Below are 133361 nucleotides of genomic sequence, written 5' to 3'. Positions count from 1 at the left end.
ACACACACACACACACACACACACACACACACACACACACACACACACACACACATATACACATAACACCTAAGGAAAGAAGCCTAAGGAAGTTATTTGGTTTAACAAAGACATAACTATAAGGTAAAACAGTATTATAGGGAACAGTATTTCCAGAGAGATGATTTTATAAATGGGTGATCAGCTGAAGTGTTATAAAAAGGTTTTTAAATACTTCAAAAATCCTTATTTATAATGTATTAATAAATGACATAATTTTGGGCAATAATTTGCAGAGTGTGCCTGTATGTGTGTTTGTATGCTAGTTGTTACTATTTTCATCAAGTTTTTAGCCCCAGGAATATCTTTTTTGAAAAGCAGATATGAAAATGATATATATTGTTTATAATAATACCTTACTTTTATATAGTACTTTAAGGTATTCAATACATTTTCATGGGCATTATCATGTGGTTGACTTTTATTGAAAAGCCAATATATTTGTTAATGCTAATAACTTATTAATAATATTAATAATAATGTATTAATAACATTGATAATTTATTCATGGCTACTGAAAGTCATTTACTCCTGCTATTAATCTGTCATTAATCCAGAATCTTCCTATCAATTCCTATGAAGGGGTACCCATAATAATATAATACTAAGAAATCTTTACAAAATACAAGCATAGGCTTATGTTCCATTGCTTCCATTTTTTTTCCTTTTTTATAACACAGCTGTACCTATAGCATACCCCTCTCCATGTTAAACTCTTCCTTATAACTAAGAGAAACAGTTAGGCAAAACCAACAAAATGACTACATCTCATGGCATATACAGTATGCTGCTCCTTTAGTCCCCCATCTGTCTACCAAGATGAAGAAAATATGTTTTGTCATCTCCAAGATGACTGAGCTTCAGTTTTTAACATATTGCATGAGAACTGCATGATCATTTGACATTCTACTGCATTTTAGAATGCAGTCATTGATACACAATTTTAAATTGTGTTGATCACGGCTAGAATTGTGATGAAGCCAAAAAAACTCTCTGAGTGTGCTGAAGACAATTGAGCTTGGTGGAATCTTGTTTCTCTGTAGCTTTTTAAAATAACTGACCCACATTTCTCATTTTTGTAGTAAGGATGTCCTACAAGTGAGGATGAACTGTTCCAAGTATAAGTGGATCATTAATTTGGTTCATTAATTGTTATTTAGATTTCTGATATTCAAGTGGACTTATTCTTGACACCTAAAATCATTTATTAGGGACTTCAAAAAGATATATAATATATATGTATATATATATATGTCTAATTTTTTGTTAAATAGCTATTAATACTGCAAAGATTGGCCACGGTAGGATACATGTACTATTTATGTAGTATTAGGAACACTGTCCTTAAATTAAGAATTCTACACAAAAGCCTCTTGATGGAAAATGCTGTCCACATCCAAAGAAAGAACTATGGAATTTGAATGCAGATCAAAGCATACTATTTGCTATTTTTTTTCTTCTGTTGTGTTTTGTTTCCTCTTTCTGGTGGTTGCTCCTATTGGTTCTAATTCTTACTTACAACATCACTAATGTGAAAGCATGTTTAATAGGAATGTATATGTAGAGCCTCTACTGCACGCCATCTTGGGGAGGGAGGGAGGGAGGAAGGGGGAGAAAAATTTAAAACTCAAAAGTTTATGGAAGTGATTGTTGATAAATCAAAATAAATTAATTTAAAAAAGAATTCTGCAAAAAACAATTGATGATGATGATGATGACAATGATAGCTAACATATATACAGCACTTAATATGTGCCAGGCATTGTGCTAAGCACTTTGCAATGACTAATTCATCTGATCCTCACAACACCCCTGGGAGGTAGGGACTATTTGGAACTTGATGAAGCCGTTGGATACCTTCTCAGAATGTCTTTAAATGCATAAAACAAAACACATGGTTGCAAAGGAATAATAATAATAATAGCATTTCTAAAGTTTGCACAGTGCTTTATAAATATTATCTCATTTGAGCCTTACAATAATCCTGGGAGGGAGGTGCTATTATTATCTCCATATTATAAAGGAGGAGACAGAGGCAGAAAGAGATTAAGCTACTATGCCTTCTGACTGGCTATACCAATTATCTTGAAATACAGTTATCAAAATATGTTTTTGAAAAGAAGCTCATGAATCCCTGAAAAGCTCCTGATTTAGAGTTGGAAGCAACACAGGACATTCTGAAATGGATAAATGGATCCCTAAATATATAATCCATCAATTTAGAGCTTATAGAAAATAAAATTTCATAGTAGAAGTTGCACTTAGAATTAAAAGATGCTTTCACAACAACTGGCAGGAAAAATAAAATTGCTAATATTTTAAATAAAAAACAACCAATATGAAGAATATGGTAAAAACCTACTGAATCAGTAGCAAAAATGAACAATAGAATTCCTACAGAGGAAAAAATAATTTGAGATGACATAGATGAACTAGAAAAAGAAGCTTCAAAATCACAAATCTTTAGAACTGGAAAATTCTTTTAATTCAAGTTCCAGGTCTCTGGAGAACAGTTCAAGATACAGAAACTTCAAGATTACTTCATTCTCCGAAAATTTAGAAAAATGAATAAATCTAAACAATATATTCCAGAAAGTTGTTGATAAAAATTTCCAAGAATTTATCAAAATAAATAACAATATACACAGAAAGAAATGAGAAGAGTCCAACAAGGAAAAAGCCCAGATTCAATGTTAGATACATAGTAATTAAATTCCAACATGATTAATGAAGGAAAAACTACTCAAAGCTACAAGAAAAAAGACAGAAGTAATTGTGACACTTTAATCAGAATCACTGAGAACTTCTCACAGAAGACCAAGGATAATCAGAGATAATGGAATGCGACATTTACAAAATGAAGAAACATTGATCATGAACCTAGAGTTTTCTGCCCAGTAAAACTCAATCTGATGTATAAAAGCATGAGATGGATATCTGAGAAGCATTCAAATTTTGAAAAATCATTTGAAAATGTGTGTAGGGAGAAAGGGAAACCTGCCTACAAGAAGTATCACTTTTACAAAAGTTCAAGAAATTCTTCAAAGGGCGACCAAGCCCCAAGCCAAAACTATAGGTATTTAGAACAGTTTATATTTTTTAAATTAAGGGGAAAAAAAACAGTAGTTGAAATGTGAAAAATCTTCAGTGTGCTGTACTAGTTAAAGAATTAAGTGTTTCAGAAGCATTATTTCAAACAAAGAAAAAGAAGGTGGTAGGCACCAGTAGGGGAATGATAAGGAAACATTTATTCTTAAGAGATAATCCTGTCTTTGATAAAGGAGAAAGCCAAGTTAAAAAATCCTACATTGTTATTAATAGAAGACAAAAATATCATTTAGTATAATTTTTCTAAGATTGGAACTAAAATAAGTAATTAGAATAATAAAACATGTATGTATTCTATATATATATACTTATATTATTATTTTTATATCATATTATTATATTTCTATTATATGTTATGTGATCAAAAGCATATATTTATGTATATTAAGGCATGTAGGAATAAATAGAGGGGAAATGATATATGTAATCATTGTAAAGCTAAATAGAAATGAATTCAACTTTTTTTTAAAACAAGTGCAGTAGGGCAGTTAGGTGGCATAGTGGATAGAGCACTGGTCCTGGAGTTCAAATTCGGCCTCAGACAAAACACTTACTAGCTGTGTGAATTTGGGTCAGTCACTTAACCCCAACTACCTTGCAAAAATAAAAAAATAAAAAAAATTAAAAGTGCAGCTAAGTGGATAAAATGCCAGCCCTGAAGTCAGGAGGACCTGAGTTCAAATTCAGTCTCTGACACTTATTAGCTATGTCACCCTGGGCAAATCATGTAACGCTATTTGCCTCAGTTCCTCATCTCTAAAATGAGCTGGAGAAGGAAATGATAAACCACTCCAGTATCTTTGCCAAGAAAACCCCCAAAACAACAACTCTTTAAAAGGAGGTGCAAAATGAATTAGAAAGTAAAATCCAATAGTGCGTCATTTACAAATGAATTGTAGTGACTTTGATGGCTGTTATAATCGATATGTCTAGATAGCATATATAAGTCTCTATGGATCTTATTCTGATTCCCAGTCACACTGAATAACTGGGTCCCCCCAGAGGATTATCTAGCTACATCTTCCCCTCAGTATTCTAGAGGTAACCATGAGGAGCAGTGGGGTGATTTTTCTTCTAATGTTATCAGCTCCAGCCTCCACTCTGGTGTGTTCTCCTTAATATCAATTACCAGTTAATATTTCCTCACTGTCATTGATTAGTGCCCCACTATCGATGTAACCAATTTACAAATTAGCTTTTACAAAGGGCTATTTACTGAGAAGCAACAAAATGTAGAAGTTATGACCCATATCCCCCAACAACAAGAACACCCTTCCCGGTCCCTGGGGAAAATGGTTTAAGAGTGAAAGCAGTTGCTAAAAAGTATTCACCCCCTCAAATTCACTTCCTGTTGCAGCATAGCCACTCCCTTGTTGCTGGGTCTTCCTTGTTGCAGAATGCTAGGCTGAGTCAAACAGGTCACGCTTCAAAGTTGTGCTTGTGCCTCATCGGGTAGGTTGCCAGCAAACTTTGCTTTGAACTGATCTTAGACCTCTGGCAGTGTTCTTTTCTGGTCTTTGAAAGCTCACAAGGTCACAGCCCATATTCAATACTTCTTCATATAAAATCAGGAAAGAACAAATGGAAAGAAGCAATGAGCCCCTCTTTGTATGGGGAGATGGACAGCTGGTAGCAAGAGGCCACTGCCTCCATTGCTACTTTTTTCTCCTATTTTAGAGACTTACAGCAGTCTTTGCCTTGATCACTAACTGGAAAGATACTGATTTGTCCAATTAATGCCTTCTATGAACATTCATTTCTGCTCAACAACCAATCAAAATGCTTCTCTTGACTACAGTAAGTAGATAAGAAACAGTCATAGAATACCTTTGCATACTCCAAAGTCCATGTAGTCACTACATTGTAGTGGATAATGTTGGGCAGAAGAAGCTGTACATATTCATAAGAACTGATCCCTCAATGACCAGTCCCCTGAAAAAAATCGCATAATGCATATCACAAATTCAGTGTGATTTAATGTGAAAAATTATATTTCTTAGATTGAACAATGTTTATTTCCACACACCTTAAAAACTAAGACATTAGGATAACTAATGACTGAAGACACATATGCTGATCAAAAAAGCGATAGATGGACCTTATTGTTCAATAAGCCATTTCACTTAAGATCTTACTGAAGCAGCTAGCTCTGTGTATGTGTGTGTATGTGTGTGTGTGTATACACATGCCCTCTTCTCAATGAGTAATGGAAATGTGAGTTTTCCCACTTCATGCAACAGCAGGCCCCTTTCAGTATAAGAAATCACTATATATTATCAAATAAAATATAACTGATCTTTCCCTTGGCCATTTCCTATCTCCCTCACTCCTTTTCCCTTCTCTACCTTAGAGCATGTACAGATACATTGTTCTACTTTTATCTATGTATTATGATTCATTCTGTTTTGAATCTCTCCACTTGGTTGCTGAGCTTAAACTCTGTGGATATACAGAGGCAGATACTCAGCACTCCACTTCCTTCTGACTTCAGAGCAAAAGATTTTCTGAGCTCTCCAGAGGGTCAGGTAGACATGGCTTCAAACCATAAATACATGACTTGCCTAGGCGTGGAGCTGCCATCCTTTTGTGTCTTCTCTCCTTTTGAATGAGGCCCTGTGAGAACTAGAGAGACCTAGATTTCTAGGTCTAGAGAGCTAGAGAACAGATTTCTATATTTCTTTGTAATTTGTGGCCCATAGGGTCCCCTCTACAAAGGTAGGTGGGAAAAGGGAATGATCATTAAGATTGCACCTGCTATGTGCCAGGCATTGTGCTAAGTGCTTTACAAAAGAGGCTCTGGGATCATACAGAACAGATCTGGAGTCATCCTGGAGGGGTGTTGAAGCCAAAGAAGAGGATCTGGCTTTCTCTCACTCTCTGGCTAATTGCCCCCACCCTGGCACAAAACCCCAGGGAAATTATTAAAATAGAGCTTGGGTATGGCTCATGCCCCTCTACTTTGGGTAACAGGGTCTGTTCTAGAAAAAGTGCTTAATCTACAAAGTGGATATCAGGTTTAGGATAGTTACTTATTTCCTCCATCATAAAACCCTCACAAGACACAAAAGACCCATAAGTATCTACATACAGATACACAAAACATAAAAAACCTAAAATCACCATTACATTCATTAAACTTTTTTTTGAGATAGGCAATGTGACATAATGGGATAGAGATTTTAGAAAGAATTGCTTGGCTTGAGGGGTAGAGGGAATCCCTTGGCCTTTTCCTCCCTGCCCCCAATCTTGTCAGGAAGAGTACCTCATGGACTTTGGAGGTTCTAAAGATTTTAGATTTCATATATTCCCAACATTCTAGCATAATCCCTGAAACAGCTAAGAGCAGAGTCACATGAGGGAGATGAAAACAGATTGAATGGACAAAATGGAAAAAATAGATTCAATATCCTACAAAGGGACCATCAGAAAAACTACATCATATCAAAGGGTAGCATCTTGAGCACTCTAGAAAAAAAAAAGACTTCTAGGAACTATGAGTTATCTCACTTACTGATACGTAGTCTAAGCTTGAACCTACTTCCCCATGAACTATGTAGATACTGGTGAGAAAGTTATCACAGTCTTTTCTCTTTGTGTGTGTATGTGGGCGGGGGGGGGGGGAGTTGGAACAATATATTCTTCTATACCAACTTAGTAAATACCCTTTTTCTAAAAAACTAATTGAAGTAGGGCAGAGCTGACATGGCAGAGTGAGAGGAAGCATTTTTGCTTTAGCTCTCCAGTACACCTCTATAACAACCTAGAAAATGCATCAGACTGAATTTTGAATGGTAAAATCAAGAAAAAGTCACAGTGGGTCATTTTTCCAGCTCAGAGAGGCTTAGGAAAGACAAACAGTTCTGCCAACACTAAGGTGAGAGTTGGCAAGGAACACATGGTGATAGGAACAGAAGGGACCAGGAACACTCTAGCACCCAGGGATTGAAAGGGAAACAGAAAAATAGAGATAGAGTTAAAAAAAATTGCATTTTGCTAAAAGGTAACAGAGAAAATGAATTAATATCAGTACTGAACACCTATGCACCAAATAGCAGAGCATCTAAATTCATAATGAAAAAGTTAAATGAATTGTAGCAAGAAATAGATATTAAAATTATAAGAGTGGGGAACCTCAATTTACCCTTCTCAGATGTAGATGAATCTAACCATAAAATAAACAAAAAAAAGTTAAGGAATTGAACAGAATTTTTGAAAAGTTAGATATGATGGACCTTTAGAAAATATTGAAAGGGAATAGAAAGGAGTATAAGTATTTTTCAGTTGTGTGTGATCATGTATTACAGCATAAAAATCCTACAAACAATTGCAGAGAGCAGAAATAGTAGATGCATCTTTTCCTGACTATAATGGATAAAAATCACATTAAATAAAGGCTCTCTGAAGCATAGATTAAAAGTTAATTGGAAACTAAATAACATTCCTAAACAATGGGTGGGTAAAAGGACAAACTGCTGAAAAAACAATGATTTTACTAAAGACAATGAAAACAATGAAACAAAATACCAAAATCTGTGAGATGCAACCAAAACAGTACTTTGGGGAAATTTCATATCCCTAAATGGTTACATCAACAAAAGAAAAAAAGAACAGATCAAGAAATTGAGCATGCAACTAAAAACATAATTTAAAGTAACAAATTGAAAACACTGAAATAAACACCAAAATAGAAAACTTGAAAATCAAAAGAAAGATTAACAAATTTGAAAGTTCAAAAAACATAATTGAACTAATAAATACAATTAGAAGGTTTTTGGAGTGTGGAACAATAAAATAGGTAACCCATTGGCTAATTTGAAATTTTTAAAAAAGAAAACCAAATTCCTAGCATTTAGAAAAAACCATTAATTCTCAACTAATGAAGATGGAATAAAAGCAATTATTAGGTTTTTTCTAACTACATGCCAATAAAACATGCCAAAAAATAAAAATCTAAGTGAAATGGATGAATATTTACAAAAATATAAATTTCCTAGATTAACAGAGCAGAAAATAGAATATTCAAATAAGTTTATCTTAGAGAAGAAATTGAATAAGCCGTAAAGGAACTCCTTAGGAAATAAAATCCAAAATCAGAAGGATTGATAAGTGAATTATACCTCAAAAAAAGGAGGGACAATTAATTTGAATACTACATAAAATGTTTGAAGAAATAAGTAAAGAAGAGGTCCTATCAAATTCCTTCTATGACACAAATATGATCTTAATACCTAATCTAGTGTGAGTCAATACAGAGAACAAAAACTATAGAACTAATTAATCTTGATACAAAAAAAGTTAATTAAAATGTTATCAAGGAGACTATAAGAATATATCACAAAGATCAGATATTATGATCAGGATGGATTTACACTAGGAATGCAGAGCTGGTTCAATATATGGAAAGCTATAAACATAATTGATCATATTAATAACAAAAGCAATGAAAATAATGATCATTTCAATAGAGGCAGAAAAAGTTTTGACAAAATACAATACCTGTTCCTATTAAACATACCAGAAAACATAGGAATAAATAGAAGTTACTTTAAAATGAGTGAAAATCCAAAACCAAGAACCAGCATTATCTGTAATGGAGACAAGCTAAAAGCCTTCTCATTAACATCGAGATATAAAAGGGTGACCATCATTATCATTACTATTTAACATTACACTAGAAATACTAGCTATAGAAATATGAAAAGAAAAAGAAATGAAAGGATTAAGCATAGACAATGATAAAACAATACTATCACTTTTTGTAGATGATATAATATCTAGAAAACTTAGAGAGTCAACTAAAAAACTAATTAAAAAATAATTAACAGCTTAATCAAGGTTGTAGAATATAAAATCAACCCAAAAAAAAGCATTTCTATATATTATCAACAAAATCCAGAAGAAATAGATAGAAAGAAAAATTCCATTTAAATTAACTGGAAAACAATATAAAATACCTGGGAGTCTACCTGCCAAGATATATACACAAAGTATATGAATACAAGTACAAAACACTCTTCACGCAAATGAAAGCAGATGTACATATTTAGAGAAATATTTATTGATCATGGGTAGGCCTAGCCAATATAATAAAAAAGCATTACCTACATTAATTAATTTATTTAGTGCTATGCCAGTGAAATTACCAAAGAGTTATTTTTTAGAGCTAGAAAAAATAATAACAATTTATCTGAAGGAAGAAAAGGTTAAGAAGATCAAACAAATCAATTAAAAAAAGTGGGAAGGAAAGGAGACTAGCAGTACCAGATCTCAAATTATACAAACAAAGCTTTAATCATCAAAACAATGTGGTACTAGGTAAGAATTTAAAAGGTTGATGAGTGGAATAGATTAAGTATACAATACACATAAGCAAATGAGCACAATAACACAGTGTTTGATAAACCCCCAAATTCCAGCTATTTGGTCAAGAATTTACTATTTAACCAAAACTCCTGGGAAAATTGGAAAATGGTCAGGCAGAAACTGGATATAGACCAGTATCTCACACAATATACCAAACAAGCTAAAAATGGGTATTTGATTTAGATATAAAAGGTCAAACCATAAGCAAATTAATGAAGCAGAGAAGAAATTACCTCTCAGATTTATGGAGAGATGGATAGCTCATGTTAAAACAAGAAATAGAGAGTTTTCAGAAGTAAAATGGATAATTTTGATTACATGAAATTAAAAAGTCTTTTTCACAAACAAAACCAATGCAGCTAAAACTAAAAGAAAAGTAGAAAACTGGGAAATAATCTTTGCAGCAGGTTTTTCTGATAAAAGTCTTATATAGGCAAGTCACTTAACCCTAATTGACTAAAAAAAAAAAAGAATACTAAAAGTCTTATTTCAAAAATATAGAGGAAATTGAATTAAATTTACAAGAGCTATTCTCCAATTGATAAATGGTCAAAAGATATGAATGGGCAGTTTTCAGAGGAAAAATCCAAGATATCAATAGGCATATGAAAAAATGCTCTAAACAACTAATAATTAGAGAAATGCAAATTAAAATAACTCTGAGGTACTAACCAGCATGATCATAACCATGGCTAAGATGACCAAAAAATGAAAATTATCAATGTTGGAGATGTGGGAAAGCAGAAACATTCAGAAATTGTTGGTGGAGCTGCAAACTAGTCCAACCATTCTGGGAAGTAATTTGGAACTAGGACCAACAAGTTATTAAACTGTACATGCCATTTGATTCAGTGATACCACTACTATATTGATAGGATACTCCAAAGAGATCAAATAAAGAGGAAAAGGACCAATATATACAAAAATATTTAGAGCAGCTTTTTTTTTTTTTGTGGTGGCAAAAATTGGAAACCAAAATGATGCCCTTCAATTGGGGAAGGTTGAATAAGGTATGGTATATGAAAGTGATGGAATACTATTGTGTTGTAAGAAATAATAAAAAGAATGGTTTCAGAAAAACATGGGAAGATTTGTATGAACTGATGCAAAATGAAATGAGAAAGAAACAGAAAAACAATCTATATAGTCATAGAAATCTTGTAAAGAAGGTCAACTTTGAAAGACTTAGTAACTCTGGTTAACACAGTGACCAAACATAATTCCAAAAAACTCACAATGAATCAAACTATCCACCTCCAGTTAGAATGGAGAATGAAATACATTTTCTTTTATTTCTTTCTTTTTCTTTTCTTTTTTTTTTAACATGGCTGATGTGGAAATTTGTTTTGCATGACTACATATATTTATGATGAGTTTTATTTTTCTTGTCTTTTAATGAGTAAGGGGGAGGAAAAGGAGAGGGAGAAAATTTGGAATGGAAAATAAAAGAAAATTAACTAAAAGATAAAAAAGTTAATTAAGTCTGGCTAACTAACTGATATTGATTTTTATAGGGAAGCAAACCATTAGGGTTTCCTGAACTCTAATAATCCCCAACCCTTCGGGCCTAACTCTACACTTCATGGGGAGGAGTAGTTTTGCCCTGGACACTGAACTTGCCAATATAAATGACAAAGCCTAGGTGTGTTACCTAGAGAAAGCATGTTGGTATTGGAAGCCATAAACATGACTATCTTTAGTATATTCTTTAAATCCATCTTTATGATCATCTTGGAATTCTTCCACTCCAAAAATCAGTGCTGATATAGGAAATACCTCTTACTGAAGAGCTAGCAGCAGATTCTTAAAACACTGGAATTCTTGACCCACAAAGTTACCACCTAGGTTGGAAATGTCCAGAATTGATAGTCATTCACCAAAGCTTAGGGACCACCTAGGTGTGACCACTCTCCTGCCTAGGTGTAACCACCCTCCCACATGGGAGTAATTCCTTTATGACAAAGGTCCATGCCTTATAATTTCATCAAACAGATGAAAGTAAGTGATTTGAACAATCAACTGATAAATCAGTAAATCTGTATTAAGTGCCTACCAGATGCCATGCACTATGATTGGTTCTGAGGATACAGAAAAAAGTGAAACAGTCCTTGAGGAGACAAACTTTACATATATAATATATAGACGGTACATTCAAAGTAGATAAGGAAAGGTACTAGAACCTATGGGAGGCAAAAAAAAGGTCCCCTGGAGATAGAGGCACTTGAGCTGAGTCTTGAAAAAAAACCAGAGACTCTAAAGGCAAAGGTAAGGAAAGATGACATTCCAATGAGGGGCAGTCACTGGAAAAGCAAAAATTAGGATGGCTATGTGAGGAAAAAGCAAGTAAGCCAATGTAGCTATAATATAAAGTATGTAAAAAAGGAGTAATGTTTATAAAAAAGGCTCAAAGATAGGGTGAGATGGGGTTATGAAGATCTTTAAATACCAAAAAGAGTTTATACTTGATCTTAGAGGTGATAGGGAGCCACTGAAGTTTATTGGGGGAGGGAAAGGGAGAAGTGATTGATGTGGTCAGCCCTGCATTTTAAGAAAATCGCTTTTTCAAGACTATTTCAATAGTCTAAGTAAGAAGTGATAAGAGTGTGCACTAGGGTCAGAGGTATGTAAGTGGAGACAAAGGAACATCTCTAAGAGATGTTGTGGAGCTAGAAATGACAAGGTTAGACAACTGATTGAGTTTGTGGGAGTGGATTAGGATTTAGAATTAAGGATTACAGCACAATTGTTAACATGAATGACTTGATGGTGGCTTTGACAGAAATAGGGACTTTCAGAAAGAGGGGTGGGTTTGGGGGGAAAGAGGATTTCTTTTTTGAGGGTGTGTTGACTTTGAGATACATTTCTTGCTGTTTCCCCCATAGGAGGAAAACTCCTTGACGGCAAAGACTGTTTCATTTTTGTTTTCTTATTCTCAGCACCTAGTTCAGTTCCTGGTATACAATAAGTGCTTTATAAATGTTTGTTGAATACTTAATTTAAGTAGGGGTCTCTGTGGTAAGCCAATAGTCACATTAGAAAAATGAAAGAGAATGCACATGCAAAATTAAAAATCTGGGGCCAAATTTATTTAAGAATAGTGAAGTTACAGGTGATAAATGAATTCTCTCATTGATTTTCTCACTGTTTTCCAGAATGAGAAGTGCCTTATTTTAACTGTGGGACTCCCAAAATATATACAAGAAAGATATTTGTAGATGATTTGTAACTGCCCCTGTACAAAGAATTGTTTGACTGCCTTCAGGTTTGTTAGCAGGAGCTCACACTGGGTTCCCTGGTGTGGCTCATCTCCTGTTTCTGACAGTATTTCTTGCATAGTTCTGGGTTGGAAGGAATAGTTTATTTTCATTTCTTTTTAGCTTAAAAAAATTGGGGAAGGAAGGAGAGAGGGCCTCTTCAGATATTTTCTGGGATTTATGTGAGAGAGCTGAACTTCCGTACTACCTTTCATGTTGCCATCTTAACAAGAAGTCCAACCTGCTATTTCAGGCTTATTATACATTATTCTATTTCATACACTGTCCTGAGTCACCGAATTGCCTACTTGGTGTCCATCACATATGATATTTCACCTCACATTACTGTACCTCTGCATGGGCTATCCCTTTTGCCTGGAATATATACCTTCCTTAGCTCTCCTTCTTAGAACATGGAGCTTACTTGAAAGTTCATCACCAACTTTAGGCCTTTCCTGATCCTCCCTGATGCTAGTGTTCCATCCTTAAATTATAGGATATTTGCTTTGTATCTAGTCATACATATATTTGTTGTTTCTCCCCCAATATATTGTTAGTTCTTTTGTTCTTCTTTTTTTAATCCCCAACTACTTTTTATTGAACTTGCTGATATCAATAAAAGAAAAAAATAAAGACTATATCATTAATTAATCATTTGATAAAAAGAAAGCTTTTCATAAAATACAACATCCATTTATATTTTTCAATAGTGGGAGGAAAGGGAGATTGACATGGGTGAGGGGCAAGGCAAATCCTGCCACCACTGCTACCAAAGGCCATTTTTCACAGGCTGATGTTGCCACCAGCCATGCCCCAGCCCTCTACCGTAAATGAAGGTAGAGACAATAAGGAATCCCTGCTTCAGACATGAGAGTCAGCATTGGGATCTTGGCAACAGTCTTGAGATCAAAGGAGCAAGAGACAGAGACCAGCAATAACTGCGGTGAGCAGTTGCCACAAAATCAGGAGCTGATTTGCAGTGATGAGATCAGGATCAAATACCACAGCCAAGAGGAGTGCCTGGACAAATTCTGGTTTTGCAAGTTCATTTGCAAGACTGGGTGGGATTCCATTCCTTCTCTCCCCTTTCTCTCCTCAAAAGAGCTTGCTTTAGTGCCAAAACTCATCTCTGTTCATTCAAAGTTTATTTTACATTTCTATTCAGCTAGAGAATAAAGGGAGGACATGTACAATTAGATAGTGCCTACCAAGTGCCATGTGTGGTGTTAAACACTTTCTGTAAATAGTATTTCATTTGATCTTGGCTCTAAAAAGTCAGCATTAAAGTAAAACTATGATTAAACATTGCTTTACTGGTATGTATATTTTTCATTTGCTAAAAGGTAGCTAAAGGAAATAAGAACTCATTATTGTGGGGAGGAGGAAGAGGGAGGGCAAGTGAGGGAGACAGAGAGAAAAAGAGAAACAGAGAGGCAAAGACAGAGACAGAAAGAGAGAAAGATATTCTCTTTCAAACTGCTGAGGTTTCCCAAGCTGAGCTTTCAAGATAAACACGGGAATATATATAATTTATAACTTTCCAAACACAGAAAAGAAGATATGAATCTGGACCTTCTTGGACAAAGAATATAAGACCAGCAGCTTGTTAGAGGCTACCTTATGTCTGAGGTGATCCTCAGACAATTCGCCCAATTTCCACCACTTTCCTCAACCTTTTTCTCACTCTTCCAGGCAGTTTAATAGAAAGCCCATCCCTCTGAGGGTTAGGGTTAAAGGTGTGAACTTTAGAAAAAATCAGGCCTAGAGAAAGAAACTAGGAACAAAGGACCCACAAAAGAGTGAGAGTAAATCTTGAGAGAGTAACTATCTCTTCTCCACCAAACGTTTTCTACTACCAAACATTGCTAGAAAGCAGATTACCACCACTTTTAAGATTAAAGGTATGAATTTGGAACTTTGAGCTAATATTATATATAATAGAGAAACACTAGAAGCATTCTCACTGAAAACAGGTGTACAGTGGGAATATTTACTCTCACTATTACTACTTAAAGGAAATGAAAGGAATAAGCATTGGTAATACAGATATTAAAATATCTCTTTTCCTAGATAACATTATTCTCTATTTAGGAACTTATAGGAACCCTAACACAGTCAACAAAAAATATTGCTTGAGGTAATGACAATTTTGATAAAATAGTATAATGTTAGATAAACTCATGAAATGATAAGTATTGCTACAGCATGATCAAGAATCAAGTTTAAGTGATAGAAAAGGACATATATTTTTACAATAATGGTAAAATACTGCTGGACAACTAAGTGGAGCAATGGATAGAATGCCTGGACTGGAGTCAGGAAGACCAGAGTTCAAATCTGACCTCAGACACTTACTAACCTGGTAAGTCACTTACCATGTTTGCTTCAGTTTCCTCATCTGTAAAATGAGCTAGAAAAGGCAATGGCAAATCATTCTAGCATCTCTGCCAAAAAAAAAAAACAAACCTTAAAAGGGGTAACAAAGAGTTGAACTTGACTGAAAGTGACTTAGCAACAAACAAAAACCAACAAAATAGTGCTAATATTTAGTCATTAACTAATCAAGACATATAAGACATATAGAACAACTTCAAAATAATTTTGAAGAATAGTACAATAGGATGGATACCACTTATTACATGACTAATTCAAAGGAATCTAGTAAAAATATTAATATTTATCAAACAAATGTAGATTCAATGCAATTCTAATATGCTCTTTAATGGAATTTTTGGTATAAGATAATCATAAAATTCATATAGAAAATTTACATAGATTAAATATAAAAATATTTTAAAACTATGCATAATATATCAATTTTTTATTCCTAGAAACAGAAAAATAAGAAAATTGATTATCTGGAAAGAAAAGGGAATCCAGAAATGGAACCTAAAGTAATTAAGAAATTAGTATTTGATAAAGGCAAGCTTTAAAAACATTTAAAATCATCATTCAGTTTTTAAAAACTGCTGAGAAAATATGACAGCCAGATTCAATTATAGCTAAACAGATTATTATATATGAATGTGTTGTGAGACTGTCCCCCCCCCATGAGTGGTATGGGGGTGTCATGTGTGTGACTCAGAGAGAAAACAGAAGAGATACATCTCTAGACCCTTCTCTCTCTATCCTTCACTGAGGGATATTTTGGTTCCTGCCAGAAGGGGAAGCAAGAGGTTAGGGCTTAAGGCCACCACTCTGCTCTCCTCAAAGAGAGGGGTACTAGGCCAGAATTATATCTGTCTGCTCACTTATATTATGAGTCTACAGCTCAACACAAAGAAAGTCCCAAAGAGAAATTCCCCAAAGTCACTAGGGAAGCAAGATTAGAATAATGACATGATTACATTTCTACCTGTTGGCTTCTCAGAATCATTTTTTTTTTCTTTTCAGCAACCTAAAGTGGCATCATCTATACTTTTTCTTGAAGTTAGAAGCCAGAAACATTCAGAGCCTCATGAGTCCAAAGAGATCAAAGAATCTGAAGAGACTGGAGAACCCCTAAAGATTGAAGAAACTGGATTTCTTTTCCATCTTGCTCTTATCAACTCCTCCCCACTTCACACAGGCTAGGGTATTGATCTTAACCAGTGAGGAGAAAGTACCATGCCAGTGGGCTTTGGGACTTGAGTTACAAAAGTAATGAATTATTATTACATCATAAGAAACAACAAATATGAATTTCAAGGAACTTAGGAAGAAGTACAAACTACTTATCTAAATGATCAAAGGATATTAACAGGCAGTTTTCAGATGAAGAAATCAAAGCTATCTTTGGGCATATGAAGAAGTGCTCTAAATCACTTATGATTAGAGAAATACAAATTAAAACAACTCTGAGATCTCACCTATTAGATTGGTTAATATGACAAAAAAAGGGAAATGATAAATACTGGAGAGGATGTGGGAAAATTGGGACACTAATGCACTGTTGGTGGAATTGTGAACTGATCCAACCATTCTGGAAAGCAATTTGTAATTACGCCCAAGTTGCTGTAATACTGTGCACACCCTTTGATCCAGCAATACCACTTCTAGGTCTGTATCCCAAAGAGATCATAAAAAAGGGGGAAGTACCTACATGTGCGAAAATATTTATAGCAGCCCTTTACATGGTGTCAAGACATTGAAAATTGGGGGGGGGGGTGCCCATCAATTGGGGAAGGACTGAACAAGCCATGGTATATGAATGTAATGGAATATCATTTTATAATAAGAAATGATGAACAGACAGATTTCAGAAAAACCTGGAAAGACTCGTACAAACTGATGCAAAGTGATGAGCAGACTCAGGAAAACATTGTACATAGTATCAGCAGCATTGTGTAAAGATCACTATGAATGACTCAGCTCTTCTCAGCAACACAACAATCTAAGCACAAAGGACTCACTGAAGGAAAATGCTATCCATATCTGGATAAAGACTCTGAATGCGGGTCAAAGCATACTTTTTCATTTACTTTATTCTTTTTGTGTTTTTTCTTTCTTTTGACCTGTTTCTTCTTTAACAATTGTAATTAATATGGAAATATGTTTTATATGATAGCAAATGTATAACCTATACTAAATTGCCCACTGTTTTAGGAAGAGGGGAGGGGAGGAAGGAAGGAAGGGAGAAAAATCCAGAACTCAAAATCTTGTAAAAATGAATGCTAAAAATTGTCTTGACATATAATTGGGGGAAAAAATGAAATACTATTTTCAAAAAAGGAAAATGAAAAAAAAAACTACTTATCTAACCATAACCAGACCTCCAGTCTGGCATTCTCAGCCACCTTTGGACATTTCAAACCTCATGTTCACTAGACATCTTAAATTCAATATATCCAAAACTGAACTCATTATCTTTCCCCCTGAACTTCACTATTATAGATGAGGGCGTCACCATCTTTCAAACAACCCAGGTTCACTACCTAGGTGTAATTGTCAGCTCCTCAGTATTTCTCACCCTTTATATACAATCGGTTGCTAAAACCCTTTGATTTAGCCTTTGCATCATCTCTGGAACATATCTCCTTGTTTCCTCTGATACTGCCACCACTCTAACATTGGCCTTCATCAATCTGTACTTTACCCATTACAATAGGCTGCTGGTGGGTGGGTCTGCTTGCTTCAAGTCTCTCCACACACCAACCCATTCTCTATTCATCTGCTAGTTGATTTTTCTAAAGCTCTGGTTAGACCATGTCACCCTTAAATTCAATAAACTACAGTGGCTCCCCATATCCTCTGGGATCAAATACAAAATATTCTGTTTGGCATTCAAAGTCCTTCATACTCCTTCATCCCCTTGCTAATCTTCTTATACCTTACATCATTCCACATACCCACGTACTCTCCCAGCACAGTGCTTGGTCTATGGTAGGTGCTTAATAAATGCTTGATGAATAACTGAACTCTATTAATAAAGCAAAGAAAACAAAGTCAAGAGAATGATATATACAATGACCAAAATAATGTAAAGCCATCAGAATTCAGAGTAATATAATGATCAGTCTTACTTTCAGGTTACCCGTGATAAAACATTTTCTCTTGGTAGTAGAAAGGGGGTGTTCTATTGACTTAGTCATATATGGTTAATGTGCTAAGTTTGTTGTACAAAACTTTTTGTTGCAAGGGAAGGTTCTATGGAAGTTGATGGTATAGGGAAATGGCAACTATTTTACAAAAGCATTAATAATATATTAAAATTAAAAATTAAATGTATACACTGTGCAAAAAGGATCTAGAACTGTAATTCTTACCATAACTAGATTCATAATCCAAATACTAAAATGGGGGGGGAGAAAAAGGAATGTCTCAGCAAAAGAGTAGAAAGACATTTTTATCAAACAAAAAAAGAAAAAATTGTTGGTAATAAATGGTATAGTAAACAGGGTATTGGATTTGGAGGCAAGTAGACATAGGTTCAAATCCTACCTCAGATACTTATTAGCCATGTGACCTTAGGCTAGTCACTTAATCATTATGTGTCTCAGTTTTCTCATCTGTAAATTAAGGGAGTTAGACTAGATCTCTGAGATTCCTTCCAGTTCTAAATCAGTGATTCTATGATATTGCAAGTAAGTCAAAAATAAAAGGAATGTCCCTGAAATGAAAACAAAAAGATTAGAGAAAAAAATTGCTCTCTATATAAAAGGATGATATTCAGAAAATATTAAGAACTGATAAATATCTATGAGAAGTTATGTATCAAGAAGTGATATATAGCATAACCTCCCATAGAGCAAAAGACTTGAACAGACAGTCTTTGGAAACAAACTATTATATTTACATAGAGATATCCAAATTCTCTAATAATCATCAAAATAGATATCAAGAGAGCCTTAAAATACAGCCTTATATAATCCACAATGACAAAAGTAGCAAAAGATAGTAAAAAAAAATCAATGTTGAGGGCATTATGGGGAAATAGATATTCTAATATATCATTCATAAGAATATAGAAATGATAACTTTTTGGAGAATGATGACATGACAGAGTAAGTGTTACAGTGCTAATCACTATCTTTGACTCAGCAATTACATTACTGGGACTTTATTATAAAATTATTTTCAAAGAGAAAATGGCCTATTTATGCAAAAATATTAACAGTATGTTTATTCATTGTGGCATAACTCTAGGACAAACTATATGTTTCATGACTGCAATACGGATGATCAAATTGTGGCATATTGGAACAATGCAATTGTGGCATCAATAAAATAACACAATAAATATAAAGAATGTAAGAAAATATGGGAGTCCTTCTGAAAGCCTTCAAGTATGAATAGACATTTCCCATCACAGAGGGAGATTGAAGCTTGAGTAACTCAACTGTGTAGGAAAAGGACAGTGAGACAATGAATTTGCCTTTGGGCAAATCTGAATTTTTACTTTTGCACCTAGCTACTCATCTACAGAAGAGGCCCAAAGGAACCTGGGAAGTGAAACTGATTGAATTGGGATTGATTATCCTAATGGGAGATAGAGTGCCTTATTTAGGAAAGAGACATCTGAACCAGTAAAAATTGTCAGAAGAGGAGAGCTAGGCCTCTTTCATCTCTTTCCTGGAAGTGACGCACATCAGAGCCTGATTCTGAGGTAGTCAAAGGGAAGAGAATTCTGCCATTGCTGAATTAAGAGTAGTTGCTATAGCTGAATGATCATTGCAGCACTCCAGATGAAAAAAGAATCACAACACTTCAACTGAAGAAAATGCAGTACTACCCAGCCAAGCTAGTGGATGAAGGTAGGGAAAAAACACAGTCCCTAATAAGAGAGTTGTTAATTCATGGACTCTAGAGGATTGACCCATCCAGCAGGAATACCACAACCTGAGAAGAGTTCAAGGCCAAGAAATATGCACAGCCCAACTAAGCAGCTGTAATCCACCTGCAGAACAGCCTACCCATCTCAGTCTAGCAACTATTGAGCCTGGAGGAGCAGCAACCAAGCAAGTGATTGCTTGACCTAACCCGGCAGTGAATTGATCAATCCCACTGAGGTATTATACCCTACTTAGAGCAAGCACAGCTGAACAGCTGAACAAAAGAGTGATAGATCCATCATTATATGTGTATATAATATACATATGTACATGTACATATATACATGCCCTCCTATACCCTGAGACACAACAATATTGAAATTAGGCCCAATAATAACCCTACAATGGCCTGTAAGTGTTCAAATGAAAGGAAAAGTCAATCGATGCAGCAAACTTCATTCTCATCCTATTTTAAAAAATTGCCACAGCCACCCATTATGAGGAAATTATTTCTTGCTGTTGTGAGTTGCCTTGAACATAATATATTTCTGACATGTATGCCTCACTGCCATTGAATTTTAAATTCATGCTAACTCTCCCTGCCCCCCTCAACTTTGTGTATATTTATGGGAGAGAGTTTCTCTGGTGGTGGGAGAAATATTTCATAATTACAAATTTTACTGTCATTTGATTAACGTCTTTTCTAAAGAACTGAATCTATTGTCCGATCATTAAAGGAAAGCACACTGATGGGGGCTCTTGAGCCAATAATAGAAGGATAGCCACACACAGAGTTATATTTAGAACTCTAAAATAAATAGCAGTCACCTCTCTGGAGACTCCACCTGACAGTGTCAAGGAGTGGGATGAGCAAATAAGCCTGGAGTGGGGGGGTGTCTGGGAGAAGTATCTCTTTTTTGAGTTCATGTGCTGGGTAAATGCTGTCAAATACATATTCACTGCAATGCAGAAATTATGGAGGTAAAAATCTAGGTTTTATTTATTATGCTCAAGCACAGGTTCAGGCCTCAGAGAAAAACTGAACAATTATGAAGATTCTAACAAGGGTTCTTATAAGAAAAATTATGTCAGAGTGACAAAGAAATAGTTCATTTGTATATTGCAATCTTGTATATTCCCCTTAGGCCACAAAATTTAAAGAAAAGATAGATTCATAGTCCCACACTTCCTTCAATGTCATAAAAGTTGAACAAACTTAATTAAACAGTCGTAATCTCAAACCTCCCCTAAGGAAACAAACCTCATCAAATGAACTCTACAGGAAACTAAGTCAGGTTACAAATTAAACTACATTTACTTTGGGCTATTTGAGGAGGAGGATTTACAAGTAGCCAAGGAGTCAGGGACAGTTGATATTCTTCCTCTGGCTTCTTAATTAAGACAGGAGGAAGAAAAGGAGGAGGGAGAGGACAAGAAGGAGAACAGATAGCAGAACTGACCAACTTGAATTAGCAGTCTGGGTCCTACTACTAGTCATAGATTCTTATTTGTCCTTTGTTCTCAAAAAGGACCAATGACTTGCCAGTGAATTGGATTTAAGTGAGGCAGAGTTGTACAGTCATCAGTCTCACTGTCTTTTCCAGAATCAGCAGAGTCCAGTGGCAAGACAAAAAGTCCATATAAAAGTTATGATTACACTATAGTGTAGTGTAGTTCATCGAGTGTGTAATAGTAGTATGTCTAAAAAAAATCTACTTACCTTAATTTTAAAATACTTCATTGCTTAAAAAAATGCTAACCATCATCTGAGCCTTCAGGGAGCCATAATCTTTTTGGTGGTGGAGGGTCTTGTCTTGATGTTGATGGCTGCTGAAGAGTCAAGGTGGTGGTTGCTAAAGGTTGGGGAGGGTGGTTGTACTAACTTCTTAAAATAGGATGAGAATGAAGTTTGCTGCATCCATTGACTTTTCCTTTCACTTGAACACTTAGAGGCTATTGTAGGGTCATTATTGGGCCTAATTTTAACATTGTTGTGTCTCAGGGAATAGGAAGGCCTAGTAAATACAGCAATCAGAACACACACAACATTTATTGATTAAGTTTGTCTTCTTATATGGGTGATGTTTGTTGCACTCTGAAACAATTACAATAGTAAGGTCAAAGATCACTGATCACAGAGCATCATAACAGATGTAATAATAATAAAAAAGTTTGAAATATTGTGAGAATTACCAAAATGTGATACAGAGACATAATGAGAGCACATGCCTTTGGAAAAATTGGAATTGATAGATTTACTTGATGCAGGGTTGCTACAAACCTTCAATTTGTAAAACAAACAAACAAAAAACTCCAATATCTGTGAAGCTCAATAAAGCAAGGGCAATAAAATAAGACATGCCTGTACATGGAATAATTGAAAATATTTGATAGCCTCCTAATGGAAGGAAGGATTCATGGGGCCAAAGACAAAAAAAAAAAAATAGAAGGCCCAAGGCAGGGGCCATGGGGTCCACAAGAATAGAATTGGCAAGGAAAGGAAAAATAGTCAATGGTACTTCATTTATAGGGGCAAAAAAGGTCCTAGTGTAGTTTAATTACAAACTTTAGTTCAACAGTAAAACTGAGACAAATAATCTAAAATTGATTTATAATGCACTTAATTTAAATGATAAGAAAATAATTAAACTTACACTCACAACTAATTGGACTTCTAACAAGTATTTAACACTGATATCTAGAACATTTTATCTCCCTTGCTAGGTGGAACCCCCCTTCCCCCCCGATGTTCCCTTCTATTTTCTTTTTCCTGGGCCCTCTTCTCATTCATCTCTATACTATTTCCCTTGGTAATTTCATTAGGTCCCATAAACTCAATTATTATTTCTATGCGGATGATTCTCAGATCAATTTATCCAACCCCAACCTCTTTCTTGACCTTTAGTCTTCAATCTCCAACTGCCTTATGGACGTCTTGAATTGGATAACCCATGGATGTCCGAAATTCATTATGTCTCAAACTGAACTCGTTGCTTTTTTACTTAAATAATCCATCCTTCCAAATTTACCTATTATCGTCAAGAAGACAGTCACCCAGGGTGTTATCCTCATTCTATTTCACTTCTTCTATCCAATCAATTGTCAAGGCCTGCCAATTTTAGTTTTGTTGCATCTCTCAAACACATACCCTTCTCTCCTCTGACACTCCCACAACTACCACCACCATCACCCTGGCTCAGGCCCTCATTAACCTCATGGCTCCAGTACTGAAATAGCTCTTTTGTTGGTCTCCCAGCCTTGAGAATCTCCTCATTTCAGTTCAACCTCCACAGAGCTGTCTAAATGAACTTTCTAAAGTTAAGATCTGAGTATGTTACTTCCCTGCCTCCTGCCAGCACTGGAAAACAAAACAAAACAAAACAAAACAAAACAACAGCAACAAAAAACTCTTCAGTGTCTCGGTATCATCTCCAGGATCAAATACAAACTACCCTGTTCATCATTCAAAGTCCTTCACAGTGAATACTCCCACCCCTTTCCAAACTTTTTTATTCCCCCCCTTTATAGTCTCTGTGATGGACACTGGCTTTGTTGCTGTTTCTTAAACAAGTTACTGTATTTCCTGACTGGACACATTCACTGGCTTTCTCCCATGTCTAAAATATTCTCTTTCCTTATCTCTGCCTCTTGGCTTCCCGGCTTCCTTCAAGTCCCTGCTAAGATCTACCTTCTCTGAAAGGTTCCCTGTTCCCTCCCCCCTACACCTTTTTAGTCATTTTTTCAGTTGTATTCAACTCTTCATGACCCCATTGGGAGTTGTGGTGATTAAAATAATTCTGAGAAACATAGTTTCTGGGTAATTTAATTATTTTATTAATAAGGCCAGCAAGTTATTAATAAAAGGATGCTCATTTGGCCATCTCTCTTAGACCAAAAACAATCATGGTGGCAGGCACACAGTTCACATACCCTTCAAAAAGTAGGTGTTCTTGAGGGATGACGATCAACTCTGATTGGATAACACAATGGTAGGTGACTATATTAAAATGAAGGGCTATGAATGACATTGTATCACCCTTAGACCTGAGAAACTATCTCTATACCAGCCCACCCACAGCTTTGGGCTACCACCCAAGTCCAGTTAAGCAGAACACAATAGCTTCCATCAGGGTGAGATCTTGAACAAGAAAGTTAGTCCAATCTCATTACCAGCAAGTTAGCTTTGAGTTCAAGAGATTAAACTTTTAAAATCAGGACTTTGGGAGAAGGGGAGAGGTTCTGAATCATTTCTCTCAGGTTTTCTTGGCAAGATATTAGAGGGGTTTGCCATTTCCTTTTTCAGCTCATTTTACGGATGAGGAAACTGAGGCAGAGGTTAAATGACTTGTCCAGGGTTATACAGCTAGTAAGTCTCTGAGACTGTATTTGAACTCTGGTCTTCCTGACTCCAGGCCTAGTACTTTATCTACTGTACCATATAGTTGCCCCTTAATTCAAGTACCTTCTCTCTGTTAATTATCTCCAATTTATCCTGTGTATAGCTTATTTTCGCTTGTTTGTTTACTTGTCAACTCTCCCATTAGATTGTGAGGTCCTTGAAAGCAGGGACTGTCTATTTCCTTTCTTTGGATCGCTAGCACTTAGCACAATGCCTGGCACTTAGTAGGCATTTAATAAATGTTTATTGACTGATTGATTGACTGATTGAGTTGCCTATGCCCATGTTACTGGATATATTTTCCTATTAAATAGTCATAGTCAATGTGTATACTGATTTCTTGTTTCTATTTTCTTCACCATTAATTTAAAGGATCATAAATTTAGAGTTAAGGACTTTGAAGATCATCTAGGCTAACCTCTTAATTTCACAAATAAGAAAACTGAGGCCTAGAGAGGTTAATGACTTGTCTAAAATAACATAAATATTAGGAAACATCTGAGATTCAAACCCAGGTCCATTGACTCTAAATCCAGTGAGTTCCAATGTAATTAATTATTCTATCACTGCCTGGCTAGTCATTTCCCCAAATTATTGGAGATATTACTTCCAGTTTTCAAAATTACAAATAAATTTCCCATAAATATCTTTAAACAGATAAATATTTTTCATTTTGATAACATTCTTAGAGTACATTCCCAATAATGAGATTACTAGGTCAAAGGATTGGCATATAGTAAACACAATTTTTTTAAAAAAAATGTCTAATTCTTTCAGTATAATTAACAGATTGTTCTGCAAAGACTCTACTAATTTTTAACTCAAAAGGCAATGTAAGCATGCTCCTGCTTCTTTACTATCCCAACAACATCTGTTTTGTCATTTTTCGTTTAATTTTACCAAATGAATTCTGTAACATTTTGAATAATTTACCTGTGTTTTATGATAGTGAAGTGAAGATAGTAAATGATTGTTAAGTGAAGTAACCTGGTGTAGTGGAAATAACAATGAACATGAAGTGAAAGGCATTGGTTTAAGTCCTTGCTGTCATTTACTAGCTGATCCTAAGTCTGTTACTCATTCTGTTTACTCAGTTTCTAAATCTGTAAAATGGAGAAACTGATGCCTGTAGTATCTACTTTGCAGAGTCATTAAGAGACTCAAATGAGAAAATGCATAATTGTAAGTGATGTATACTTTATTATTATTACTAATGCTTGCCCAAAGATGTGGATTTCTATCCACCATTCCAGAGTTATTCTGAAGATATCACAATAAGGGGGGGGGGGAAGCATCCTTTTTCTTTTGTTTCTTGCTTTATTTATGTAACCAAACTTCCAATTTTTGGTGGGATTGGAGTTTTAAGGCTGCAGATAGATATACTATATGCACACTGAAGAATTATTGAGCTGTTTTTGTCTTAAATCTACTTCCATAAAATTTCCCAGACATGGATCTGGAAAAGATGATGTATATTTAATAGATACACTTATTTACATGATTTGTAGTCTTTAAAATTAATTTTTTATCAATGATGATAATTTTCATATTTTGATTAATATGGAACATACTGATACTATGATGAGTTTATGAACCAAAGTCTGGCATTACCAAATACCATACTTATATTTGATTTGCAGCTAAAAGCTTTCATGTGTATTGTGTCCCCCATTATAACGTGAGCTTCTTGTGAGAGGGGACTTGACAGGAGGGTCTTGCCTTTTCATTTAGTACAGTGCTTTATGCATAGTAAGGGCTTGAAAAATGCTTCATTTATTCAAGTCACTCACTTTTTTTTGGGTCATGGGTTTCCTGATTATTAAAATAAAAGTGCCTGACTAGATCATCTCTAACTTCTCTTCTTGCTTTAAATACTAAATGGCAGTTCACAGATTGACTCTGTCTTTGATCAGATCAAAAGATTTTTGGGAATAGGGTCAGAATTTTTCTGATCTTTATTATGACAACCATAGATTGCTACAGTATTATAAACCCAGTGAATGCTCAATGTAATAATGTTTGCTGGTTGATTGACTGTCAACCAGCAAATATTTTTAAAAAGGTAAAACAAATCATGAAAACCATACTAGATAAGAGTTCAAAAGTGTAATATTTGCAGAATATCTTAGTTGAGAAACATTATTGCCTATGCCAGAGTCTGTCCATACTGTGATATTGGTGAGCTCCAAGTTCATGACATCAAGATCTGTCTAAAAGTTGCCTGTTGTTAAATCAATTTTGTATAGTGGATAGTGGAGACCTCTTGGTGCAGGCTCTACTTCTACCACACAGGTTGTGTAACCAATTTAGTAAAATAAGGACAATTCTTGGTAATGTGTCCCTCACAGGACTGTTTTAAGGCTCAACTGTGATTGTATGAGTAAAGTGTTTCAGAAACTTTAAAGTGCTATATAAATGTTAGCTATTATTGTGGTCCTATGAGTCACTGTACCCTTGAGAACAAAAATCCAACAGTGCATTTCCTTAATTCCTGCTTGTTTATAGTAACTATTGTACAAACTACATTATAACCTGACATTTAAACTATCTTCAAAGTTTGCAAAGCATTTTCCCAACTCCAAAACAATACTGAAGTACATATTGCAGATATCATTACATTCATTTTAGAGGTGAGGAAAATGATGCTTAAAAAGGCTGTGTGTGTTCTTTGGTCACCCAACTAATTTGTGTTAGATGTGTGGCTTGAACCTAGATATCCAAATGCAGCACTCTCTCCACTTAGTAACATTGACTCAACAGGCTGCTCTTAGAAGGAGCTTAGTGTCCTTGGAAGTGTCCTTGCAATGACTTTGGAAGGCTCACTTGAAACAAACATCCACAGACCCTGGAATAGACAACAATGTTGCTTGATCTAAGATACTCTACAGATACTGAACAGAGTGCTGTATATCGTTCTTGTGATTTGTTTTCTCTTTATAAGCAAGGAAGGGTTTAACTTGGAGTCCATCAACTTAATTTTTTTTTATAATGTATTTCAATAATTCCTTGGGTAATCTCATGCATTTTATTTTAAGTATTTAAAAACATTATTTTGAGAAGGGCTTGATAGGTTTCACCAGACTGCTTAAGAGGTTCATAGCTATAACCAAAAGTTAAGAACTGCTGCTTTCCAGAAACACTTGCTACTTGTCGATCAACCAGCAAATACTATAGCGTCCCACGAATCGTATTGCAGTTTTAAGCTACTAAAGCTTACCGGTTCGTTGATACCTGTATTTCAATGATTGGTTCCCTTTGAAATACTAAAGTTTAAAACTGTACTAAGACTTTTGGGGGCACCTTGTATTAAGCATTCCTTAAGTTTATTAGTCCAGGATTTTCATAGTAATGATCAGAAAGATTCTATCCCTATGCCCAGAAATCTTTCAATTGAATAAAAGATTTTGAATAAATATGTGAACTACTGTACATGGATTTTCAAACTCCAAATTTCTTATATAAAGTATGGACACAGTCATATTTTGGTCAAATTCCCATTCACTGTTATTTTTTGCCACTTTTCTGAGCAGATGGTATTTGTTAATCAGGAAAAGCTGCCTGGAGGAGGTTGGAAATAGAGATAATTTGCCTCTAAATTGCTTTCGGTGTTTGGGAGGTCTTGGTTCTGAGAATCAGAGAGTGGTTCTGCGTGTGCCTCTGCGTGTGTGTGTGTGTGTCTGTGTGTGTGTGTCTGTGTGTGTGCGCGCGCGTATTTTGGGAAGGTATACACACAGATACACACCGAGGGATGGCTGCAGGAGGAAGGGAAGGAATCCTGTTTGGATCCGGGCCTGTGGGGAGCACGTTCCCTCATCCTTCCTCCCAGCGCACTCCCTCAGCACAGCGCCATCCCTGTCGGCCCAGGAAACGCTGCCCGGGCGGGTGCTCGCCGCCCCCTCCTCTCTCCGAGGCTGCAGTCGGCCCAGGGGCCGCGGCTGCGGTATTTTGTCCCGTGCCGTGATCCCTCCTTCCCGGCGGGCGGCGGAGGCGCCGCGGCCTGGGCCCTGCGGGGCAGCTGGGAGGCAGCTGGAGGGGGCGGCCCGGGCCGCTGTGGCCTTGGGGCTGTAGGGGCGGGGGATTGGAGTAGCGGGGGAGGGCGCGAGCCCCCCCGGCGCCCCCTCCTCGTTCTCTGGCTGCTGGGAAGGGGGGCAGGCTCGGCGAGCCTCTCCCCTCCCCCGCCTTCCGGCCACCATCGGCACCGCCGCCGCCCCGCTGGCCCTCCAGCCGGCTCCCGCTCCGGCTCCCGCTCCTGCTCCCGCCCCGGGCTCGGCGGCCCTGGCTGGAGGAGGAGCCGGAGGAGGAGGAGGAGGAGTAGGAGGACGCCGCTCCCGGCCGGAGCCGCCGGAGATGGCCGGGGGAAACGGCGGCGGCTTCGCCTCGATGGCGGCGGCGGCCGGCAGCGGCGAGATCATCCAGCTCAACGTCGGGGGGACCAGGTGAGCCCCGGGGGGCGGGGGCGGAGGAGGTCGGGGTTCCCTGCCCACCCCCCACTGAGAGCGCTGTTCACAGGTGGGCGCTGGCTGGAGAAGGCGGCAGCTCGGCCAGGTGGATGATGGCTGTGCAGCCTGGCTCCCCAGCCTCCGAGGGCTTGCCCCCTAATTCCGGAGCGCTCCCTCCCTCTTGGGAGAAGAAGGGCGTTGTGAGTGTCGCTCTCCTCGGGAGCCAGACGTCTGTCCCCTTCTCAATCCTAGTGGGAAACAGGGAGCATCAAATTAGAGGGGACTTGCGGGAAGGGAGGGTGAGAAATATAGTTGAGTTGTGGGCATGGCTGTTGCAGCTGGAGGTCTCACAATCCCGTATTCCATTTGACTGTCTTCAACGACTACCCCACTTTACTTCTAAAACGAATACAGCCTCCCTCTCCTTTCCTTGAAAGCTTCTGTCTGCTATGCTGAATACTGTAATTGTAGTGCATTGTGTTACTTACAAAGTGTCTTAATTGCAACCATGCTATATTTATCGGTTTGAAGGAACTCTATGTAGATGTGCAAGAGGGCTAGATAATGCATTCTGAGTGGTTTGGTCGTAAGAATATTTCGATTGATTGTAAAGTGAAAAATGGGCATGATAAAAAGAGGTATGTGCCTTATCATACCGGCCCCCGTTCTAACCAGCACCCTAATCTCGCAACCGACCTCCTTTGCCACAGCCCCTTTTTCTAAGTTGTTGAGAGGCCAGGAGTGGGGCGAGAGGGGGAAGGGTGTGTGGAAACGACTTTAATTTTTGTGCAATGCTGTTTTATATTTTATGAGCCACTTTTCTCCGAGTTTGCCAAGTCTGTGTGAAGGAAGGGCATAATTAAGTTAATGAAGTATGGTAGTAGCCAAATAGCTAAGACTTCTAGGATAATGTACTTTATAATGCTCAATCCAAGATAAGTTTCAAGGCCTGAGAGATCTCTTTTGAATTATATTAGAACATGCTTTGAAAAACAATGACATTTTGGCCAGGGTAATTAAAAAAAACCTTAGTTTTATATCCCAAAATTTTTTCAAAGCTTTGCATTGTTAACAGATCAACCACAGATGCAGATATTATAATGGATGGAACACAGAGCTTTTACTCAAATACCTGGGTTCAGATCCATCCTAACATACTTTCAGCAGTGTGATCCTAGGCAAGTCACTTAACCACTCTGTGCATTGTTTTCCTTATCTGTAAATGAGAAGTTTGGATTCAGTGGTTCTTAAGTCCTTTCCAGCTCTAAATCTATGATCTTATATCCTATACTTATTCATAGGTAATTATCTTGCACCTTCAATCCATCATTTCTCCAGTATTCTTCCTCTTTCTAATTCCCATCTTAAGTTGCTATTGCTGGTGAACCATTGTGTCTGCCTGCATGATAAATGACCTTGGAATTGTTAACATATATTTTAATCAAGTGAGAACTGTGCAATATTCAAAACTTGTAGATGTAAATAATAAAAACAGTACCTAACAGTAGGCAATCAGTAAATATCTGCTGTGTCATAGAGCACTCTATTTGACCCTGGGGGAGCTACAAGCTTTAGATTAGAAAAAGTTCTTACCTTCATAAATCTTACAGTTTAGTAACAGGATATATTTATTGATGATGTTGGTTAACCATCAAATAGCACTGTACTTGTGACATTGCTCTTTTTTAAGATGCTTTTTTTATCTGAGTTATGAATACTATGTATTAATTTTTTTTTTAGAAAATTTCATATTCATTTTTATCTTAGCTTTTTTAGTTTATGGCCATTAGCAAATGTAAAATTCCACTTAAGTTATTAAATGGTTTGTGAAGGCAGCTTCAATAAAGATTAAAATTGTTATTTCTGTTTTGGGAGGGCATCAGTGCTTTGTCTTATGTCTCTACATACATAGTATAACAGAAATAAAAGTTATGGGATTACATGTATGAACAGCAGCATATGAAAAAGGTGAAGTTTTGTTTGAGTTGATGGAAAAGTAAATTAAATTTTTGTTCTGCCTTGTTAGTATTAAACTTATTTTAACTCATTGTACATAACTGTTCAGATGGAAACATTTAATAACGTAAACAGTAATGTTTACACAAAAAAAATATCCCATTGCAGTAATATGAATACATATTCTTTAACTATTGTCATATGTTAGAGCTAGGTAGGACATTTAAAAAACACGGACCTGCATAGTCACAGTGGACAGACCTGGATTCAAATGTGGTTTCTGACTCTTATCTATGTGAGATTGGGCAAGTTGCCTAACTTCCCTGGACCTTAGTTTCCTCTTCTGTAATAGGAGAGGGTTGGATTAAATGAGGCTCCTTCTAGTTATAGATATGTAATTCTTATTGTTTTGGCCAGTATAAGAAGAAAATAGTGCAAGATGTATAAAATTTATCAAAATTGCACAATGTTAGTATTGTTCTAAGATTGAAAAACTGTTACTTGAAAGAAGTGCCTATAGGATTGACTTTATACTAGCTTTTCTAAATACCATGGCCTATTTAGAGAAGAAAGAGATATATAGAAATGTGCATGTGATCAAATATATGAGGAAATTTGAAATGGTAGCCAAAGTAAGTAAAAGAGATTAAGAAAAAGACCCTATACAAAAGAGACAAACTCTTACAATGTAGCATAGCATATTGAGTAGATTACTGGACTTGGAATCAGTCATAAAAACCTGAGTGTAAATTTCATCTCAAACACTAATTGACTGATACACCTGAATAAGTTATGTAACCTTTATAAGCCTCAATTTCCTCATCTGTTTCCCTAGTCTTCAAAAAACCATCCCTTCAGCCACCCTTCCCAGCTAGTTATTGTCCTGTATCTCCCTTTCCTGGCTAAACTCCTTTGAGAAGGCTCTCTATAATACATGCCTACAAGTCTCCTCTCACTTTCTTAACTCTCTACAGCTTAGTTTCTGACTTTATCACTCAACTGAAACTACTCTCCAAAGTTACCGTTGATCTCCCAACCAAATATAATGGTCTTTTCTCAGTCCTCATTTTTCTTGCCTTTTCTATACCTTTTGGCTCTGTTAATCACCCTCTTTTAAACACTGTTCTCAATTTCATGATGCTGCTCTGTCCTTGTTCTCCTACCTGTCTTATTTCACCTTTTGAGTCTCTTTTGCTGGATAGATATTCAGCCTAGTTGTGCCACCTAACTGTAGGCATCCCCCAAGGGACTCTCTTCAGTTCTCCCTCTACTGTTTTACTTGGTGATCTCCTGAAGGCCCATGAATTCAATAATCTCTATGCTTCTGATTCTCAAACCTACTTATCCAGTCTTAGCCTCTTGTCTCAAATCTACAGTTGCCCAATGGACATCTTGAACTGGATGTCCTATGGATATCTGAAACTCACCATATCCAGAAGAACTCATTATATTTCTCTTCATGCTCCCCCTGCTTCCAAACTTCCCCATTATTGTCAAGATCACCATCCTTTAATCACCCAAGGTGTCATTCACACTCTCTCTCACTTTCTCTATCTGATCAGTTGCCAAGGCCCGTTATTTCTACCTTTGTTTTTTTTTGTTTTTTTTTTTTTTGGTTGGGCTATGGGGGTTAAGTGACTTGCCCAGGGTCACACAGCTAGTAAGTGTTATGTGTCTGAGGCCAAATTTGAACTCAGGTCCTCCTGAATCCAGGGCTAGTGCTCTATCCACTGCGCCATCTAGCTGCCCCCTATTTCTACCTTTATAACATCTCTTTCAAACATCCCTTTCTCTCCTTTTGGTGTAGGCCCTCATCACCTTCTGCCTCAACCACTGAAATAACCTTCCTCTTCTCCCTTTCTCAAGATTCTTCCCACTCTCTTCCATCCTCCATTCAGCTGAGTGTTATTTCTAAAGTTCGGTCTGACCATGTCACCCCTCCCCCCCAATCAGTAAACTCCAGTGGCTCCCTATCACCTCCAGAATCAGATATAAAACCCTTTTTTCCCCCAAAGTCTTTCATAACCTGCTCCTCCCCCATCTTCTCAGTCTTTTTTCTAGAATGAAACATTCTACACTCCCCACCCCACCCCATAGACATACTTTGTGAAGCTTTAACAAGATTATAACTCTGGATTCTAGGCATTTTCTTTAATTTTATTTTATTGAAAAATATTTTGTTTTAATTATCCTCCTCACCTTTCCATCCCCCCAATTGAGAACACAGGAACCTCAAAACCCGTAGTCAAATCAAAACAAATTTTCTCATTGACCATGTCAAAAAAAATTCGTATTCTGTACTTTGACCCTTTCACTTCACTCGAGAGGGTAGATATGTTTCATCATTTTGAGAAAATTGATTTTATTTTTAAATGTTTTATTTACGCTAGGCATTTTCATTAACTCTTCCATGTATATGAAATGCTTTCCCTCCCTATCCTGGTCTCCTGGTTTCTCTGGTTTTCTTCAAGTACCAGTTAAAAATTCTACCTTCCACAGGAAGCCTTTTCTGATGCCCTTTAATTCTAGGGTCTTCCCTCTGAAGATTCTATCCATTTTGTTTTGTATGTAGCTTGTTGGCTCATAGTTGTTCACACATTATCTCATCCATTAGACTGAGTTCCTTTGTTTCCCCAGTGCCTACTTAGCCTGGCACATACTAGGTGCTCAATAAATGCTTCTTTACTTAACTGTAAAATGTGGATGATAAACTGTAGTGTACCTACTATGAAGGGTTGTTGAGGGGCCCAAATGAGATACTGTTTCATTATTAGGCAAAGCTTAGAACATTTTTTATACGTTTGTAGAGGTAGTAAAATTGTGTATAGTTATAAAATTGCAATATTCTGCACTGGTTTGACTAAAAACTGGGTAAGAATTGCTTCCCCTTCCCATCCTCATAGCACTATGAGTAATTTAAATTTTTAATGATATAAGGGTTGGTGTTCATGCTTTCACACAATTTGACACATCATCCAATTTGTATTCCAGTAACAAAATTTTGAACATTAGCAGTTAGATTTGTGGGGAGGCAGCTTATTATGTGCTTTAGTTAAGTATGGTAAAGTGAACCAAGTCAGGTGGCATTGTGGATGGAATCCTGGACTTCAGAATTGGAAAACTTGAATTGATTACTGCCTCAGATAACATACTAGCTATGTGACCCTGGGAAAGTCTCAATACCTCTGTACTCAGTAAAAGGAAGCTAATAATAACACTTACCTCATAGGGTTGTTGTGAGGGTCAAATGAGATAACATATAGAAAGACCTTTGTAAACTAAAGAGTAATATAAATGCTAGTTACTATTATTTTTATGTAATTCTTTATTACAATTTAAAATTAGAATTTTAATTTTGTCTGAAAATATTTTCTGAGAAGGTGTTTAGTAAATATTGAATTAATTAGCCAGGTTATCTGAATTTTGTTTGAGTGCTTCTTGTGATAGAACTTCTAAAGTGTCATAGAAAAAACATTGGATGATAGTGAGAAGACCTTGGTTCTAGTTTAAGCATTTCTAGTAATCAGCTGAGTGACCTTGTCTCTAGGCCTCATTTTCTGTAAAATGAAGGGGGTTGTGATAGATGATTTCCAAGGTCCCTTCTAGTTCTTTGATTCTGTGAGTACTTTTTCCAGTACTAAAATCAAATAAATCAACTTTGTTAAATAATAGAAAATATTCCTCAACACACTTAATAGAATGTCAGCCAGTTTAATTTAAATACTTATCTTTTAAAAGTGCTCTTTGTTGCTCTAACCAGTTCCTGGGGGGGGGGGTGTGAGGGATTTACAGGAGGTGGTGACTCATTTGTATTTATGAGAAGACACTGTCTTAATTTATTGCCATTATCCCTTCATACATTTCAGAGTGCTTTCATACTATTATCTCATTTTGTTCCGATACAAAATTCTGTGGTATAGGTAGAAGAGGTATTTTAATTCCCGTTAGATAAGGAAATTGGGACTCGGCGATTAACTTAAATTACATTTGTATACAAATTATGAGCCATGTAATTTGCTAGGTGATGGTGATAGACAAAAATGAATCACTCCCTGCCCTCAAATTGTTTACATTCTATTGGGTGGGTTGGGGGAACAATACAAAAATGCAAGGTAATTTTTGGGAGGAGGCACTAACATTTTGGAGTGGGGAGAGTCAGGAAAGGCCCTTATGTGTGGATGCCATAACTGAGCTGAGCTTTGAAGAAAACTTGGGATTCTGAAAGGCAGAGGTGAGGAGGAAGTGGATTTTAGGGATGGGGGACCACCTTTCCAAATGTACAAAGAGGAGAAACTGGCATGATGTATGTAAGGTATGGTAATAAAGACAGTTTGGCTAAATTTCAAAAAACCTGAAGGGGAGTAATGTATAAGCCTGGAAAGGTAGGTTGGAGTCAAGTTGTAAAAGGGTTTAAATACCAAATAGTTAATAGATCTCAAATTTATAAAATGGGGGTGGATAATACATACACTACCTATTTCACAGGGTTGTTGTGGGTTCGAGGTTTTGTAGACTCTAAAATGCTATATAATTATTACTATTAGATAAGTCAAAGAACCAAGATTAAAACCCATGTCTTCCACCTTCCTGTAGAAAATAGTTTCTGCTGATTTTTGTTCTTGCTTAGAAATTTACTACTGGTCTAAAGAGATTAAAAAAAAAAATCACACCCCCATTATTCAGTCCCAGATATTTAAGTGTTAAGCTAAAAAAAGTTAATTGTGCTAAATTACTTTAAAGATTGAGAGAAAATAAAACTAATGTTTTACATTGAGAACTCTTTTATCTTATATATCGATCATAATTTTTTTTAATACATAGCAACATTCATGATTTAAACATGTTTACTGAGTGTTTACATTGTGCTAGGGGCAATCAGAACTATAAAGAGAAATGAGGCAGAGACTTTTTCCGTGGAGCTTTTATCCTAGTAGAAAATGTATAATTTCTTTCCATGAAGCCTTTTCTGATTGTTTCCCACGCCACAAGATAAAATATCATAAGTAGATGTGAAATTACAGTAAGAGAAGTACAAAGTACAATAGTAATTCACAGAAAAAAAATTTCTTTTCACTGGAGTGATGAGGTAATATGACACATGGATTGGACTTTCAAGGATGAATAGGAATTCAACTTGCAGAGTTAGAAATAGGGAGAAGAGTATTCTAGACCGAGGGAATATCATGAACAAAAAAAGCTTTGGTTTGTGCTCTCAACAGTGTGGGTACTCCCACCACTTAATCAAATTTTAATGGCATCTTCATCACATGATTTCAAATTAATATTTCTACAAATCTTCTGTAGAGAATCCACCCAGTATGCTAGAGGTCTGCTTATATTTTAAAGCTTTCCATTTCTCATAGCTTGGAAATTGAGTATTTGGTATTGTTGCCTCTATTAAAAATGTTCTTACATTTTTATGGATCTTTGTTATGTCCAGGCAAGAGTGGGTTACAGTTTTGTCTGTGGTAATGCTCCAATTTCAGTACAGTTTTTGTTGAATTCTTGAGAATATTTGGGAGAGGGTCTGTATTTGCAATGAGAGAGTTTTCTTATTTGTAAAAGAAATGAAAGATACATTATAATATATAATTTTGGATACCAGATGTTGCTGGGCGTTTGGGAGGTACTAAATTTTCAGACCTGCAGGGATACGTGGCATAGTTTCTACCATTTTTCTTGGAATAATCTTCAGTAATGTGTTTAAGTCTGGGTTTCTTAAGGATAACCCTTCTGTAATTTCTGGTGGCAGTGACCAAATCCTGAATTACCATCATAAATCCCTCCATTTCTATAAACAAATCAGCTTGTCTCATTCAATTGTTTGACACTTTTTTGACATTTTTGGTTGAGTTCATGTGGATGTCACCATGGAGGGCTTTTTGGTTTCACTCTTGGATCTCTTTTTTTTTTTTTTTTTTTTTTGGTGAGGCAATTGGGGTTAAGTGACTTGCCCAGAGTCACACAGCTAGTGAGTGTTATGTGTCTGAGGCTGGATTTGAACTCAGGTCCTCCTGACTCCAGGGTTGGTCCTCTATCCACTGCACCACCTAGCTGCCCCTTCAATTGTTTTATAAGCTCCATACAATCCTGTGTACTTATTCTATGTTGATTGGGACCATTTCTGATGTTTATCCATTGCAAATAATGGTAGCTTTTGGTTTTAAGAATACACTTTCTATCACATTAAAAAGGATTTTTTTAATTATTTATATTAATGCTGATGATAGTTTCTCCAGACTATGCTATCCTGTCATTCTCAACTCATTTTGAGCTTATAGTCCTACTCCACTAAAACCCACAAGAATCTGTTTCACAAGAACAGTTTACTAATAATGCCTCCCTTACTTTGTATTTATGAAGTAGGTTTTTTTAAAGTATTATTTTATTATTTTCTTCAGTTATATGTCAAGAAAATTTTTGCATTCATTTTTACAAGGTTTTGAGTTCCAGTTTTTTCTCCCTCTCTTCCCTCCCTTCTTCTGAACATGGAAGACAGTTTGATATAATTTATACATATGCTGTCATGTAAAAATATTTCCATATTAGTCACAGTTGTGAAAAAAGAAACTGATCAAAAGAAAAAAACTATAAAAATAAAGTAAGTGAAAAGAAATGCTTCAACCTGCATTCACAGTTCTTTATCTGGATGTGGGTAGCATTTTCCTTCAGTGAGTCCTTTGTACTTGTCTTAGATCATTGTGTTGCTGAGAAGAGCTGAGTCATTCATAGTGTTGCTGATACTATGTACAATGTTTTCCTGGTTCAGCTCATTTCACTTTGCATCAGTTTGTACAGGTCTTTCCAGGTTTTTCTGAAATCTGCCTGTTTGTCATTTCTTTATTGTAACATAGTATTCCATTACATTCTTGTACCACAGCTTGTTTAGCCATTCCCCTGATGATGAGCATCTCCTCAAATTCCAATATTTTGCCACCATGGAAAAGGGCTGCTATAAATATTTTTGCACATGTAGATTCTTTCCGCTTTCTTATGATCTCTTTGGGATACAGATCTAGTAATGGGATTGCTGGATCAAAGGGTGTGCACAGTTTGCTTGCCCTTTCAGCACACATTGCTTTCCAGAATGGTTGGATCATTTCACAACTCCAGTAACAGTGCATTAGTTTTCCAGTTTTCCCCCATCTTCTCCGGCATTTACCATTTTCCTTTTCTGTCATGTTAGCCAGTCTGGTAGGTATGAGGTGGTATCTCTGAGTTATTTTAATTTGCATTTCTCTAATAAAAAGTTATTTAGAGCATGAAATATATTTTTTTGAAAGAAAATTTAAGCCTGTGTATTTTTCCAAAGTTAGGTGCCAATGGAAGTAGCTTCAGAGAAAGAATAGCAGCTGCTATTCCTCGAAATTCCCAAGAGACCAAAACTCAGGAAAGCAGCCAATAGTAAAGACCCTGGACTCATGTTTGTATTCACAAATGCAAAGTTTAGGCAACAAAAAAGATGAACTAGGGGTCCTAACAAAGGAGGGGACTTGATAGGATGAAGTGTATGCTTGAACATGGCTCTACCTTGTTCAAAAGAAACAAAATAGGGGTAGGGTGGCATTATATTTTAAGAAACATTGGGGAGGAGTTCAGATCCTGGCCTCATAAGTCACTTAACCCCAATTGCCAAGAAAAGATAAGAAAAACCATGGGGAGGAGGAGGGTGTGGTGGTGTACATCTGTAATCCCTGAGAGGACTTGAGGTTGTCAGACACCTTGCACGCTGGGGTACTGAGCTACTATGGGGATTAGTTGATTGAATGTCATTACTAAGTCCTGATAGAAGAATAGAAGTAATTTTTGTCATGGTAGTATAGTACAGAGCACTTAGAGAAGAAATAGATGAAGAGTTTGGGAAAATGGTCATAATCCTGGGTTATAATATAGTGGTATGATACAGTAGTGATGAGGGACTTTGATTATCGGGACAGATGTTATTTAGTCAGTCAATAAGCATATATTAAGTACCTACTATGTGCCAAGCACTGTGCTAAGCGACGGGTACACAAAAACAACAAAAAAGAACAGCTCCCCTTAAAAACATCATAGTTTAATGGGGGAGATAACATGTAAATACACTTGTAAAAAACAGCTATATTTGGGATAAATAGGAAATAATTAGCAAAGAGAAAGCACTAGAATTAAGAGCCAAAAGTAGAGCAGCTAAGTCCTTGACTTGCCTTACTGGTAATTTCATCCTTAAAAAGGCAAGATCACCAAGAAGGGAACATTTTAATTGTGCATCTGATTCTTACTATCAGATGAAAGAGTTGCTGGTGTAGAAATAATAGTAAACTTTTGTTGTTGTTTTCAACATTCATTTTTATGAGATTTGAGTTCCAAACTTTTCTCCCTCACCCCTCCCCAAGACAGCAAGCAATATGATACAAGTTATACATGTACAATCATGTTAAACATATTTCCACATTAATCATATTGTGAAAGAAGAATCAGAACCAAAGGTTAAAAAAAAAACAGAAATAAAGAAAAAAAAACAAAAAAAAATGTAAAATATTCTTCTTAGATCTGCATTCAGACTCCGTAGTTCTTTCTTTGGATATGGATAACATTTTCCATCATGAGTCTTTTGGAATTGTCTTTGATCATTGTGATCCTGAGAAGAGCTAAGTCTATTGTAGTTGATCATCACAGTGTTGCTGTTACTGTGTACAATGTTCTCCTGGTTCTGCTCACTTCACTCAGCATCAGTTCATGTAAGCCTTTCCAGGTTTTTTGAAATCTGCCTGTTTATCACTTCTTATTGCACAGTAGTATTCCATTACATTCATATACCACAGTTTCTTTAGCCATTCCCCAATTGATGGGCATTCCCTGATTCTAATTTAAAAAAAAATTAATTTATTTATTTTTAGTTTTCAACAATCACTTCCATAAGCTTTTGAGTTTTAAATTCACCCCCCTCCCCGCTTCCCTTTCCAAAATGGCATATAATCTGATATAGGTTCTACATACACATTCCTATTAAACATATTTTCACATTAGTCATCTTTTAAAGAAGAGTTAGAACCAATAGGAAGAACCACAAGAAAGAAGAAACAGAACAAAACAGAAGGAAAAAAAAAAGCAAATAGTATGCTTTGATCTGCATTCAAAACTCTGCAGTTCTTTCTCTGGAAGTGGATATCATTTTCCATTAGGAGACTTCTGGAGATGTCTTAGATCCTTGCATTGCTGAGAAGAGCTAAGTCTAGCAAAATTAGTCATTGTATAACCTTGCTGTTGCTGTTGCTGTATACAACATTCTCCTGGTTTTGCTCACTTCAGTCAGATTCAGTCCATGCAAGTCTTTCCAGGTTTTTCTGAAGTCCGCGTGCTCATCATTTCTTTATTGTAAATGGTATTCCATTACATTCACAAGCCACAACTTGTTCAGCTATTCCCCAATTTATGGGCATTTCCTCAATTTCCAATTCTTTGCCATCACAGAAAGAGTTGCTGTAAATATTTTTGTACTGTTTCCAATTTTTTGCTGCCACAGAAAGAGCTGCTATATTTTTGTACCTGTAGACCTTTTCCCTTTTTATGATCTCTTTAGGATAAAGACCTACTAGTGATATTGCTGGATCAGAGGGTTTGCACAGTTTTATAACCCTTTGAATGTAATTCCAGATTGCTGTCCGGAATGGTTGGATCAGTTCACAACTCCACTAACAATGCATTAGTGTCCCAATTTTCCCATATCCTCTCCAACATTTATTATTTTCCTTTTCTGTCATATTAGCCAATCTAGTAAGAGCGAGCTGGTACCTCAGAGTTGTTTTGATTTGCATTTCTTTAATCAATAGTGATTTAGAACCTTTTTTCATGTGACTATAGATAGCTTTAATTTCTTCATCTGAAAACTGCCTGTTCATATCCTTTGACAATTTGTCAGTTGTATTCTTATAAATTTGACTTGGTTCTCTACGTATTTGAGAAATGAGGCCTTTATCAAAAACATTAACTATAAAAATTGTTTCCCAGCTTTCTGCTTTCTCCTAATCTTGGTTGCATAGGTTTTATTTGTACAACAACTTTTTAATTTAATGTAATCAAAATTAACCTTTTGCATTTCATAATGTTCTCTATCTCCTTTTTGTTCATAAATTGATCCCTTTGCCATAGATCTGACAGGTAAACTATTCCTTCCTCTTAATTTGATTGTGGTATCACCCTTTGTCTAAATCATGTACCCATTTGACCTTAGCTTCATATGCTGTGTGAGATGTTGGTCTGTGCCTAGTTTCTGCCATACTATTTTCCAGTTTTCCCAGCAGTTTTTGTCAAGTGGTGAGCTCTTATCACAGAAGCTGAAGTCTTTGGCTTTATCAAAAAGTAGATTACTATAGTCATTTACTACTGTGTCTTATGTACCTAACCTATTCCATGGATCCACCACTCTATTTCTTAGCCAGTAACAAATAGTTTTGATGATTGCTGCTTTATAATATAATTTTAGATCTGTTATGGCTAGGCCACCCTCCATTGCATTTTTTTTTTATTTCCCTTGATATTCTTGAACTTTTGTTCTTCTAGATGAATTTTGTTATTTTTTTCTAGCTCTATAAAGTAATTTTTTGGTAGTTTGGTATGGTACTGAATAAGTAAACTAATTTAGGTAGAATTGTCATTTTTATCATATTAGCTCAGCTTACCCATGAACAATTGATATTTTCCCAGTTATTTAGATCTGGCTTTATTTGTGTGAAAAGTGCTTTGTAATTGTGGTTGTACAGTTCCTGGGTTTGTCTTAACAGGTAAACTCCCAAATATTTTATATTGTCTACAGTTATTTTAAATGGAATTTCTCTTTCTATTTCTTGCTGCTGGGCTTTGTTGGTAATATATAGAAATACTGATGATTTATGCAAGTTTTTTTTATATCCTTCAACTTTGCTAAAGTTAATTATTTCAAGTAGTTTTTTTTAATTGATTCTCTAGGATTCTCTAAGTATACTGTCATATCATCTGTAAAGAACGATAGTTTTGTTTCCTCATTGCCTATTCTAATTCCTTCAATTTCTTTTTGTTCTCATTGATAAAGCTAACATTTCTAGTACAATATTAAAAAATAGTGATGATAATAGGCATCCTTATCTTGCCCTTGATCTTATTGGGAAAGCTTCTGGCTTATCCCCATTAAATAGAATGCTTGCTGATGGTTTTACATAAATACTACTTATCATTTTAAGGAAAACTCCATTTATTCCTTTGCTATCTAGTGTTAATAGGAATGGGTACTGTATTTTGTCAAAAGCTTTTTCTCCATCTATTAAGATAATTGTATGATTTCTGTTAGTTTGTTATTGATATGGTCAATTGTGCTGACAGTTTTCCTAATATTGATCAGCCCTGCATTCCTGGCATAAATCTCACCCAGTTGTAGTATGTTATTCTGGTGATAAATTGCTGTAATCTTTGCTAATATTTTATTTATTTTTTTTTTGCAGCAATATTTATTAGGGAAATTGGTCTATAGTTTTCTTTCTCTGTTTTGGCTCTTCCTGGTTTAGGTATCAGCACCTTATTTGTGTCATAAAAGGAATTTATTAGGACTCCATCTTTGCCAATTTTTTCAATATAGTTTATATTTTGTTGGAATTAATTGTTCCTTAAATGTTTGGTTGAATTCACTTGTAAATCCATCTGACTTGGGAGATTTTTTTCTTAGTGGTACATGGCACCTACCAATGGATTGTTCAATTTCTTTTTCTAAAATGTGGTTATTTAAGTATTTTATTCTATTAATGTGAGCAATTTATATTTTTGGAAATGTTCATCCATTTCACTTAGATTGTCAGATTTATTGGTATACATTTGGGCAAAATAGCTCCTAATTATTGCTTTAATTTCCTCTTCATTGGTGATGAAGTCACCCTTTTCATTTTTGATGCTGGTAATTTGATTTTCTTCTTTTTTTTAAATCAAATTAGCCAGAGGTTTGTTTTATTTTATTTTTTTTTCATAAAACTAGCTCTTTGTTTTATTTATTAGTTAGTTTTCTTACTTTCAATTTTATTAATCTCTCCTTTGATTTTCAGAATTTCTGATTTGGTTTTTAATTGGGGATTTTTAATTTGTTCTTTCTCTAGCTTTTTTATTTGTATGCCCAGTTCATTGATCTGCTTTTTCTCTATGTTATTCATATAAGTATTTAGCAATATAAAATTTTCCCTAAGAACTGCTTTGGCTGCATCCCATAAATTTTGGTATCCTGTCTCATTATTATCATTCTCTGATGAAAATCTGTGGTTTGTTGTTCGACCCACTCATCTTTTAGGATTAGACTATTTAGTTTCCAATTAATTTTAAATTTATCTTTCCATGGCCCTTTATTACATGCAATTTTTATTGCATCATGATCTGAAAAGGATGCATTTAATATTTCTGCCTTTCTGTATTTAATTGTGAGGTTTTTATGCCCTAATATATGGTCAGTTTTTGCATGGGTGCCACTGAGAAAAAGGTATATTCCTTTCTATCCTCATTCAGTTTTCTCCAGAGGTCTATCATATCTAACTTTTCTAAAATTCTGTTCACCTCCTTAACTTCTTTCTTGTTTATTTTGTGGTTAGATTTATCTAGTTCTTTTTTTTTAGGCAATTGGAGTTAAGTGACTTGCCCAGGGTCACACAGCTAGTAAGCGTCTAGATTTATCTAGTTCTGAGAGATGGAGGTTGAGGTCCCCCACTAGTATAGTTTTGCTGTCTATTTCTTCCTGTAACTCCCTTAACGTCTCCTCTAAGACTTTGGATGCTGTATCACTTGGTGCATGTATGTTTCGAATTGATAGTACTTCATTATCTATGGCAGCTTTTAGCAAGATGTAATTTCCTTCCTTATCTCTTTTAATTAAATTTTTTTTTGCTTTTGTTTTGTCTGAGATCAGGATTGCTACTCTTGCTGTTTTTACATCAGCTGGCACTTAATACATTCTTCTCCAACCTTTTACCTTTACTCAGCATGTATCTCTCTGTTTCAAATGTGTTTCTTGTAGTATACTGGCTTTTAATCCACTTTGCCATCTGCTTCTGTTTTACTTGAGAGTTCATCCCATTCACATTCACCGTTAGGAATATTAACTATGTATTTTCTTTTGTCTTATTTTTTCCCCATTCATACTTTTCTTTCACCCTGTCCCTCTCACCAGTGTTTTGTTTCTGACTACTGTTTCCCTCAATCTGTCCTCCCTTCTGACAGCCTCCCCTTTTCTTTCCCTTTTCCTCTATTTCTTCCCTCCTTTCTGCCCTCCCTTCTGTAACCTCTCCCCTTTTCCCCTCCTACTTTCGTATAGGGTAAAGTGAACGTATATGTAATTCCCCCTTTGAGCCAAATTTGATTAGAGTAAGGTTCAAACAATGCTTACCCCCTTCCTTCTTTCCCTCTACTGTAATAGATCTTTTGTGCTTCTTCACGTGATGTAATTTACCCTATTCTGCCTCACTCTTTGCTCTTCTTCCAGTAATATCCTTTTTTTCACCCCTTCATTTTTTTTTGTACCATCATGTCAAAGTCAACTTATACTTACACCTATCTATGTATATACTCATTCGAACTGCCCTAATAGAGATTCAGTTCCTCAAGAGTTACAAGTATCATCTTCCCTTTTAAGTATGTAAACAGTTTAACCTTTTGAGTAACATGGTTTTTTTTTTCTATATAACTTTAATGCTTCTCTTGAGTATTGTATTTGAAGACTGAATTTTCTGCTCAGCTCTGGTCTTTTTATCAGGAAAGTTTGAAAGTCCCCTATTTCATTGAATATCCATCTTTTCCCCTGAAAAATTATGCTCAGTTTTGCTGGGTAGTTGATTGTTGGTTGTATTCCAAACTCCTTTGCCTTCCCGGAATAGCATATTCCAACCCCTCCAATCTTGTAATGTTGAAGCTGCTAAGACCTATGTAATCCTGACTGTGACTCCTTAATATTTGAATTGTTTCTTTCTGGCTGCTTGGAGTATTTTCTCCTTGACCTGATATGATAATTCTGGAATTTGGCTACAATATGCCTTGGAGTTTTCACATTGGTATCTCTCTCATCCTTTCAACAACTATTTTACCTATACAACTATATATCAGGGCAGTTTCTTGAAAGATCCTGTCTAGGCCTTTTTTTTTTAATGTCTTTCAGGTAGTCCAAGAATTCTTAAATTATCTCTCCTGGATCTATGTTCCAAGTCAGTTGTTTTTCCTATGAGGTGTTTTACGTTTTCTTCTATTTTTTCATTCTTTTGTTTTTGACAGATTTTTGATGTCTCCTAGAGTCATTAGCTTCCATGTGCCCTATTTCAGTTTTTAAGAAATTGTTTTCTTCTATTAGCTTTTGTACCCTCTTTTCCTTTTGTCCAATTGTATTTTTTAAGGAATTGTTTTCTTCAGTCAACTTTTGTCCTTCCTTTTCCAAGATGTTGACTCTTACATAACTCTCATTTCTTTTCCTAATCTTTCTTCTGCCTCTTTTATTTGATTTTCTAAATCCCTTTTGAGCTCTTCCAAGAAGGCATTTTGGTCTTGAGACCAATTCATCTTCTTTTTGAAGCTTTGCATGTAGGTATTTTGACATTGTTGTCCTCTTCTGAGTTTGCATTTTGATCTTCCCTGTCGCCATAGTAGCTTTCTATTGTCATTTTGCCTTTTGTTCTAGGACTGGAGGCCTCACAGGTGGCCTATTGGATCACTGGCCTGCTGAGCCAGGATTGAGGGGCCTCAGTTGCTGATCTGTGCTGTGACTAAGAGCCTCCCACTGGCTTGCCTGGACACTGCTCTGGGCCGTGCTTCCCTTTTACTCAAGTGAGACAGACCTTTCCTGAAGTCCTTCTAAGTTATCTTAAGCTGTAAAATTGTTTCACTCCATCTCTTTGTGAGTTCTGTCACTCCACAATACATTTAGAGGCTTGATTTAGCATTGTTTCTGAGGGAAACCGGGGAGAGCTCAGGCAACTTCATGACTTTTCTTTACCATCTCGGTTCCACCCCAGTCAGTAAAGATTTTCTAGGCATTTTCTATGTGCCAGGCACTGTGCTTAGCACTGGGGATACAAATTGTTGTTGTTCTTGTTTTGTCCTTAGTTCTTAAAGAAGATCAATGACATCAGGGAGGTGATGTCATGACTTGCAAGTGAATTGGATTTAAGTGAGGCAGTGCAGGACAAAGTTACCAGCCTCATTCTCTCTTCCGGAGCCGTTTGGGTCCAGTGGCAAAACAACTGTAGATGGCCCCAAATACAGTGGAAGACCTTGACTTTTTAAACTAAGGTCTTTCCTAGGTCTCAGTTTGTCTGAGGCAATGCCCATTCAGTGATTAAGGCTAGGATACAAAGAGAGTTAAAATACAACACTATCTGCCTGAAGGAGTTTACAGTCTTAATTGAAGAGACAACATGCAAAACCACTGTGTACAGAAACAAATTATATATGGGATAAATTTGAAATAAGTATGACCTTGGGCAAATAAAGCATATTTTTGTGGGGGAGAGTGGTCTCAGTTTAAGAGTATAGAGGAGATGACTTCTAAAGGCCTCCTATTAAACCTTTGATTTTATGACTCTATACTTGGTTCAGCTCAATACAGTAAGTATTTATCATATACCTATGTGCTAGGCAATGTGCCAGGCTTTGGGGTTGCAGAGACAAAAATGAAGGAATATCTGCCCTCGAGGAACCTATGTTACATGGATTATGAATTACTTGTCCTGAGTCTTATTTCCATGGTACAGTTTGATAAAGATAAATATTTTAGAGCTTTATAGAATGTTGGAGTTTTATGAAATGTTATTTGGTATTTATGAAATGTTATTTGGTATATTTTGTATTCTTGAATATAAGCGAAATTTTAAATCCCTTTTTTTTGTTTCTAATTAAGACTTAAATTTCAATTACAGATTCAGTACCTCAAGACAAACACTTATGTGGATTCCAGATTCATTTTTTTCCAGGTATTTCACATTTATATATCAGATATAATCATTTTTAGAATTTTGACGCTTTGCCAGAGTAATAAAAAGAAAACTTTGCTTGGTTAAGAAAAGTCTTTTTTTTCTCTTTTAGATTTAGAGAAAATGAATGTTAACTACTTTGAACATAGACTTTCCATATTCTGAATACAGGTTGTGGCTTATTTGTGGTTTTTTTTTTAAGAGTCTTACTTGTAAAATAGATGTCAATATTTTAGTAAATCACTAAGGCCCCCCCACCCTCAAATGCAGGTGAAGTATCTGAGTTGGGAGCAACCTTATATATCATCTAGATAAACTTACTTATTTTATAAATAAGGAAAGTAAAACTCAGAGACTTTTAAGTGACTTGTTCAAAATCATTTGTCACTTTTAGGTGACTTATAAGATCATCATCTCACTTTTTGAAGGACTTTTGTTTATAATAACTAAGAAATAATGTTTTTATTTTATTTTTTTTTAAGAAATGATTTTTTGAAGGTGGCAGTATATATCTTGTATAACTGTCGTGGTAGGAAAAGATTTGTTTAATGCATTGTTGCTAGAATGAATTAATTTTCCAGCTACTTATAATAACTTTATTGAACACTGGGTTATTTAGGTCCACTCCTTATTCTGGGCTGTATTCATAAAATGTTGTTTAAAAAAAAAACCTTCATTTCAAGGTGGAAAGTCAAATACATTCATAGTTAAAAGGCCATAGGTTTCATTCACAGAGTGAAATACACAGTTGAAATGCTTTTCAAAATCTGGAATTAATCATGACTTTGAATTTTTGATGAGAATGACCTTATTCAGATACTCAAACAGATAACAAACTAGCATATCCAGCATGTTCCAAAGATCTTTATTGCATTTTTAAGTTTTTCAAATTTTAATAGCTTAAAAATTTTTTTGGAACACTGTGTGCTTGTGTGTGCGTGAGTGTGTGTATACATACTTTAAAAAATTGAGACATTACTCATAGATATACATATAGTATATGTAACTATAGCCTAATGTATGTACCTTCCAGTTTGCTGAGTGGGAGAATTTCAACCCTTCGAGATGAAACTGGTGCTGTAAGTATAATACTTTCGATTAAGCATAATATGTTTCCAAAGCAAAACTTAGTTTTGTACATACCATTTATAGGTTCTTAAAATTAAAAAAAAGTTAATTAATAACCATAAGTGGAATGTAAATGCTTAATTTTTTCCACCAAGGTTTTGATATATTTTGAGGTTATTAATAAACTTTTGGCCTGGGAGAATTAAAATGTAGTTGTCAGAATCTAATTTGTGGTTGCAATTGTGCTATTTGTTATATTGAGTGTAATGAAATTGATGTGACTGTTCTAGGGTTTGCTCTATGATATTTGACTTGGTATGTTAATTTAATCAATGCCATTTTTAGAGTATAGTTAGCCTTTTAAAAGCATGTAATCCCCATACCAGTGAAATCACAGGCCAAACTCCAAATTGTTAGGCTAGTTTTTCTCTATTTTCCATTATTCCAGTGAATCTGTGATCTCATTTATCTGGTTTGCAAATTTTTGATGCTTTTGTTACTTTCATCTATCTTCAATAAATTATCTAATGTCCCTACCCAATGCCCTGGAGACTTCTTCTGGTTATCTTTACATTGTATAGTTAACAGAGGAGCACTTAAGGCTATCCTTCAATTATCCCTTGCTCTTTATATGTTACTGGCTTATTTTTTTCTCGTCAAATATTTCTTTGATGATATCCTTTACATTCCTTCCTCCCCATCCTCTTCATGGTGTAATTCCTTGTTTGTAATATTCTGCAGCCTGTTTATGATCTGACTTCTTATATTGAGCTGAAATCTACCTTCTGCAACTTCTCTTCATACTCCTCATTTTGTCCTCTGGAGCCAAGTCGAACAAGTTTCTTTTTCAGTGTGACAGGCCTTAGACAGTTTTTCTGTCCCCTCCAAATCTTTTTTCATTCCAGATTAAACTATCTTGCTTTGCTTTGGCCAATCTTCCTATGTCATGATCTTGAGGTCCATCACTATTTTGCTTACGCTTATGTAATATTTTCCAGATTATCAGTGTCTTTCCTAAAATATCTTTCCCAGAGCAGAATGCAGCACTTCAGATATAGTCTGACCAGGAAAGAATACAATGGGAGTATTACTTTTCTCCTGAAATTTTTACTGTTTGCTTTTTTGGCTGCTTTATTGCATTGTTGACTCATTGAGTTCACAATTTACTAAAAACTTTTAAAACTTTTTCAGGCACACTGTTCTCTAGCTGCATCTTTCCCATCTTATACTTGTGAAGTTGACTTTGTGAATCCAAGTATAAGGCTTTGCATTTATCCCCATTATTTTATCTTATTAGATTTGGCCAGTTATTCTATCCTTTCATGAGCCTTTTGGACCTTAAGTCTGTTGTTCACTGGATCAGTTATACTTCTGTCTTCTGCAAATTTGATAAATATATAGTCTATGTTTTCAAACATGTAAGTGATTAAAAAAATGTTATCTAGTAAAAGACAAAGTACGGATTCTTGAGACAGTCCACTAGATACTACATACTTCTAGATTGACACCAACCCTTAATGGTTTGACATTGACAACTCTGGATTCTGCCCTTTTGAAACCATTTAACTAGTATCACTTAGCCCAGGTTTCTTCATCTTTTCCACAATAATAGTAAGAAAGATTTTGACATATGTTTGTTAAAATTTAACATCTATATATCCACAGGATTCTCCAGATCTGCCAGTCTAGTAACCCTAGTAAATCAGTCAAAAAGTAAAATTAGGTTAGTCTGGCATGACCTGTCCTTGTGATCACTATTTCCTGGTCTTAATATTAAAAAATCAACCCTTAAATAATATAGGTCTTGTTTTGCAGTACATGTACTGAAATTGGAATGAATCAGAAATGGTAAATTTGATGAATTCAGAGAAACATGGAAAGATAGCAAAGCTGGGGGGAAAAACATACATAATGAGTATAATATTACAAAAGGAGAGAACAGTAAAATAAAACAGCGTTATAAAATTATAATGACCATGCTTGGTCCTGGAGAAGAATTGATAAAATATATTTCCTTTCATTGCACAGATGAAGAGATTATATGTGTGTGATATCACATATGCTGTGATATTGCATATCACATAAATATATCATATTTACTGAACCATTTTTTTCCCCTTCTCTGTTTTAATTTTTGATACAAGGAAAAGCTTGCTTGGTAAAGGGGAGGGAAATATCTGGAAATAAATGTGATAATAAAAATGAATTGGTTATTATTATGTGTCTGTTCTAGAAATTTTCCAAGAATTGAATTCATGTTCATTGAGCCTACAGTTTGCAAAGTCCACTCTTCCTTTTTTGGAATATCAAGATTTATGCCATTCTGTAGTTTTGTAGCATCTTTTCTATTCTTTGTGGTCTTCCACAATTCAAGAACAGTGGTTTAGAAATCATACTTGTCAGTTCATTTAATACCCTGGAATGTATGGCCTTAATATGACTTGAATTTATCAGGGTAATTAACTGTTCTCTTACTATCTTTAATTATATTCAGTTTCTACTCCCTATTCACCATTTTTTTTCTTCCAGTTCAAAGATCAAAAGAAGAGTTTGGATCTCTCTTCTTTCTGAAGTCCATCATCTCATCCAGTGGCCATGAAGGCTGCTGAAGCAGTTGCTATGGATTGCTTAAAGCAGGGGTGGGGAACCTGTGGCTTTCTAGGTCTTTGGATGCAGCCTTTTGACTGAGTCCAAGTTTTACAGAACAAATGCTTTTGTTAAGGGGATTCGTTTTGTGAAGTTTGGATTCAGTGAAAGGGCTACACTTGAGGACCTAGAGGGCCACATGTGGCCTCGAGGCCATAAGTTCACCACCCCTGGCATAGAGCTCGGTCAGACATTGAAAACTCCATTGAAGACTGCATCCCAGGTCATTGCCAGCCTTCTTGACTTTTGTCTTCCCATTAGACACTGATGACTCTTGATGATAGAATGAGGCTGGTGACTTTGTGCAACTATGCACAGTTGCATAGCCCTTTGGGCATAGTTCCAGATTGCTCTCTAGAGTGGTTGGATCAGTTCACAACTCCACCAACAGTGCATTACTATCCCAATATTCCCATATCCTCTCCAACATTTATCATTTTCTATCTATCAGTTTTCCGAGGCACTCTGCTTTTGTTGCCTCTGGACAGAGAATCTTGCAGGTTACATATTCTTCTTGCCATTCTTTCATTGAGTTAGGAGGGTGGGCCTATTACTCTTAGCAGATGCTGGCTTTGAGGCATGACCCCTTTTCTGTTGTCTTCAAATAGCTTCTGGCTCACTTTTTGTTTAGTTCTAGGGTGGTTAAAAGTCACTGTCATTACTTACTGGATTTTTTTGGTCATTATTTGGTTCAATTTGAACTTCAGGGTTTTGCCAGATCTGTGGGAGTTGGGTGGTTTATCTCCCATTCGGACAGCTATCTTAGCTTGAAGGATAGTATAACATTAGAAATCACTCCTAACCCCACCTCCCCTTCTTTGGGCTAACCCTAAATCCCTCTAGTAGCCAAGCTCTATTTAACTTACTTGTCAGTGAATGTGGAAGTTGGGATAGTCATCTAAGAGTGTGTGTATGTAAGGAAAAACTTTTTAACAATTAGATCCCCCGAAAGTGAAATAGCAGCCTTGGGAGTCTAGTGAGTTCTCCTTTAGTGGAGCTGGATGAACAACTTGTCAGATATTGTAGAGTAAATTTTGGCTCATGTTGGACTAGATAACCACATCTAAAATTTTGTGTTAATTTTTATATGATGTATGAATATTTAATAGGAATGAGCCAGAAATAATTTGTCATATATAATATTATTTAGGTTCATTTTTGAATGAGAAAGTATCTGTAGAGAATAATTATATCTGCTATATTCTTAATTTTCAAATGAAAAAGTTTTACATCAGTTTGATTACTTAGGATGTCTGTATATAGAAACATTTTTTTATGTATTTGACATAATAGAATTAGAAGACTAAATTGTATTAATGTTAATATAATATAGATGCCATATTAATAAAATAATGCACATAAATAAATAATAAAGTAAAGCTTTTTTTTTTTAAACAGATATTTATTGATAGAGATCCAGCAGCATTTGCACCCATTTTAAATTTTCTTCGAACTAAAGAGCTTGACTTACGGTAAGAAACACCTATGATTTTCGTTAAATTTCATTGTTTATGTGACTAAAAATTTTTTGGACCTATTTGATAAGAAAGTGGGGGAGGGCCTGGCTGAGTTACATGGTTTTGTGTTTTATCCATAGAATCCTACTGGGTGTTAACTATTTTGGCATGTTTAATTTTTTTTCCCTTCTACTTTATCTTAGTTATCCCGAAGGAATTATTTTGACCACCTTTACTGTTTTTGGTTTCTGTTTTATTTTAATTCCTCAAGATTAACACTCAGTTAAGGGATCTTTTAATCCTTTTTGATATGTAATTTTATACTATAAAACTAAAATGGAACTAAAATTCTATTTTGCTCAAAGATAATTTAGACTGTTTAGTGAGTAGTTTGTTCATTCATTTGTACTTGTACTATGTCCTTATGAATTCTGTCTTTGTATGTTTTCCATATTATCAGGGTAAAATAACACTAAGTTTACTTTGACTGTTCTTCAATTCACTTGTGAAACAGAGGCCTAATTAGTATATCTGTGTCTGCTTCCTGACTTTCTGAGACCTACTGTTGTATTTCATTTAGGTTATGGGCTCATGTAAATTTTCAGAATTCCTCATATTGAGTGAGGTTATAGTGCATTGCACATAGTAGGCACTTAATAAATATTTGCTTAATTACATAATATTGCAGACTTTTGAATACAGTTATTAAAAAATTAACCTTTTACTCCGTAATTCATCTTTCATGTCATCATTGGCCACGTCATTCCTTATCTAGACATCTTGTATCCAAAGATCTTGATCTTTGTCCTCAATTAAACACTTATCATATTTCTTTTAATACTGGTTTCAGAGAGTTCGAGGCCTATTAGAAAAGGCTGACTTTTGCCCTGCTAGTACTATATACACTCAGAAACTAATAAGCTTTGTGATTCTTCACCTTGGTCCCATGGAAGCTCTTGTACTTCTGATTTAATTATTCAGTTCATTTACATAGGTTAGACTTTTTAAGTGGTTCTTTTAAGAGTGGATCTTTACATATAGTTTTCCAAATTACAAAGGATGAAGATAAGCTTGAGAAATGATACCTCTTATGATATCTTTTGGATCTAGAACTCTTATTATAAAAATCATTTTCTTTTTTCTCTGAAGTGGAAAGCCAAGTATTGATAGTAAAGGGACTTTATTTTTATTATTTCTTTGTAGGGGAGTGAGTATTAATGTTCTCAGACATGAAGCTGAATTTTATGGAATTACTCCATTAGGTATGTTCCCCTATTAAATAAACTATGTGGTTGTAATTCGGTCCATGGTTTTTTGCTTTGTATTTCATGTTTGTATAAACCTTAAGTTTCACTGGAAAAGTTAATGCTTGTTTTTAAAAATTTCTCCAAAATAGTAAGAAAATTTTGGCACAGCTATATTCACTACACCCAGTGTTCTTCTCTTTTTTTCCTTATTCCTTTGCTGACTAGAAAATAAAAATGAAGTACTGTTTTTCTTTTTTGCTTTTACTTACACTTGACAGTTTGCTTATAATACTTCTAGTAAGAAGACTTCTCTTATGTGAAGAACTGGAGCGTTCGTCATGTGGCAGTGTCCTTTTTCATGGCTACTTGCCTCCACCAGGTATTCTTCCTTTAATTTTGACTTTGATTTGTCCATATTTTTGTCAGTAAACATAAGGTAACTAGTCTGAAATTCTCCTTTTGCGGAGAAAATGGCTTCAGAGAAGTGACTAGCTCAGGGTCACTCACATAATGGCAGAGCCAGGACTAGAACCCAAACCTGAAACTCTTAGGCCTCTTAGGAAATCTACACTCTACCTCCCACTTAGATCTTAGAATGGTAACATGGAGAATGATTAATTTTACACTTGAGCTAGCTTTGAACTTGCATTAACATTCCTGAGTTGATCATTTGAGCTAACATCATTTGTAACAATTTGAACAATGTTTAACTGGTTCCCTGGGATTTTTAACAATCTCTACTTCCATTTATTGTATTTTGATCACTAACTGCTTCGGTCATTTTCCTGTTTTCCTGTCCTTTGAGTTTGACAGTATTTTATCTTTAATTGCTTTCGATAGTAATGAAATTATTTGTGACTAACAAAGTTGATATTAAGATTTATGTTTCTTAGAGTAAAATTTGTATTTTATGAAATTAAGGATATTTTTCCTAATGTTATGAATCTTTTATTCTGAGTAACTTCACTCACTGAATAAAATTCACACCTACCCTCTTTCTTTTTCTTTTTTTTTAATAGGTATCCCTAGTCGCAAAATAAACAATACTCCTGGACCTTCTGCTGATTCTAGAATAGGACAGAATTCTTCAGAAGCTCAGTCAGCCCGTGGAAATGGTGCCCAGCCCATTCTCTCTAGAACTGGAGAAGAGGCAGTTAGACTGGGTGAGCAATAATTTCTAATGATGGGGAAATGGGTTGGGGATGCTTTCTTGAGCACAGCTACTGTTGCAGACAGTTTTAGAAATACTGGAATAGAGTTAAGACAAAATGCCTTTTTTAAATTGACTACTGACAAAGCACTTCATTCTTGTGTCTGCTTTTGGCTTTTGTTATTATATTTTACAACACCTTAAAAACTTTGTCCTCTATAATAGATACTTGATAGAATAAATCTTAGTGCATCTCATGTAAGTTGGAATCGCTTTTGTGTTCTTTCAAAATGGTATTTGTGATATTTTTATTTCTCTGGAATCTTTAGAATATAAAATATATTTTGATATGATTATCAAGAAAAATGGGTATTATTTGAATTTTTAAAATAGTTCTGATTCAGAAATTATTGTCAACTTGAAGGCAATATGTGATTCTATGTTTTCCTTTTTACCTTTTTTGTCAAGTATGTCCTTCTGAACTAAATTCTTTTGGTCTTTTTCTGTTTTTTTCTTCCGGTTTTTACTTTGTTTTTCCCTAGGCTTCCGCTCCCCACTTTTCTTCTTGTACTAGAATGCATACTAATTTTCTTTTAACATGGTTAACAGGATTTCCTGTGGATCCACGAAAGGTGCTGATAGTAGCTGGCCATCACAACTGGATTGTAGCTGCATATGCCCATTTTGCTGTTTGTTACAGGTATAATATAATTTACATTGACATTTGTTTGTTTGTATGTTTTTTTCCAGTAAAGGTGGTCTTTTATACTTTCAAGTGGAGGAGTAGATTCCTTTAGCCTGTGTTCATGTGTTCCCTGTTTATTTTTGTGTTTTCTGATAGGTGGAATATAAATTTTCTTTCTGTTTTCTGATTTAACATATTTGTTATCCTTCAGTTTTACAGTAGATACAGATGAACACCCATTTATGCCTTCCCATCCTATATAACTATTGTACATTCCTCCACTCCCCCACATCCTCTACTCAATTAATCACAAAGTCCATCCAACATGCTGGCAGTTGTTCATGAATTCTCTTGACATCATGAGGATGTGAATGGGAAATGAGGCTGTGATCCCCCTCATTCTTGCTATATAACTAATCCACCTTGTTTTTAGTCATATATTTCTTTGATAATATCTTTTACACAACCTCTGTGAAAATCTTTGTAATGTATTACATTTTGCTTGCTCCCGTCACATACCATTCCCATTTGGGTGATCCTCAACTTTAGTATTTCAGAGCTTGTAGTGTTCCCTGATTCAGACATGTAATTTCACCAAAAGAATAGTAGTATTAAAAAGGGTTTGCATATTAGGGAGAAGATTGGCGTTATGCAAAGAAATTGGCAGTTTCCAAGGATGATATATTCTTATTATTAGTCAGTTCTGGAATCTTACTGATGGAAGGTTCTATAGATTATAACCTATAGATACAGATGATAACTCATTTATGCCTTCCCATCCTATATAACTATTATACATCCCTCCACCCCCCACATCCTCCACTCAGTTAATCACAAAGTTCATCAAACATGTTGGCAGCTGTCCATGAATTCTCTTGACATCATGAGAATGTGAATGGGAAATGAGGCTATGATCCCCCTCATTCTTGCTATGTAACCAATATAGGAATTAATAGGAAAGTTAAAAAGAACAAAGATTCTCTTTGGATATGTTGAGTCTGAAATGCCTAAATAGAGGCATTCTAGTTATTCTATAGGTTGATTTCAGACTGGAGCTCAGGAGTGAAACAAAGGTTAGAGGATTTATAGATCTAGTAGACTTTTACATTGAAATGATGTTGAACCTGTGAGAGCCAATGAGATCACAGAGAAGGAGAATAGAGAGAGAACACACCTAAGAGCACTAGGGCAGCCTTACGCCACAATCAGCACAATGTCATTTGCAGACAGAACTTGACGTGGAAAGTAAGTACTTTTTCAGCTTGGTCTCTTTGGTGGATGTTTTCTCCATGAAGTGATAAACTTCTTTGGCAAGCTTGTCTCCCAGTTTTATGCCTCATTTGATTTTATTGTTCAGAGGGATTTTGAACAATCTTATATCTACTGTTTTATCTTTCAGGGAATCTGATATAATTTTGACTTGTGCATAGGAAATATGTGGAGGAGAGCGTTTAAGGGAATATTTTGCCCTATTTGATAAAATAACTTTTTTATAGTAAAAAAAATAAAATAAAAAGCAAGCTTAGTAGAATCTTGTATTTTTTAAAAAGAATTTTAGCCAGTTGTGGTAAAGATGTGGTCTTTTGTTCAATATCACTTGTTAAGGCCTGCTTGTTCCTTTCTGATGGCCTAAATGTGTGTAGCTTATTCTTTTTGGTGTGTGTGTGTGAGGCAGTTAGGGTTAAATGACTTGCCCAGAGTCACGCAGCTAGTAAGTGTAATGTGTCTGAGGCTGGATTTGAACTCAGATCCTCCTGACCCCAGGGCCAGTGCTCTATTCACTGTGCCACCTAGCTGCCTCTAGATTATTCTCATAAAATTTTTTATGAATGGTAAAGTAGGTATATAGGGTAGGAGTTTTTGATGTTTGATGTCCCCTTTTATGGAGGGGGGGTAATAATAGTTTGAGGTTTTTGTCATACTTTTGATATCTTTTGCTCCTTTAAATACGTTGAAAATTGATCCCTCAAACCCTTCATAATTGTTCTGCCTTCACTTTAAACTTACTTTATATATATATGCCTGGCTTAATCCAAATGTTTCCCCTATTTTTGTTCTGTTTTGTTGTCTTTTTTTTTTTCCTAGGCAGTGGGGTTAAGTGACTTGCCTAGGGTCACATAGCTAATAAGTGTTATGTGTGTGAGGTCACATTTGAACTCAGGTCCTCCTGAATCCAGGTCTGGTGCTCTATCCACTTGCCACCTAGCTGCCCCATTGTTTCATTTTCTTTCAATCCAGCTTTCCTTCCTCTCTAAGTTCTAGTTTTGTGATGTTAGAGTCAAAATATGGTGTGGATCCAGTGTCTGAGTGGTGAAAAGAGTTTATTTTAAAAAGATAGGCTGATCTTTTCAGTAATTTATAGTCTTCCATGTTTCATCCTTAAATGCCCTTGGGATGACTTTATGTAGTTAGGTCTATCACCAAGTTTTCTTGAAACCTGTTTTTCTTTTTATTGTTCCTTGCTATTTTATGAGGTGATCCTCTTAATAGTTTTCCACCATCTTATTTTTTTTTTAAGTAAGGTTTTTATAAATGAGTTTATATTCTACACTGAAATTACCCTGGGCAGCCATCTTTCTTTGTCTTGACAGACATTCAAATAGAATGATAGAGGTGGTATTTAGCTTTTCTTTCCCTTTGTTAATGACAATTTTTTTAAGCTTCTATATTAATATTATTATATAGGTCAGGCTAGAATTGTTTTATTTTGTACATTCCATCTTTTTCTCATTTTCATTCTAGTTTTGTATTAATTTTAATGTTTACTCTGACAAGGTGGGGGGTGATGACTCTCATAAGTAATGAATAATTCCTTGTTTGTTAAAATTGCATTGATTTCACATTCAAAAGCACTTTCTTACTCCTTTCTAAAAGAAAGTGGACATGATATTTATAGTACACAGTTGATTCAGGAATGACTCTCACATTAGTAACAAATTGCTTCTTGTCATTCTAGAATAATTTTCATTGTTATGATGCTTTTTGGTATTTATAATGTTTATCTTTTTCATTTCTTCAAGAAAATACTGAAGTGAGGCTTCTGGTTAGTGTAAAAGTCATTGACCTTTCTGATTCCTTACCTCAGGACCATATTTTCTAACATGTATTTTCTCTGTCCTTGTTCATGCCCACCTTTGCATTGAAGTCACCAGTTATCAATGGAAAATATTGTAAAGTTCTTGTAGCATTTTTCTCTCACTTTTAATCTGTAATGTATGGTGGTGCCTAAGCTGTAACTGTGTTCATTGTGACCTCTTTGGAAATACAGCTCATGAAAATGGCATTAGGAAGAGAGCAAATGTTTCATGAAATGCTTCTTATGCCTTTTGTATACACAATAAAACCATACTCACCAACTTCTTTATTTTTCTTTCCTAAAGAAAATTTGTGAGTCATCTGTTACCTTTAGCTATAACATCCACCAAAATCTTTACCTTTCCAAGGAAAATCATTCATCATTAATCACCATTATCTTGAGCTGTAACATAATTTTGTCTTTTAGTTTCATTTATAGCGATAATTTCAAGTTTGATATAATTCTTTTTTTTTTCCTGTAGTATTCCTGCTAGTTGGTCATAGGATAGAATTGTTACATTTATAGTACTAAAAGCTAACTTAAGTTTCTCTTATTAGTGTACATAATATGGCATGTAGATGCCAGATGTAAAATTTCTTGATAGTTCCCTTCAGTTCTGTTTAATCCATCTATAACTGTGCCATTGAAAATGAATGTATTGAACTATGGCAGCAAGAATTATTATTGTGTCCCCATGTTTTTTTTTGTCCAGAATGATTTAGGCCTGTTTATTTGACCTAGATTATATAATTTTGAATTTATTAGTTTTGACTGTCAAGATGTCAAATTAATTTTAAGGTTTAGGAGTGACTGGCACAAGACAAGAAAACAACTTGTGTAGCGGATTTTGAGTGTCATGTTAACAGTACATGTGTGATACGTGACATAAAGGGATTTTTCTTAATGGTCATCTAGTTTATATCATTTTTACCTTTCCTAGGAAGCATGTGCATAGAATTTATTGGGATTTAGTACATAGGAGTTGCTTATTAAATATTTAGTTGAGTTATTTGAATTTAAAAGAGGCATGAGCTATGTAGTTGGTTTATGTACATTGAAGATACTGTGATTGCTCTGAAATTGTCATTTAAATTATTATTAAAATGTTAACTTGGCAGTGCAGTGTCCTGTGTGTTAGAACTTTAAAGTTAAACAAAATCAATAGGTTAAATTGTAGCCCTTTTTTTTTCTTACTCGCCAGCAAAATGAAGACTATAACCATTTTCACCATAAAATTCAGTTAAATTTAACTTCACCATGGATTAATTTCACCACAGAATTAAGTTTTCAAAAATGAGAATTAAGACAAAAATGCTCCCTATATAAATTATATTTGAGGAAAACCTAGTTGTATTTTTTATTAAAAGGCTTCATTGTGATTGACAGTCATTTCATATTTGTTTAGAATCATTCATAAAACCATTTCTGGCCTTAATTTATATTTTAGTGATAATTAAATTCGAATTTTTCCTTTGGAGACACTTTTGTGGGTTGTGTTCTTTGTGGAGTGTTGAAAGTATGGAAAGGATACTTTGACTTATTTCACTATTTGAAGCAAAGCATTTTTGTAGAGTTATATTTTGGAAAATTTCTATTTAGAAGTTTCCATTTTGCAGATCTAAAGAGAAAGCTGTCTTAGGTTTTTGTGAGAAGTTCATCTTCCTTGCTTAGAAGGTTATTATAATACCTCTTTTAACACTCAGGCTAAAACAATCTTTATAAACGGAGGTTCTGATAATATAAGTGACACTGAATACTAAATAAAAAGGAATTAGGAAAAATCATCAATTACTAAATTGAAATTATGTAACACCAAATGAATATAAATTATTATTCTATAGGAAAAAAGAAATCAAGGGTGATAGATTGAGGTTATAAAACTAGTGAGGGAGAAGAAACAAAGATCTGTAAGGAATAAGTAGAGGAATATTTTGCATAGAGGCTTTTAAAAATTTTTGTATTTATTCATTTTGAACTTAAATACAAAATGACAAATAGAACATTTCCATGTACATGGTCCAACATGAAAAGAGTATTCAGTATAAACCATGAATTTCCATTTCACACTGTTCACTTTTTGAAAAACTATGCAATACATGCTAGACGTCATTTTCAATCTACACTGCTTTTCTGTGCTTTCTTCTAAATTTACTTTTGTTCTCTCCTGGGTACTTATTATTTTTTTCTCCTTCCTTGCCACCCCTCACTAGAGAAGGCTACCATTAGACACTAATATTTATTTTAGGTAAAACTATACTAAACATTTCTATTTATCACTTCTTTGTGTGGATGTGGATAGCATCTACCTTCATAGGTCATTTGTACTTGATTTGGGTATTTATCATGCTCAAAATGACTTAGTCTTTCGAATTGTTCTTAGAAGAATATAGCTGTTATTTTTTGTTATTTTATTATTATTTATGTAAGTAAAATAAATAAATTTATATAAATATATATTTGTTTATTTTTTATTATTTATGTTATTTTGTTATTTAATTGTTATTTTTTCCTTAAGTTTTTGGAATTCTTTTTCCAGTTAGTTGACTTTTAATAAGTTTCTTGATTTTCTTGGATCACTTTTATTTTTTTTTCTAATTTTTCGGCAAACTTTCTTATTTGGTCTTTGAAGTCCATTTTAAGTTCTTCCAAGAACTCTTTTTGGGTTTGTGACCATTTGACATTTTTCTTTGAGGTAAGAGTGACTTTTTAAACTTCACTGTCTTCTGTCATCTGTCACCCAGATCTTCTCTGTCTTCATAGTAGCTATCTATCGTCAGGTTCTTTCTTCTTTGCTTATTCATTATTATTTTTTTTTAGCAGCTTATTATTATAGTCAGCTTCTAGCCCTGAATTGTAGAGGATGCTGTCTCAGGCTTCAGATTTTTCTTACTGTTGTTTTCTGAGCTATGTCTAGGGGTCTGAGCTTGGGCACTTCTCTCTGCCCCTGAGCCACAGTGAGGACTCCCAGACAAGCTGCTCCCCAAATGGCTCTTGTTCTCTGTGGCTGCAAACTTCAATACTCCCCTCTACCGTGGAACCAAAACCAGGGACTCTGCTCTCTTGCAAGTGTCTAGGCAGTAAGGTCCCTGACCCTTTGCTACCACAGTGCTTGCTTCTCCTTGCCCACAGCTGCAGTCCAAAGCCCATCTGATCATCACAGCTGTGCCTGGTCCTTCAGCCTTCCTCTGCTCAGTTATCCAACCCTCATGCTGTCTGGTACGGTGAAAGTTCCGGAGACCCAGCTGCCCCCAGGGCTTGTTGTTTGTTGATTCAGTGGAGTCTGCCTAGAGGAGTTAGCATTTTAAAGGGCCCCTAAGGTCCAGTCTTTCCTGAGGTCCTCTCAAGTTGTCTTAGGAGGACAACTGCTTTACCCTGATTTTTATTTCTGCCTCTACATTCACTTCGAGGCAATATTTTGTCTTGTTTGTGGGAGTATTTCCCACATCATCTTCCCAGAATCCTCTCCTACATGGAAGTTTAAAGTTTGAGTAACAGTTTCCCTATATTATTTCATTTGAGACTCTCAGCCCTGTGAGGTAGAAACTATAATAATATTATTATCATCCTAATTTTACTGGTTAGAAACTAAGGTTCAAAGCATTTAAGTGATTTGCTGATGGTCACATTTTTAGATGCAAGATTGGAACCCATATCTTCAAGTTCACCATGTTGATAAGGGACCCTTGACCTCTAATAATTTCAGCCAGCTGAACTAGGGGAGCATTTTGATAATGATAAAATACATGTTCTGTTTTTGTTTGTTCACCTGCACTATCCCATTAGCCTTATTTCTACCCTACCTCCTGCATGAAGAAAGGAAAAGAGAGAGAGAGAGAGAGAGAGGGAGAGAAAAGAAAGAAAGAAAGAAAAACTAAATCAAGTTTACTGCCAAGGCTGGCAAATAGGCTTAATGTGTCTGGTGTGGTTCTTGGTTTGTCAATGCTCGACATTTCTTTTAGTAGATCAAAAAGCCTTTCCCTCATATAGCTGGAAATGAAGAACTGAAAAAACCTCCACAAATTCTTAATTGAAATAGATAAGTTTGAGTTCTCAGTCAACAAGTGTGAATGGCTGATTATCAGAGCCTTCTATTTTAGGTTGGAAGATGAGACCAGAAAAACACCATTGAAGGCTAACTTTGGGAGGGGAAGAGGGAGAGTTAGTTTAGGAGAAATATTTTTTTTGATTTTTGAATTTTATAAGCCTTAAATTTAAAAACAAATTATAAAATGTGCAACTATTTTTTTCATAAATTTCAGACTTCTTACAATAATATAACATGATCTTTTTTATTCCTTTCAGGTTTAAACAAACATATACCTTTAAAATTTGTATTCAGTTGAAATTTACCTAAATAAAATTCATGGGAATCATTGCAAGATAAAAGGGGTATGTCTTCTGATCAGCCTTATCACAAAGTCTGTAAAACCCTTTAGTTTCAATACAACCTTTTCTGTCCCTAGTGGATGAATAGTAAACATAGCTAGCTAGTGCTATCTTGAATCTCAGAATATTGTTGAATGTCATTGACTTCTTTTCTTGAGCAGTAACTTCACTGGAGTATGGAGAGACAGAACTCTGAATTGCATATCATTCTTTCTCTGTATAAATCATGTCTAAGAGAGATTTGATTATTTCTACTCATTATGGTTAGGGTAGAAATTGCTGAGAGGCGGTGTAGTGCATAACTTCCTAATAATTAGGTGACCTAAAGTAAGAAGACGAGGCTGCCTCAGAAATGTCATGTTCACCTTTCTCTGAAGGTCAAGTAGAACCTGGATGACTAGTTGTGGGTGCTATTCTAGAGGAAACTTCCAATTGGATGGATAGATAGAACCTCTAGCCCAGAGGTTCTGAGTGCTATAATGTAATAATACTCTACATAAATGGTAACTCTAGGTCATTGCATGATTTTTCTGTTAAAAACTAAACTAAAACTATATTACTAGATGACTTATTTGCTATGATATACAGTGTCATGTTCATATTGTCCACTATGTACTTTGACATTGTACACATACTCACACTTTTGTTTGTTTGGTTGCTTATGTTTAAATCCATTTCTCTGTTAACTTATTATAACAGAATTTATTTTTAAAAAATCCACTCTGTGTATCCTTCCAAACACAAGTATTTTTTCTTCATGTTTACATCTTCAAAATCATGGCAAATGATATGCTCACCTTATTATGCTTTAAAATAACTTCATTTTTATTTTTTCTGGCTTCATCTGTGAATTCCTTATTTCAGTCCCTAGTTGGGTACAGTAGAAACAGCACTCCCAGCTGTCTCTCTAACTCTTGATGTGTTTGGGGCAAATTGCTTGACTCCTTTGGGCTTCATTGTTGCCTTCTTCAAAGTTAGGGACTTGGGTTAGGTGACCTCTGAGGTCTCTTTCCCGTTTTAAACAAACACTTACCTATGAGTTGGTCAGCTTCTCCTTTACCAACACAGGGGAGCCATCTAGTGGAATAAGTTGGAAACTGTAGGCTTTGCAGTGCAAAGATATGTTTTCCAGGTTCTAGTACTGCCCATAGGGAAAAGTAAGGATTCTGGTAAAGTTAAGCTTCACTAATTTTGAGGAAACTAATTTTAAATGGCAATTTTATTGTTTTTGTGTATCTGTAACATTTTAAGATTAACAATGTTACTTACTAGATATTATTAGTCAGCCTGTTATAATGAATATAATTAGCAAATATGTGTGTATGCATATATTTGTAGAAGTCCTTAAAATGAATATTTCTTTGTAATTTTGCTTTCATCATTTGTTTTAGCAACCTTTTTTCCCTATAGATCTTGCAAAGATAAAGTTCAACCCAGCCCTCCTCTCAGTTGTTATAAATTAGTAGGGACCAAATATGTAAGTTTTTCTAAAAAATTAAGCAGAGTCCTTATCCTTTGGAAATTGATAAATTAAGATAGTAAAGAAAATCATTATAAAGAGGTTATAGTTATGTATTTTATGTGAATTAGATGTAGGTATTTACATCTTTAAGCATAAATTAGAACTGTGATAAAGCTTCTGGTATTACTGTGATTAACTCCATAAGGATTTGGTTTAAATATTCAGAAGCCAGGATTTTAAAACTGAAATGCCATCCTTTACTTTACTACTTTACTTAGATATTGTAACTTCTATGTTGTACCAGATCATTTCCTCTGAGGCCGATTAATAGAGGATCATAGTATCTGTGATACCAGGGCACAATAGGGTCAGTTGTAAGATTCATTTTTAATTCCCCAAATTCTGGTTTTTGTAGGTTTAGGCCTAACCATAGCACTATATTATCATTTTTATCTGAAGAGGCAGTGATCATAAATAGGATTTTTGTTTTTATTTTGTATTTAACATTTCAGATAATATGATTATGTTGAAGAAATAAGAGCTTTATCTTTTTAAAAAAAATTCAGAATACATGTAGAGCATTTTGAAACATAGGTCATAATCTAAATTTTGTTACATAATATTCATGCAATAAGTTCTAGTTGGAAAAAAGATAATTGGATGAGATTGTAAATTGGTAAAATTACAACAGTCTTGATTATAAAATTGAAACTAAGTCCAGTTTGTTTTGGTTCTTTTTTTTAACAGAATCAAAGAATCTTCTGGATGGCAGCAGGTGTTTACAAGTCCCTATTTAGATTGGACTATTGAAAGAGTGGCGTTAAATGCAAAAGTGGTTGGAGGTCCACATGGAGACAAAGATAAGATGGTGGCTGTTGCCTCAGATAGTAGTATTATTCTGTGGAGCATTCAAGATGGAGGCAGTGGTAGTGAAATAGGTGGGAAAAAAACATGTTTGCATAATGAAGATTCTGTGGGAGTATCACGATAGTCACTTATTTCAGTTTTCATAAAACCTGTGCAAAGAAATTAATAATTTTATAACCACTTCTTCTCTTAAACAAAAAGGTTAAACCAATATCTTTACCGCGACAAATGATGATACCTTCATAGTCTGGAAAATTTTGTCATGATTGTACTGTAGATACTAATTTTTAAGGGAAGCAGTAGTTTTTATAATTTAAAAATTTTTATACGTTGAGAACTAAACAAAAGGAAGCAAGTCTTGCATTTGCAAATGTGATCATTCACTAAATAAAGTGTGTCTGGTTATAACACATGAAGGAGATTTTATGACTTGCTTTGTTTGCAAAGACTGACATGGTAGCTCTGCCGTGAGATAGTCCAGTAGTAATTTGTTCATACCCTGTAAAAGAAGCCATTTGTTGTTACAAACGCTCTTCAGAACCTGACAACACCATCTAGAGAAAATTGCAAAGGTTGGCATATCCATGATAGAGCTATCCCAGAGGCTGAACTCCCTTCAGTATTACTTATATAAGACACTGCTGTTGGATTGCTGCTATAAGCAGTATTTTACTGAGAGGGCCCGTTAAGACAGGAACCTGTCATTACTTATACTGTTGTCTTCCCTGTGGATTGCCATCAAGATCGTTGAGCCTAAGAAGGAGTGACACTTTAAATTCCTTGAGACCGTTCAGACTGTCTTCCTTGATTTCCCAGAACCTCATGCTTCTCTGGAGTAATCAATTCTAGTTGTTTCTTGGTTTTTATTATTGCCTCCTTTCATATGACCCATGTTGCTGAATATAGTCAATTTCACATGCCCTGAAAAATTATTTGGCATCATAATTAAAGCACTATTTTGTTAAAAAACAACAACAACAACAACAACATGTAACTGAAAAAGTTTAGAATGGTAGCTCTTGGCTTTAATATAGAAATTTCATTTCTTAATGAGTAATGGGTTATCTGATTTCACAAGGTTTTGTTTGTTTTTATATGTTGTTTTTTTAAGGTATAAAACATTACTACTTTTATTGGTAGTATGTTTCTTTGTATTCAGTACAAATTGTTTTCCTGCCAAAATGACTATTTTTAGTATTGGTAAGAATTTTCAAGATACAATGTATATTTAGGGGTGGCAGTGGCTAAGTGGCTCAGTGGGTATAGCCAGGCCTGGAGTCACACAGTTTTCTCATCTGTGAAATGGGCATAATAATAGTACTTACTCTGCCTATCCTGAAGCAAGGTTGTTGTGAAGATCAATTAATATAATAATTGTTAAGAGCTTAGCAAAGTGCCTGGCACATAATAAGTGCTACATAAATGCTAGCTATCATTATTATTTTAATTGTTAACTATATCTCTTACTTATACTTGTATAAATCTACTCACAGAAAGGTATATCTAAATATGAAGATTTATAAGCATTTTTTTCCACTCATAAGCATTTTTAAAGAGTTCATTGTGTAAGAACTATGTAGGAAATAAAAAATAAGACATGGTCTTTGCTCTCAAACATTTTTAAACTGGACTGGGGAATGAGATATTTGAAGAAATTGCCCACATAAGTGACAGTGCAGATATCTAAACACTAATACTTTTAAGGACCTAAACTTAGAATTACAGAATATTAAATGTTGACATCTAGTTGAGTTTCCTCATTTTTTGTAAATGAGAACACTGAGTCTTAGCTAAAAAGTCTTGGCTGTGGTCACATATATAGGTTGTGTCAGAGTCAGGAATAGAACTTGGAAGTAGTGATATGTGGACTTGATGTCCCTGTGTTGAGTTCAAAATAAGCATCCATTTAAAAACCATTTAAAAAAATAGTAAAAATAATAAAAACCATTTTTGTCAGTTTAAAAAATAAAGACAGAATAACTTCGAATCTGAGATACTCATTATAATAATATAAATAAAATAAATAATAAAACCTTGTACAAGTGAAGTAAATGGTTTGCTTTTTAACATTAAGTCATTTACCTCTCTCTCTCTCTCTCTCTTTCTTTAGGAGTGTTTAGTCTTGGAGTTCCCGTAGATGCTCTCTTCTTCATTGGTAACCAGTTGGTGGCCACGAGTCATACCGGGAAAGTGGGAGTGTGGAATGCTGTAACTCAACACTGGCAGGTTAGTTTAAATTAAGGTAAAGTATATTACAGAGCTGAAAGAGGACCTGAGAACATGACAAAGATTTCTAGACAATGCCTCCACCTTAGAGGCAGCATTATACAATGAAAAAAATGTGCTGCATTAAGAGTCAGAGAACCCAGGTTCAAGTCCTGGTTTCACTACTTACCACTTGTGATCTTGGGTAAGTTGTTTAAGACCTCTGGGCCTCACTTTCCTTATCTATAAAGTGAGAGACTCAGACTACATGGCCTGTAAGATCCTTTTCAGCTCTAAATCTGTAACTTAGATTTCCAATGTGTTTAGTCTTTGTAAAAAATCAGATCTGATTAGTGTTAAATATTAGGGTAAATGAGTAATTTCTATTTTGAGAGCAACTAGAAACATCTTAAATCTATCTAAACATGAAAAAATTGTTCTGAAAGGTTATAAGACAAAAAAAAATAGGTTCTAAAAGGATTTTTTTTAGTATCTTATTTACAAGCATTTTTGAAAATTTCACACAAAATTTCTCCTACCATCAGGGATCCTGGAAACCCCATAACAGCTTCCTGAGGTGGGATGATAATTATGCTTTAGCAATACACTCATGTGTAAACTGATAGTTTTTTGGTTTTGGTTTTGTATGTTTTTTTTTTTAACATATATGTTTGGGAAAACATATCTGACAACAAGAATATATCTGTTCCTACATTTCAGGCAAGATCTTGGAAAGGAGTTGGGCATTCATGCAGGAAACATTTTTGTAACCCAGCCAGATTAATGTCTTTGTGGCACAATGCAGAGATAGTGTGTAATGAAATTTAAGAGTCTGCTTTGCAAATCTCAAGAGGCAGAGCTGACCTAAGGCTGACTCTTCTGACTGTCACAACACTGGTTGAGTAGGTTCTGATTTGGCCCTTCAGCAACAATCCTATGCATGGATAACATGAAGACAGTAGAAAAAGACAGCCATTGCAGTATTGTTCTTTAGATGGGTAATAAAGATTGACCTGATGTATTTGCATCAAGTGAAACACTAAGCAAAGAAACACTTTAGGTATGCTTTCTTAAATCGTGGCAAAAGCAAAAAGTCCTTTTTTAAGTTTTATTTGATAGAATAATATCTATAAAGCTTAAATGTTGATGAAAGATTTGAAATCTTACGAATAAACTTTTGGGAAAAGATCGTTTTCTTCCTTACTTGTTTCTCTAGCTTTTTGCATATACTATCAGAGAAGTTCTCACAAAAGCAGATAAAAATAGAACTATTCATTTTTGCCAACTGGGTTATCCTCATTAAACTGCTTAAAATATATGAGCCATTTACTAAACTTCATGGCTAAATAACCCCTTTTATGAAATTTCTGTCATAATAACACATTATATTTCCTGATTGATTTAAGCTTTACATTTGGCATTTAGTTGATAATACACACAATTTGTGTAATACAAGTTCAGAGAGATAAAAACAGAAACTTAATTTAGTAGGTTAAATCCTGGTGGTTTATTAGATACCTGTTTTTTTTTTTCTAAACAGTTTCCAGAGTTAGCATGTCTACAGCATAGGATCATCTTATTTATCATAAGGTATTTTAAAAATATTACCAGTGTTGCAGTTTACAGTACTTAGCAATTGAATAATAATAGCTGACATTGACACAGTACTTAAAGGTTTGCAAAGTGCTTTGCATTCATTGTCTTACATGGATTTAATCTTAACCATTTGAATTATTTTATTGGTGGTATGATATGCATTTTATAGATGAGAAAATTTTAACTTTCAGATGGGATTTAACCATGTGTGTCTTATTCCAAGTCTAGTGCTGTTTTCACTATAACACACAACAAATGTTTTTAAGTTCTTTCCAGGTGCAAATCATTGGAATAAATCTAATTTCCTTAGTTTTATAGTTAGCTATATAGATAGTCAAACTAACATAGGTGGTGATGTCACCACATGGGGCAAAGTGAATTGGGAACTTTTATTGTTCACAGTTGAATTGGTTGATCCTCCAAACTTTATATCTTTAGAAATGTAACATTTAACTGTAAATCTTTAAGCAGGTAACAACCCACATTATCAGTCTACTTTGAAAGAGCCTTTATAAAATACATAGTTAACATTAAAAGTGTATCTGGTGAGCAGTTAAGCAGAGTAAACCCAGAGAAGAGAAAAAAAGAAAAAAGCAACAAAATCTTTCAGAGTTTCAGACACATGTGATAGATAAATGATTGGATTTTTTTTTCAGTGAAGCTTGATTCCTTCATAAAAAGCTAAATGTGTTTCTGAAAATCAGTGGAACAATCAAGAAGTACTTGTTTCAAGTAATAAGTGATCATTTTCAACCATTTCTCTTTGCTAACATAATAAATTAATAGTTAATCAACATTTTTCCTCTAATACAAATTATAGAGGTGGGAGCTTTAAAAGTTCTCGGAAAATATTAGGCGAGTGAGTTAAGTCAAATTTTAAGTTAACCAATCTGTGCACCCATGACAAAGATACTTGTGCTGGCTTGTTTAGATTTCTACCCTGCTTTATTAGCCTTTTTTGGCATGTAATAAAGCCTTTTCAAAGTATATTTTGAAGCTTCTTTTCTTTAACTGAGGATAGTTTTTATCATGAGCATACCTTCTTGAACAACTTAGCTTCGACTTCTGCATTCACCATAGTGTTGGCTATTGAAGGAAGCAATTTTCTTAATTAATTGGGATATGATTGAATAGGCATTGTCATAAACTTAAGAAATTCAAAAGCAGAAAAGATAAATTACAGTTGTACCTAACATCTCATAATAATCTCGCTGCATTAGGTTCAAGATGTTGTTCCTATTACTAGCTATGATACTGCTGGATCATTCCTGCTGTTGGGTTGTAACAATGGATCCATATATTATATAGGTAAGTGTATAATCATACCTAAAAAAAGATACTTCTAGATAACATTTTATTCCATGAAAATAGTCAAATTTTATCACTCTTTCCTTTTTGTTTATGTCACTTTAAATGTTTTCTTTTTGTAGATATGCAGAAATTTCCTTTGAGAATGAAAGACAATGACCTTCTTGTGACTGAACTTTATCATGATCCTTCAAATGATGCTATTACTGCTCTGAGTGTCTACCTCACACCTAAAACAAGTTAGTACATTGTAGAATATTTGTAATTTCCTGAAGTTCATATTGGATACTTAAAAATTGTATTTTATTCACTGGTATAGTTTTACTACTGGACAAGATTAAATTGGTTGTTTTTTTGGGAACCGCAGATAAGAGAATTTGTCATGTATTAAGAATTTTAAATTATGTTGATGTTTATACAAAGCTTAACTAGTCCACATATGACCTGGGAAATCAGAAATATTGTTTTTTATGGATGCAACTTTTAAAAGTTGCATTAGGGAGTAAGTGAAAGTATAAACTTTAATATTATTAAATTTTAGTTATGGAAAGGGATAGCTTATTTGGAAATTTATATTGTCTAATATTTATTAGCTTTTCTCATTGAGATTGAATTATTGGAGAAGTGTTTCAATTCATTTAGGAGTCTGTAGAGTGAGGTAGAAAAACAGTCAAAGCATTTGATGTTTATCTGTAATCAAAGAAACATTAGTAAACAGAAATTAATGTGCCCCCAGGGATCTTCACAGTAGGTTTAAATCTATTATTAATGAGGTAATATTGTTTTATTAAATTCATTAGAAAAATTATAACTTTGAAATATCAGAAGAGCAAATATCTCTCAGTATTTGCTCACAAAATGTCTTTAGACAAAATTAGACTAAGACTTCAATTAGTCATTGACCTAGAATGAAAGTTAATTCTATAAGTAATGTTTTTGATATATAGCTACAATCTGGTAAGAGGTTCAGACAAGGTAGGTGAAGGAATGAATTAAAGATATGAAAACAAAATGTTAGTTTATCTTAAAGGAGAAAGCAAGAGATAGTAAGTACCCGGAAGACAGAATGAGAGCCATCTTCACTAAGAAAAAGCTCATAAAAGCTGAGGGGTCTTAGATCTCATCTAGTTCAGCCCCTTAATTTTACAGATATGAAAACTGAATCCCAGATGGTGAATCATTATTGTGCACTGGGGAGTTCTGACATAAGGGTGATTTGAGAAAAGAAGGGATGTTTTAACATTGCAGAGCTTAGAAACCATACCACGTTGTACATCTTGTAAATTGCACCATACTGAAAATGAAGCATGTGTAACAAAGTATGTTATATTTTTAAAAAAAAAAATTTTTTTTTCAGTGAACAAAAAAATCAGTTTTCTCTCCTTTTCATGGCATTATTGCTTTAGGGATTTAGTCTTTCGCCCTGTGTTTATTCCTCTTGCCTAGCTCGAGTTTAAAATTGGTTTTAAGGCATTATTAGTAAACCCTCACCTCTATCCCCCATCCAAGTTATCTAGACTGAACTAGAACCTGACCTTTGCCAAATCTTGAAGCTTGTATGAGGATAAACTAGGAATGTGGTCAAATCAGTTAGTTTCTCTTCTTATTGTAGTGGTAGATTTTGACATTATCTTTATTGATATGATTCAATTGGCTTTCTTTAGGTGTCAGTGGTAATTGGATTGAGATTGCCTATGGTACAAGTTCTGGAGCTGTAAGAGTAATTGTACAACACCCAGAAACAGTTGGCTCAGGCCCTCAGCTTTTCCAGACATTCACAGTTCACCGAAGTCCTGTTACAAAGATCATGCTCTCAGAGAAACATCTTGTATCAGGTACAGTGACTTTTTAAATGTTTAACATGTTTCTCTACTTTGTTTAAAGATCATTCTGTATGTGACTTCCATGTTTTGAGGAGACCTTTTATATATATGTAGAAAAATCAAGAGTTTTTATGCGTATAAAAGGAAAGGATGCTAAAAGAAACAGTAGCAACAGGTTCATTAATTATTTCTAGATTCTTTGGAAATTTAGTCCGGCTCTGATAGTCTCCATGTTATTCTTTAATTGTTGCCTGTTATCTATTTAACTCTTGGTTCCCATATCATATTTTATTTCTAAACATTTATCACAACTTTTGTGGGAAAAGAACTTTACATTTGAGGCGATTTTCTTGAAATTTGTTTTGAGTATACACAGGGACTCTTTTACTTCAAATTTGTATTTCTTAGGTTATTGGAACCCACTGACAGTCTTCATGTTTCTTAGCTATTGTTACTCTACAAAAACAGAAATTTAAATACTTGGGAATATACGATGGAACTCTTTGAGGAAAGGAGAATTATTTTTGCTTAGTTAGTTATGGTCCAAAAAGATTTAAGATTCTTTCAGTTATACAAATCTGAAATGCATAAGGATCATTTTCCATATTAATGCCCACTATTAACCTTTAATTGCTAACATGACTTAAGGACAGTCAACAGGCCAAATTGCCAAGAAGATGTATGTGCAAGTCCTATCTCTAACATATATGGGCTGTGTGACCCAGGGCAAGCCAATTAAGCTTCTTATGCAACTCTCTAAGACTCTATGTTTCAGAATAGTCACTGATCTGTACTGTCAGAAGGAGTTTCCTCAGTGGGAGGGCCAGAGTCTTCCCTTACCCTCACCCCTCCAAAAAACAAAATAAAACAAAACAAAAAAACCAAAAATTAAAAAACCTCTTAATTGAATTTTTTTCAGCAGGTGTTTATGTTCTAGAAAAAAGTGATTTGTGTAAATTGAATTTTTATTAATCAAATTATATTTTTGTTTTATTAGAGAAGCTTTCTCAAATTGCATCAGGAGGTTTTATTTTAAAATTTTTTGTAAAATAAGTAGTCACAGGGCTAACTTTGACAGCATATGTATCAAACTAAATAAACATGGCCTTTTTTTATAAATCAGATTTTTTAAGATTTTCACACTTGCTGTTTTTTTTTTTGGTGAGGCAATTGGGGATACTTGCTATTTTTAAAAAAATTATTGTATTTTTAAATAGTACAAGCTTAAAAAAATATCCCTGGTGATACAGTTTAGAACAAAAAAATTTTGTCTTTGCCATCAGAAACTATGACATCCTTAAAGATTATATTTAGAATAGGTTAACATTTTTTGGTAGATTCAAAAGATATTTTTGAAAAGAAAGAAATTATATGTCTAGCTGTGTTACAAGCAACAGCCTGGCAAAATTTTCCTTTCAGGTTTTATGTTTAGAGCATTTTTAAGGATAGTGCTACAATAACAGCCATGGTTTTTACATAAAAACCAAGTATTTAAAATACACTCATTGCTTTTACACAATTGCTTTTACTATTCAAATCTCTGAGGTCTCAGTCAATGGTAAATTGCCAGGTGTTTTGTTCCATTTTACTTAACAATGCAAAAAAAGGTAAAATTTCTCGAATAAATAGCATTTTTTGTGTAATTGTTACCAGGTTCAGACAAAAAATGACATAACTTTTTAGATGGTTTATCCATGATTTGGTACTTCAAGATCTATGATCTTATGTGACCTTATTGTATTGCATGGTTTGAATCTTCCCACAATTTCTTATCCTATAAAGTTGTTGTTCATACCCTTTCAAAAATCCCCTATATAGGATCTATCTAGTCCATATATCCTTTCATAAATCCCCTATATAGAATCCATCTAGTTTGCTATATGACCTTCCTTTAGGTTTTTTAATATATTGTGAATTTAACACTTAGAATTTCAAACTATCAATAACCATGTCATAATCTGAGCCAAAACACTAATAATAAGAGAAATGAAAATTAAAAAAACTCTGAGCTTTCAACAGACATCCCTTAAAGTGGCAAATAGATGCAGGCAAAAAAATGGAAATAGTTGATGTTGGAGGAGCTAGACTAGGGGTGGGGAACCTGTGGCCTTGAGGCCATATGTGGCCCTCTAGGTTCTTAAGTGCAGCCCTTTGAATCCACTCTTTACAGAACAGATCCCCTTAATAAAAAGATTTGTTCTGTAAAACCTGGACTCAGTCAAAAGACTACATCCAAGGAACTAGAAGGCCACATGTGGCCTCAAGACTGCAGGTTCCCCACCCCTGAGCTAGACTAATACCTGGGGATCAGGAAGAGCTTTGAATTATTCTGACTTTTTTGGAAAACAATTTGAAATTATGAGATAAAAGTTATTAAATTGTTCATGTATTTTGACAGAGGTCTAATCAATTAGTAAGCATCTATCCACTATGTGCTGAGCACTGTGTCATATGCTAATGATGGAAAGACAAATAAAACAGTCTGCCTTCAAGGAGCTTATAGTTTATCAGAGAAGACATAAATATATAATTATGTACAAAATATGTATAAAATGAATACAGGGTAATTTTGGGAAGTTACACTTACAGCTGTGGTTATCAGCAAAGTCCTCATGTAAATATGGCATTTGAGCTGAACTTTGAATAAAATTATGAATTCCAAGAGGTAGAATGCAAGTTTATGGACAGTCTGTGAAGAGGCAAAGAAACAGGAGATGAAATAGGAATTATTTCCCTAATAATTTATGTTTTGGGATCTATCAAACACTGGGCTACTACTTTAATTGCTTTTATTTCTTGTTTTTCTCATCAGTTCTACTGAGCTCCTTTTGTATTTTTTAACCTTTACCGAAAAGTTTTAATATCTATTGCTTTGTAATATAGTTTGAAGTCTGGTAATGTAATGCGGGTAGGTGGTGCAGCAGGTGGAGTGCCAAGCCTGGAATCAGGATCAACTCTTCCTGAGTTCAAATCTGGCCTCAGAGACTTATTAGCTGTTGACCCTAGGCAAGTCACTTAACCTTGTTTGCCTCTGTTCCTCATCTATAAAATGATCTGGAGAAGGAAATGGCAAATCATTCCAGTATCTTTGTGAAGAAAACCCCAAATGAAGTCACAAAGTCAGATATGACTTTATTTCTATTTATTTCTTATTTCTACTTTTTTCATTATTTTCTCTGAGGTGCTAGACCTTCTGGCCATCTTTTTGGTTTTTGCTAACTCTATAATTAGTAACACCTTGGTAATATGATTGGGATAGCACTGAGACTTAATTTGTCGTATTGTCATTTCTGTTATGTTGGCATGACCCAACTGTGAGCGATCTGTAGTCTCTCCAGTTATTTATCTTTTACTATTTTGTAATGAGTAGTTGTGTTTATGTAAATCCTGTTTGGTAGATTAACCCTAAGGTGTATTACGCATTTTGTGTTTATTTTGAACTTACTTTTCCCGTCCCCTCCCCAATTTTTGTTGTTGTTGTTAATACAGAATAGAAATGCTGATGACTTTTATGAGTTTGTTGAAACTATTAAGCATTTCAGTTAATTTCTTTGCTGATTTCCCAGGGTTTTCTGTGTATGCCATCACAATTTGTTGTCTATTTAGTTATGTCTGTATCTTTTAATCTTTTTCATCTTTATTACTGTCTGTATCTTGTCTTTGTATTCCAGTTATTTATATAAACATGCCAAATAATTGTGGGCCTTCCCTTAATTTTGAAATATTGATGCAATTATATTTTATGTTTAATACTTTTTTTTTTTTTTGCTTTTTCTCTGATAGTCTGTGCTGATAATAATCATGTACGGACATGGACAGTAACACGGTTCCGAGGAATGATTTCTACACAACCAGGTTCTACTCCTTTAGCATCATTCAAGATATTGTCTTTGGAAGAGACAGAGAGTCATGGTAGTTACTCTTCTGGAAATGATATAGGTGAGTAAAACCTTTTTAAAGTTTATGTTAAGCAGATGAGAAAATTATAAAAGAGACTATGTTGACTTTGGGGGAAAAAAGTGTAGCATCAATGAATATCAGTTGGAGGAGGCTTCAGAAACCATCTAAGTGAGCCGCCTTTGGAAAAGCACTCCTCTCTACAATATCTCAGCAAGTAATCATTTTTCCCTTGAAGTCTTCCACTGAGGGGGAAACCACTACTTTCTGAAGCAGACCATTCCACTTTTAAATAGCTGTAAATGTTATGAAGCAATTTCTTAAATTTAGCCAAAATCTGCTTCTTTGAGATTTCCAAATTTTGCCTTAATTTTACCATCTGGGACCAAGCAGAACAAATCTAATACTGCTTTCAAGTGACAGTCTTACAAATGAAGATAGTTGAACAGCATTTATTAAGTACCTACTGTGTATCAGACATTGTGCTGAGCATTGGGGATACAAAGGACAGCATATATACAGTCCCTATTCTCAAAGAGATCACAATCTAATGGAAGAGACATGCAAACACTTATGTACAAACAGGATAAAGATGGGAATTTTGAGGTAGTCTCAGAGGGAAGGTACTAAGCTCTAGGATGACTGGGAAAGGATTCTTGTAGTAGGTGGAATTATAGTGGAGACTTGAAGGAAGCCAGGAAAAGTAAAAGGTGAAGATAAGAGAGAGAGTTTCAGCTGTGGGGGACAGTGAAAATGCTCAGAATCTGGAGATAGAATGTCATGTGCAAGAAACATCCAGTGTCACAGAATATGTAGGAGAGTGAAGGTTAGGGAAAGGCAGGAAGGGTCCAGCTCGAAACTACTTAGTCTAGAGATCTACCACCATTTCCTTTCCCAGTAGCTGAGATTACAGGCATGTACCATCACACCTGGCTGAGATGAATATATTTTCCCCCCAGAAATTGATGTCAAGTTTACTAGCCTTTAGTTTTCAGACTTCTATTTTAGTATTGTGACATTTGTCTTTATCCATTTCTGTGGTACCTCTTCCATTTTCTGTCATCTTGAAACTGGTAGTGGATCAACAATCAGATTTGCCATATACTTTTGACCTGATGATTTGAATGCATCAAGGGTAGCTAGAGGTTCTTTTATTATCTCTTTACTTATCTAGAGCATTAGCTCCTCCTTAGCCATTTTTGTTCTGTCTTTTCTAGGCTAAAGATCTTCTTGTCAAAGAAAACAAACAAAAAAAGGGGGTTAAATAGTTAGTTCTATGCTCTTTATTTTGTCTATTATCACTTTCCCATTCATTTCATGCTGTAGTCTTAAACCTTTTTTTATCCTCCTCTTTGCCAATGTAAACAAAACAAAACAAAACAAAGAACTCCATTTTTTTTGTTTCAGTATGTCTAACAGCATTCTTTTATTTTTATTTTTATTTATTTATTAATTTATTTTGATTTATCAATAATCACTTCCATATGCTTTTGAGTTTAAAATTTTTCTCCCCCTTTCTCCCCACCACCCTCCCCAAGACGGTGCATAATCTGATATGGGCTATACATTTACATTTATATTAAACATATTTTCACATTAGTGATGTTGTAAGTAGAAATTAAAACCAATAGGAGGAACCATCGGAAAGAGGAAACAAAACTCAACAGAAGAGAAAAAAAATAACAACGGCTTCCATAGTTCTTTCTTTGGGTGTGGATAGCATTTTCCATCACAAGGCCTCTGGAGATGTCTTAGATCCTTGTATTGCCAGGAAGGGTTAAGTTTATTAATATTAGTCATCACACAACGTGGCTGTTATTGTGTACAACATTCTCTTGGTTCTGCTCACTTCACTTAGCATCAGACCATACAAGTCTTTCCAGGTTTTTCTGAAGTCAGCCTATTCATCATTTCTTGTAGCACAATAGTATTCCATCACATTCATATACCACAACTTGCTCAGCCATTCCCCAATTGATGGGCATCCTCTCAAGCCTAACAGCATTCTTAACTGGACTGTATCACACTTTATATTTATCCTGTTACGTGTCCTTTCAGGTCCTTATCCTTGTCTATCTTTTGTATGTCTTTTAAATGTCTGTCTGTTTGATGATTTTTCCTGTAGGTCCATATCTCTCTCTTTAGCAACTTTCCTTGTCTCTCCTCACTGAATTTTCTTTTTGTGCTTTCAGAATTTAATTTTTGAGAACTTTCTGTCCCTCCTTGGCCAACTCTTTTCTAAGATTTTCACTGTTGAGACCCTTATTTATCCAAAAAACAAAACAAAAACTTTAATCTTAGGTATATATGGGACTGTACTTAGCTTTCCTCATCTTTAACACAAATTCTAAGATAGAATATTCATTTTCCACTGAGGATTCCATCCATTCTATCCAAGTAATAATTTTAATCCCATTGGTAAGAAATATAGAATAAAATTTATCTTTCTAAGCTCCCCTGACTTGCTGCTAAGGCAAGTCAGAACCTTGAACTGCTATACCCAGAAGAATTGAAGTGTCACATAAATACTGTATCATGAAACAGTTCTTGAAACAGAATGCATAATCTAATCTCTTTGCTTTTTCTGTTCAGGTAATTTGTAGTTTGCTCCAATGGTAATATTAGCTCTCTTTCTGCCTCCATTGTTCTTTACTCAAATGAGTTCCACCATACTTTACTTATTCTGGTTCCTCATTTTCCTCACTTGACTTTGTCTTCTTAATTTTCAATACTCTACCCCATCTCCTCTTTAACTGTATTGTTCCTTTTGAATAGGTGCATCTTTTGGAAGTCTATTTCAGTCATGCATCTCATCCCACCAAGTCTCAGTGGGACCTCTGAGGTCAGATTTGCCTCATTGCATTAGAGCTTAGGTTTACTTTTATCATTACCCATTTTGTGTATACATTTATTTATAGAAACCTGTGAGTTTTGTTTTAGTCTGTTTTCTTCAATTTTGTGACATGAATTTTGGGGTATTTGTATCTGTTCATCTTCCTTTCCCTTCCTTTTCAGTTTAAATTCCCTTTGAGTAGATTTGCCTAATTGTTCTGCTGTTCTGGGCTAAGCCTAACTCAGACCAATCCAGGTTCTCTTCCTACCTGCAGTTCCCAGTTCTTATCCTCGTTAACTCTCTCAATCTCTTCCCTTATAGCCATTCTTTCAGTGGAATTTAGCATATTCTCCAGAGGGATCTATTGGTCAGAAGCCATAGTTCCTACTTCCCTAGCCTATCTCTACCCTTAGCGTTGCCTTTTTCACCTGGGTCTTTAGGGTGAACGCCCCTTTGTCTTTTAAGGTGTGATTCTTAAATACCAAAATGATTGTCATACCTGTCTTTTAAGGCTGGCAGTACTAGGCTTTTGCTAGTATTTGTTTTGTATTATGCCTGTCGAGCTCCTTAAGCACCAATCAGGCTAATCCTGCAGAATCAATAGTAGTTCCATCGCCTTATTCTATTGAAGATTCACCATATGTTCATGTATACACACATGTACATACATGTGTATATGTGTGTAACTGTGTATATATATCATGTGTTATATATTGCATCATGTGTTGCAGTAGCCTATTGTTATGTCTCCTTGCCTCAGATCTCCCCACTGTAATCTGTCTTCCATTCAGCTACCAAATAGACTTTCCTAAAGTGCAGGGTTGACCATATTGACCCCTGTATTCCCCCATGGCCTCCAGTATCAAACTCAAAATTCTCTGTTTGGTGTTCAAAGCCCATCATAATCTAACTCCATCCTACCTTTCCAGTTTTCTTACACCTTACTCCCCAGCATGTACTTTTTAATCCAGTGACACTGGCCTCCTTTGCTGTTCATGAACAAGACGCTCCCAGCTTTAGGCATTTTCTCTGGCTGTTCCCCATGCCTGGGATGCTACTTATTTCTGCCTACTGGCTTCCCTAAAGTGCCAACTAAAATCTCGTTTCTCGACCCCACTTAATTCCAGTGCCTTCTTTTTTAATTATTTCCTATCTTTCCTGTACACAGCTTGTTTGTATATATTTGTTTGCTTGTTATGTCCCCCATTTGATTGTGAGCTGCCCTCCCTGCTTGAGGGCAGGGACTGTTTTTTGCCTCTTTTTTGTATCCTTAGCACCTGGCACATACACATACATGGCACTTAATAAATGTTTATTAACTGACTAACTCTAGAAGGGCCATAGCTGTAGAATGTTAGTGTCCCTTATCTGTCCATCCAATTAACAGAATCTCCGTTCCTTTCTCATCTCTTTTCTTGACTTTTTGGACTTCAAAATAATGTCTATACTGCTGCCTTATCCATGAACTTCTTTTAGCACTTAGGACCTCCTCTCTCTGAAACATTTTACTACTGTTTCATCCTTGGAATATCCCTCCATAAGAAATATTCTCCCACCCACATCCTCCCTTTGGAAAGTTTCTCCTGAAACTTCCATTTTGTGAAGGGGCCCAAGTCTGGCCTGCCTTCATTCCATTCCTGTCCCTTTTTCTGACCTTTTAGACTTCAAAATCATTCCCTTCATCCAGGTACCTTCTTTTGCTTGTGTTTGAATCCCCGGTACTAAGTACTGGACATAGTGCCTGGCATGTAGTAAGAGCTTAAAAATATCAATCAGTAAACATTTAATAAGCACCTTCTGTGTGCCAGGGACTATGGTAAGTGCTAGGGATATTAAAAAAAAAAGCTAAAGATAAAATCCTTCCCTCCCTTCCTTTTTTCCTTCCTGCCTGTCTCCCTCCTTTCTGCCTGGCTTTCTTCCTTTCTACCTTTCTTTTCTTCATTTCTTCCTCCTGTCTTTCCTCCTTTTCTTCTCTCCTCTCCTCCTTCTCTCCTTCTTTCCCCCATGTAACTCGTAAGAGTTATTTACTACCAACTTTTAGGAAGCAAATTTTAAATTAGTAACATAGTCTAGTTTTAAATAATGCCCCTACCTCAGATTGTGACCTTCATTTCAAACAATGAAGTTGTGATCAAGCTAAGCATTTTAAAATTTGGCACAATTTGATTTTTCATTGCTAATTTAATTAATCTAGTGAAAAAACAACGTAAGTTAGAAGGCAGGCTCATCTGTTTTTATGTACTAAAATTCTTTATGAAGCCATTGGTTGTATGAGCCATTTGAAGACAGTGTAGCATGTCTCTGTTGTTAGTCTGATACCCGATTTTAACAGGAGGTATATAAAGTTACTGTGATTTGTCTCTCTGTACTCACACATTTCACAGTAACAGTTACGCTGTTTTCCCCAAGGACCCATTTATGAGAATTTGCTCTGTGTATGCAGTCGTGCCTTACCATAGTTATAAGAGTTCTGTAGGACCTATTGGCTAACTAATGTACCTTTGTGATCATTTTTTATACATGTAGAAATTACAGCAATGATAGAAGATAAGAAAGAATATATTAGAATTGATTTGTATGAGATTTTTGGATTTATATCTTTCAGAATATACTTCTGAGGTTAAGGTTTCAAAATGATTGTCTTTTAAAATATTAAACCTACAATTACTTTAAATAATTCATTCCAATTAAAAAGATTTATTAATTGCCTACTGTGTGCAAGGCACTACATAAAACTGTTCTGAAAATTATAATTCTATGAGTTTCTTCACATGGGACAAATATTTACTTAAAAAAAAATATACCCAGCAGTGTCATTTTGTAACAGTTACTCTTGAATTCCCCCTTCTAAAGCTGCTTCAAAGCGTAAGCTAGCAGAATGCTTAGAAATAACCATTTGACTCTTTAAGAGAATAGGACTGAAGTCAGTATAAAGTGCTTCATTTCTGAAAGCTTATTGTTTAGACCACAAATAAAGATATTGTTTAGACCACAAGAAATTATCTTAATTTGGAGAAGTGGGAAGCAGATGAGGCAAAGATGTATGTATGTATGTATGTATGTATGTATGTATATATGTATGTATGCATGTATGTATGTATGATCCCCCACAATAATCTCAAAGCATTTCATAAAGAAGTGAAGATTAAAATGTCATTTTTAGCTTTATATCAGGAAATTATAATCCAGTCTTTATCAGTAGATATGATTCTTAGTTTAAGCCTTCACATTATTTACTACCATGTTGTCCACAATTCTAGTAGTTGAATAATAGAGCATGATCTCAGTTAAGTATCAGAATGCTAAGGAAATAAAGTGTTTTTATTATTCAGTTTTCTGCTTAGTTCAGGTTCACCTTAAAACCCTTTTTGTTTGAACTCATTTTTAATCTCCCCCATCCTTTAACAATTACAGCATAGCAAACAGGATTGAATCTTTTATAACTGAAAATGTATTCTAGAGCCTCCCAGTCACAATTCCTTGTAACAATGATTAATAAACAACATTGTCGATATAGAAAGCACAGAAAATTAGACTAGCTGTCAGAACTACCTTTTTTTTTTTTTTTTGGCTAGGCAATGGGGTTAAGTGACTTGTCCAGGGTCACACAGCTAGTAAGTATCAAGTGTCTGAAGCTGGATTTGAACTGAAGTCCTCCTGACTTCAGGGCTGGTGCTCTATCCACTGTGCCACCTAGTTGCCCCCCCCCCCTTCTTAAGTAATTCCAGGACATAAAGATTTTCTATTTAGTTTACTAAACTGCTGATACAGGCTTTTCTTAAGATTTAGGTCTTCAAAAATTATACAATAGAAAAAGTTTGATTTTAGAACGTATTTTGGTTAATCATGGTTGATATTATAGCTTTATGATCATTTTACAGTCTTGGAATTTTTTAAAGTTTGCATAGTTCTTAGGGAGTTTGAGTGTCCAGATATGTAATCTGTTATGGAAAAAAAAGAAAAGAAAGAGAGAGTGGTGTAAAGGAAAGAACTCTGTCCTGAGAATTCGAAACTCTCTGTTAAAGATCCAACCTTCCCACTGAAATATAGTATCTTCTGTAAAGTCATAATCTTGGCCTATCTGTGGCTTTTACTTGCCTGTGTGATGTGGTAGCAACATTATTAAAGGTAGTTCTTCAATTTTAATAGACACTGATTGGAAGTCATTGTGTTTCTGACACAATCACATATGTTGCTGGGTAAACTGTGGCATATAAACTCTGAGAAGGTTAGGTTCTCTGTTGGGGAAGGGTAAAAGGAGGAGAAAATATTACTTAAAAGGTAATATATACACTTGGACTATTAGACGTATTTATAATGGAATAATAAATGTAATGGATAGAGAAGCAGCCTGGAAACCAGGAAGAACTAGGTTCATGTCTTGCCTCTGACCCATCCTGAGTTGTGTGACTCTGGGCAATTCACTTATCCTCTCAGTGTACTAAGCAACTCTTTAAGAGTATAAATGCCAGAGAAGTTTCCTGTGTGCTTTGGCAGAGAATTTCCTCACAGAGATTTCCCAGTATCAATTAAAAAAAAACTGTAAGAACCATGCCAACTTTTAAAAAATCCAAGTTCTCAAATGATTATAAAGCTACATTACAACTACAGTTAACCAGACCCTATCCAATAAAATCACAGGTCAAATTCCTATGTATTTGAAATGCTTAATCAGTGGATTTTATGATTTTGGGGAAAATGCCTTTTCTCCCCCATTGCTAAAGATTATTGCAAATTAAAATAAATTTCAACTTGTTCTAACTTACTTCTTTGGCCATATTTCCATTTTCATTTTATAATTTTATAGGACCTTTTGGAGAGAGAGACGATCAACAAGTGTTTATCCAAAAAGTCGTTCCTATCACAAACAAACTCTTTGTAAGACTGTCATCTACTGGAAAAAGGTAACTTTCTGAAGTAAGAGATCGGATATCCAGGAACGGTCTTTATCCTTTGAGACATCCAATACAATTAAATAACAAATTAACATTTTTTTTATGTAATGTTCACTTCTCATTTTATCTCTTTCTCTACTTCTCAGTATATCTCTTTCACCCTCAATCTGGAGAGCCATCTCTTATTTAAAAAAAATAGAAAAGAAAGAGGAAATAAAAGGTAGTTTAGCAAAATTAACCAGTACATAAGGTGAGTGTGCTAGTAAGTGCAGTGTCCCATATAGTTTTCTAACTATGCAAAGAATGAATGAAGGTGTATCCTCACCTTTCTTTTTCATGGTCAAGCATGGTTGTAATTACACAACATTCAGCTTTAGTTTTTTGTTGTTGTTGTGCTATTCTTTTACATCTTTGTAGTCATTGAGTGTATTGTTTTCCTAATTCTCTTTATTTTACTCTATCTCATTTTATGTAGGTTCCCATCCTTTTCTGTAGTCATAATATTCATTGTTTCTCATAGTAATGTTATATTTAGGTACTTCAGTGTGTTAGCCATTCCATAGTCGATGGGAACCCACTTTTTTCCATTTCTTTGTTACTACAAAAAAAATATTGCTATACATATGTTATAAGAGAAGAACTCTTCTAGGTATATCTTACCTCTGGATGTTTATGTCTATCAGTGGGCCATATTTGGATCAAGGAGAAATTAATGACATTACTTTTTTTTTCCTGTAATTCTGAATAGCTTCCAAATGTTTGGACCAATTCACAGTTTTACAGAGAATATATTTGTAGTCCCCTCTACAGCCATTCCAGAATTTACTATTCCCATTTTTTTTTGTCTTTGCCAATTTTCTGGGTTTGAGATAAAATATCAGTTGTTTTAATTTGCATTTTTCTTATGAGTGATTTGAAACAATCTTTCCATATGGTCGGTAATGGCTTTACATTATTCTTTTGAGAACTCTTTGTTAATTTTCTTTAGTGATACTCTGTTAAGGTTTTACATATTTAGGCTGATTATTTTATCTCTTGAATAGCTGGCATTTAACAGAAATAAATGATAACAAAAGCTTTACATTTTCATCTTTTTTATCTTTTGTGAAAGCCTCTGTCCTTTGTTTCATCACAGATATGTTGGTGAAATGTACTGCATTTAGTTTGTCCTGATTTTTGTTTTATCCTGTGACCTTAAAAAATACACACACGCGAGCTTATTGTGGCAAGGCTTATAAGATGTTTACCCAAATATAATTTCTGCCAGACTTTTCCGATTTTCCCAGCAGTTCTTGTCTAATAGGGAGTTCTTCTGCAGGTAATTTGTGTTCTTGAATATATCCAACACTGTATTTTTTTTAGTTTTGTTGTTTCTCATTTTTGATTGATCCAGTAATTTTTGATGGTTAAATAATGTAAAATAATTTGATGTCTGATCCCTTTCTTTCCCACTCTTTTGCATTATTCTCCTTGAGAGTAGAATTTTTGTTCGTCTTATAATAAATGTTATTTTTGTCTAGCATTATGAAAGTATCTCCTTGTTAGTTTGAATGGTCTGGCATTATATCTGTAAATTAATTTGGGTAGTATTTTGATTTTTATTACATTGGTGATGCCCAGCCATGAGCATTGCACATTACTCCCACTCCATACACTCTGTGATCCAGCCAGATTGACTCCCTTGCTTGTTTACAGCATGACAAACATCAATTCTCCCTTCTCCATGCTTTGCCCTGGCACTCTCTCATGTGAGAAATGCATATCTTCTTCACCCTCATCTCTTGAAATGCCTGATTTTCTTCAAGATTCAATTCAAGTCCTGCCTTCTGTAAGGAGGTAACCTCCTCCATTATCATTCTTTTAAGTGTGCCTTGGTATAGTGATTCCCAGATATTTTATGCATTTTATAGTTCTTTTGAATAAGACTTCCATTTTTAATATTCTTTTTTTGTATTTTTGTATTGAGTGGCTACTGTATATCAGGCATTGTAACTGGGGCTGGAGATAAAAAGACATTAGGAAAACATTCACTGCCCACAAGGAGTTTATATTCTAATAGGAAGAAAGTAAAGCACATGCAAATATATAACATTGTAGTGACCATTTGAGCTATACCCTTCCCCCTTTCCAACTTACATTTACAAGTAGGTTTCCCCTTATTGGAGGATAACCATTCTAGGCATTCTGTGGTCCTCTGTTTTAAAACTGTTTCCCAGGAAAGGTAAACATGTCAGTGATGTTTACCTTTCATTGGATAACCAGAGGAAACTGTTGGCTTTTATTTACTAGAGTAGTGTAATAAGAGGATTTATGTTAGAGCGTTCCCCAAACGACCTAGGATGTATATTCCTACCAACCTGTACACCATCAATAGAATACAAACAAGAAGGATAACACATCTTTAGTTTTATAGGATCTTTGATGTCTTTTCATGATATTTTCACTCTGTTCCTCTATGAATTAGGCATATAGTTCTGTCGTTTAGCTATTGTCTTTGTTGTTGCAGCTTCTGTCCCAGCTAAAGTCATCAACTAGGTTTTTGTTTGTTTGTTATTTTTTAGAAAGAAATCAGATGTTTACCTTAAAACCAGCAGAGACTACTGCTGTAGTGCTTCTTGGGTTCCATTTCCTCATTTTTAAACTCCCACTGAAACTGGGCCAAGTTAATTATCTGTGTCAGTCCTCAGTCGTGGTCCCTAACTCTTTCTTTTGTGAGTGGACAACTCAAAATCTCATGTCTTTCACACAAGACAACTTGTGGGTGAGGGGAGAGGAGAAGGTAATCATAGAGAGGTGAATTAGGAAAGAACTTTAAAATGAGATAGTGATTAGAGTTGTATCTTGAAGGAAACCAGGGATTTCAAGATGTTGAGGTGAGGAAGTTATGCATTCCAGGCATGAGAGAGTACCAATAAAAATCATAGAGATAGGGTGTGGCATGTTGGAAACAGTGAAGGGAACCAGTTTAGATGGATCATAGAATGCATGGAGGGGGAGAATGTGCAGTAAGGCAGGAACCAGAGATAGGACAAGGTTGTGAAGAGGTTAAATGCCATAAAGAGAAGTGAATGGCACAGTGGAAAAATCCCTGAACCTAGTCATAGGACCTGAGTTAAAATCCTGCCTCTATTTACTGCCTCAATGGTCAATCAGTCACTTAACCTTAGTTTCCTCATCTATAAAAATGAGAGTATTGGACTAGATGATTTATAAGGTCTCTTCAGGTCTGGATCTTTGATCCGATTATCTAATAAGTTTATATTTGATTGTAGAGTTAATAGGGAACTACTAGAATTTGAGTTAAGGTGGGTGATATTGCCAAATCTGAGACCTAGGAAAATTAGTTTGACAGGTGTGTAGAAGGTGGGTTGGGGTAGGGAGAGATGAATCATGGAGAACCAATGAAGAGACTAGTGCAGTAGTAAGAGTGAGAGGTAATGAGAACCTGAACCAGAGCAGAATATAAAAACTATTAATTATCTCAATTTTTTTGTTGTTGTTGATTCTAAGTATCATGTCATCGTGACATTTCTATCTCTGCTTTGTCTTTAATTTATTTCTCTTCTTACTATCATTTGCAATTCTACAACTATGTCAAATAACAGTATAGAAATGAAGCTTCCTTGTTTTACTCTTATTCTTCAGAAAAACTTCTAGTGTTTGCCTATTGCATTTAATATTAGCTTTTGGTTTTAGATATATAACTTTTTATCATATTAAATGACCTATGCCTATGGTTTATAGGTATTTTATTTTAGCATAAATAAGTGTTGTACTTTTCCAAAGGCTTTTTTTAATCTATTGATATAATTGCATGATTTTGAATTATTTTTTAGTTTTAACATAATTATGACAGTTGTTTTTTCTAGAGTGGAACCATCCTCACAATATTAGCATAACCAGTTTGATCATAGTGAGATTAAAAAAAATATATCGCTATAGTCTTTTGGCAAGGATTCTGTTTAAAATTTTGAATCAGTATTCATTAGTGATATTGTTAAATAGTTGTCTTCCTTTGCTTTATCCTTCCCTAGTTTTGGTTTTAGGACTCCATTTCTTTCGAAAAGAATTCGAAAGAGTGTTTTCCCTCTCAGGTTTTTGAGAATAATTTGTGTAATACCAACTCCAAATCCAACTGAATTTTTTTTTTTGGTGGTTCCTTTGTAGCTAATTAAGTTTAATCTCTTATCATTGGGTCATTTATGATATCTATTTTTTGTTCCATTAATTATTTTATATTTTTCTAAAATCTATTCTCAAGTTTTGCTGTTGTATTTTCTAACCGATCTCCTTTTATCTTACTGAGTTTTTTTAAACTTCCTGAATTTTTAGGCAGCATATTTTATTAATCCTCTCTTTCCATTTTGTTATATGTTCTAAGTGGTATAAATGTTGCATCATCATTATTACTAATATTAATAATTACATATTAATTTTAATGATTTTTTGTCCTACCCATTTATTTTTAGGTTATTATTATTAAATATCCATTTATGTCTACCTTTGCTCATGTTCACTTTATCATCATTTTATTGTGTTATGGTCTCCAAAGGATTCATTTAATTTTCTTTGCATTTATTTGTAATTTCTCTATGACACACATGATCTTCCCCCCCTCCCCAAAGGCCCTACATAATGCTGAAAAATATGTATGTTCTTTAATGTTCCCATTCACAAAATATGTTGCTAGTCTTCCAGTTTTACAGTCTCCAGTAGTTTGTTCAGTTCTGTATTGTTTATCTATCTGTTAGATTTGTATAGCTCTAAGAGAGGAACGGTAACAATTTCTACTCTAAAGGTGTTATGATATTCATATTTTGGTAATTCATTTAGCTATTCTTTTATGAAATTAGATGCTGTGCCATTTCAGTAAGTCAACAAGCATTTTAAGTGCCTACTATGTGATAGACATTGTAGTAAGTACTGGAAATACAGAGAAAGTTAAAATATAATCCCCACTTTCAAGGAGCTTAAAGTCTAATGGAGGAAAGAATAATTTGGTTTATTTGTTTAGTGTTTATTGTTTTGTTGTCTCTGCTTTCTTTAACCATGATACAGCTTTCCTATTTATCTCTTTCCTATTTATCTGTTTATCCTATTCCTATTGACATTGTGATTTATCTGATAACATGATTGCTATTCTAGTTTTTTTTTAATTCACTACATCACTTGCTCCCTGTCATGTCTTACCAAAACCCAACCTTTAATTGCTCCCATCATTATCCTATATAGCTACTATTTGCATGCTGCTGAACAGAACTGGAGAAGAATTACAAAATTGTGTTGATTGGGTTCACTAAGATTTATGTTACATAATATTCACTGTGTTCTCACCAGAGCAAGGCAAATTTTCATACAACTCCTTAATAGATTTGCTATCCTACACATCGTAGTGGTTTTTTCAAATCTTGTCTCTCTTCAAGCCTCTGACAGAACTTCACACCGTCCTCCCAGTTGAGGACTTCCTTCTTTTGAACTTGCTTATGTTCAGGATACTACCATCCTCCCAGTCACAAGGCTCTCAACCTTAGTGGCATCCTCAACTTATTTTTTTAATCCCCTTTCTCTTTTATTTTTTCCCTTTTTAAAAACATTTTTCTTTTTAAATTCTGAGTTTCATATTCTCTTCCTTTTTCAGTAGTCTATCTTGTTTCTGACCACTGCCTCCCCCTTAGAATCTCCCCTGTCTATATCTCTTATCCCCAACTGAGTATGTTTATATAGTCTTCCCTCTTTGAACCAATTCTGAATGAGAGTGAGGTTCAAACATTTCCTGTCACCCTCCTATTTTCCTCGCCACAATAAAAGCTCCTCCTTGCATGCCTCCTTTATGTGAGAAAATTTGCCCCATTCTACCTCTCCCTTAGTGCATTGCATCCCTCTTTCTTACTCCTACATTCTTTTTTTGGAGATCACCCCAATATAATTAACTCACATTCATGCCTTCTGTCTATGCAGACTCTTTCTAACTGCCCTAATAATGGTAAAATTCTTAGGAGTTACATGTATCATCTTCCTATATAAGAATGTAAACAGTTTAACTTCATTGAGTCTTTTATGATTGCTCTTTCATGTTTACCTTTTTATGCTTCTCTTAGGTCTTGTGTTTGAATGTCAGATTTCCTATTTAGCTCTCATCTTTTCATCAGGAATGCTTGAAAGTCCTGTATTTCATTAAATATCCTTTTCTTCCCCCCCTCCTTCTCTGACGGATTATACTCAGTTTTGCTGGGTGGCTTATTCTTGGATGTAATCTTTTGCCTGGAATATCATATTCCAAGTCCTCCATTCCTTTAACTTATAAGCTGCTAAATCTTACGTGATCCTGATTGTGGCTCCATGATATTTGAATTGTTTCTTTCTGGCTGCTTGCAGTGTTTTCTCCTTGACCTGGGAGCCCTGGAATTTGGCTATAATATTCTTGGGAGGTTTTGTTTTGGGATCTCTTTCAGAAAGCAGTCAGTGGATTCTTTCAGTTTTTATTTTAACCCTCTCACTCTATGATATCAGGGCAGCTTTTTTTTTTTTAATAATTTCTTGAAATATGATGTCTAGGCTCTTTCAAAGTCTGCTATTTTTTTCCAATGAGATTTCACATTTTCCTCCTTTTTTCCCATTCTTTTGACTTTATTTTTTCTGGATGTCTCATGGAATCATTAGCTTTCACCTACCCAGTTCAGAATTATTTTTTCATTAAATTTTTGTGGGTCTTTTACCAGTAAGCCAATTCTGTTTTTTAAGGTATTACTTTTCTTGAGTATTTTTTGTGCCTCATTTATCAAGCTGTCAATTCTCTTTTCATAATTTTCTTGTACCACTCATTTTTTTTCCCCAATTTTTCCTCTACCATTTTTATCTATCATTAACTCTTCCAGGAATTCTTGTTAGTCTTGGGTTCAATTAGTATTTTTTTTTTAAGGTTTTGCTAGTAACTGTTTTTCACGTTGTTTTCTAACTTCATACCTTGGTCTTCCCTGCCACGGTAGTAGTTTTTTGCTCATTTTTCCAGCCTATTTCTTGACTTTGAACTTTACATTAAAGATGGCTTCTGCTTATGTTGGGGTGGGAAACAATGTACTAAGCTACAGGCTTTTTCATGCTGCTGTGTTTTCAGAGCTGGTTCTGGGGGTCTGCAAGTTTTTCCAAGCTGATGTGATCTGAGGAGATGTGTGGTCACTGTATTTCAGATCTTGACTCTGATTTTACCCGAGGAAGAGCCCCTGGTCCCTTTCTCTTTCCTCATTCAGTTACGGAGTTAAAGCCTTCCACAGTTTTATAAGGGCAATTTGTGCCTAAAAAGTTCCTCTGTAGGGTGATCAAAAATGTGATTAAAATGAATTTTGATAGGATATATTTTTATTCATTCCAGAATCTCAAAATCAGTACCCATTTAACCCATAATCAATACACAATTTAATTGAATGATTAATGCAAAAAAACCCCAAACAAACCCAAAAGAACCCTAGAAGACAAAAGAAATGAATGAAAATAATGCAGATTATATCACTTCCACAAGAACAAATTTGACCTGTATAAAGATGAGACAGAGGAAGTAAGGGAGGTTGAGAGGAGAGTCACTTTAACACTATGTTTTAGGGAGGGATGATGCACAAGATTATCAGTATTATATATTGGCAAATCACTAATATTTTGAGAGAACATAATGATTGTGTACCAACCATTCAGCTGGGAAGATCACTACATGTTGGCACATTTGTAATAGTTAGCTGCTTGAGATGTGCGAAATGCAAATTCATTCTCATAAATTCAAAGAAATCTTTCTTGCGTGCTTGTAATCAGAATAGCTATTTCTTGGAATGTGACTATTGTTAAATATTTTTTATCTATTTCCCTCAACTTTTTGAATCTTAGTAATTTTCTTTTGCACCACCCAGTTCCAAAATAGTTTTCTTTTAATTTGTCCTCATTATTTCTCTTCCTTTTCAGACTTTACTGATTTTTATTTTCTGATCTGTGGGCAATGCCTTTTTTTTTTCTCTTTAATTCTCTCTGTCACTCATGGGGTTAATGCTTTTACCGGATTTCAGTACTATTGCCTTTGTAACTCTTGCCTTGTCCTTTTTCTAAGGCATCTCAATCTTAGGAATAACTGTTACAGTATCAGACGGAAACAGTCTCATGTGGTAGAGGTTACTCTTTGTCCCAAATTGCAAAAGGCCCCTTCCATGATTATTCTTCCCATGGTAATGCCTTCTCATTGCCGACTGTCATTTTCTATGCCCTTTCCTCCTCCATTCTGGGTGCATGCTGCCTCCCAGGAACTCATGCAATGTAGTTTGACATTCTGAAACAACTGATTCTATTTTAATGAAACCTGAAAGAAAAATTCAGCTCCTTTAATGAAGCAGATTTTTGTAAATATGAAAATCTTTTATTTCCTCTAATATGCCAAAATTTTTCCTTCTCTCTGTCCCACCCATGTAATTCATTTAGCTTTCAAACCAGTAGCTGCAAATAAGACTATTAATAGTCCTTTAGAAAATAATGATTTTGGTATTAAAACTATTAGCTCTTACTGCAGTTTTCAATAGAAATTCACTGATTTCCTTATCTTTAATCTGTAGTCTAGTTAATCTTGTAATGAATAAAACTCCATTAGATAATCAATCTTTCTTATGTCAAAGTTCTTAAAAGGCAATCATAAGCAACTATTAAAGGGATTAATCAAGAGTGTACAGTTTCCTAGAATGTAAGTTTATCTTTTGACAGCTTGTCTTTTTTTTCTTTTTTTAACAAAATAGTATTAAGAGCTTAAAATGTAGTTGGAGGACAAATTGTTATCCCGATAAATATAAATCTTTGTGATTTAATATTTTGTGCTTTTTCAGTGAAGTTGCCAAATGTTCATTAAAAATTGGTGTTATATTAGAACATATTCTAACAAAGCAGCAATTCAAATCCCTATTCAACTCTAATTTGTTTCTCTTCTCTATTCCCTTTTTGTAAATACAAATGACAGTACTATGCCATAATCAACCAGTCCTTCTGTATGATAACACAATTAAGTTACAAAATTTACATTTGTGTTACTTTGGGAATATCTGTGTTCATGAAATTAACAAGTGGGGGTGTGTATGTAATCCTTTGGAGAAATTAGTGCAAAGAGAAAAAGAGCTATCATGAAACAAGTTTGATATTAGATCAGAATAATCAAGAGTGAGTTTGCAAGGGTTTTGTAAAAAAGAAAAATAACTACAGATAGACATAAAATGACTTTGGTACAATAGAATAAAAGGGCAGCCAAGTGGCACAGTTGAGTGGATGGAGTGCCAGACCAAGACTGATCTTCCTGAGTTCAAATCTGGCCTCAGACACTTACTAGCTGTATGACCCTAGTCAAAGTCACTTAATCCTGTTTGCCTCAGTTTCCTCATCTGTGAAGTGAGCTGTAGAAGAAAATGGCAAATCACTCTAGTATCTTTGCCAAGAAAACTCCAAATGGGTGCCACAGAGAGTCAGAAACGATTGTACAACAACAGTAGAATGAACCTAGATCATGGAATTACAAATAGTGAAAAGATGAAATCTGTTGGTTACACTACACTTTCCATATTCTGTATAGTCATTTTAAAAGCTACAAAAAGCAATATAACTAAACTCCATGACCTATTAGAATACAAGCTCCTTGTGAAAAAATACTTTTTCTTTCTGTGTCCTCACCTTGTATGTAGTAGGTGTTTAATAGAAGCACATAGTTGGAAGAGACTTGAGAAACTGACAGCTTCAACGTGTACCTGAACAAAAATCCTTTCTACAGTGTATCAATCATTTACACAGAAGTTTAGCAAAGAGGAAACCCATTACCTCCTTCAGGCAACTCATGTAGTTTTTAGAAAGCTTCAATTGTTAGGATATTATTCCTCAAAGTCATTTTTTTGTTTGTGTGTGTGTTTGTTTGTTTTTCGAGGCAATTGGGGTTAAGTGACTTGCCCAGGGTCACACAGCTAGTAAGTGTTATGTGTCTGAGGCCAGATTTGAACTCAGGTTCTCCTGAATCCAGGGCCGTTGCTCTATTCACTGCACCACCTAACTGCCCTAGGATATTATTCCTTAAACGCAGTCACAATCTGACTCTCCGAGTTGTCTACCCACTGCTTCTACTTCTGTCCTTAGGGATTATTGTAGGACAAGTCTAATTATGCTTCACCGTAACAGACAGCTGTTGTGCCTCTCCCCAGTCTTCTCTTTGTCAGGGTAAACATCACCACTTAAATTTTTAAAAATTGTTTTCCTTTATAATGCTTTTTTCCCTTCTGATTCTGCTAACTTCATTTTATATCAGTTCATACAACCTTGGTTTCTCTGAAACATCATCTTTGCCAGTCTGACGTGTGTAAGAGCGAATCTCAGAATTTTAATTTGCAATTCACTAAATTATTAGTGATTTGGAGCATTTTTCAATGTTGCTCTTGATTGCTTGTATTTCTTCCATTGAGAACTGCATATTTATATTCTGACCATTTCTCACCTGAAGAATGACTCTTATGTTTACATATTTGAATCTATTCCTTATACAGCAAAGCCTTTTTATCAGAGAAGCTGTCTACAAATATATCCCCCATTTAACTGTTAATTATTTTCCTTCTAAATTTAATTGCATTGATATATAGTAAAAATTGTCCATTTTATCTTCTATGATCTTTTCTATTCCTTGTCCTGGTATGAACTCTTCCCCTCTCCATAGCTATGAAAGGTATTCTCTTCCTTACTCTTATTTATTTATGATGTAACTTTTTATGTCTAGGTCACAGAACTTACTGTCATATATAATGTGGAATCTCATGATAACCCTAATTACTACCAAGTGCTTTCTAGTTTTCCCAGCAATTTTTGGAGAATAATGAGTCTTAGTAGTTAGTCTTTTTTTTTTTTGACCCTATGCTGCTATATTTGTTGCTATGTGCTGTGTACCTACTTTGTTCCATTGATTGCAATTTTTTAAACTAGTTTAATGCTTGCTATTTTATGGCATTTTTTGATATCTTATACTTCTAGCCCCTTCCCACTTTTTTTCATTGTTTCCTTTGAAAATTTTTTTTTCCTTCTTCAAATGAATTTTGTTATTTTTTATAGCTCTCCATAACAATCCTTTAGTTGTTTGATTGACATGACATTGACTAAATTAATCAGTTTAGTGATATCATTTTTATCATATTGGCATGTCCCAACTATGGGAAGTTAATTGTGGCATAATCCATTTATGGTATTCTCTATTTTATTAGATAGTATCTTATTTAGTATTTTTGTACCTATATTGGCAAAAATTATCTGTAGTTTTATTTTTAGTGTAATTTTTATCTGATTTAAAAATCACTTCTACATTTGCATCCCAAAATATATTGGGCAATCTTCCATCTTTATGTATCCTTTGTAATTAGTTTTTTTGTTCTTAGAAAATTTAAGAGAATTATTCTGTGATTTCATTTGGGCCAGGTGTATTGCTTTTCTTTCTTTCTGCAGGGTAATTCTTTGACTTATTTTTTTAACTATTTTTATGATTAAATGATGAGTTTTTCAAACATAGGAACTGTATCTCATGTTACTTTTGTACCCTACCCCCCATAGTCACAAGTAAAATGGTAGGTATGCAAGAGGCACATTATAAATACTTGATGTTTGGTTGTTTGAACTTGTTCATGTCCCTCACCTTTGTGACGTTTTTGTTGTTGGAAGGAGTTTGATGACATAGCATGGCTAAATTAATGTGAAATTCTTCGGTTTAGGAACACTTGGAGAACCAAATTGTGCCATGTTAAAAGAAAAAAAATTTGAGATCCTTATCCAGTGACTACAAAATGAGGGAGATGTGTCAATCTGAAAAAAGATCTGGGAGTATCAGTGATGAAAAGAAGGAAACTTGATGAAAAGTGATGAAAAGAAGAGCTTACTAAATTCCCTCAAGTTTCTGCCCTGAAGGATCTCATACTCTAATGGAGGAAGACAACACAAAAAAAGAAGTGAAAAGTGGGCGGGAAATAGTTTTGAAGTCTGAAAGCTAGGAACAAGTTTGGGAGGGGAATTCTGAAGGCTGGCCTGTGCTCCTACACAAAATGGAGACTTCAGGAAGAAGTCACCAATGTGGGAAGGCAGACGTTACAGAAGGATGTTCCAGGATGAGACAAGGCGGCTTTGAACTCCGAGGGTGAAGACTAGGGCCTGTGGTTTACTGTAGATTACAACAGTGAGTCCACAGAGGAATAGGGCAATCAAGTTAATGTTGCTCTTAGGCTGTGTTAAAGAGTTCAGAATACTGATCCTCACACAAGATACTCCATCTCCTGACTGTATTTTTATTGGCTGTTACGCAAGCCTGGAAATCTCTCCTCCTTCGCTTCAAGTTCCAACTAAAACTTCACCCTTTAAAAAATATCTTTTCCTATTCCCCTTAAAGCTAGTCCTTTCCCTCTGTCGATTGTTGTTGTTTATTGTTTTCAGTTGTGTCCAACTCTGCGAGCCCATTTGGGGTTTTCTTGGCAAAGATATTAGAGTGCTTTGCCATTTCTTTCTCCAGCTCATTTTACAGATGAGGAACTGAGGCAAAGAGGGTTAAGTGATTTGCCCAGGGTCACACAGCTAGCAAGTATCTGAGAATACTCAAGAAGATGAGTCTTCTTGACTCCAGACCTGGCACTCTATCCATTGTGCCACCTAGTTGCCCATCTGTTGATTATCTTCAATTTATTCTATATATGTTGTTTGCATGTTGTCTTCCTCATTAGAGTATGAGCTTCTTGAGAGCGAGGGCTGTCTTTTGCCTTTCTGTGTATCCCAAGTACTTAGCATGGTGCCAAGTGTTTTATAAATTAGTGTAATTAATCATTAAATCAGGAATTCATGATCAGACACTGCCCTGGAGATAATAAAACAAAAATGAAACAGTCCTTGCTCTGAAGGAGCTTGCAATATAATGGGGGAGACAGTATGTATACATATTGGTATTGCAAAACAGACAAATCAGATACAAGATAACCTCAGAGAGAAGGCAGTACCAACTGGGAGGGACCTGTTAATACCTTGTTCAGTAAGTGGCACCTGAACAGAATCTTGAAGGAAACCAGGAATTTCAGTGATTCCAGAAAACAAATGAGGAAGAAGTATATTCCAGGCATGAAGGATACCCAGTGGAAAAGGGGTTGACCTATGTGGGGAGTAATATCTAATGAAGCAGAAAAGATAGGATGGGAAGAACTTTAAATGCAAAAAAGTTTATAGTGATTTGCGGTCAATAGGGAACTATTAGGAGTATACTGAGTTAGTGTCAGACCTGTGCTTTAGGAAAAAATCATTTTGGTAGCTTTGTAGAAGGTAGAAGGTAGATTGGTTTGGGGAGAGGCTTGAGTGATAGACTACTTAGGAGGATATTACAGTAGTTGAGATGAAAGGTGATGAATGCTTCAGTTAAGATACTGGCTTTGTGAGTAGAAAAAAGGTAAAATTTGGTAGCTGATATGGTCCTGCCATGTTACTACCTCTATTCAAAACTCCAGTGGCTCCCTGTTGCCTCTCAGATCAAACACAAAATCCATTTGTGGTAAAATTCAGAGCCCACCCCTTCATAACCTACCCCTCCTACTTTTCTAGTCTTCTTATACCTTTCTCCCTGCCACATATTCTCTGATCCATTGACACTGGCCTCCTGGCTGTTCCACAAACAAGACGTTCCATCCTTCAGCTCCAAGAATTTATTCTAGCTTATTCCTTGTGCCTGGAATGCTCTCCCACTTCAACTTTGCCTTCTGATGTATTAAGTCCCAACTGAAATTCCACCCTCTACAGGATGCCTTTCCCAACCCCTCTTAATTCTAGTGATAGTTTTTATAGTTCTTGTATTCCCTTTACATTTTTGCTTTTTTTTTCTTTTTAGAGTGTCAGTTGCAGTGGTATTGCAATGTGAATTTCTGCTTCATAATGTGTTTTGGAGTAAAATATGACACCCTGAAAATTACAGTTATATATAATATTTTTTCAGAATATGTGAGATCCAAGCTGTTGATTGCACCACAATTTCATCATTTACTGTGAGAGAGTGTGAAGGATCCAGTAGGATGGGCTCAAGGCCACGACGTTATTTATTCACTGGACATGCAAATGGCAGCATTCAAATGTGGGATTTAACTACTGCCATGGATATAGTTAATAAAAGTGAAGATAAGGGTAGGTTGCTATATGGAAACTGTTCACTCGTATGAGGTACTAACCAAAGGATTACTAACGAATTATTGTTTCCCTCAGATGTAGGGGGTCCGACTGAAGAGGAGCTGCTTAAATTACTGGATCAGTGTGACCTGAGCACATCAAGATGCGCTACTCCTAATATCAGCCCAGCGGCTTCTGTAGTTCAGCATAGTCGCCTGCGTGAATCAGGTTCTAGGTAGGTCATGTGTATGAAACATGCAAATTAAATGCTGTTTAGACAAAGGGATCTGAATGTTGATTTTTCATATCTTTTCTAGGAAATAGCATAAGCATATTTTTAAAGGTATTCAGACTTCATGATTTTCTTAATTTAGTATGTACTTTTTAGAGACAACTAAATTTTCCCATCCAGCTTTTCTTGTAAATTGTTACCCAGTTTAATAGCATATTTTTACAAAGTCATTCTCTTAAAACATTCCTGCCATAGAAGTTTGGGGAAAAAAACAAAAATTTGTCAACGTTTAGGAGTGTTGGGAGTAAGAATAAGGGATTCATCTTATTTTTATTTTCTTCCTGAATTGTCCCAGTGAAACATTTATTAATGGAAAGTAAAATCTGGCTTGCATTTTCTCTTGAGCTGTATTTCCCATTTATAAAGTGATAATAGTTTTCATTAAGTCTTTTAAGCTACATAATGAAAAAATCCAGAAATTTGGGGAAAAAACGTGTTCATTCATCAGACCAATGGAGAGTACTGCACAAAGCACTGGGGGGAAATTCAAACTATAGGTAAGACATGGTACTCATTCTCAAGTACTTTCCCATCTAATAGATGTGAGCTCAGTTTTATGATGGCTTCAAAGAGTTTTCTTCCCAAATATTTCACATCTTTGAAATAGATTGGCTTGACCATGAATGACACTATACATGTTTAATTGGTGATAAATATATGTGCCTAAAGTCATAGAAATAGTCTTGAAATGTACAGGGGTTTTTTGCTTTAAATCTATTTCAGCCTTCAACTTCAGCATCATGAAACCATCCATGAAGCAGCTACTTATGGGTCAGTGAGACCTTATAGAGAAAGTCCTTTGTTAGCAAGGGCAAGGAGGACTGAGAGCTTTCACAGTTACAAAGACTTCCAAAATTTTAATTTGAACCGAAACTCAGTGGAAAAAGTCCCTGAAAATAATCTCTGCCCAGTACAGGGAGAAATGAAGTGGGCAGCGGGGGAGTGCAATATCTCTGAAAAAAAGTCTCCTGGAACAGAAGCAAAAACTTCAAGAGAATTGGATGGTGGAATTGAAGCTCAGAAAGTAGGTGAAAGTTGGGCAGAAACCAAGAAAAGAGGATGTGAGGATGAAATTGAAAGCAAAGTAGAGATGAAGAAGAAAGGTGGGTTTGAAGGGGGAGGGTTCCTTGGAAGAAAGAAAGTTCCTCACCTGGCATCATCACCAAGTACTTCAGATGGAGGGACTGACTCACCTGGTACAGCATCACCATCACCTACAAAGACCACCCCATCTCCACGGCATAAGAAAAGTGATTCTTCTGGTCAGGATTATAGCTTATGAGAAAACACTAGCCAGTATGAACAATTATGTGATTGAATATTGATGAAAGTTAATTTAACTGGATTTCAATGTTGTTAATTTTTACACTAAAACTTTACAACTTACAATGGGTTTCATTTCAGTATCTTTTTAAGAGAAGGGATTAACTGGAGCAAGGTGGTTGTTAGCCATGTTTTTCATATTGCTTAGTAACTCTTTGGATTTAACAACACAATAAACAGGGACATTTGAAAAGCTCGAGTCCAATTTTATGTATGTCATTGTGCAGAAACAAAATTCAATATTTAAGAGAACAGTGGCTTGCTAAGATAAGGAGTGGAAGTCGGCAGACCTTGATCTTCTAGTCATTTTACCATTAATTTGTATTGAAATTTTGGGCATGTCACAGTTTTTTGGTGACCCTTGTTTCCTAATCTGTCTAGTGTCTGAAAAGTACTTTGAGATCCTTACTTGAAAGGTGCTATGTATGTGAAAAAATATTACAGTGATATTCTAATTATTAAACACTTGTGATGTCAAATAATACAGCCCAGCATGTGGAACTTCTTTTAAAGGGATATTTGTGTCTTGGTGGTGGGAGGACCTTAAGTTGGACCTTTATTTGTACTACAAATAATGAACACTCAAAGTCCACCTAAAAGCTCTTTAGAGCTGTGTTTATGATTTACAGTAATTTGGAGTTACTTTTAGTCATTGTTTTGTTTCAGGTTTGATGAAACATGAAAACTAACTCAAGGGAACCTTTTTGTACTCATGTGGGAAAGTTCTACTTATTTTTTCTGTCTTGTTTATAAACTCACCATGGTTATTTTCTCCCCAAATCTAATAAAGCTAAGAGACTTTTACCTTAGTTATTTTATTAGTTTATGACACTGTGATTCTGAATATTGAGTTAATGCTTTTAGTTGCTGAAAAAAAAATATTATTTTGCATATATTTGTTGTCATGTTAAAAAGTACAAAGAAGGATAATTTATAGTGATTTCTTCATTTTCCTTAACATGATTTCAGGTATTTACAAATATGGCAACTGTAAATTTAAAAGATTTTAAGCATTTGTTTCAGGATGCTATGCTTATTAAAATTCCAATATAGTTGATATGTGAAGTACAAATAAATTCTTTGAAGGTTACCATGTTGTTGGTGTTTTCTCATGAAGTTTGAATATCAAGTTAAATAAAAGTTAAATAAATGTACAGCCATCTCTTAGTTAAGAGCTCATGTTTCTTGTCCATTGCCTTTACTGCTTTTCTTCTTCCTATCTTGAACTTTCTCCTAGCACATCGGACATACTGAGGAGAAAGGAATGAGGTAAGCATAATTATATTTTCATACTATAAATTCAGTTATAATGTTGAAATTATTAATGGATGTACCAAGCATTAGTCTAAATGCCTAAGACAGAAAAGCAGACAGCTCTTTTCCCTAAGGAGTTTAGGTTCAATTGGTGGGGGTGGGGGTAAAATAGGCTGTGGTTGCCCAAGAAGGAACAATTTAGGGGAAGCTAGGTGGCGCAGTGAATACTGCACTACCCAGCACCACAGCAGTATTTTGTGCAGCAGTCTACTAAACCTAAGGGAAGGGGACCAGCATTCAACTAAAGCAAGTTCTGTCCCACCAGAAATCATGTAGAGCAGAAAACTGAGCTGTTTACTGTAAATTGCCCAGTAGGGAAAGAGGTTAAGGTGCTTTGGAATACAACCCCTAGGGAAACCACCATCAGAGGGGAGAGAGTTAGAAAGTGAGTAGTAGGGGAGATAAAAGAAAAAAAAAGATATTACTAAAAATTTCTAAAGAAAGAAAACTCAAAGATCTTGAGCATAAGCATATAGTCCAACAGTAATAAATTATCAGAAGGACATACTTCCTCCAGATCGAGTAAACAAATTTATGAATAAATAACTGCAAAACAAAGGAAAATAATTCAACACTTGAGGCAAAGAAAGGCTCTGCAGATTTTAAGAACGTGGACCCACAACATACTCCTGAGTAGTTTAAAAGAGAAATATGAATGAGAGTAGAATTTGTGGTCTACCAGCAGAAAAGAAAACCTTGAATCCACAGTGGGAAGTCTTACCCAAAAAAAGAGAGGATAACTGATTTGGAATCCAAATACACTGAAATGAGGGACAGTCTGGAAGAAAAGTATAAAGAAATTATGCACCTCATCTAAGCAAAACATGTTGATCTTCAAGACAGGGTGCATAGAAACAACTTAAGAATTATAAGTTTCACAGAACATGACAAGTCAAAAAATCTGAACTCCAAAATGCAAAAAATAAAACAACAGAGGTTCTGAGCATAGAAAACAAAGTGCTAATCAAAAGGTGCCCACTCTTCAGACACAGGGTTAGATTTTACAATTCCTTTGAGAAGCAACAGATTCTGATAATGATCTTCAAATACAAAGTAAAATAAATGCAAATAACACAAGACTATTCTGCACCCTCCAGAAAACAGAAGGATGCAGTAATATGTTCCAAAGAGCAATGGAATTCAACATGCAGCCCAAGGTGAAAATCTGAGCTTAACTCTAAATGAAGTAAGGTAGATGATTAGCAATAAAGATGTACTAAAACATTCTTAGACAGAAAACCTTACCTGAAGAGATTATTTGCTTTTCATACATGCCAGACAGCAGAAATAGAAGAAAGGTAAACTAATACAGCAGCCAAGGACAGCAACAACAAAATAGCAGAGAACATTCAGAGACTTTTAAATATAGACAGAAAGGTAAGAGTGAAAGCAGAAGTCCAATAGAAGTGATGATGGAGAAAACAGCCCAAAACATCATGGACTAAACCTCACAACAAACTGCCTATAGGTGGTTTTTTTTTTTTTTGTGGTACTAAATTACAAAATGGGAGGTTGCTTAAGAATAAATGAAGAAGAAAATAGAGGGGAATACGATGTACCTTAATCAAGTCACATGCTAGCAACAAAGGGAAAATAACTGTTGTAATCTCTTAAAAGAGCCTACAGGGGAGTGTGCAAGGAAGCAAAAGGATGGATCTTAAAAGGGGAAGGGGGAACCTTGTTTCAGTGGTAGGAGAGGGTATCATAGATGAATGAGCCTCTGAGTGAATAGAAATATTCCCTAAATGGACATGGGGACATAGATATTATCTGCAGAGATTTGGTACTTTAGAGCCCACCCATCCTGCCTCAGGAGAAGGGGAAACAGCTCTTGGTGAGCAACTGACAACTGGAGAGGGGGAGAATCAACCTAGGAAAGAGATACTGAGACAAATGGAGAAAAGTGACCAAAGGGAGGGCAAAGGTCAGTAATCAACTGTATAATCAAAGACATAGTAGGAATTCTACCATTGGGCAGTATAGAAATTTTTTTTCTAAGAAAAAATTTTCAAGGGGGAGGGTTGGAGGCAAGCCCTACAAGGCAATAACAAACTTCAGAAGGGAGAACCCAAGATAGGTACCTCAAAACTTTGATTTCATGAGGAATGCAAAGAATATAAGACTAAATAAATGAGGAATAAATATGAGGGCCATGCATTAAGGAATAGAAGTCTAAAATCAACATGATGAAAGTGAGGGAAAGAAATCCTTCCTAGAAAAAGGTGCAGAGGATGAAATTTTAACTAATAGAATTAGAGGAAAGGAAGGCAAATTCCGCTTTACTGTAAGTAAGAAGGGAAGAATCAAATAAGATAAAAGGGAAGTAATAAGAGAATGAGGATTGAGAGAAGAGATCATTAGAAACTTTGAGAAAAGAGAGAACAGTTTCAGCAAAATAAGGTCAGAATCCGGATCGTTAGGGGTTAAGGAGAGAGTAAGAGGAGAGAAAGTGGGGGTACTTTTTGAGGAATTTAGCTACAAAGGATGGATAGGGGAGACATGAGTTTTTTTTTCCAAACAATAGGGAGAGTCAATAGATATTGAAAATACCTGTTAGAGTGGGGATAATGGGGCAATCTTCTGGAAGAGGTGGGTAGAATGAGATTATTTAAATAAGTTTATGAGTTAGCCTTGGTAAAGAGAAAGGCTTCATCATGTGAGACAGGTGAATGAGAAGATAGTGTTAGAAGGCATCTGAATATCTTGTTTACAATGGAAGAGAAAATATAACTTGAAAAAAAATGGTATTGGGGACAAATGAAAGAAGATGTAATTCTTAACTTGTACATTTAAGTATGAATAGATGAAGTCAATAAAATGAAAAAGGGTGACAAATTTGGTGAGAAAACTAAGATCTTTAAAAACAAACAATAAAAATGAGGGGCTAGAAAAAAATTAACTGTATCATGTAAATCTAGAAAAGCAGGAGTCACAATTATGCTATAAGGCAAAGCAAAAACATTAAAAAACTAAGAGTAGATAAACAAGGCCACTATGCTGAAAGGAACCGAAGATGACAAAATAAGTATTAAACTTAAATGCTTCAGTTGTTTTAGCATCCAGTTCATAAACACCTGAGCTACAAGAATACTTAGTAACACTGTTATGGCCAAAGATTCCTGCTAAGTTTTGGATAAATCTAATAGATGAACAAAAGGGAAAATACAGACCTGAACCAGTTACTAGGGAAACTAGAATTTCAAGACAGACCAGGGGCCTTGAGACCACAGGTTTCCTACTCATGACTTAGAAATGAAACTGCAAAAGAATATATATATTTCTGAACACCACATGGAACATTTACAAAGTCAGACCTTAAATTAGGGTACAAAAATATTGTAAAGAAATGTAAAAAGGCAAAAATAGTAAATATATCCTTTACAGGCCATAATACAATAAAAATAGTGATTACAAATGACACATCCAAATGGAGATTTAATGATATCTTAAATAATGAGAGATTAAAGACATATCATAGGAACAATATTCTGTGAAAAGGAATGATAATGAAGAAATAACATACCAGAATTTCTGGGATGAAGCTAATGCATTCCTCCAGGAAAAAAAATCATATTCCCTACAAACATACAGTAATAAAATAGAAAAAGGATTAAGAACTGAATATGCATTAAAGAAATTAGAAAACCAATAGCTAAAATCAGAACAAAAAAAATATTAAAAGTTAGAGAAGAAAGAGAAAGTGGAAAGAAAAAGTAAATGACAGATAAAACTAAAAGTTGGCTCTTTGAAAAGACTAATAAAATTGACAAACTTAGCTAGTCTGATTAGAAAGGCAGAAAGTCAAATTAATAAATTATAGCAAATGAGGAAAGTGAAATTACAGGAAACTAGAAGAAAAAAATGAATAATCAGAAACTGTCAGGCACAGTTATGTAGTAACAAATCTGAGAACAGAAAAGAAATAGAGGAATACTTTAAAACTATTGAAATATGCAAACTATCAGAAGAACACATCTTAAATAACCCAATCTCAGAAAAGAAAAGAAAACCTAGCTCTGAAGGAACTTTTAAAAAGGCAAGGGGGTGGGAACCCTCCTGGTCCTAATGTAGTTATGGGAAAACTATCAGACGTTTAAAAATCAATGCCTATATTGCACAAATTCTCAAAAAATAAGAAAGTGTTCTATCTTAGTCCCTTTATGAAACAAATGTCATAATACACAGATCAGGAAATGTTGAAACAGACATTAATATCAATTCAAAATTTTTAAATAAAATTATGTCAGACAACAGCATTTTATCCAAGAAATCGTTCATTATGAGCAATTTTGATTTATACTGGGGATGCAATTATGGTTCACTATTAAGAAAGTAACCAATCTAATTAATCATATGAAAAGCAAAATATCCAAAACCACATGATTATCCTAATAAATGCAAAAAATAAGCTTTGACAAAATCAACACACTTTTATGCTAAAAACCCCAAAAATATAGGGATAGAGGGACCCTTTTGTAGTAAAAGTATCTAAAACCAAAAGCAAACATCATATGCATTGAGGATATACTAAAAGCCTCTCCAATGAATACTGGTATAAAACAAGGATGTCTTCTCTCCACACTATTATTTGACATAATTGTGGATATGCTAGCAACAGTAGTAAGTGAGAAAAATGAAAAAGTTTAAGTAAAAAGGAGATAAAACTGTTCCTATTTGCTGGTGAGACAATGGTGTACTTGAAAAATCCTAGAGAATAAGCAAAGGTACTAATTGAAACAGTAACAAGTAACATTTCAGGCTACAAAATGAACCCTCAAAAATAACTGAATTTTTGCCCAATAATAATAACAAAATTGAAGAAGTAATTATAGAAAGGGAAATCTCATTACAGATAACTACAGAATGCATAAAATATCTGGGGATCCATCCATCAAAGCACACGAAAGACTTGTACAGATTCAATTTAAAAATGCTCCTTAATGAAATAAAGAGCATCTTAAATAGCTGGAGGAGTATTTAGTTTTCATGATTGGGCCATGCCAATATAATGAAAATGGTAATATTGCTAAATATAATTTATACTTTCAATGTTATCCCATTCAGATTACCAGGGGAATATTTTATAGAACTTGATAAAATAATAAATTCATTTGGAAAAACAAATGATCTAGAATGTCGAGAAATGATGAAAAGAAGTAAGGATGAAAAGAGAATAGCACATCCAGAACTTCAACTCTGTCATAAAGCAACAGACATCAAAACCCTTCATGTTGGTTAAAAATTAGCAAGATAGATCAGTGGAACAGATAAAGGCAAATCAAAAACAATGGAACTCAAGACCTTAGTGTTCCTTAAGCTGGGGGAAAATCAGTTACCTAGGAAAGGACTGCCTGTTTGATTAAAAAAAAAACCTCAGAAAACTCAAATTCAGTCTGGCAGAAATTAGGCTCAGACCAGCTCTTTACATCATGTTCAACAATACATACATGAATGTCTGACCTTAATATTAAAGCTCTTACTATTAAAAAATTTTAGAAGAGAAATATATAAACATCTTACAGCAGTGGGTAGATGATGTTAACCAAACCAGGCATCAAGGTAATTGTAAAAGATGAAATAGTTAACTTTAATGAAATGAAAATGAAAAAGACTTTGCATAGACAAAATTAATGCACTTAGGATAAGTAAAAAAAAATCTTTGAATCAGATTTCTCTGATAAGGATTTGGTACCCAATATATTTAAACAATCAATAAATACATGTTAGACTAATAGCCATTCTCCTATAGCTAAGTCATCAAAGGATATGAGAATACAGTTCTCATAAATATGGCAAAATATTCACAACCACATGAAAATGTTTATTTATAATAGAGAAATACAAATCAGATTTACCCAGAGGTTTCACTTTGCACTCTGTAAATTGACAAAAATGAAAAAAAAAATCAATAGTCTATGTTGAGGGATTATTTGGATGATAAGCACACATGCATTGTTGGTGGAGCTTTGAAATGGCACAACCATTTTGGAAAACAATTTAGAATTATATAGTAAAGTGACTAAAATGTCCATACTCTTTGGCCCAGGGATGCCATTACTTGCCTTATACCCCAAGAAAGCTATTGATAAGAAGTCCCCATGTTGACCAAAATATTTATAGCAGCCCTTTCTGTGATAGCAAAGCATTGTGAGCAAAATAGTGCCTACTTATTGATTGGGGAATGACTAAATGAATTCTGGTACATGAATGTTTCTTTACTGAAAAGAAAATGTGATGAATACAGAGAAGCATAGAAAGATCTACATGAATTAATACAGAGTGAAGTAAGCAGAACCAAGGATACACTATATACAATGAATACAATGCAAATGGAAAGAAGCACTCAAAAATTATATCATAAAATTATAAAGATCAAGTATGATTCTGAAGATGGTATATGAGAGGACACTTTCAACCTACCCCTTCATGGAGGTGAGCCTTCCACACTTCCCTTTGCACATTGTGTGCATTTTCTGACTTTTTCAGTGTATTGATCAGTGATTTTTTCTTTTTTTTTTTTGTCTTTATAAACATATTGTTTTATGGGGCTCTCGGAAGGAAAAGGGCAAAGGTATTGGGTAAAACTGATGATTTAAAACAACATACATCAATAAAAACTTACTTTTAAAATGTAAAATGGACAGAGAAATAAAAGGGAGGGGTTGGAGGAGTAGCATGACATAGGATATAGAATATTGTACTCAAGAGTCCATAAAACCTGTGTTCATAACTTGTTTCTGCCACAAGCTGTATTACCTTGGGTAAGTTGCCTAATCTCTTTGAGCTGCAGTTATTTCATCTATAAAATGAAGGTGTTGGACTAAGATGGTTTCTAAGGTTGCTTCCAGATCTAAATCTACAGTGAGAGCATAACCAGATTGTTTGTTAGTAGAGAAAAGAAAGAACAGAGCTATACTTCTGATGGTAGGACTGGGGCTGCCCTTTTCATCATTTATTTCAAAGTTTATGTGAAAGGATATAAGTCACAGATTTTAGACCTTGAATATCATATAGTGTTCAATTAAAATTGTGTAATTGGGTTTTGGCTAGGTGAAGAGAATGGTGTTTTACTTTGAAGGGACAGGAGCTAATTATATAGTATAAAGGAAAGTATTCCTCAAATCAATTAAAAGTCATTTCCTCAGTAGATAAGAGAAGTGCATCTGAGCTCTATCATTTTGTTAGGCTAACATCTATTTTGAACAGAAGCATTTCTTTTTTTTTTCCTGATTTTGAAGATAATGGGGCCATGATTTAAAATTGACCAGAAAGTTTTAAGTGTTAAAAAAGAACATACCTCTTTTCTCTATTTCTGTATAGTGTCAATTCATTACTATTTAAGAAAACAAAACAAAATAAAACAATCTACTTAGCTGTTATGCCATCCTATACATCAACTGTGGCCAGGACAACTTTCTTTTTGAGCAATTGGTACATAGCATCCTTTGTTATTCCATACTGCATTGTGACATGTTTTTAATGGGCTGCCCTACATATTTTCACTGGGGATACAAATTTAGAAAAGAAACAGTCCTTGCCCTTGAGGAGCTTACAATCCAATGGGAGAAAACATATAAAAGGAAGCTGCAAAGGGAGTGGGGGAGAGGCCACCAGGGAGCTCCTGGTTGTGAGGGCATGGTAGGAATCAAAGCCAAACAGAGGTGCTGACAGAAAATGGAGTTACCTGAAAAGTTGTGAGCCCGCAGTAAAGGAAGGTTTGGGGAGTTTAATGCTCGACCCTCCAGTTCTTCAATCAGAAGGGAGAGGCAACTAAGGGTGTCTTGAGGTGTCGTCAAAATTGACATCTACATAGAGATGAGATTTCAGGTAATCAACTAAGGGGGTGGGAGGGAGGCCATGGTGTTCCCTGGAGTTGAAGCAAAGCACAGCTCCTGAAGGAAAATGGAGTTAAAATATCGGTTTTAAATGGAATAGATCTAAAATATTTCTAAAGAAAGGTTATAGACCCCAGGTTAAGAACCTCTACTTTAATGCCTTGGAAGACTAGGAAAAACCTCTTGCAGAAGGTGGTATTTGAGCTGGGTCTTGAAGAAAGCCACAGAATCTAAGATCGGGAGGGAAGAAGGGCAAGCATTCTAAGCATGGGGAGCATTGGAGACGTGAGGTGGAGTGTTCTATGTGAGAAACTAGTAGGCCAGTCTAGTTAGGTCCTAGAGTGTGCAAAGTGTAAAGAGACTAGAAAGTTAGGGAGGGGCCAGGTGATGGAGAGCATGCCAAGGACTCTACATTTAATCCTGGATGAAACAGGGAGCCACTGTAGTTTGTTGGAAGAAGTCTGGGAGGGATTTGGGATTGACACAGTCAGACCAATGCTTTAGGAAAATCACTTTGACAGCTGTTTGGAGGATGAATTGGAGTGCGGAAGAAACTCAGGTTGAGAAGAAGTTACAGCAAATAGCCTAGGTGAGGGGTGATAAAAGCCTGAACCAGCATAGCAGTTGTGTAAGTGGAGAGGAGACCATGTGAGAAATGTTCTGAAGGTAGAAATAACAAAATTTGGCACCTGATTGGCTAGATGGGGAAAGAGTGAGGAGACATGGATGACACCAAGGTGGTAAGCCTAGGTGATGGGGTAGGGAAGGGGGTTGGTGGTATCTTTTACTTTCTATGCAGCTAGGCGGCACAGTGGATAGAAAGCTAGACCTGGAGTCAGGAAGATTCAAGTTCAAATTTGTCTTCACATACTAGTATGACCCTGGGTAAGTCACTTGTCTGCTACCTCCGTTTCCCCAACTGTAAAATGGGGATAATAGCACCTCCCAGAGATGTTGTGAGGATCAAATGAACTATCTGTAAAGCACTTAGCATAGTGCCTAGCACATAGTAGGCACTTAATAAATGCTTGTTCCCTTCCCCTTCTTCTAATCTCAAAGTACTTTAACAATACTGAGTATAATTTTTAGGATAAGATGTGTGATGAAATAACATGCATTTTTCACAATCTTAAATAAAATTGATTTATTAAATAAAATGGATTGATATGCATGGTTATCAACATTCAGTACCAATGGACAATTTTACCTTCTTTGAATGTAACTTCATTATTACTACACTGTTTACATTAATACAAAAGGAACTAAGTGACATGATTTCAGGTCTTCCTGATTCCAAGCTAAACCTTCTACTATGCCACATTGCCCCTATATAGCATATGCATTATTAGAAGTTTCTTTTCTTTTCTTCTTTTTGCTTTTTTTTTTGGTGAGGCAATCGGGGTTAAGTGGCTTGCCCAAGGTCACACAGTTCGTGTCATGTGTCTGAGACTGCCAAAGGGATCATTGAAACAATAAAAGGTTAAGAATTTCTCTATTAAAGCCTTCTCTGACCAGAGTTGTGTTAGTAAATGTTTGACAGCTAGATCTCCAAAAGGCACCACATTTTTTTCCATTACTTTCTCATAACTAGACAATCAACTAAATAATAAATCAAACCTTGGTTTGTAGTACTTGCCCATCTACAAGGTGCAAATCTTCACACTGAAAATTTAACAATACTACTGTGACCACCTTCTTAGAGGTAACCTTAGTTACCTCCTGTCTACTTTGAATGTATCTTACATGTTATTGTTGTTCAGTTGTTTTCAGTCATGTTCAACTCTTTGTGAGCCCATTTGGAGTTTTTTTTTTTGGCGAAGATGCTGGAGTGATTTGCCATTTCCTTCTCCAGTATCTTCTATGTACTTATTATGAATTGTCCTTCAATTAGAATATGAGTTTCTGAGAGCGGGGACAGTTTTTACCTTTCTATCCTCAGTGCTTAGAATAGTGCTTCACACGTAAGTGCTTAATAAATGTTTAATTACTGACTGGAACAAAGAGTCAGAGAAAGCAGTCATTCACATATGTCACAGGGTGATGATGATGATAATCTGTCCAGCCTATGCACAAATGGAACAGAGCTATGTGATGAATTGTTTCTGAATTGTCTTACACTTCTAGAACAGGAAAAGAGTGCTGTGGTCAGTGGTCACAGTTTTAAGATAGTGATTTTTTTTTGAGCCAAATAAAAGTCTATTTTGAAAGGTACATTGAGAAGCAAAGTCTCTTTTTTATCCTTAGCTAAGGGAATGCATCTCTCTCACAGAGTGAGAGAGAATTGAGTGAAATGTAGGTATTATTACCACAGTAATAGCAATCGTATTTGTTGCCCCTATTTTGAATTCATTTCAAATCAAGGCACAGATAGGGAAATAACCTAGGTGTTTCTGACTGCAAGGATAGCTCTTGCCACTATTCCAAGCTCCCTGTCTTACATCATGGGCTGTAACCAGGTTTTACAGGGACCGAGGCCTGATGCAAATGATAGTTTCAGGCTGTGTTTTCACATGTCTCTAGTTGAGAGTGCTTACTGCCTATCAGGATTGAAGAGTCAATCAGTATGTGGGGGAATTGATCCAAAGGCTGCTTTGGCCTACAAAAGAACACAAATAAAATATCTCAGAACAAGCATTTACCTATTATGAAGCTGCCTGAATTTTTCTGGGGGAATGTAAGAGGTAAGAAGTTCTCCCCTCCCAGATCTTTCAAACCCTGAAGTCTTTGCTCAATGGCCTAGAATTGTGGCAATTTTCCTACTTGCTTTATGGAAGGTATCCAACTCTGAATATGCATTCATTTAGCCCAGCAATACAACTATGAGAGTCACACAGATGTGTCCAAGACACTTTCTAGGAGACATTGCTCATTAAGATTTAGACAGAAGGTTTTCTTTTCTTTTTTTTTTTCTCCACCCTGATCATGACAACTTAAACAAAAGTAGTTATGTCTCTCCATGTCACCAAAACAGAAACTAGTTATCCTGTTTTTCTGCAACAAAAACTGTCACCAAGATAAAGAGTAGGTGATAGAAACCTGGACTGTGGGAAATAGTAACAGTCTATTTTGCATGTCATTTGCAATTTAGGATAAGGGGTAAGACTTCCTCTCTGAAAGGCATGAAAGGGTAGATCCCAATGGTTTTCTAAGTGTTATTCATTGAAGCATATGGATGATCTTGTAGTTATATGTACATACTATAATTTAAACAATTATATTCATTTCAAAGCTAGAAGAGGGTTTGCACATATTTTTCTCCTATTTAATTCTGCCTACAGTGATCAAGCTGATGAAATATTACAAACAGATCTGCAGTTGCCATTTGAAATCTGCTAAATTGTAGTTGTTAGCATACTCCAACATTCAGTAGGTTGTCAGAATTTTATGATAACTTCCCTAATTGCAGTCTCAACATTGTATGTTGATATACTATGAAATAGAAACATTGGTTACAGTTTGTGTAGAGGTGGTTCTGTTGGAACACTTCATTTTCTCTTTGAAGTGCATAAATTGGCTATTTAGTTTTCCAATTTTAAAAGATTCTTAAATGCAGAGACAGAAGCAGATGTATTATAAATTATATGATGTCCTGTCAAAAAGCTTTGTGAGCCAAGTCTTTCCAAAAAAGGTTTTGCCCAAAACATTGGGGCCCATACTTAGGTTGAGTGAAGCATGACTCCAATTTATGTGAGATTTTTCTAGTATTAGAAGTGGTGTATTCATACTATGTGAAAATTGGTAGGTTTTAGAAATCTTGACTAGCTCTTCAGGTTCCTGGTGGCCACAGTTAGTCCTAAGGAGTGAGAGAGGATTGAGGTACATCTGAGGTACATCTGAGGAAAGCAGTGATAGCATTATCTTAAGGAAAATTGTGTTGCCTTTACTTACTCTGGATAACTTTAAGTCATGTCATTTGGCTTCAGCTTTATTGGCAATGTCTTCATATTACCTTTTGACATAGATTCAAACTAAGCCACAGAAATAAATTATTATTCTACTGCAGTGCCTCTGTACTTCTGTGACAAATCCAGTGCCTCTGTACTTCTATGACAAATCCAGTAAAAATATACATTATCTGTCACTGACAAAACACACAGACCTGAAATGGATATTCATAGAAGGCATTGGCCTTTATTTCACTAACACAAGAGAAGGATTTATTTCTAGGCTGAGCCTAGCCAGTACACCATCAACCAAATAATCATCATCTCTTCCCAAAATACAAAACAAACAAACATACTAACTCAAATTAGTTTAATGGAAATAAAGGACACACAGAAGTAGCTCTTCAGGTTAAATAAATAACTATTCAGTCATTGCTAAGCAACTCTAGGGTGTGGCACACTATAATTCAGTTCTATATCTTGAACATTTTCTCCTGTTACAGATGAGTGTCTGTGAATGTGGTGTGTTCTTTAGTCACGGAGCTGAAACCCTTGATAGCATTCATCAGATCTTCATCATCCACATACTGGGAAAAAAAAAAGCACAGCAGTTACAGGATAGTATATTATTTATTCTATGAAACTTATTAAAATCAATCAAGTATTTTTTTTACAACTAGTAAGGGCAGGAATAATCAGAAAAAAAGGAGTGTCATAGAGGATTTAAGATTTGGACTAGAAGTTGAGGAATGGGTAAAGGTGTGAATAGGAAGAGGGGAAGGTAGTCCAGGAAAGAGAAATTGTCCAGAGTAATCCTTAAAAGTAATAGATGGTCCATCTAAAGTGTTTTGAGGGGAAAACTAAGAGTAATTGATTCCAAATTTTGATAAAATGTTTATAGAGATTCTCCGTCATTTGGGGAACCCAAAAAATTAAAGAGATCTTAGGTGACATGAAGAAAAACATAGAGACCGAATGTGGTGGTGCATACCATCTGCAACCCCAGCTAGTAGGAAGGCTAAAACTGGCATATCTTTTGGACTTGGGAATTCTGAGCTGTGATGCACTGTACCAATTGGGTTTTTGTGCTAAGTTCAACATCAGTAAAATAAGACCCCAGGAACAGAGGGTCAGAACGTTGCCTCAGGCAGGGTAGGACTCCAGGTCAAAGACAGCACAGTTCAAAGCTCTTTTGTCAACCAATAGTGGAGTCAGACGTCTGAGGAGACCCCATACTTTCTAGCTTGGCTGAGATTAGAAGGCTCAGCCTTTAAAAAATTAAATTAAATTTAAAAAGGCATACTATCAAGACTAAGAGTATTGATACTCCCACCATACTTTGCCCTGGTCAGTACTTCTGGAATATTGTATTCCTATCAGAATATCACATTGTAGGAAGAACATTAAAGGAATCAGGCTATAGTGTATGGCTTGCTTGGAGGAGAGTTATTCAGATGATGAAGAGATCGTGTCATATGACATTCAATTGAAGAAGTGGAGATATTGAAGAGAAAAGATTTGTGAATGGTATCATCATCTTAGAATATTTCAAGGTCTGCCATATGGAGGAATGGGATGGCTAGGTGACACAGTGGATAGAGCATTGGGCTTGGAGTCATGAAGTCTCATCTTTGTGTCCTCAGATATTAGTTGTGTGACCCTGGGCAAATCACTTAACCCTATTTGCCTTAGTTTCCTCACCTGTAAAATGAGCAGGAGGAGGAAACGGCAAATCACTCCAGTATCTTTGCCAAGAAAACCCCAAATGGGGTTATGAAGAGTTGGAAATGGCTGAAAAAAAATGACACCAGGGGCAGCTAGGTGGCGCAGTGGATAGAGCTCTGGCCTTGGAGTCAGGAGGACCTGAGTTCAAATGTGGCCTCAGATACTTGACACTTACTAGGTGTGTGATCCTGGGCAAGTCACTTAACCCTGATTGCCTCACCCAAAAGAAAAAGAAAGAAAGAAAAATTTACCACCACCATATAGAGAGTATTTGTTCAGCTTGGTCCCATAGGGAAGTCAGCCAGTCAGTAAATATTAATTAAGCATTTACTTTGTGCCAAGCACTGAGCCAAGACACACCCTACATTTTGCTCATTTGGGGAGGACCAGGATATTTTCTGGGTACCCTAAAAGTCTTAATAGGAGTTCTCACAAGCAGCTTAAGTAAGGAAACATTGTACCAAAGTACCTCTGAACAGCAGAATTAAAAGATGATAGATATTTCCACATGTCTTATGCTTAACCTAACTATTGAAACATATGGATAAACTAGCTATTCAAAATCCTTTTTCTTTCATTTAGTAAATTCTCAGTTGGCTTCTTCGTTTTCCCTTCTGAGCAAACTGAAGAAACAAAACTGCTCATATGTAAAATCTGATTCATTATTCTAACTTGTTATTAATCGATAGTCATATTGCCTTAAGGTTGTTGAGATAGACAAATGGAGTCCTTTCAAAATATTGTATGCTGTATGTATGTGTACTTTACTATATGTATGATTTTAGTTAGGAAAATGTGAAATAGAATAAGGAAATTATATACACATATGTTCTGTGCAGTTTTTCTTAAGAATGCCTAATCTTGCATTTCTAAGGCTAAGAGGACTATCTTGTCCAGAAAGATTATGAGCTGACAGATAGATTGGTAATCCTTAAGAATTCTCCCAACATTAGAATGTCTCATCAAAGACCCAGGCCCAAGGTCTCTGAAAAGAAAGAATTATTTTTTAAGAATACATTTAGGCTTAGCCTCTGACCTAACTGATGACTTCCTGACAAACTGAGAGGGAGAGAATGCTCTTAAGAACCATATGGGACACTAGATTTCTCTTTTACATAAGGAGAAACCAGAAACCCTTCTCCATGGCTTACAACTTTCTTCACAGACCTGTATTCCAGCTATTGGCAATATACCAATGAAAAAGGCACCAAACTCAAAACCAGAGAGCGCATATGCATCTGCCAGAACACATTCCAAGTGAAAGTGCTTAGGTCCCATTCATAGCCCCGTTGTTGCCTTGAGATAAGAATCAGCTGTCTACAAAATTCCATTCCAATGAGTTTTGTGCATGGTCTTTACTCTTTCTGGTCTTCTAGGTTGTTACTACATCACAATTGTAGAGCATTTTCAGCTAACTGGTGGGGAAGACCAATAAACCATCGGAATCTCCCCATTTCAAGAAATATTGTTCCCCCATTCCCCTTTACTGGATATTTTCAAGTATAGACTGGATGAACAATTGTAGGGGATGATGCAGAAGGCCTTCCTGTTCTAGCACAGGTTGGATCAGGTAGCTAACAGTCCAGCATGCTAGTGGCACAGTGACTGAACTTGGAGTTAGGAAGACCCAAGTTCAAATCCTGCTTCAAACACTTAATAGCTGTGTGCTCTAGGCAAGTCACTTAAATCTTCCCTAACCTCAGTTTTTCACATATGTAAAATGTGGCTAATAATAATAATAAATAATACCTACTCATAGGATTATTGTGATAATCAAATGAGACAACATGTAAAGTATTTTGCAAAGCCTTAACCTATTAATAGTATTAAATTACTTCTGAGGTCTCCAGATTCTGTAATTCTTAATGTTCTTAAATTGCATAGAGACCGTTTTCTTATAGGAGCATAGATTTAGAACTAAAAGTGATCTTAGCAATAATTGATTCCTCTGCTTCCCTCATTTTATGGATAAGGAAAGCGAGACCTGGAGAGGATAAGTGATTTGTATAGGGTCTCACCAATAGTATGTGCTTCAGATAGGATTTGAGCCCAAGTCTTCCCAACTGAGGCCAAAGCTTGTTGTAGTACACCAAACTACTTCTCCCACATAAAAAAAAATAACCCATAAGCATGATGGTGAATGAATACTATTGGTATGTCAAATTGTTTAATTACAGATACCATGGATTTTTTTTATTCAATACCTTACTATTTGTAGTTCTGTGAGGGACATTGTAGAAAGCAACAGTAAGAATCTCTGCCCACCAGCATTTTATACTCCATGATATTCCATGAGAGGCAGCCTGGTACAGAGAAGAGAATACTGTATGTGCACTTATGATGACCTGGTTTGGAATTATGCCTCTGATAAGTACTAGCTGTGTGGCCATGGTTATGTCCCTCAACATCTCTGAGACTCAGTTTCCTCATATGTAAAATGGGAATAATAATAGCTGTAGTACTCTCCTCACAACTGTTGTATTAAATAATATATATCCCAAAAGTTTTAGTGCAGTTTTGTGCTATTAAAGCTTGATAGCTTTTTTTTTTTTAAATAAAAAGCTTTAATAGCTCTAAACTGTACTAAGATGTTTGGTGACATGGCATAGTTAAAGTATCAACAAACTTTAAAGTATTTTATGTCAGTTATTGGATCAGACAAGTGGTGATAGAGGGATTGTGCCAGGTCAAAGTAGCTCTTAGCAAGATAATCGAACAGCCAAAGACATAATCTTAGCAGCACAACAAAGGTTTTGGGAGACAGAAGTTGCTTTTGGTGAAGAAGCTAGGATTCAAGCACATCTGCCACCATAGGCTAAAGAGCTATGACATTAACTTGTGGATATATTGCTGAGTTAGCAGTATTTTTAGGCCCATAGGATTTTTCTTAAATAGAAGTCTCTCCAAATCAGATTATTTTCTAAGGGAGTGATTTTGTGGTTAGTTGGTATCCACGTTGTTGTTTAGTTGTTTCAGTTGTGGTTGACTCTTCATGACTCCATTTGGGGTTTTCTTGGCAAGGATACTGGAATGGTTTGTCATTTTCTTCTCCAGATTATTTTACAGATAAAGAAACTGAGGCAAATAGGGTTAAGTGACTTGCCCAAGTTCACACAGGTAGCTTACTCTAAGTATCTGAGGCTAGATTTGAATTCAAGGAAATCAGCCTTCCTGACTCTATCTACTGCACCACCTACCTGCTCAGTATCTACATTAGGAAAGGAAAAAAAAAGAGAACTCATACTCCATACTTATATGTGCAAATGAGATTTGTTGGTGGATATTCTTGACAGTATATTGAAGGATTGCTTGGCTGTAGATGGCAGATCTAAAAATCTTCAGTCTATGCCAGCCTCCCTCACAGGGAAGAGACAGCTCCAGAGATAGCTTTCCAATTTTATCTTTTTATATAAAAAACTCGTATCTCTGATGTGTGTCAGCAAAGATTTCCCCAGTTTTCATCATCTGCCAGTGGTTCCATGATAGTGATTGGTGGGGAAGCAAAACATTATATGTTAATTTCATTCCCAGATCTATGTTGTGGGATCATTAAGCAATGTAATTGGTTGGCAAAGGAATGGAGGTTAACTTATAAAGGCTGTTCTCATAGATATTGGGCTGCTCTCATGGCCTTGGCTAGAGTATGAGATATTTTTCCAGAATTCTGGGGCTCACTCTGTACTGGTGGCCATTAGCTCATAAAGAAACTCATTGCGGGGAAAAAAAAAAAGTTATTAAGTTTGCTCCTAGCTTGAATTTGTTACTTAAGTCTTAACTGCCCTGAGTCTGTCTCCAAATGCTAAAACATGCTATAGGTACAGAAAACAGGTTAATATTCACATTGGGCAGTTTATCCAGTACTCCATATATTGGGGTATATTAGATGGGCCACCAGGCTGTTATTAATATGTGTATGCCTGCACACATTTTCTGGTAAGCAACGCTAATTTACATTCACAAAGAAAGTACAACACTTGCATAAAACCTAAATTGTAAACCATATGTACATAAAATAGAGATTTAAGATTTGTAAAGCACTTTACAAATATGTCATTTTACGTTCAACAACCCTGGGAGATAGGTACTATTATTATCCCCATTTTACAGATGAGTAAACTGAGGCAAACCGCAGTTAAGTGACTTGCCCAGGGTCCCACAGCTGGACAGTATCCGAGGCTGGATGTGAACTTGGTCTTTCTGATTCCAGGTACAACTTTATCCACTGTACTACCTAGCTGCCTCTACCTTATGGGAAGGGTCATGGCATCTGTGGACCAAGCATTTTGGAATGAATTTTGGCAGTCCTCCTTTTGCTATCCCTGCGATGAACATCTGCTGGAAGTTAAACCTGTGTACACGTTATTAAAACATGGTCCATGGGGACAATAACACCATTATCTGTTGTGACTTTTTAAAAATCTCTTGGAGATATACCATTTTTAACCCTTTAAGATTTTTCTGACCAAGAAAGCTATTTCCTTTCCCCACAATATACAGTACTGAAGGCCACTGGTAAGCAAAGGAAAATGGTCATTTAACATGTAACCCTAATCCTAACAATAACTCTGGTTTGGCTTTAAAAAAAAAATTAGGGTTAGAGTTAGGGTTAAATGTTTAATTTGGAAAGCAGACCTATACTACACAGTTAGTGATAAAGGAATCCTTTAGATGATGTACAGTCATCTTTTTAGATGAAATATTAAGGCATCATTGGTCCTTAGTGCACAAAGTTATATCAACCATTTTTTTTAAAAGAGGCATACTCAGTGAAATGAAGGAATGTGAATGAATGAATGCATGAACAAATGTGGATTACAGCTTTTTAGCAATCACTTCCCTGGGCTGCCTGGTGACCTGTCTCAGCCAGAAAGACCAACTTACCAATCCACTGTCATGGCCCATGATGGTCTCCCACAGTGAGTCATCAGTTAAGCCCTTCTTGTCCTGGATGTCCATGAGCTGACTGACACTGCGATGCAGAGAACCCTGGGAGTAGGTACAACTAATCTGGCGTTGGCTTGGGACGCGGAGGACAGACATGCTTCGGTTGCTCCGCATACTCACAGGAGTCCCCGTCCGGGGGATCTTTGTATCAGCCAGTCCCTGGGAAGAAAGTTTCTGTTAGTGATGCCCTTAAAAAGAAAGCAGCCTCCAAGTATGCCAGGGATCATTTGTTGTTACATCTTGGAACCCTCCTGAAAAGCCTAGAAACTGTCTGTAATTCTGCCTGCTGTCACTTTGCTTCCTACAGAGGTTAGATAACAAGCTGGTGGTCACATTAGAAGCCTGATAAAAGTGTCATTAAGACCCCAGAACACTCATTAAGGGAAGCTCCAGCTATTGTTCCCCACAGAGACAAAGGCTTGCTGCATTGCAGGTCTAACAAGGTGATCTCTTCATGCATGTCACCATCGCCAGTTCCTCTCTGCTTAGAACACCTTTCTCCTTGGGCTGTTAAAGTCCTTAGTGATGCCAAGGTTAACAGAGTTCTCCCATGTCTGGCTGCTGGGTAAGTTCAGACCTTTCTTCAGTTGGTATGAGAGAAAAAAATATCTTTCATGTTCTAGGACCTATGTGTAAAAGATGTTTTCTGTTCCATTTCCCTCTACTCTTCTATGACATAAGGCACTGAAATAATACCAAATCAGGTTTTCCTTCTAATCAAGCAAGGTCTCTCTAGAATTCGGACCCAGAATGTGTCTTAGAAATCCAACTGTACACTATTTTTATAGGGTAAAATTCTTGGTTTGGATCCCTACATAGCCTGGCACTACCCTACCTTTCTAGTCTTCTTTCTTATTACTCTATCAATGACTTTGCTCTTCCACCAAACTAGATTTCTCACTGACTTCCTCCTCACCTTAGCCTCCTACACAAACACATGCTCAGTGCCTTCGAATGTCTCTCTATTTACGCAAGGTTTTTAGTCAGGAAGAACTGAGTTCAAATCCAGCCTTGGATACTTACTAGCTGTGTGACCCTGGGCAAGTCATTTAACCTCAGCCTCAGTTTCTTCATCTGTAAATGGGGATAATAATAATACCCACATCACAGGGTTGTTGTGAGGACCAAATGAACATCTAGCATGCTACCTGGTGCTTAATAAATGCTTATTTTCTTCCTTTCTACAGCTTTTATTCTGTTATTTCTATCTTGTCAATTCCTACACATCCTTTAAAAGCCCCAGTCAAAGACCATTTCCTTCCAGGAAGCCTTTCCTTATTATGTGGGTCCACAGTCACATCTCCTGCCCCACTTCCCACTAGCCCTCACATAGGCTTTATTTCATAACTTCTTAATATACTTATTATATTATACTGCTTATTTTAGTGATCTATTATGATGTATTATCTTCCTGTTTGACAGTAATGTCCTTTAAGGTAGGGTCCCTGTTTTTTTCTAAACTGAATCTCCCCTCAGTGCCTAGCTCAGGGCTCTATGCATAGTAGGTATTTAATACCTTAGCTATCGGTAGTGGAAAATCCCTTAGGTTAGTTATCAGAGTATTTTAGCTACTGTTCACTGTGCAATTAACACACCATGCAAAAGAGTCATGCATACACACCATGGCAATTGTGAGGACACAGCACACTGATACCTCAAAGTGCATGGTGTAGCTTTTGAGGGTGACATTACTTGACACATCAGATATGTCAGCAACCGAGTCAAACTGAGATTTAAAAATGTGAGGGGAAATCAGTGTTAATAATATGTTTAAAAGGTGGCATGATTATAGACCCCCACCCCAAACCAACCCAACTTCCAGACTTTAATATTTCCCTGAAATGAATCTAAAAATAGTCATAGGGGTCAACTGGAAGGTTTTTGTGATGAAAAACACATGGCTTCTAGAGACTAATTGGTCGGTCTCGAAGGTAAGTTTCACTTGTATTATTTGTTCAGGATTTCAGAGAATGATCGTTACATATTCCCGACCAGTAATTCTGCTCTGTGTAAAACCTGTACTTACAATTAGCTGCACCGTATGCTGGGTGACCTTGAAGCAGATAATAAAACAGGAATGGCTCCCTCACTCTGACACCTGCGAGCCTCTCTGCTCAAAAAAGTGCTTAAGCAGGGAGAAGGCAGGTGCTCCAAAAGCAGCTAATCTGATGGGGGACTGGGTCACCTGGGAAAGGGAAACATGGGACCTCATAAACGGGCTAGGACAAAATACTGACAACAGGGAATTTGAGCTAGGGAAGACATAGAGGGTGTGTTCATTTATTTGGGGGGGGAGTTGGGGAGGAGCTTTTTTCATATTAAAAATAACTGCACCATTTGGAGGAAATAGCTCAGGAGAGAAGACAAGGCTTTAGACACAGAGAGTTATAGACACTACAAATTTGAGGACTGACCTCCCTCAAAACTGAAGGGAAATCAAATTGGTCAATTGGATTGGTGGACAGAGTGCTCTTTTGCATCTCAGATCTTAGCCTTTGCTTCAGGAAGGACCAGGATAGCTCTGAGATGAACAAAGACACTTAAGAGTTGGTTTCTCATGGGCTGCCTTAGTCTGTGGGTTCAATGAGCCATTAGGTTCTCATAGCCTTTGACAAGCCCTTCCAAGTCAGTCGCTGACTAGCTCTCAGAGGAGCTTTCATTTTATGAAAGCTATTTTATTTTGTTTAAAGTGATTTTTAAAAGGAGCAGAGTGATAGAAGACAGATTTTGTCAATTGTTGTGGTTATGCCGTGCCCCAAATTGGGTGCATGTTACACTGATTTGTACCCCAATATCTTCTGGACTTATGTTAAGGCACAGGTTTGACTATGCTGCCTCCCTTCTCAAGAAGTTCAATGGACCCCTATTACCTCTAGGGTCATATATTAACTTTTTTTTAAATTTAAAGCTTCAGCTTACCTTTCCACGGTGGCTGTACATCATTCTCCCTTACATGCTCTCCATTCCAGACAAATGGTCTACATATTCTCCATACACAACATTCCCTCTCCCACCTCTGTGCCATTGCATAGGCTGTTCCCCTATGCCCAGAATCCTCTCTCAATTCATTGCCACCTCATAGAACTCTGAGCTCTTTTCACAGGGCTGGGATCCCTAGCTTGCTAAGGGGAGCTGAGGCTCAGATGCCATCCCTGATATGAGGCCTTTTAGGATTCCCCCAGTTGAGTACCCTTTCTCTCTCACACACACAAATACCTTTATTTTTTTTTGTTTACTTTTCTGTGTATGTATTGTTTTTCTCTAGAAGAATATAAGCTCTTTGAAGGTAGAGACTTTCACTCTATGCTCAACACTCTGCCTTGTATATAGAATTTAATAAAATGCTTGTTGAATTGAATTGAATTTCCTGGTAAAGTCTATCTCCCAATCAGTACTACCAGTTTTGGACATCTGGGCTACTTCCTGATTATGGCTCCTGAAATATGACCTGGTCCCAGTCCCGGCTTCCTTCACACCACTTCTCCCACCATAGCTTAAGCCATTCAATGCATTGTCAATTGGATAGAAAATGAAACTTTAGGATTAATTTCCCATCAAATCATCCTGGTTGTGTCCTTGCTTGGTCCCAAAGGTGCCTTGTCTTTTATCTTTCAGCTGATCACATTCTCTATTTTGTGGAATCCTGAGGTCTCACCAGGAGCTTTGGCCCTATCTTCTCCAGGGATAGGTCTCTATGTCACTTCCTAGCTACCATGGTCAATCTAGGCCATCTACACTCAGTCTATAACCTTCATATCCTTTCCCCTAAAACCAGGGACTCTGAACCTGGAACACCAGACTCTGAGGCATGAGCTCTCACTTTGTCTTTACTGAGGCCAGGCCTTCATGTCACTTCCCCACAACCATTTTCAAATATACGTACCCCTCTTCTTTTTCAAGTTCCTTTTATGCATTTTCTTTCCCTAATAAAACATAAATTTTTTTTTTATGGTAGAGACTGTTTTGCTTATTTGTATCGTGTCTCTGGAATATTGTATATATGTATACATGTATGTATAATCTATCTTGACCTAGCTATCTATCTGTCTGTTTATTACCAGCCCCATTTCTGGGAAACTATCTCCATAGCTGATAGACACTCCGTTATATTTTCTGAAGACTATATTTTCAAAATGTATGAAACCAAAAATACAGATTGCTTTTACCAATAGAGGACTGAGGGCATATTGTAGCATGTGCATTTATGTATTTATGCTGTAGGTATGTGGGCAGGCTTCCCAGATTCTGAGCTTCCATTTCACTTTGGTATCCATTCCCTTTAGTTCTGGAGAGCTTTTCAGGAAAGCGATCCTGTCAGAGGTGTTGCTTTAAATGGTTAAAGCCATCGGTTGTGTGTTGAGCTTATACATTAGCACAGAAGGAAAAGAAAATTTAAAAAAAGTTACATATGGGAATTTTATCTAGATCCTTGATAAAGGCTTCTATATCACTTCTTAGGAAAAGGAATGTCTTTCATTGACAAAAATGAAAGACAAAGAGTACGTTGGTATCTAAGCTGCTAAAAAAATCCAATGTTTGGTAGATCTTCTATGGAAGGTTAATGGGGAAATATGGATAAGAATTGCACAAAATGAGAAGGCATAGAGGATGATCAGCTTTGGTGGAAAGCCAAGTCAGCAAAATTATGGGTCTAAGAAAGTGGACATGTCCTTTCTAACATAAAGCATACAGAGGCCTCTTGATATGATTTACAAAGCAAACAACACTCACATTCTACACACTTCCTTGGGGGGAAAGCAAAACAACAATGTAGGATAGTCCAGTCATTTAAAAATGACAGATCCAAAAGGAACACACCAAAACACGGAACATGGAGTTCATTCCAGGATGGCTACTGAAACCCTCATCTATACCATTCAATTTGGATACTGGAAACAACCAAACATAGGAGAAAATAGGACCATTTGAATCTCACACTACCCTTTCCCACTCCACTCCCCTCAACCCCTGCATAAAACACCAGATTTAAGGCAATGACACCATACATTGTTTTAGCACTTGGTTTCACTCAAGAAACCTGTATGACTTAGTCTGGGCCTAATCTTCCCACTGCTTACAGCATATATGAGGAAAGTAAGAAATGGGAGAAGACTCAATACGTTATGATATATTCCTTTCTGGAACTCAAGGACTTGAACTGGAGCCTTTTAACCTAAGATCCATCCTTTGATTTGCCCCATAGATTTTTTGGTGTGTTATTGTAACTCAGGAATGACAATATCTGAAGCAATCTCATATCCTAGTGAATACAGAGCTTGCTTCATGTGCCCAGGTATACCCAACTCTGGGACAACACTGAACCCCACAAATGCTTAGTTCCATTTCCCCATATTTGGCTCCCATCTCAAGGTCAAGGTGTTTTAAACTATGTTCAATCAATTCTTTGGAGGCTCAGAACAAATCCATGAACATTTTGAAAGCTTCTGGTTCTCAAGTTTGCCTCCACTTTTCCTCCATCCTTAGCCACACCAGTCCCATCCTTGGTAGAGTTCTATCCCTTGGACTCCTAATGAATATAGTTATGGACACAATACTCTTCTGTGAAACCTCATGACTCAGGCCAGATGTATGATAGAAGAGTATACAAGACCATATCTCAGTGGCACATACCATGTGGGTTTCACCTGGGGGGTAGACACTCAGTGGAGACATCCTCTTCTGAAGTGGCACTAATGGAGGTCTCTCTCTGATATATGGCTCTTTGTTTATTTTTCTTTGTAGGATCAGAGACAAAAAGATAGCCAGGAGGATCAGCCCCAGAGTTGCCATTAATATTATAAACCACAGCTCATTGTAGAACTCAGCATGCTTGTTCCCTGCTCCCATCTTCTCTCCAGGAGTTGTTAGTACTGGGCCTACAAAACCCAGAGAAGGAAAAGGGAAAACATTATTTCAAAAGGCAATTTAGTGATCTATCATCCTGCTATTCTATAGTAAATTAGAAAGAAGTTGAGAGCCGTTTGTCACATTGTGCTTATTTGCACTTATGCTCAAGGTGGTATAATGGTTCAATATGTTAGTGGGCTGTAATAAAAAGCTTACTGCACTCCAGAGACCATGCTTACAGTCCTGGCATTGCTGTCTGGGCTGGAAATCACCACAGCATTGGCATATCCCAGGGAAAGGGAGGGAGGAGGGATGGAATTAAATAGGGGGGTTATCAAAGTAACCTTGAGGATCGGCAATTTCAGAGCTTTGCAAGAGATGGAGAGATTGCCTCTCCTGCAGCCAGCACTTCTGGTTAAGAATCCTGCCACAAAGACAGGGTAGAAGATGCGAGCACTGGAAATTCAGCTGTACCCCACTTTATCCAATAAACACAGCCTGGGAAAGTGGTATGTAAACTGATTTCTGGTAAAGCAAATATTTCTCCCTCCCCCTTCACCCTCTACTCAGGGGTATGCTGGTGCCAGTTCCTACCAGCTCAAGAGGACCAACTGTTAAATTTTCAAGGTTAGCATTTACATCTTGAAATCAGCAAATTCTGCAAATCAGAGCTTGATTTATTGTTTTGTTAATTATCAAGACTTAATAAAGTGACAGAGAAAATATTGATAATGCAGGTTAAATTTAAAAGCATGCTGTGCATTTTTGGAAAGCTGGTTGTTAAATATTTACCAGTATACTATTGCCCACTCTCTCCCACTATGAGACTGGCAATGTAGTAGCATAATAATAGGTAATATTTATATAACACTTCAAAGTTTTCTAAATGTGCTCTCTCTCTCTCTCTATATATATATAATATGGGGTTATAAATTATAGTTATATATACATTCATATGTGTGTGCATATATACACATATGTGTGCATATATACATACATATATGTGTGTATGTATATATATGTATATATATAAATCTCATTTTGTCCTCTGAGAGGTCAGTACTCTTATGATCTGCATTTTACAGATGAGGAAACCAAGTCTGAGAAAGATTAAGTGACTTGTCCAGTGTTAATCACAAAGCTAGTAAGTGTTTGAGGCAGGATTTGAACCCAGCATTTCCTGACTCCAGATCCATGAGTCTATCCACTCTGCCATCTAGCTGCTCTGCATCATGACCATTGTGGCAGTTTAGATGGTCCAGTAGATAGAGCACTGGGGCTAGAGTCAGGAAGATCTGAGTTCAAATCTGCCTCAAACACTTACTAGCTGTGTGATTCTGGGTAATATTCTTAATCTCTGTCTGTCTCCATTTCCTCAAGTATAAATTGGGGATCATAATAGCATCTCCTTCCCAGGGCTGTCGTGAGGATCAAATGAAATAATATTTGTAAAGCAGTTAGCACAATGCCTGGCACATAGTAGGTGCTTAATAAATGTTTGTTCTCTCCCTTGGATTAGCAGTCCGGAATCTAGTCTCAGATACTTATTAGCCAAACACTGGGCAAATCACAACCTCTGTGAGTCTCACTTTCCTCACTTGTTAATTGGAAATAAATGATTCTGTCCAAAGTACTCAACTTCATAGAGTTATGAGGAGCACAGAATTTTAGAGTTGGGAGGTGCTCCAGAAATCTTCTAGTTGGACTCAGCCCTGAAAAGGAATTCCCACTAGAATATCCCTGACAAGGATTCATTTGCCTTCTGCTTTAAGCTGTCCACCCAGTGGGCAGTCGCTGCCTCTGCCTTTCAGGCCCATTCTACTTCAGGACAGCTCTGTCATGAAGGTTTTCTTGGCATTATCCATTATTCCTAGTCCTACCCTCTTACAGAACAAATCTTATCTCTCTTCCCTACGAAAGTCATTCAAATACTTGAACACAGCTAGAAATATGGGGCAACAAGGTGGCTCAGTGGATAGAGTACCGGGCCTGGAGTCAGGAAGACCTAAGTTTAAATAAGGTCCCAGATATTTACAAGCTGAGTGACCCTGGGCAAGTCACTTAGCTCTGTTTGCCTCAGTTTCCTCATCTGTAAAATGAGCTGGAGAAGGAAATGGCAAACCACTCCAGTGTCATTGCTAAGAAAACCCCAAAAGGGGTCACAAAGAGCTGAACATGACTGAAAATGACTGAACAAAAACAGTCATGGCCCCAAGTCTTCTCTGCTTCATCCCCAGTTGCTTCCAATAATCCTCCTATAACATGCACTTAAGGCCCTTCACAATTTGAGTTTTCCTCCTCAGGATGCCTTCCAGCTCATAAATGTTCTTAAACTGTGGTGCCCAAAATCAAACACAAAATTTCAGACTTGGTCTTATGAGGGTAGAGTAGAAAGGGGCTCTCATCCCCTTATTCCTAGAAGCTATGCTTCTCAATGCAATTCTTTTGGAGAATCCTTAGGTAAACCACACAACTAGCCTCACCTCACCCCTGTTTCTCCTTATGTTTATGCCATCCATCTGAGATGGTCACTGGTTTAGAGTCTGTTTTATCTTCTTTGTCTGTAGCTGTTTCCATATCATCTCCTGGACTTGATTTTGAGGGGTGAGACCATTTTGGCCTTTCTTTGTATCTCTGCCTAGTGCTAAGCACATAGTAAGCTAATAAATGCTTAATTGACTTGATGGCTTAGGTCTTCAGACTTCCAATTTCATTCCCTTCAGTGCCACATTCAATAACCAACACAGGCTGAATGGGAATGGGCTGAATGTCAAGGATTGTCAACTGCTGAATGGCAGCAAGATGGGATAAAGCAGGGGAAGATCTAGAAGTGATTGTAAAATCCTTGTTGAAGTGTCTCCTTAAGCAACAGAACCATGGCCTTTTAGTGTAGGAAAAGAGTGGTAGATATCTTCTATCAACTGGTTTAGAAAACTGCAGTCACGGGGTGAGCTTCATCTGCAGCCCTAAGAAACTAAGCTGTTCTTTGCAAGTAAATGCCCCTGGTCCACCATGGCCCTTGGAGACAGAAGGGCAGAACAGCAACTTGGTTTGGTGTAGACATTAATCAACCAGCAAACTTCAGGTATGTTCAATATAGGAGGTTCTGGTGGTGTTCCATTAGCCTTTCTAGCTCTCATCTTAGCCCCAGAATAAACACTAACGTGAGATACTGTTGTTGTTCAGTCATGTGACCTTGTATGAGGTTTTCTTGGCAATCATAATGTAGTAGTTTGCTATTTCCTTCTCCAGTGAATGAAGGCAAACAAAAGTTAAGTGACTTGCCCAAGGTCACACAGCTAGTAAGTGTCTGAGGCCAGATTTGAACTCAGTTCTTCTTGACTCCAGACCCAGCTCTCTACCCACTGTGCCACCTAGCTGCCTCAGCACGGGATACTGTGATCACAGATTCAGAATGAGACTGAAACCTGGAGTTCAATTCTTTCATTTTATTTGACAATCAGGCCCCTTCCTACCTTTCTAGTCTTCTTATACTTTAATCTTTGCAAAACCTGCCTTCCTTCTTGCCAGCTCTTTCAGACTGGAGTCAGTCTCTTGATTCCATTATGCTGGAATTCTGTCTTTCTTCACCCATCTCTTGGCTTCCCTGGCTTCCTACCAGACTGCTCAAATACCACTTTCTGCAGGAGGCCTTTCCTAGTCCTCACTATCAATGCCTTCCCGTTAAGATTAGCTTCTATGCATCCGACAGATACATACACACATCTTGTATATACATAGTTGTTGTTTTCCGTGTTGTCTCTGCTAGCACTTTGTACAGTGCCTGGGGCAGAGGAGGTACTTGGCATTATTGAATATCTATTTCTATTAAAATGTGAATTCCCTGAGGAAAGGGACAATGTGTTGTTTTATTTTATTTTTTTCCTTCTCCTTGTGTCCCTAGTGCTTAGCACAGGGCTTGACGTATAATAAGAACTTAATAAATGCTTGTTCATTGGACTGATGAAGGCCCAGAGGACCAGAAAAGAGAAATGACTTGCCCAAGGTCATACAGGTAGTAAAGCACCAGGATGCAAAATCAGGCCTCACTATAAATCCAGAGCTCCTTCTATTACCCCATGATGCCCATAGGAGGATTTTCAAAAATACAGTACAATAAACTTTTTACCTTTAGAATGGGACTTGCCTATAACTTGGAGAAGAAATGCCTTAAAGGTTAAAAAAAATCTGAGGATTGAAGTGATGGTGGCTAAAGGAAAGAAAAAGTCCTCTAGTTCCTTCAGATCATGCCTTATACTAATATATTAAACAACATGTATTTACTCAACTCCTATTACCTGTCAGCCACTGTTGGAGGTCCTGGGGATACAAGAACAAATAATGAACCAATCCCTACTCACAAGGAATTTATATTTTAGTATGGGAGACAATAAGTATTAATATAATTATTTGTGCTTATAGAAACATATAAATATATGTAAATAAATATATAAAGGAAATTAAGTAAAATAAATTAAAATAACTATTAATAGCTAACATTCATACAGTAATTTCAGTTGTGCAAAGTACTTTCATATTTATCTCATATAACAATATGAGATAATAAATGTAATCCCCTGAGTTTAGATCTTATTATCCCCAATTTACAGATGAGGAAGCTGGGGCTGATAGGTGTGACACAATAAGGAAGTGATTGAGACAGCATCTGAATTCAGTTAAATTCTAGTTTGAAAGGCCACTAGCAGTATGAATCCCTAGGGTTACTGGTAGGCTCCACGGAGCCTTATGTCTATCAGGTATTGCCACGTGTTTTCTCAAATCAAGAGATTCTATCAGTACAACTATTATCATGTGAAGGGCTATGAATTTTATTTTATTTTTTACAGGAGGTCCTCCTTCTTGAAGAGGTTAGGAACCTCTGCCTTCTAGTGCCTGGCATAGTTATGGGCACATCGTGGACACCAGTAGATACTGACAAATAGATTTGAACAAACTCTCTCTGCACATGGCCTCCTCTGTGGTTCTGGGCAGCAGCATTACTGACCATTGTCTGGTGGCTATGTTGGCTGAGGAAGGCTCATGAGAGTGGCAGAGTTATCTGCCTCAGGGAATCCTCAAGGGGAAAAACATTCTCAGAAAAGTCAGAGGGAAATGAAGCCTTAAATGAAGCCTAGGGGCTTCCTCCTGGCAAGGGGTCAGAGTCTGGGTAGGAGAATCTAAAAGCTATTATATAGATCTGAAATTGAAGAAAATGAGATGGGCAGCCTATCTCACGATCCCTCCTTCTCCTTGTCTAACCCACTGCCATTCTGAGAAACCTCCATCTGGAGCCTTTCTCTCCTGACTGGTGACTCCCTCCCCAGGTCCACCATTCTAGGGAGGACCCTAGCCATGCCTCACTTCACTCATGAGATTCTAAGATAGGGGTGGGGAACCTGTGGCCTCAAGGCCACATGTGGCCTTCTAGGTCAAGTGTGGCCTTTTGACTGAACCCAGATTTTACAGAACAAATCCTTTTATTAAGGGGATTTGTTCTGTGAAGTTTGGATTCAGTCAAGGGGCTGCACTTGAGGACCCAGAAGGCCTTGAGGCCACAGCTTCCCCACTCCTGAGATATACTCCTCCTATTCTGCCACATTGCCTCCTCTCCTTCCTCTTTGATGTTTTCTAGCTTTCCTCTATTTGCTGTCTTCTCTTACTAGAATATAAGCTGCTTGGGGTATGGTTTTACTTACTTTTCTTTCATTTAGCCAATCAGGAAGCATTTTTTAAGTGTTTACTGTATGCTGAGAACCATGCTAAGTATAGGGGATATGAAAACAAGCAAAAAGACAGTCCCTGCTCTCAAGAAAGTTATCTACTATGGAGGTAAAAGGGAGCTGAAAAGAAGGTAGGGAGCAGGGACAGCACTCATTCACTGGGATGGTTGTGAAGTCCAAAGAATCAGACACAAAGCTGGGAGAGTAGTGAAGAATCAGAGGAATGAATTTGTATTCATATTCCCAGTGCTTACTACAGTGCTTAGCAAACAGGAAGTGATTAATAAATGCATAGTCTACCTGGCTATCTATATCCCAGGTTTGGACCCAGCCCCTAGCTTGTGGCTCAGTATCCCATTTCCTCACAAAATTTCTACTTTTATAGTCCTGGGCCTGGGGCACCTTTGGCCACGTTTGCAGCTCAGTTGGAGTTCTGACTTTGAATTCAAGCACTAGGGAATGGTCGAAATCATGATATTGCTATTCTTTTGTTGCTTTTCTGAGTCTTACCACTACTCCACAGTTCTCCCTTTAAATATAAAAGTCTCATCCCCACTAAAGTGTAAGTTCGTTGTGGGCATAGACTAGGTTTTATATTTCTTTGTGTCTTTCAACAATTCCTTGCATAGAGTAGGACTCAAAATGTATTTCTTGATTGAGAGATGAATTTGGAAACAATGAGCATTCACTATGCTAAAGAGTACAAGTCCATATTTACCAAGTCCTGTTGAAGTATCATACTGGATTAAAGGTGTCTTAACACTTCCTTCATCAGTAGTACAAGTCACCTGAAACAAAAACGCTAAAGAAACAGGAGAGCAAGAAAAGGCATCAGGACTCATTGTCAGTATTGCACATACTCCAGAAAGAACAGTTTGACAAGGAAGCTTGAAAAAGTTTGGACACTGGGCATGACTCTAAAGGCCTTCCTTGTGTTTGGGAGGATTCTACTGTACTACTGTATCCCAAGACAAGATTTTGCAGAAATTAAGTCATACCTATGGTGATCTTTTTTTTTTTAAGTGATGAGTTAAATGAGCCTAGAGGTACAGCAAAGTCAGAAAAGATGCAATGACTATAGCAGAAATCCCATTTTTTATTTCACTGGTGTAATAACCTTCAGGGGAAGGAATTCCTCTGTCAGTGCAGATTGACAACTTCTCTGCAACTTAGAGTCTTAGAGAACTGTCTCAGGTCTTGAGAGGTCAGGTGACTTTTCCAAGGTCACATGGCTAGTACATGTCAAAGGCTGGGCTTAAACCAACATCTTTTTCTCTTTGAAGTCAGATCTCTATCCACTATACTATGATGCTTCTCTTCTGCTCTCTATAGAGCTATAAAAATAAAGCTGCTTAAAATTTGTATGTGCAAATTTCATTACATAATATAGAATATTAAAACAGACAACAATGGTGGATAAAGCATAGGAATTGGAGTCAGGAGGACTTGAGTTCAAATCCTTCCTCTAATACTAACTAGCCATTTAACCCTAGACAAGTCATTTAACATCTATTGACCTCAGTTTCCCCATCTGTAATATGTGATAATAATATCCCCTATGTCACAAGATTGTGAGGAGCAAATGTAAATATATGTAAAGCACTTTGGAAAAATTAAAGTGCAATGTGAATGCTAGTTATTATCATTATCATTATCATCATCACCATCATCATCAATTTTAGGGCTTGAAAGTTCCTTGGAAATCATCAGTTCATCAATGTGAGATCTATCTTCTAATATCTGAAGGGTTCTCATGTGGAAGAGGGATGACACTTATTTTACTTGGCCCCAGAAGGCCAGAGTAGAAAAAAAGGGGGAAACAAGCTTTTATTAAGCACCTACAATACACCCAGGCACTGTGCTAAGCACTTTACAAATATTGTCTCATTTGATCCTCACAACAGCTCTGGGATGTAGATATTATTATTATTATTATCCCCATTTTATAATTGAGGAAACTAAGGCAAACAGAGACTTGCCCAGGGTCACAGAGTAAGTTCTGAGGCCAGAAGTTCACCTCTGGTGGACTGAGAAGCTCATAAAGCCTAAGAAGAGAACTCTATAAAAACTGAGAAAGAGGAAATGAAAACTAACTTCTATCTGCCGTCCTGGGTATGTAGAGGCTGGTATCCAAGCCACTGTAGAGCCGCTGGCCTCCATCTGTCAACACGTACTCCTTCACCTTGCCATTCAGCAGGAAAGTGCCACTCCAGTTGATGTACACCACAGATAAATTGCTGGCCACGGAAAATGGTGCTCTGTACTGAGGGGCTGCCAGGAAAAAGGGACATTTTGAAATACCAGGCACCCCACTGCAAGGTTTTGAAAACAGGCAAGTGACTGACACTGTCAAGAAGCTCGCCCTTGAGTAGATCATGGTAAAGAATGGGCTTTAGGGTGAGGAGAAGCCTACAGGGAACGTGGAGAAAGTGCTTTCTAAGCAACTCTGCACCTGCTCCCAAAATCGATGCAGAGTGGTGTTTTATGAAATAAAACCATTAACATACAATGGTTCTGCTCAGCAACATAACCCTGGGAGCTCATATTTTGTTGCATTTTCCTTCTTTTAACAGGTAAAGTATCCTTAACACTATTAACTACAGTAGATAGCTATTTTTCATATCAGATCAATATTTATTGCAACAAAGCCCCAAGGACTATATGAAGTTAATATATTTTTTCCCTCCAAACCAAACTGCTTAGAATAGTGAATTATGTCTTTTTGGTACCCATTCATTTTTAAAGCTTTTTCTTGAACCATTAGTTTGTTTGCAAAGATAGTTAAAAAGTCTTGCAAACAGCAATTCCAGTATCATAACTCATTGCCCTGACTAATCAATCAATAGCATTGTACATTAGTATATAATCAAGCTCAGGTCTCCTAAATACTACATCAGAGATAGGAGAGACTCTGTGAATGTTGCACACACACACACACACACACACACACACACACACACACACACACAC

General features: G+C 35.9%; 2 protein-coding genes across 2 annotated transcripts in view; one reads left to right on the top strand and one right to left on the bottom strand.

The window, feature by feature from the left end:
- The first annotated feature begins 28760 nt into the window (after nt 1-28760).
- On the top strand, nt 28761-100241 carry KCTD3 (potassium channel tetramerization domain containing 3). Its single transcript, XM_027871887.1, has 18 exons — nt 28761-28849; nt 46696-46749; nt 47783-47828; nt 51862-51935; nt 53124-53182; nt 53466-53546; nt 54187-54330; nt 54927-55017; nt 64674-64864; nt 66904-67019; nt 69815-69902; nt 70025-70141; nt 71567-71737; nt 75509-75664; nt 83263-83359; nt 97341-97525; nt 97604-97742; nt 98523-100241. Exons 1-18 carry the CDS (start codon nt 28761-28763, stop codon nt 99079-99081), a joined length of 2457 nt encoding a protein of 818 aa, XP_027727688.1. The 3' UTR covers nt 99082-100241.
- A 12260-nt stretch (nt 100242-112501) lies between these two features.
- Nucleotides 112502-133361, bottom strand: part of USH2A (usherin) — a 944914-nt gene continuing 924054 nt past the window's right edge. Inside the window, exons 67-71 of the mRNA XM_027871555.1 lie at nt 132486-132662; nt 131110-131193; nt 124456-124700; nt 118762-118983; nt 112502-112742 (exon numbers count right to left, since the gene is read on the bottom strand). Of these exons, the coding sequence (XP_027727356.1) occupies nt 112653-112742; nt 118762-118983; nt 124456-124700; nt 131110-131193; nt 132486-132662 (818 nt within the window). The 3' untranslated portion in view covers nt 112502-112652. The remainder of the gene's footprint in view (nt 112743-118761; nt 118984-124455; nt 124701-131109; nt 131194-132485; nt 132663-133361) is intronic.

Source organism: Vombatus ursinus, unplaced genomic scaffold, assembly GCF_900497805.2.
Source record: "Vombatus ursinus unplaced genomic scaffold, bare-nosed wombat genome assembly UNPS02014798.1, whole genome shotgun sequence".
Taxonomy (NCBI): Eukaryota; Metazoa; Chordata; class Mammalia; order Diprotodontia; family Vombatidae; genus Vombatus; species Vombatus ursinus.
The sequence above is the reverse complement of the archived record's forward strand: the minus strand, read 5'-3'. Positions and strand labels throughout refer to the sequence as shown.

Excerpts from the sequence above, each read along its gene's own strand:
- KCTD3 (XM_027871887.1), top strand. The coding sequence starts at position 28,761 with ATGGCCGGGGGAAACGGCGGCGGCTTCGCCTCGATGGCGGCGGCGGCC. Across the intron at positions 28,850-46,695 it reads CTCAACGTCGGGGGGACCAG|ATTCAGTACCTCAAGACAAA; the intron begins GTGAGCCCCGGG and ends TTTCAATTACAG. Across the intron at positions 70,142-71,566 it reads CTACCTCACACCTAAAACAA|GTGTCAGTGGTAATTGGATT; the intron begins GTTAGTACATTG and ends GGCTTTCTTTAG.